Raw genomic sequence first — 125,874 nt, forward strand, 5'->3', positions numbered from 1 at the left:
CCCGAGGGGATGCGGTCCGCGCCGGGGGCAGGACGCGCCCCGGGCCCGAGGGGATGCGGTCCGCGCCGGGGGCAGGACGCGCCCCGGGCCCGAGGGGATGCGGTCCGCGCCGGGGCAGGACGCGCCCCGGGCCCGAGGGGCCGCAAGGCAGACCTGGAGTCGAAGCGGGTGCCGTCGGGGAAGGTGCCGTGGTAGTGGTAGCGCACGAAGTCGCCGCGGCGCACGGCCCGCGGGCAGCGCTCGGGCACGAAGCGCCGCTCGACGCGGACGTCGGCGCCGTCCCAGGGCGGCTCGGCGGCGGGCACCGGCGGCGCCTGGCAGGCCGCCCAGCTCACCAGCAGCGCCGGCAGCAGCAGCAGCAGCGAGCCGCAGCCCCGCCGCGGCACCAGCGGCGGCCCCGCCATGGAGGGCGGCGAGCGCGGCAGGCGCGGCAGGCGCGGCGCACAAAGGCGGCGAGGGCACCCGCGGCCCGCCCCGGCCCGCTCCTCCTCCTCTTCCTCCTCCTGCAAAACTTGCAAACGTGGATGAGGCGCCGCCGGCCCCTTCCCCCCGCCGGGGAGGGGCGGCGGCGGCGGCGGCCCGGCCCCCCGCTGCCGCCCCCGGCTCCCGCGGAGAAGGAGGCAGCGCTGCAAAGCCGCTAATGACAGTATTTCCTCCTCGATGCTTTTTGTCTGGGTTACTCTGCACCGTGGCACACTGAACCCTACCCGTAAGTTTAAAATCGCACGGAAGAGCCCCGAGCTCGCACCAAGCCCGCGAGGGGATATTCCGCAAGCCGCGGCGGCCTCCCCGGCCTTACGCACGCCCACCGCTGGCGTTTGCCAACCCCTTTCCACACGCCGTCCCTCAGCCGGGTAGAGTCTGCAAACGACCCAGAGCGGGAAAAAAAGGACCTGACAAATACGACGTAGGATACCAGTGTCCAAGAGGAATCCGAATTCAAATGTCACCCATCTGGTTTTTATCACTCTTTGATCGTGCACACTGGTAAGGAAGAGCTTTTAGATTTGCTCTCTGCTACTCTGAAGTGGTTTCAGTGATAAAAGAAAGCGTGGAAAAGAGAAGTATTTGCTTGTGTAGCATCAAATCTCAAACACAAAAAGATAAAGTTAAATAATACAATATTTTTGAAAAAGTATTAAATTTTATGGCGTTAGTTTCCCACTTAGAAGAGATGCCTCTCTGATACACAGCAAAACCTAAGAACATTCTTTAAGAAACACGGATGACAAACTCTTATTACTGATGATTCATAAAGCCAGCACAACTCGCACTCGCGCGGACTGCTTCTCTGCAAAGGTATTTTTTCCCTGGCGTGGGGAAAAATACCCGAGCGCCTCCGCCGGGAGGACGATGGTTTGCCAGCCCAGCTCTCCAGTCTGCACGCAACCAAGACACGCAGCTCTGCTGCTACTGCAGCCGAAGTGCAGCCAAATGAAACGCTTTCAAAGTGCCTTCAAAAATGCTCTTGTACAGTATTGACACATTGCTAGGAAACAGCAGCTGCTAGATGACTTAACCGGTGAAAAAGGTAAGCACTCAGGCAGCTGTTTAAAGATAACCACGTCTGTGGTTACAGATCACATCCTCCTTGCCACAACAGTCACACTGCACCTTCCAAATCAGCACAGTAAAGTACACTTTCGAGCAAGCAATTTAAATCAGATCAGCTAACCTAGCAGTTGCCTTGATTTAAATAATCTATTCTGATCAGAATCTATTCTGATGTTGGTCATTTCTTCATTTTCTTAAAGAGAACTCATTGCTCACCATGGGAACGTGTTGATACAATAGAAAATAAAATGCACACTGCACTTGGCACTTCTTTTTGCTAGCCAGTGACACATTCTCTATTTATGCCCATTTAAAACAATTCCTTGGACTCTTAATTTTCATGTAGTTTTGTACTCATTATGAGAATAGTCAATAACTATTCTCCACTTCTGATGTAGATTACCATTGCCTTGAGACTGCTATAATGTGCCCCAGCTAAAGGAACACCATGGGTCAGGTTCTGCATTTTCAAAACAGCGTGCTTCGTGCTTTAGCGCCATTCTCCCTATATCTCATGCACTGTATGACATAAACAAACAGAGAAATAGTACATCAAGTAGCTCTCAACCAGGAAAATGCAGTTGCTTTCTGTCCTCCTTGTTTTGTTCAGGTAACACAAAGGGAATAGAGTACAAAAGAGGGTTTCCATCATTTTTCTTTGAAAAGTTATTCCTAACATTTTGCTAGTTTTCAAAGCATATATATTATATATATATAAAAAAAACCCACCAACAACAACAAAGAAGTCTTATTTATCTACTGGTGTGTTTAAATACTAAACCAGCTTCCCTGGAAGCATTCTGGGGGATGCTGATCACTATCAGATTGCTTGATCTCCAGTCAGCTTGAAACATAGCAATGACTAATACAGTTTGAAGAGTAGGTTAAGCACAGACACATCCCTCTAGGAAATTTCTCTGCCCTAGAGGAAGGATTATCCTTCCCAGACTTAAAAACACAGTACAACTATAGAGCATTCTCTTTGAAAATTTAGCTTTCTGGAATGTCATAGGTTACACCTGAAATAAGGATCAAGGACCACGTAGCTACCAAGGGATAGGAGCGCCAGTTCATGAGCTGGGATTCAGTCCTTTGCACTCCCCATCTGCTTTTAGAAGATACCACGTGTTTCGTGTAATGTTCAAGCTTCTAGCTTCGGGCAATGCTATATCAAACTAAAAGAGAACTCAAGGGTTCCATGCTGTCCCAAGTCTTTTGAAAGGCAAGGAAGTAAAATACCAAATTTCATTCTCTACCTGTGTATATCATAATCACAGGGAGGGGAAATTCAACAGCTCAAGTGGCAAGAAGGCAGATACAAAAACTCCTTCATATGCTGCTGGTACAAATCACGTCTCAGAAGCATGCAAAAAAGCTGAAGAGCATGCTGACAAATCACCTGACATAAAGAACAGTTTATGGTAACACAGGAAAAGGAAAGAAATTTTCAGTTGGAGCTTGAGTTAGGCAAGCTCCTGCCCATGTGTTACTTGAGATCCTGTTCTGTTCCTTGGAATGTGCTTGAAGCCAAGCATAAGGCAGTTATGAGATGGTGGGCCTAACGCAAATTAAAATGTTTGCAGTACATTCATTTAGATAAATGCAGGAGAGGTTATGACTAGTAAAATATTCTGCTGCGTAGCCTTTGGACTCATCCAGTGCTTAACCACTAACTGTTCTTAATAACCATCATACAGCTAAGATTACAGACCTGAAGACGCAGTCCCCTGATACCTCAAGTATGTATTATGTTTTCATATGTAGGTTTTCTAAAGAGGTGGCATAAAAAGACAGAAAAACACAGACTGGATTTACAATGCCTTCCAAATACTCTATCAATTACAGATCAAGAAAAACGAAAATAACTTTTTCCTTTCTAAGAAAAAAATGTCAAACCAGCTTTAAACTGTGACAGGCAAATTTAGAGAGTACACTGGTAGATACTGGAAGCAGAAAAGTGAGCAATGAGAAACACAGCTTGGTTTGAACTGATCTCAAATCCAGTTTAAAAAAAAAAAGTGTACCTACTTTTAATCATCTGGTAATATTCAAAAGATTACAGTGTAATATTGGTTTTGGCAGTAAAACCTACAGGGGGGTTATGTGAAGAGACTCTGAATTCCATTTTTCTCCTCTACAATTCTTCACAGCTGCTCATCTCAGTAAGTACTCTCTTTAAAACTCTTAAGAAGCTCTTTAAAGAACAGTTCTTGGTTTCAACTAATATGAAAGAACCATACTGCTGTCCCCATTGTGCTGTTCTCCCTTCCTTTCAAGTAAGTCAGATAAAAAACCCAGTTATAACACAGCACTAATTTATCATTTAAAATATCTGTAAAGTTCTTGGAKATTTTCAGATACTTTGAAACAACCACATAATCATAGGACATTAATACAGTTTCCATATATTAAATTTGGCTAATGCATAACCATGAAACATTCCCAATAAATACTGGTTTTAGTAAAAATATTATTTTATACTTAGTAAAAATACTAATACTAATTGAATAAATACTATTTTATTTTATATAGCTGCATGGTAAAGTCAGAACACCTGCAATTAGAAGCATCTCTTTGTATAGAAAATATTTTAATATAAGTTTCATCAGTTACCTATAATTTAACAGCAATTTAAATTAATAGTGCGACTCAATAAGGATTGACATGACCGTAAATGCCTTAGGTGACCAAAGTGACCCAAGTGACTCGGGCTTCTTCCTTGCCTGGTCACGCCTAGTCGTGTAACACAGAACCCTTTACTTTTCACAGAGGGTCATGCTGGACTGATTGGCCACTTCCACTATCTATTTAACATGAAGATTTTATTCTTATTTATTACCAACAGTGGCTGAGCAGTAAACAAAGAAGTGCTCGCAGTATGACAGAAATGGATATACTTTAAATTGCTGACCATGTAGGTAAATTCTAGTTACCTGAACTTATCTTCATTTATTTCTATTCCATCTGTTACGGATATCCCAATGAAAGTCAAAGAGATGTAGCAGGAAACACTGGGAATCAGCAATCTCTTCCAGACCCCACAGTGCTAGAATAAAGTCCTACCTGCCCACAGGTACTGAGCATCTCCCCTGCTGGAGGTCACAGCATAATGCGATACACCCATAGAAATATTTTTGCAAGTGCTCCTCAGTCTATCATTCAAAATGTGCCAGCTGAATTATTATCTTAATGATTTAATGAATCTGGTTCATTTTGACTGACACAGGTTAGACAGCACTTAAAAAACACTATCACCAGCAGAAATAAGGAGATGGTAGCCTCCAATAGACAAACATACAGAAGGGTAGATTACAGCTGACTTTTGCCTTCCGCCAGCACTGCTATCTGTAAGGTAAATGGCTGTCTACAGTCTAAGTCTAGATTGCAAACTTTTGAGGTATCAATAATGCCTTCTTTTGCATTTGCAACTATTAGGTTTTTTACACTCCTGGAATCAAACGAGTAACTGTAGCTAGCCAACTCTCTCCTTCTAATTATACTAGGACAATTGTTTTGGCTGCAGTGTAACTGTGCTGGTGCAAAACTGCAGAAAAGCTACCCTATCCATCCATTGCCAAGACATTTTTTCTACTGTTTGTTTTACCTTTATATTTAAATGCTATCAGTTTCCACTGCATCTGAGAACTTCCCCACGCAGTGTATTTATCCAGCAATATGTATGTGTTAAATATGAAAATGCCATTATTCCCATTTCTCAAAAAGGACAGGGACACAAAGAACCAGGTTTTCAAACCAAAATACCTTTGAAAATAGAAACCACAGAGGTTAACACTCACCTTTTGAAAAGAGCTGAAGTTTCAACAGAAGTACTAACATTAGTTACCAATTTTTCAAAAAAGTTCATCTATGGACAGGCTAAAATTTCAAAAATGTGGTTGTAAGAAACATGCCCAATGTAACATAGCTGGAGGCAAAATAGAAAATTTGTTGGATAACAAATTATTGTAACTCATGTGAACTAAAGCATATTCCAAATATATTGCAAGTACTCACAAACTCAAAGTACACTTTTCAAACAACAGAGTGGCTATATAAAGCTGCAGAAAGACTTGGATATTTATAGGCAAATGATACATGTGGTTAAGCCACTATTTTTCAGCCTATGGTCTGTGGATTTTTTTGCTTTATGAAGCAGTAAGAAGACCTACTGTACACTGGCCTAAACTCCCACTGAGTAGGGGTTCACATCTGTAATGGAAACATTCTAGAGACTGCAAAAAAAAGTAGAAAACAAGTGAACTAAATTTTAGGCTTGTGCTTTACAAAATCCAGAAAACAGTGAGCCTCATTTAATTGTCAAATGCAACATACACACCCTGCAAAACTAAGTGGCTCAAATTGTGCAGAAACAGGTGTTTACTGCAACAAGAATCCTCTCTATCACATTAGAAGCAAATACTGTCAAAAAATAACTGAATAGTTTGCCTTTTATAAAAGCTCTTCACTGAATCAAAGGGGAGGGTAGCATTATACATCTATTTGAAGACTAGATATTTTCTCAAGAAGCAGCAGAGACATGAAGGTCTGAAACACAAAGTGGTTAACTGAGTAACTAACTACTCATGCCTAGATTTATCACACATAATCTATACTCTGTCTGCTACATGTTTTACAGCGCTATAATCAAAAATTTTWAAAAAATAAAAATTCTTTTAAATAAAGCCACCTGGATAAAGTTGGCCTGTAGGTGTGGATCATGACTCCAACCCAGAAAGAACGAAACCTTTTTTCCAAGTTTCAGCCCCCCTCCACACACACACATACAACCCTATCCCTAGCCTAAAGCATTTTGCATATGAGATGGTTTCTGGAAGCTCTGTGTTTTGGGAGGAGAAAAGGATACAGTTCCTCCTTTGACAAGTTGGCACAACATGAACTATGCAAACTTTCCTGAAATGTAGGGGGTATCTGTTCCACCAGAGGTAAAATTAACCTGCATTTTGAAAGGAGCACACCACAAACTCACTTTGCATGTCTCGGACAAAAGGTTTATTTTCAGAGGTGATCAGAAAGAGAGGTCAGGTCACCTCCCTGCATACAAGCACTGTAACTATGGGTGACCACTATTTAAGAAAACTGGAAATACAACACCTTGTTATCTTACCCTGTCATTAATATTCATATATGGATTCCTTAAGAACTGGACCACAGCACATAGCTATTAAAGAAAAATGCTAACTCACTCTTATAGTATTTGTTAACATAAAAGCATATGCTTACCAGGTTTCCAGTGCACAAAGATCACTGTAGTCTTCTCTACTGGTTAGCAGTCATTTAACAACTCTTGCATGAATTTTTGTTTACATTGTGGATTTTGAGAGAGAAAAATTGTATGTTTAGACATCAACTCTAACAGTTCACTTCCACTAGAAACTTGAACACTATTATTTAGGAAACAGATTCATAGGATATTAGCTGCATTTCTGAAGATCTTGTTTTTAAACAAAGAGACATTATCTCAGGAGCAACTGTAGGCTGATATTGCAATAACCTCTTTCAGGCATATAATCAACATACCGAAGAATAGTTCTAGGCCCTGTCTTACAAAATTAGATGCCTCCAGCTCACAGACACAGATTTAGGTGTTTGCACACAACTAATAAGACTATACTGAGTGCTGAGTACTTTCTGATGCTACTTCTGTGCTGCTGGCCTGTTGCATCACAAATCGCAGCCTTTGCTGTCCACATTCTCCACCAGCTGTTGCATCTAAATTTTAACAGCTTGTCCTGAAGGTTGGGGTCCAGACTAAACATCCTGTGCAATATATGTGGGTGAAAGAAACACACTATACTCACAAAGCCAAAAATTAAAGTCTTAGCAAATCAAAAAGTTACTATGAGGCCAGTTACAACAATATTAATAATTATAGTCCAAATTAGCCAATTATTGCAGCTCAGGCAATAACAATACTATATATATTTTATATATATATATACACACACACACATATACACACACACACACACACACACACACTACTACTATGTATATATCTAAACTTCCTAGTATCTACTCCTTTCTCTGGTATCATGCTCACCCCTCCACCGCCCCTCTGGTCCAAAAGTCAATGGCACCAGTCGTCTTTAGAAAAAGTGAGAGTTGGCTACAGTGAGTTGTCAGTATCCCAATTTCTTTTTCTCATAATTACAATGTTAATATTCATGGTTTCTTCTTCATCTTTGCCRGGGGAGAAAATGTAGATGTTGTGCATTCTTCCCCCTCACTGTAGGTCTGCTTGGGGTCATTTTAATGCATTCGTTAACAGTCTGCTTACTTGCTATTTCTACACTCCATCACAGTTCCATGTTATATCCCACCTTACTAGATGCGATACGTTTTAAACACACTGCAGATGTTCTTTGTTCTCTGTTATCCCCCAAAATGGATTCTTCAACTCTCAAGGCTTCATTCCTTTAATAATTTGTATTTGATTGTGTGTGGTTTGTATTCATGGTCTAGAGGCCTCTGTAACTCTCTTGTGCTTGAATTTTCAAGGTTTCCATTTACCTTGAGCTTGTATTTTGGAAGGCCCAAAATTTCTCCAGCCTTCAAGCTGTAGTTTCTAGATACTTAAATTTAAGTTTTATTAACACAGCCTAACCACCTGCAGCCAATATCTAGTAGTTTTGGTAACATCATTGACACATTGTTAAAATTACTTTACAAAAGGGTAGAACACCTGTCATGCCTTAATCTATTCAGGCCTGACCAAAGAGCACCTCAAGCTGACAGGAGAAAGCTCTGATGAAGGATGCTAAACTGAACTTTTTACATATGCCACAAGAGACATACAGGAGCATAAACCAGGCACAAATCTGCCTAAATGCAGATTGGTCTGGGAAAGAATATGTTAGAGAAATACTAGCTAGATCATTATAGATGACAGCAACCTTCAAGTATCTATGAGGGAATGATCTTGGATATCATTCATAGCAAAGCTAGTATAAGGGGATACAAGTATAGAAGCTCTTAGCCTGTCATGGCAAAATGGTATTTTTGCATGTTTGGCATGATTTTCAACCCCTTGGTATCCTTTCTCATCCCTGTCAGAGATGCTCTTGGGTCAATGAGATGCTTGTTTAACATGTGCTTCATTACTGTACCATTTCTACTCTGGTCCTTCTTTATTATGTTCTTGGCAAGAGCAGGAAAAGAAGGTGGTCTAGAACTGTGAACTTCCATTTATTCCCTTTCAGTTATCTGGAGAGAAGCTGTTGGTAACCTGACATATGGCAACCATGTTAAACAAGAGCTGCAAACTTTGGATAGGTCTTGAAACAACTATGGTTAAATTGGTACAGCTGTCAYGCATGGAATTAACTGATCAGCTATTTTAGTAAGAGAAAGTCATCTTCCTATTTAATATAGGTGGCTAGCAGAACCAAGAATCTTTGCCTTAAACCTTTTAGACTGTGTTTTTCATCACTTGATTTCTGTACCTTCTGTGATCCATTCAAAAATGCTGGGGCCCTTTTAGGCAACTCAACCAATGTTCCACTGGAATGCTGGCAATTGAAATGGGACATACCAAGGGCAGATGCTGGCACTGAAGCTGAATTTGCCTATTTACTTGATACACTGAGCACTGTTTTAACAGGAACTATTTTATCAGTCACTATACTATGGAATTGCAAGAGGTAAAGTTGAGGAAAGAAATCTGCTCTTGCAAGGCAAAAGTTCTTAGGAATTGATCAGTGATTTAAGAATATTGCCAAAGCTTGGAAAGAGGAATTTCCTGCAGCTGTGAAAGAAACTGGCTACCAGGAAAAGAGTCTGGCCTCAATCCCTACTGAAGTCAGCAGCAAAACTCCTGCTAACTTTGACGACAGTGAGACTACACCATTTAAGGGTTAAGCAGCATATATGCAGTATATATAAATTTAACACAACAGAAGCATCTGTTCTGGAATAATTATACCCCCTCTAATAAGGGGCTCAAATTGCAGCCAGCTTGACTCAACCCTTCATCTGGCAGAAYAGATAAATAGAGTTATGGATTCCATTGCATCCGACTGTTTCTGATGAAACCAAAGTCCTGCCTACTGAGCCTGGTCACAAGCAATCCCACAAATGATGGTACATTTTATAAGAAGCTGKGAGACTGTCCAAGGATTCTCAGCCAATTTTTCCCCTCCCTTTCATTGTTATATAATGTGCCATTAGCATTTGTGTGCTCCTACTACACAGATGGTTTCCAAATGTGCTTAGTCCTTACCGAGGCAAACTCCCTTGGAAACTAAACGAAGTCTTGCCTCAGTAACAACTTAGGTTGCACCTTCTATTAATAGCAGATACTCTTTGTTAGTATATGTCAGAATAATGCAATGCTATATCAATATTGTACCATACAAATATACTGTCAAATAAAGCCCTGTTCTTCAAAAAAAAAAAAAAAAAGTCAATGATATTTAATGAAAAATGGCTTGGATTAAGTACAGTTATTTGTATTTATTTATAAAAATCAGAAAGCAAAGGGCAAAAACTCATGAAAAATGTATGTTACTCCGCGATACTGTGTCTATCAAGTTTTAAGTTACTTAAAATAATGAAAAAGATCACAGGTATATCATTTTCACTAAGTGGTAAGTCTCCATYCTTGGAGATGTTCAAAACCCAACTGACCTGCTCTACGTGACCCTCTTTGAGCAGGCAGTGTTGGACCAGATGATCTCCCTCCAACTTCAACTGCTCGGTGATTCTGAGATTCTTTGTAAGGCTAAAAGAGATAGTAAGCATCACACTTCTGACAGAATGGGCCACTTGATAGTACCACTACAAGCCCCAAGTAATTGATATGGCAGTATCTCCACAGAAGGATGGAGGGAATTCATCCATATAATCAGCTTAGAGACTCAGAGGACAGAATTTACATAATGGAGCCAGTCATTTCCCTTGTAAACACTTTGCTCAACTACTGTCTAGCCCTAATTTCCAAAGACAATTCCCTGCTCAACTGTAAAGCTTTTCTACAGATGCACACTTCTGCATACCTGTAAAAATAGTCTTGACAGAAATGAAAAATTCAGTGCCTAGTCCATACCTGTGCTTGGTTGGGATTCAAAACTTTGTGTTCTCTGGSTCAGCTTTCTCAGAAGACTTGTCCCTGTAGGCATTTACAGAGCCTTCAACACTGACAAAGTCAGGACAATACAAAATGCAGCTGTGGCCATCACTTTCTTTTAAATATGTGCTCCTTCACTCCCTTTCTGTAATGGCCTATGGTAGCATACCCCACAGTAAAAGTTCAGCTATACAGGAATACTTTTCACTGCTGAGTAGTGCCACTGTAAATGTGAGATTACTCTGTCCAGGAAGGAGCAGCATGACACTGTCACTTAGAAGTAACAGTGCTTTTCAGGGGAGAACTGCACTCTGGGCCCTGCTCATAGAATTGTTTTTGTATTTTACAATAAGAGGTAACCACAGTTCTCAGCATTGGGAAGGGCATCCAGYGGAATATACTCAGAGACAGGTTCAGATACACTTGTCTTTCTGCTACCATGAATCTCAAATGCTTATCTGCACTGCTTCCACAAGGGTGGAACATGAATGGAGCATGGAATATGAATGAATTTTCCTAGTGGAATGGGAGCCAAAGTCACTGAACGCCTYAGACTGAGGAAGACACTGAACTAAAATTTTTTACTTTCTGTTTGTTAAGCTATTATACAAAAAGAAAGTGGCAGCACTACCACTTAATGCTCTTTTCATTTCTCTGTAAAAAAAGGATGTCAGTACCTCTCTTCAAGGCTAGGTTCCCAAGTGGCTAGAAATATTACTGCTGTCTTGAGGGAGATTTCCTTGAGCTCAGAAATGGTCAAGCTACTAAGCTCACACCTATTCTGAACGTTTCCTATCAGCTAGTTTTAGGCAGCTGCAGGCTGACCATGTTGGATTTAGGCTGTYCTCTGCTCAGTCTGCTGCTTGTTCTGGATCCCATTACGAGGTGCTTAACTTCCCATAGAGTCTAACATGGGTACTGGATTCCACTCCTGTGCATAATATCTGACACATAATCAGAAACAGATCCTCATCCAGTGCTCTAGCCCAGCCAAAAATGGAGAAAAACAGACTGGCTGACATTCCACCAGAGTTACATTCTCACAGGCATACCGATGCCTATGGGATGACATAGATGTAAATTAATTTGGCCCTAATATTGTTGCTTGTAGTTGAAACATTCAACTGTTTATAACAAAAATAAAGTTGTAGTAGACATTATGAAACATAGAGGTCTTTCAGATACTTCACATTGCAGCAGCAATTGCAATGTTTGTACGGGGATGATTTTGGTGAAGCTGGGATTGGAGCACCATGGTAGTCAGAGATCACGAAAAATGAGTTCCTGAAATGTTTGAAACATTGTATCCAAATAAAGAAAAACAATCTTCAAATAGATTACCTTCTAAATACGAGGAAACAACTCCTCAGCTAATATAAATCCTTTGAAGATAACATTTAAGCAATTTACAGATCCTGAGAATCTTTGCTCCAAAATAAATAGCACTGAAAACAACCACTGTGCTTTTTCTACTCCCTCCTTGTTCACAGTTCATTCTGTATGAATCTTACCTAACGACTGATACTGAAGTAATCAGCTCCTTGGATAACTGTGCAACAACCACATGAACTCARAGATTTTCTCAGAAAATGACAAAAAAGGAACTTTGGAGAGATCTACAAGTAAAGCTTTAAATAATCTCCTTCCATTAAAAATGAAAACAGGAAGAAAAAAGACTGTCCTCAGTCCTAGGTACTTTGGAGCTGGGTACTTTCTCATGATAAAATTTGTTTATAAGATTTATGAGGAAAACAACTAGAAAATTATCTGTATCAAACTTAAGACGTAGTAAGTTTAAAGCATCACTGCTGAGAAGAATTATGTACCTATCTAATTTTACCTTGTATGTGCAACATTAAATTATGAGGGTGAAGAGTCACCTGGAGGCAAAAAATGCAGCTTCCAGGCAAACGTTATGGCCCAATGTCATATCTGCCTACAATAAATCAGCAGTCTTGTGCTGCAACACACAAAAAAGGTTCAAACACAAAATCTATGGAAGGAGGAGCCCAAAAGGACAGAAYATCCCTAACAAACAAAATAGATTTGTGACCTCTTGGTAACCAGCCCAGTAGTGTATGTACAGAGTGAGGTCCAGTGGTGTGGATAGAGTCTATCACCATGGAGCCAGTAACAGAAGAAAATGAGTCTTACTGTCTCATCAATACTGATATTAGGACCTGCTCCTGAACTATAAAGCTAAAGCCGATTACCAGGATGTGTATGAGTGACTAGGTGAAACTGAGTCATCATTTCAGATTTAATTCTGTTTCTAAACATTTTTTAAAGCTTGTAAACACTTAGGGAAAGTATCACTGAATGCCAGTAGTTAGCCAAGGGAGAATTTATTTAATTACTTCTTTGGCTCTAAAACTTCTTTTTTCTGTGCCTCTGATTATTCATCAATAAAACAGGCAAATTTCTTGTTGTACTGAATGTTATGTATCTTTTAAGAACTTTGAGAGCCTCATATGAGACATATTACATACATATATTTATTCATTCATATCATAATTAGCAATATCCRGTTTAGTTTCATTTACAGTAAAAGTGTACCTTTGTCAGTATAATACTGAGCATAGTATCAGGAACACCTGCAATGTTTATCATAAACTGAAGGTTTTACGTTCAGGAGCTCCTATAGGTCCTTTTCTTGATAACACCACTGATGTACACTCCTTTCTCTTATCAACTATATAATTTCCTTTTAAATTTTATTAGATGTCTTTGTCCAGTAAAAATGTCACTCACCTGGCTTTAAGGCACTGAAAATGTAACTGATTCAAAACCTGCTTTAAGATTCTGCAATGTGGGTCAGTCTACTTTGCTGAATTTAACCTAATGAATCTGTACAAGATCAGCAATGAAAGTACTAAATTARCATTGCAGTTACACTCTCAATAATATGGTAACTCTTATCTATGTAAGTTCATTCTGGATTGCCCTTCTAAGTCCAACATCATCTTGCAGAAGATTTTGCTGTCAGCATGTATTTTACATCCCCAAAACGCCCTAAGTGCATGTCTGCACTACCAGTAAACCACAAGCAAGGGCTTATTCTCAAGACCAAATTCATCCAGCATCCGCAGTGTAGCCATTAGGCCGTGCTAAAAATGGGATCAGAGCTTATCAGCACATGGGTTCTAAGTACATATCCTCAAAAGTCTGGGCACTGCTTAGGCCAAGTGCACAGCAATCCATCCCCAGTTGATTTCATAAGCTCGGGCCTAAGCAACATTCCAAGATGCTCCTTGGGCACACAGCAGTTGCAGTACAGTGAGCTATGTAAATGCTGTGAGGTTTAGGCTCACTTCATCTCACAGTGTAGCTCATGAAAAATCTAGAGTTATTCAATGACTTCACGTCTCTCAAGTTTTAAGTTAGTTATAAAAATGAAGAAAGATCAAAGATCATTAAAGATCACTAAATGATGAGTCTCAGTCCTTGGAGATATTTAAAACCTGACTAGACATAGTCTTGTGCAGCCTGCCCTAGCTTACCCTGCCTGAGCAGGGGGGTTGGACCAGGTTATCTCCYGTGGTCCCTTCCAACCTCAACTATGCTGTGATTTGTGTAACTTTAATTGTGGCACTTCAAAATATTTTTCCTGTCCCCTTTGCTTTAATACATACTATTCAAGTAATAGACTGATTACGATTTGACATGTTCACACACGTTAGCTGTGTCACAGTAGCAAAACTCTTAGCCTGCAGCAAACATCAAGTCATCTGCTTAACCTACTCCATAGAGGATTACCTTAAATCATATTACTTTACATTTGCTTCATACTAAGCACAGATATCTAACTCAGATTAGCAGGTAAACTGATTTTGCCTCTGAACCTTTCGCAAGACGATTTCAGTGAATTTTGCACTTGAGGCCAACTGTTATCATCTGGGATTTTAGGAGATAGCAACCACTCAGTCTCTATTCTCAGATTAGGTCCTAGGAAAAGAACGTTAATAAAATTCACAAAAGGCCCACAACCAAGCAAAACATGCAAACAAATTACAGTCCCACTGAATGAACRATATAGGTCTTCTCACATCTTACCTGCCATCTCATGACGTCTTAGCCAGATGGAAATGGTGGGATTAGTTTATGAAGAGTAGACTTTTTTTTTTGATAAACGTATCTGCAACATTATGTTGTTTTATTGCTGAGTGCTTTTTGTGGTAGACTGGTTGCTGCAGTCTTTCCATTGCCAGTAAATCTAAAAAAAAATGGCACATGAAACAAAAATCATCATAAATATTAGACATCAGTGGCAYGACACACAAAAACTATTTTGTTTAAACCTTAAAATAAACAATCTTTGCAAAATGCTATGACAATAAAACAAGATCTGAAGTTACAATGGCAGTCACTTATCTGAATGCAAATGAGAAATGAGATGTTATCTTTTATCCAAAAGCAGTAAAGTTTTACACAGTAGTGCCTAAAACAATATTGAAATAAATAATGCTTTTGAAATTACATTATACTGTTAAATAAATGTGAAGAATGTTAACTCTCTTGAAAAAGATAAAACAGTACMTCAGCAGCTCCTAAGGATTCCTCAAGGTATAACTGGGATCATAGGTAGGAAACTTCAGAAAACACTATCTGAACTAAGTGCAGTGAAAAACTGATATATGAGAAAGTATAGGCCTACAGATGCTTTCCTATGACTGCGTTAGTCTCACTCTACTTTAGAGGCATACAGCACTAACAATCACTCTTAATCCTGTGCTTTTAACATACATTTTGAAATACTGACATGATAATAATTACAATCACATTCAATTACTTGACCTTTCTTTCTGCTAAGATTTAGTTTGTGCGTATCACTCAGTTCTTAAGCAACTCCAGAAACCTCCAGTACTCTTGAACTTCAGCATGGAGCTAAAGCAGTGACCAGTACTTGCCTTCCTAACTCCCGCCTGTCTTCATTCTTCAATGTGTAACAAAAAAATAAAAATAAATAAATAAAATGGCTGGGGCAGCAAACGGCAAAAACCTGGCTGGTGCCAGATTCAGCTTTCTAGCAGTGCACAGCAGAAACACAGCAGGAGCTTCATTGTGGTGCAGAGGCAGGTCTCCCTGGGCCTGCTCCATAGCTGGCACATGCCTGCCAGGCACCAGCACACTCTCAAAAAAATAAAAAAGCTAATTTATTTTGGATGTTGCACTGGCAGAGCTGGCTCTGAATTTAATCCTCTGCCACGCCAAGGACACATACTCGGGCCTCTGGCAAGCGTGGCGCGGAGCCTCCATGGCAGCACGCTAGGCCCTAGCTGGGCTCCTGCCGCCACCCTTGCCCACCCCCGCGCGACCTGCAGGCCTCTCGCCCCGTGGGCCGCTCGCCCCCGCCCCCCGCGGGAACGCGGCGGGCTCCCTCCCCACCAGGCCCGGCCTGAGGCCCGCAGCTCTGTCGCCGTGGCCGCCATGTTGGCCCCGCGGCCGCCATGTTGCCGCAGGCGCCTCAGCCCTGCCTGTCAGCCCGGCTTAGTAAATCGTGGTGGCACTGAGGGGCCCGACGCGTTATTTTTTAACCGCTGCTCTGTGTCTGTGTGTGTCTGTGCGTGCGTGGAGGGGGCGGGTGAGGCGCGGGCAGCCAGCCGGCGCCCCCGGGCTCCCCTGCCGGCGGGGCACGGAGGGAGGGGAGGGCGGCGCGGCGCGGTGGAGGGGGCGCTGCCCGGCCCCGCCGCGCCCCGCCGCCCGGAGGAAGTCCCCGCTTCGGCGGCGATGGGAAGTGAAACCGAAATCCGCAGCCGGGGCGAGAGGGGCGGGCAGCGAGGCGGCGCCGGTGCTTCGCCTGCCGCTGCCGCGGCGCGGCCCGCCGCTCCTATGTCCCACAAGGCGCGCAGGGGGGAGGAAGAAGAGGAAGAGGAGGAGGAGGGGTGGGAGGAAGAGGAGGAGGAAGGAGAAGCAGCGAGGAGCAGCCAGAAGCGGCCCAGGAGCCACCAGGAGCCGCCGGCGAGCGGCGGCAGGACCCAGGACCGGCATGAGAGGAAAAGGAAGAAGCAGGAGGCGCAGCAGCTGCAGAAGCTCCAGCACCTGGAGTCGTTGTAAGGAGGGGAGGCTGCCCGGGGTGCGCCGCTCCCCGGGGAGGCTTCGGTTTGGTTCGGTTTGGTTTTGTATACCCGTAAGCGGGCGGGGAGCGGTCCCTGCCCGTCGCGGGGTTCCGCGGCCGGCGCAGGCCTCGCGGCCGGCCCGCGCCGTCCCCGCCCCCGCCGCCTCCCCGGCCCCGGCGCTGCCCGTGCGCGGTCGCTGACCTGCGCGCGGCGCCAGCCCGGCGCTTCCTCGGGCTCGCCCTGGGAAGGCCTTASCGCGGGAGCGCGAGAGGCGAGTCGTTAAAATAAACGGCTTCCTGAGCAGTGCCGGGTGCGTTGGCTCGACCTGGCGGCGTCTCCGCGTTTCAAAGCGTCGCCTGCAGAACTTCTGCCTCGCTTAATAATGATTTGCTGGGAAAAAGGAGTCTCTTCTTGCAAGCGCTTCTTAGACGCCTGGGAGTTGCAGGAGCGAAGCAGTTGTTGTTCAGTAGGTTTCCACTAGTATGGTAAAAAATAAATAAATAAATAAAAAGGTTWGAGATACACTAAATGACTCCATTAGTAATCCACAGTGTTGTATAGTAAAAGTTGTATATGCCATTTTATTGAAAGGGGTTGAATGGAGTAGAAAGATCACTGGACCAGGTTGCCCAGAGAGGTTGTGGAGTCTCTTTCTCCTGAGCTATTCAAGGCCCGCCTGGATGCAACCCTGTCTAACATGCTCTAGGTGACCCTGCTGAGCAGGGAGGTTGGACTAGATGATCTCCAGAGGTCCCTTCCAACCTTACTGATTCTATGATTCTATGAAGTTCACTAGAACATAATTTTATCCTTTCCTAGAGGAAGTCAAATTTGTTGTGAGATGCTATAAACAGCACTCAAAAAATTGTTGTTAGAAGGTCAGTCCCRTTGTATTTTGACATTTAACTCCTAAGTGTATACAGTTTTTCAGTTACTGCATTCTACATAGCACTTGCTTGCTATTTAGGTTTTAATAGATTTTCTCTACTGCCAGCTCCAGAGAAATACAGCAGAAAGATAGAACCTTGTCAGCAAGGTTCTATCTTTAGGTGTCAAACACAGAGAGAGGAAGAGATGAATTATTTTATACTAAGTTTAGCTGGCAAAGCTAGATTTAAGGAACAGCCTGATTTGACATTTTCAGCTGAGTATATCTCTGATTCAGCAGTGCTGGAGTAAAGAAATTTGGGTTAGTGAGACCTTGGGTAGGGGTGTGCTATAGCTACAAAAAAGGATGAGAGAACTGTGAATTTATGGTAGCTGAAGCTGAATCAGTTGCACGACACATTGCTGTAAAGCAGTGCGATTAAATTAGTTGGTCTCACACAAGAACATGAATCTGAAGGATGTTCGCAAAAGATGCGTGTTGTGGTATTACAAAAACTTGGCAGTTCGGAAGCAGTCTAGTTCAATGTACTTGCATCCAGGTATCCATATTGTGCTATAGTTTTTAATGATTATTGATTGAGTAAAATTTAAGGGAAAATGTTAAGTGAAAGTTTTAACACTATACCGTTGAATTACTGTATTTTGTCAATTCTTTTTTCTATACTAAGTTGCAGAAAGCAGAGTAACTGTATTTTTATTGCTTTTCAGCTACGAGAAACCTCCCCCAGGGCTAATTAAGGTTAGTAAATATATTTTAGTAAATTTTGAACATTACAAGGAGTTTTTGCCCAACCTGTCTTTACCAACTTCGTTAAGTTTCTGGGTTATCTATATAAACTACAGAGAGAAGTGAGTGCTCCCAGAGGATAATTCAGAACTCCTCAGTTACAAGCTGGTTGAGGGTAAGGGAAAAAGAAAATGAGGTAACATTACCAAAAGAGTCAGATATTTTGGATCCTTTATGTGTTACAAGAAAAAGAAATGGTACTGAGGAAATAGGCTCCATATTAAATGAGGGCCTGTACACTTGGAGTTTTAATTTTTATAAAGTTTTTTTTTAATGATTTTTATCCCTGTCTTTTTTCCATAGGAGAATGAAACAAAACCAGAAGACTGCATACCTGATGTACCAGGCAATGAAAGTGCACGAGAATTCCTGGCACATGCCCCAACAAAAGGGCTTTGGATGCCTTTGGGAAAAGAAGTCAAAGTTATGCAGTGTAAGGCTGAATATATGCCAGACATCACTGGACCATCCTTTTACTCTGGGGGAGGGCAGAATGTCTGGCAGACAGATGATGAGCTCCAGGTAGACTGACATCATACTGGTATGAAAGCAACCAGTATCTTGTAGGCTGTAATAGCTTTACATTTTACGACAGTTACATTTATTAATATAACATTCGTATCTCTGTATCTATTTCAACAAAATGAAAATATTTTTAATACACTTCTTTATTCCTATTCTGAGCTGGCTTAGAGATGTGATTCACTGCTGCTTCTTTTTTTAAAGGTTGGAGGTGTAAGCGTTATGGACACAGAACAGGAGATAAAGAATGCCCATTCTTTATTAAAGGCAATCAGAAATTGGAACAATTTAGAGTAGTGAGTACAAATATTGTAGTATTATTGCTTATATTTTTAATACTGGTGGGTAATTTTGCAAGTGAAGAGAAGCCTATTAGATGATGCTCTATTAAGGACTTTTCCTCTGTCTCTAGTATAATATAGATGCCGAAAATCTTCTAATAAAGAAAAAGCTACAGATGTGGTTGGATGTTTGACTACTTTGCAGAAAATCTACTCTTCGAGAGGAAAATAATTAATATTTACATTTAAATTGGAAATCTTCAAGAAGCTGTTTCAACCATTATATTCAATCAACTGTTACAGCATAAGTTTTTATGATAAAATATCAACGTAACAAAAAAAAAAAGTTTAGTCAAGCTTGAGCTGCCCACATTACAGCTGTTTCAAGCCTTCCGCTCTCACTGTGAACAACCACATCATGAAGCCTGTTGTCTAGGTCTGTAGTCCAGTCATTGTCTACAATTCTGATCTCTTGCTATATGAGGCTACATTTTAGTTTTGCAGATTCTTTCTGCATTCCTTTGTCTTTAAATAAATGTTTCCTATTGTTCTGCACCGTTAAACTAAATGATGAGAGAGTTTGAAATATAATTTATGTCCTGCTTTCTAGCCTTGAAAATGCAATCTGGACTCATTCTGGCCCAGTCAGCATGCTACTGCAAATGGAATTTTTAGACCATTCCCATGACCAGATTGCTTCTACCCTTCCTTTCTTTTTTCCCCCAGGTTTCCTCTCTATTGCATCAAACTCTTGCTTTATGTCCAAGGCTCTTCATGGTACATTCCTAATGTTTTTCATTTACCACTGAAATTTCAATTCCCACTGCTGAGCAGCATTTGACATCATCCTTTTTTTTTTTTCCTCTCCAGATTTCCAATAGAAATGATCACACCTTTTTGCTGCTTTCTTGCTTGGGATGAACTCACCTTAAATAAAGCAAAGTTTATTTGCTATCTTCTTTCAAAACTATTTTTTGCTGCAATACAAAACGTAAAAATCAAGAATGATAGGTAGCATGCTGGGACAACTAATACCTCATTACATATTTGTCTTATATTATCTACTACTGTACTGCTGCATGCTTGTATCCATGTTTTTAAAATGTGCTATAAAGGCACAGATATTATTTTGAACCTCAGTATTTATTCTTTGTCTAGCTATCCCTATAGTATCCAACATATAGGAATATAGTATAACAAATAGGGATTTGTAAGTAATTTGTGATTGGAGAGAGAGAGAGAAAAGGGTAGCATAGCTAAGGAGAGCCCCCTTTATCACATAACTAGGCTTTTTCTAAAGTAAAGGATCAGTCCAGATTAACCATAATGTTTACCAAAGTCTGAGAGTATGTTTGTTGATTAAGAGCTTGCTGAGTGTAATTCTTGTTTTGATAAAAACCTCTGTGTTAGGCTGCTTCTGGTTATTGTGTTGTTTTGTCTTCTCTTAAGAATTACAAGTCAGTGATAAAATCTTTTCTTTACCAACACTGGATTTCTGTTTTCCACTTCCGAAGGCACATGAAGATCCAATGTATGATATAATAAGAGAAAATAAACGTCATGAAAAAGAAATGAGGTGAGTGTATCCCTGTAGTAAACTGCATTTTCAGTTTAAGTTTTTAACTTTGGTAATGTGTTGCTAATTTAAAGTTTGTAAGTGAAATATTATTGTAAGTTACTTCTACCACTTCAGAACATCTTTTAATGGGAGTTTCTTTATCTTAGCAGACGGATGCATTTCTACCTTTTTAATAATCTCTCAGTAGTATTTCCTTCTTCTCTTTAATTCTGTCAGCTTCTGTATTTTTTTTTTCCAAAACAAAATCTAAAGAGGAGTTGCATTCATTTACACTGTAACTTTCAGGTGCTTGGGTTTTATTCCATTTTCAGCACCTAATAAAAACAGTCCAATTTTCATTGACTTCATTGAGGTGTTTTCTAAAATTCTGTACATGTAGGCATGTAAGTTTAGATTTAGAAAGTTAGTTGCAGGCACATGATGATGCTCTTTATATGAAATCATTATTCAATAAACAGAATGGCAGAGCTTTTTAATGCTTTCTTATTTGTTGTACTGCATCATTAATAACTGGCCAATCTTTGACCTACAGGCAGCACATACAGTGGTATTACTGCTGCAGATATATATATATTTATTTTTTAAAGAAACAAATTAATGGAGAGGATACCGAATACAATAATAAAATAAGCAAGTAGTTTCTCCCTGTTTGCTAGGAATCCATGAAAGTACAAAGAGCTGCCTCTCAAACCTTGGATCTAAAGTAGACTTTACTCTCCGCTTCACTGACATTGTCTCTGTATCAGCAGGGCAATGAATTTCGTATCATAATCCCAGTGTATATCCATGTTTGCATATGTATAGAACTTCTTACAGTGGTCTGATAAGCTGTTGTGTCCGATGGTTTTGCATACATAAATTAAATTACATGTTGGCCAATAACTTAGTCCCTCTGATATCCCACAGATTAGAAAGTCTTTGAGAACAGAGGTTGGCATGCATCTGTTTGTGAAACTGTAACTAGAGTTGTAATTCAGCAAGATAATCCAGCCCTTTGCATGCAGCTTCCGTTAGTCAAGCTAGGAAGGGAACAGATGAAAGCTAGAATAAGTTATTACATGTAGGAGAGTTAGAGGATTCTCATTCACATTTTTAAATGTACTTAGGATACAGCAACTGAAGCAGCTCCTGGAAGACTCTACCTCGGAAGACAATAACAGTGATGAGAGCAGTGAGGATGATGATGAAAATAGCAGCAGCTCCACCTCCTCAGAATGTAGAGATAAACATAAGAAAAAAAAGAGAAAGAAAGAAAAGAAAAAAAAAGAAAAGAAGAAGAAGAAAAAGAAAAAGCATAAATCCTCTAAATCTAATGAGAAGTTGGAATCTGACTGACAGCAGTTGTGTGCTGCATGCTTCTTGACCCCTACTTGCAAACTGTAAGGAGACATCCAAAKAATGAAGAAGAAACCACCAGAAGGGGCTTTATTAAACTCGGAACATAAAGATGGAAATATATAGCATCCTGCATTGGCTCTGCTTTTCTGCCCCTCTGCCATGCCAGAAAAGAGAGGGATGCATTAAACAATACTTTTACTCAACCATATCTCTACACTGCAGAACTGGTGCTGAGGGTCATCTAGCTAGGTCAGACTAGGCCTTTGCGTTGCCACATGTGACAACAGCCAGAAAGCAGTGACTAGCAAAGTATTGCTAACAGATCAGCAGAATTCAGTAGACTGTCTGCTGAAGTATGTTTTCTCCATGATGTAATCTTATTACATACAAACCTTCATTGCAGTGGGGACTGCAGTTTGCACTGTGCAAAACATTGACACTTCATTTACAGTAATTATCGTGAGCAGCTTGTGCTGTATTTTCTTCTGCATGGTGCTATATGTTGAAGTTTGCTGTACATAGCACTGGCAGTTGGGGAAATAAAAAGCGTTGCTGAATGGGGGAGGGGAAAGTTTAGCAAGGGGATTTACTTCAAGACAAAACTGCAGTGTTAGCAGTTAGTGTTTTTAGGTTTAGCAAAATCTCAACATCATCACCATTAATAGGCAGAGTTTTGCAACACCTTAAGCACTCTCCAAACCATAGAATTTGGCAGCCAAGCATAAGAATTGGATGTTAAATACTCAATTTTACTGTAAAGAGCTAATATTTTTAGTTAAGGAGGGGTGTTTTCATGTTGGAAATGAGAGATGCATTTCTACATACGCTTCAGTATCAGTTGTTTTGATACATCTTGAGTTTTTTCCTTTTTAAAAAGGCTTGGGGAAGTAAATTCCAACTTATTTTGTATGTTTAGTAGAGTTATTTTATTTAGTAATATTTTATGAATCATACTGCAAGAAGAATATAAATATGTGGAAGGATTTCAAAATGGTGTTCAAGTATATGCCTGCAAGCAACTAAATAATAACAGTAGAGAACCCACAAGTTGAAAGAATGGAAGGTTCTGTGTACCTAAGTAATCTTGGGGACTGACAGCAAGATTCCTTTCTAAGGATTCTTGCAAGGCAGACTTGACTGTAAAAACTGATACAATTACAAAGTACATTAGAGCAAGTGTCTCTTTTTGAAACGTCAAGTTAAGTGATATGAATCTGATCTGAGCATCTAGATGTTTTTATGTACCTTGCAAAGGGTAAAAACTGTAGATTTGCTTTGAAAAGACTAGATCATATTTGATCTTGTACAGAACCTAAAAAAAAAAAAAAAAAAAAAAAAAAAGGCATGATAAAGCTCTAACGTCATTGGCCATTAACAGTCAAATCCAGGAACAGCAGACTAAAATGCACTTAATCTTTTTCAAAGGTTGAGAGAGCTCTCAAAAAAGACAACAGGGAGAATACATGTTAAAAATGTGTTTTCTGCCACCTTTAAACTCTTAAATGTCTAAGAGTCATTTAGTAAAAACAAAGTCTCTTACCTTGTCAGTCACTCACAGTACCTTCTGTGGAAAACAAGATGGTCAAGGCCTACTTACAAAAAGGTTCTTTACTGGTCTTTCCTCTCCATTGCTTTGGTGATTTTGCATCTTGAATAAGCAATGGCAACAAAAGGAAAACCCATTCACTGGTAAAACATGATTTTAGATATCACTATATTCTGGCAACTGTATAAGAAAGTGTATTAATCACAGCAGTAGCTTTAGGTGGAACTATTTTTATACTGTCATAGTCCCAGAGCATCAATATTCTGCAGTGATTTTTTTTAAATCTTTCAGTACTGTTATTTAGCAAATCTCCCTGTGATGAAATTTACCCACCAGTGACTCCTAGCAGTTCTCTGTATCAGCATTCTCTTGAAATAATTAGAAGCTCAGTTGAAATAACATGAGAAGATATACAATAACAGTTGAAATAGCATGAAAAGATTTACAATGGCCTCATACATTTGATGCTGAGGAAGTGCGCTTATAGCGTTGGTGATTGTTGGAAAGATGCTGGAATGAAGCTGCCACAGATAATGAAGTATTCACCTGGTATATTCCAAGAGTCATCTTGCACAGATTTCACTAGAGCAGAGCTATCCCAAAGGCCTCTTTGGTTATTCTAGCTTTTGTTATTTAAGATTCTTCTGAAATGTAGTTTAATTAAAACAAATCTCTATTTTTCTTACAGTCTTTCATCCCTTCCCTTGACCTGTTTATTAGAGTTTTACCTATCACAGTTTGCTATTCAAACAATCAAGAATACCTTAAAAGAAGGGCATCCTCTTTAACAAATGCAATTTCAGAAGAATCTGTTCTGAAATACTAAATCCCCATTCTATGTCAGACTAAACATCTGTATCTTTTCCAGTGGTAGTGGTCAATAGTAGATGCCTACGCAACAGGACAGGGCAAGCTATAGCGATTTTTCTGTTATGCTGCCTCTGCCTCCACTGCTTGCAGTGCAGGTACTTTGAGCCATACATGTTTTTGTATTTAGTAGCCTTGTATAGATTTTTCTTTAACATCCAGTTACTTCTTGTAAACTCCAATATTCAGTTTCCTTCAGCAAGGAGCTCTGCAAATTTGTTATGCAATATAATGAACCATCATGCTTTCAAACTGTCCGCTGCTCATTTCACATACTCTAATTCTGTATTACAATTTCTAATTGTATTAGAAAGCATCTGAACAACTGATTCCTATTCGTCTTCTCCATACCACTTGAAGCTTTATAGATTACTATCATATTCTCAGCCYCTATATCCCTCTTTGTGTTCATTTCCTCTTTTTAGTCTTTCCTGATACAAGAGCTCTTCWGTGCTTTTCAGCACTGTGTCTGCTCTTCTCTGCCATTTTTTAAACCTCCAGGTAAAGATGATGATTAGCAGGTCTCTGCTCAAACTGGTAAAAGCAGAGCCTGCTCCAACGAAGTTAACCCAGTTTCAATACAGCACAAGTTTTTAACAGCGGTAACTAGCAACCAGTGTTAGTGCTAGGAAGCACGATTCATTCCCTCATTTGGCATTTTAAGAAGTGCCAAAGCTGGCATTTAAGAGACACAATGTCTTTTAAGAATAGATAGACTAGGAACAATCATAAATTCAAGAACTATTTAAATTAACAGAAATTATTCCATGAATACATAAATCCAGAAAGCAGCAGCAGAAGCCATATACTTTCAAGACTGATAAGCCTTAATTTAAATCTGAACTCTTAGACTACTTAACATATCTTACTCAAAGAACCAAAATCTTTTGCTAGTGATTCTTGCCTCTTCTGCAGGCTTGTTTATTTCCATTTGAAAGCCATACTGAAATTTGAGTGGTAATAATAGTGTAATCATAGTCCCATGAATCTACATAAGTCTAAAGTGCAGCTACAACATGCTCAGTAGGCAACACAGCTATAACTAGTGATTCTCGGCTCCTTGGTCCAATTACCTTAATTCTCTGAACCATTCTTGCCAGAAAAATTACTTCAGCAGAAATAGACGTTTGCCTACATCTTTGTCATGCAGCCAGACGTGACTGGTTCTACAATCCTGTGGAGTATGAATGGTCAGTGGCAGCATGTTAATCTCAGGAATCTGAGTCTTTTTTTTTTTTTTTTTAATATATATACTTTTATTTGCTTTTCTTTGGTGTGTCATGGTTAGCATGCAATGACTGTTTTTGATATTGGCTCCTGTTCCCTTGTCTTACAAGACTCCATTGTCTTATTTTAATTGAAATAGCTATAATTCTTTCCCAACATAAGGCAGAAAAAGAATAGGGCATTGAAAAAGAGAAAGTTTTATTCCACACAGATCCTGGCAAACTGAAAAATAAATATAAATAAAACTTAAAATATAGAATTAAAACCTGACAAGCCAACACACCACTGGCTCCAGTTTAGGGATTATACCCCACCCACTTTGCCACAGAGGTTTTAGCTACAAATAATGCTTCAGAAATTGAGAGTCACAGGCAATAAGTCTATCCAACAAAACAGCCAGTAAGGGAATCTCAGAGGGCTCTACTGTTTGTTGCTGCTTTGTCAAAAAGCAAATAGCTTCTTCAGCTGCCCTTCAGTAGATTTTGCAGAAGACACATGAAATCTTTAAAGACAATACAATACTGCTACAGTTAAAAGCTTACAGTGCTGCCAGTATTGCAATTACTCATCACTGGGCTATCAAGCATCACAGGGAACAAAAGACTGACACATATGTATGTCTCCAGGTAGAAATTAGATCTCAGGAATCATTGTGCCTAGTTACCTGATTAAACGAAAGAGCCTGGGCTTTGATTTACAGCCCCCTTTAAAATACAATTTTTAGCTCATGGCCTTTCTGAACCACAACCATTTTATCCACTGGAACTTTAAGCATGGTTATAAGCCAGCTGACTTAAGATACAGTCTGTAAGTCAGTAATGCTGCTTACTGAAGAAAAACAAGTAGAAGTCTTAAGGGTACAGGACTAGCTAGTACTAGCGTACTGTAGGGTACACCATATATAACAACTATCCAGAAAAGTATTTCTGGAGCACTTAAGCAGAGAGATAGGTACAATATGATAAGGAATTCATTTATAAATAGAATTTTTTTCCTCAGACAGCTGTTTTTACAGTCCTACTATTCTTCACACATTCTTGGGAGCTTGTATTGCCAGGCTCTAAATTAGCTCATACATGTAGAAAGCACAGACTAGTGCAAGACCTATGAAAGGATGGAATAGCATGGTTTTGGGATGAGTATCTGAGAAATACTAGCCATTCCAAAGACTGCCTTCTGCCTGCCTGGCTATTCTCCTAACTAGTTATCTTCTTATCCTTGTCTGGGAAAGTCTGTCAATAGAAGTGGCTTAGTGTTCAATACTAAGGTTGCACTCAAGTTCATGGAAAAAAAATCAATTGTTACTTAAAGGTTTCAGCTACAGCAGAGGCTTCTTTCTAGGCTGTCACTTAGCCTCCAAGTTGAGCAGATTCTAGTACTCACTCTGCCCATCAGAATAAAGTCTGGAATACTGTCTCCTCTCTAAGAAACAATTATTTAGTCCTGTATTATTCAGGGCAATGATAGTATGAAAAAGCTCTTGCTTGAAAGAATCCTCCCCTGAGGTTCTGATGCAATGGGTATCCTTAATAGAAGCTTTATGGAGCAAAAAAAAAGCTAAATAAGGATTTTATTCTATAATTTCTTGTGTTCAGGATGGAGGTGAAAAATAAAAACTTGGTATCACAATGTTAATGTAGATCCTTTCCCTTAACAGCTTGAAGGAAAGGCTATGATTACTATAGGCTCTTTAATGAAGAAATTCTTACACGTGCTACTAAGTAGTAAGAACAAGAATCATTTGGGTGGGAGAAGGGAAAACTCAATATTCCTCACTGACAGGAAATACAGTGTAAGCTCAGTTACAAGTCAGATTGGTAATAGGTATGCAGAGTTTGAATGCAACTACAGAAGATGCTACTTTCATCCTTATAGGTTGTTGTACAGCACAGACAAAATAAGCACATGAAGACAGGAGGTTGAGGAAGTAGAAGGTAAGTTCTGTCCCCTAGTCTCCCCAAAACCCCTGTTAAAGAAAAACTGTTTTCCACAATTTCACCATCTTCCTCACTCGCACTACCACTTCATTCATTGTTCTCACATGGCAATACTACCTTTCATAGCTCATGACTTGACTATTTTTGTCTATCCACCTCATCTAGGTAAGTCTGCTCCAGTTATTCATAATATAGCTCAGCAAGAAAACTAGTTTTTAATCTCACTAAAGTTAGAAACGTCTGTATAGAGAGATCTGGACAGTATCAAGGACAGTGATAGAAGTCATCTGTAACCAGACAAGGAACAGGTAATGCCACTATTTAAACTTCTTTCACTTCCCAAGTCCATCCCTCCAGTTATGGGTCTACATGATTTAGCTATTCTTTTTCATAGAAACAGGGAGGAGAAGCACCACATCTATTCAGTGCTATTTTTTGTAGTCCTCAGTCATGCATTTAAGGATAAGTTAAGAGCTGAGGAACTGCCTTGAAATTTTAAGTCAGAACTTTACTTGACACAGCTTTGAGTGTTTTCCTTTATACTTCTACAGAAAATTTTACAAAAATCCCATTGATGGAAGAGACTCTTGCACTTAAATCTACACCATATAGACAAACTGACTATGAGATGAGATGAACTGACAGGCATTATAATCCCACACAGGTTAACAGCAGCAGCAAGCTGGTATGCAGTAATAGCATTGATGCACATACACCCCTATCAGAAGCTTTTCTGCTTCCATATAGAGACTGAATACAAGTCTGAATGCAATTCTATTAAATTTATTTAAATAGTGGGTATGCTATTTACAAAAGGTGACTTAATTTACTGTTAAATACTTGATGCCATTTTTAATAGTGTCCTCAGTCTTCACAGTGTTATTTCTTACCCTGTAGGAATGCACAGCAACTTACAAAATATACAAAGGAGTAATTAACTTATTGATTTACAGAACTTCAGATACAATTGCATTTCCCCTCCTGCCCCAAGATTTGCAGTTATCTTCTCTTATAGAGTGACCTTCTTGTTCCACGCCCTTAAAAGAAAATAAATAAAAATCAATCTTGAGTTATGCACTCTACCTCCAAACATATGTCAGTTTGCTTCCAAAGAAAGACTAGATATCATTAACTGGCTTTTCTTATTGCAGGACACCGGTGGCTGAGATTAGAACCATGTACTCAACTTCCCAGCAAAGATGAAGTCTGAAGGAAGGATGCTGGACCAGTATTACAAAACAATAGGAGTTCCACATCAAACAAGCATATTTTCAGTGTGCTCTGTAACTACATTGAAGTTTATGGAGGTATCCAAGACCCATTGACTACTTCTGGGGAAAATATAGCAAAAAATTGCATAATTACAAACTATCCCAGTTATTTTTATTTATTTTTTTTTTTTTTACTAAAGGCAATGAGCAATTAAAGATATAACACTGACATTTAATCAGACTTTATGACTGACAGCAATTTAAACTAACAGGATACTGCAATCATTTTAAGTTGTTTCAGACTCTAGAAATATGAGGACTCCTCTGGTTAATACTGTGTTGACAGAGAGAAAATGAGTATCTTTTCCTTGTGTTATTTCCTCACTGAATATTCTAGTTAGTTTTAGTATGCTCAGTCATTCTTTCCTAGAAGGATGTCTGATCTTTACGTAGCTTCTTGTGCATACTGATCCTTTTTGACTGAGTGGGTTCATTAATAAATAAGCTTTTAATGCATCTGTGAAAGATTATAGAATGGCTATAAATCAACGTGATTTACCCCCCCCAATGTTCTTCAGCTTTCTATAACATAGCAACAAGGTCCTACTCTATAAAGTTTAAGTTCTTTAGAACTATCTATATGCATTTGCAATACATCATATTGTAATACTTTGGCCAAGATGGTCCTGTAGTTTAGAGGAAGGCATACACCGCAGAAATAACCCAGAACCCATCATTTTAGTAGCAAAACAATCTGGAAAGCAGTGAGACCAAAAGAGTGGTTTGTTTACTTTTTCCAAAAAAAAAAGTTCCATGCTACAACAATATTTATAGCAGTGAGTTAGTGTTCAAAGTTTACCTAATTTTTCCTCCCCTTACCTTGTTTGCATATGCAACAGCATTTCACAGATTATCCAATATCCTCATAAATCACAATATTCCTTGTTATGACAACAGAATGTTTAAGAGCCATTTTGGCAGCTTGTAGCAGTGTACCAACCTTTGCGTACATTACTTTTAGGCATCTCCCACACTTCCGTTTCTTCCACCACACATCTTGTGTCTCTGCGTTTGGAAGGGGGCTTGCCCATTCTTTTCCTCTTTGGCTTAACCAAAGGGAGGCAACCTAAATAGAGAAATAACACCAGCTGTATCTGGCTAAATCAGTAAAGCAAATTTAAGCTTGATTTTCCCCTATTTGCTCATAAGAAAGTTTCCCCTTTCCTCTTCTTCATATACTACTCTGTATCCATTTTAGCAGCAGCTAAATCTGACACCATTACATCTGCCAAGCAAGAATTTTATGTCTGCAATATTTAATCACTTTGTAACCATGACTCCGGCTACATTGTGTTTTAGGATATAATTTCCATAAATATTGATGTGGCAGAAATGGAGCCCAGTGAGGGTTGGCCAATTCTACTCTAGTTCACCATTCAAGTGTTCAGGACTAATTGACTGCTGTCCAAGTCAAGTGACCCAATTCACTTATCTTAATAGAACTGAAGTGCCAAGTCATACACTGCAAGTGTCTAGTTCTAGAAGTCAAATTTAGCATGTAATATCATTGCTAAAGCAACATATTTTGTTTAGCCAAAACCCCTTACTTGCAGGGCATTTAAATTTAAGTTAACTTTGAAGAAATCACAGTCTTAAGATAAGCCAGGTTTTATGAAGGTAGTTTTTATTTAGTGCTTCTGAATCTCAGGAAGTGAGAGTCACTGATACAGACACACCATTTGGAAAAAAAATCCCACTTAATAATAGCTTATTCAGACTAACTAGGCTGGAGAAGGGGAAGGGAGGGAGTAAACCATAGCCCAGACACCCTCAAGTCTGCTCTACCATCTATGACTTGAAAGTATGCAAGGGACATGCTGAAAGTTAAAGATAATTTTTACAAGCATTTTATTTTTATGAATTGCTGTAAGGAACTACTGAAAATTCTGCTGAAGTAAAGAGTTTAACTTTGATAGGGCAGCCCATCTTAAAAGCATTTTGATGAAGTCTACATCAGCTTACTAATACAGAAGGACATAAACTCTCATATGCCAGAGACAAACCTCAAACTCTTACTTGCTCAAGCAAGAAAGCAATGCAAAGAAATCAACACCAAGGAATATTCTGCTGGGTAGTTGATGCAGGGAACCTGATGTATAATATCACCAAATTAAAGTCAACAAGGGAAGAAAAATAAGTTACTAATCTATTCTGAAGATAACTTCATACTCAGTTACTTGATAGACTGGTCATGTAATACTTGAAAGCATGTGACACACATGAACAAATTTGGATCTGTCAGTTTGAGACATCAAGACAATACTAATCTCAGAACAAAGTGATTTGCTTTCAGACTTCCTTTAGTAATAGCAGGGCAACTGTTAGTCCACACTAGTTTCTCCGAACATTAGCCTATTTAGCGATCACAGATTACTTGCTATATGCTCTACTCATCAGGGTTTAGCAGTCCCACTGTGCATAACTTAATTCTTTATCCAGTTAATGCCTCTTTTAATACTGCAGTTTATGCAATAGAAGCTTTGAACAGTTAAGGGCTTAGCCACATCCAGATTTCCCATGGTATCTTTAAAGGCAACAGCTGCAATACATCCTTATTTACATATTTGAGTTCAAGAAGGATGTGAAACATCCTGAGAAGTACTGGACTGACAGGCCATTTCATCAATACTAGTGCAATAAGAATTAGTTATTACCTTCAGATCTTATTAGATTGTAACCTGTGGTATTTTGCACCATATTTTTGAATATATATAAAAAAAAGCGCACACTGAGGGAAGTAGTCATACCTTGTTCTTTGCTCTTGGCTGGAGGTGAGAGACTGCTATGTATTCTGCCAGTAAGTTTGGGTTTAGCACCACTTCTAATCCAGAACTCTTCAGCTGGTATCACCATGTTTTCCCTTAACAGCCTTCCTAATTAAGAAGGAATTGATTTCAGGTCAGTATCTTGTTTTGCTAATGTTAGCATACTATTTGATCCACAATACATGGCTAAACACAGTCACTGAATCTAATTTAGGTCTGTTAAAAACCAAGAACATACAAATCCCACTTCACAAAAGTTACCAGCAGATTTGTACGAAGTCTTCAGAGTTAAAGAAAATAAAAGTTTTAAAACACCAATCATGTTATTGGAATTAGATCAGCCCTTTCACAATACAAGACAGYATGAGAACAGCAGCCACAAGTGCCTTAGTAACCAGTTATGAGCCTTGACTGTATTTCTGCTTATTCTCACTTCAGACAGACACAGTTTCAAATAAATTGTCCCCCTTGTATTAAATTTGGGCTGGACAAGAACACTCCATTTATTACAACTTCACACTGATTTTGTTAATGAAAATGTAACAAAAGCTTTGGCTAACTAACAGTGGAGCAGCAGTACCAAGACTAAAATAATAATAATAAAAAAAAAAGTTTGACACTCTGGCTACAGCAAATAAGCTATACAAGGTATGGCCATCAGGTTACAGGGAAATGAGCCCTACTTGACCCACCTAATAGGGGTGTGGAATAGGACAATCAATGTTTGTACAGATTTAAGTGATCACTGTCCAAGGTATCAGTAAACTATGGTAAACAAGTATAGTCCAAGTGACCTTATGCTTGTCAAATAAATAAACTGCAACAGAAGTCAGCAAGATTAATATACTTCTATCTGGCTCAAAAGAGAGTTTGATGTTAAAAATCTGTGCTTTAGCTCTCTGCTCGTTTTAAAAATGCAGAACCTTCATGCAACAGGCAAACTGGAGCAAACTCCTTCTACCTCAGAAAAATTAAGTACTTTTGGCTCTAAGCCACACTTGAAGCTACTACATTCTTTGATAATTACAATTTGGAGTTACAATTAGGAGCTCCTTGTGTTTTCTAACTCTTAACCAGCACCTTTTCCCCAGTAATTAGCTTACCTCCCAAGATCTTCTCTAGTGTTCTCTTCTGTTCAAATCCCTCTTTTCTTGCTGTAGGCCTCTTTCTTCCATAATACCCATAGTCACTGTATACAATTTCATCCTGATCCTTCTCCTTTGGCTTGTAAACTAGACCAATACTTTCACCAAGCCCACTCCTAGTTTTTATTTTCTCCTGAGCAGGCCAGCTAATCAGTTGAGCTGGTATAGCATTTCTAGGTGGTTTCCAAAGCACCTTCTGGCCAACTTGTCGGTAGAATCCTCCTTTATTAGGCATTAAGATTCCATATGGAGTAGCTTCTTGAAAGAAATACTCAATTTCATCCACATCATCCTCCTCTTCCTCTTCTTCATCTTCTCCATCTTCATCCTCTTCTTCTCCCCTCATAGAGAATTCCGAGTCCTCAGCTTCCGGTAAACTCTTAGCAGCTTTTTTCTTGAGATAATAGATTTTCTTCCGAGTAGAAGACCTAGGAAGGGCTGCCAGCTTTCTACCTTTACTGGAAGCCTCTTTAATCTTCATGGTTGAAGACTTTTTGACATCCTGGCTATCAAAACTGTTGATCTGTTCCCTTCCTACCACTTCATCTTCATTAAGGGACCCACCACTTCTAATTTTCTCTTTCTCCAAGCCCTCCGTACTTTTCTGGAAAGTATACGTGCTTTTCTGAAGCACATAGTCAGGGACAAAATAAGACACTGGGGCATTATCAAGTGAGGAACCTTCCTCTCTAGAGGACATCTCCTCAGAAGAAAGACTGAGTACACTTTGACGTTTCTGTTGTGGCAAACACACATCATAGTTGTAGTTTGTGTCCATATTGTCCAAACAAGCCAGCCAGCTGTTAGAAGGAACATACTTCTCAACTGACTCATCACACCAAATACTTTTATCAGTCTGGCTTTCATTGGTTGCACTGTGGCTTAGATTCAGCTTTTTCTGCTGTAAACTCAAGTCACTCATTACCTCCATACTAGATGGAAGTAGTCCTGCTTGTTGAATAAGGCTGGTCTCTTCTTGAGAAGTTTTTGAGCCTGTAGTTCTTTTAGAGCTAGAAGACTTCTTGGCTACTAGCACATCCTGTCTTGGTTGATCAATGCTAACAGATCTGGCCAACTCTATTTGCACTGCCATTGCTTCATCTGGAGGGGATTTTGCCCTTTGACTTGAAATCACCGGCTTTTCTGCATCCAGCTTCACTTCGTTATTTTGGACCTCTTTTTCTTGCATAGCTTCAACATTCTGTTTTGAAGGCAGAACAGCTTTTCGCTCATCTATGTAAGAYCCTGGCACCAATTTCTCCCCTTCATGAGGGCTGTATATCATTCCTTCACACGAACTAACAGAAAATAAGTCACGCTGCACTATATTCTCTGGGACTGGTTTACCACTTGCCACATCATACAAAGGAATAGTTTCTTTAAAGGACTTCCACAACTGAATTGCTGGAGAGCCATTTCCATATTCTATTCTCACTTCTTCCTTCTCAAAGGCATAGCTTCCAGAAGGAAGGTTTCTATACTGCGTCGAGCTGGAAGGGCTCTTATTATGAAACTCTCTGTCTACCACAATGGAAGATCCAGATGAATCTTGTTTCTCTGAAGTACTTTCAGCCTCTGTACCTATACCAGAAGAAACACAGGCCATATTTCCTGCATCACAACCTTTCGTTTCTATATGGGGATCTTGATGCTTTTTCGGCTTGTTTTCAGGCTGTCTAGGATCAGTCTGTGTTTCCTTTGTCTCTGTTTTTTTCCCAGGGCTACTATAGTGTCTAAATCGTGTTGCATGATAAAACATAGGGGAAGGTGGGGGAGCATTAAAATAAGGCCTTCTGTTAATTCTTGCATGCATTGGATGCTGTGGAACAAAAAATCCAGGGTACTCATGGAGTGCAACAGAATAAAATGGAAAATACGGATTTCCACTTCGGAAGCCTAGACAATAGGGTTAAAGAAAAAGACAAATTATCTTCTTGAAGGAAATTGTTCTAATTAACAATTGCTTGCATACATAAGCAATACCTGGCCCTTAAAGTAGTATACTTCAACACTTGAAAGCAAGTCTTGTACAGAAACCCCAGAGAAGTTCCTTGTTATGGAGTGGCTTATCCAGGCAGCTACACTTTGTAATCACAGTTTGATTTTTGTCCCTGGAGCATGCACTGATCAGCTTTCCATGTTTTCTGCTATTTTACCCACAAAGCCATAGTACTGCCTTTAAAAAGACAGCTCCAGTTAGGGGTAGCTATTAGCTTATGTACATTCTTTACTTATATGTAAAGACTTAACAATAGTGTTTCTTGTGAGCTTTATTTATATTTACATATCATCTGTGTGTGTATATTTATGAAGTTCATTCACACACACATTCATTCTTAGGCATATGAGCCCTGTAAGTTACTAAATGTTTTGCTTAGCTTCAGTTCTGCAGAAACAGATACCTTTCAATGGTACATAGCTACATAGTTAACMTTTCAAAAATTAGATCTTTGAAGACCAAAAGATTACATTAATTCCACTCTAGACTCTCAAGAGTCTAAACACACACACACACACACACTAATCTCCTCCTTTCTAGTACTAATTTACTAATCATAACTACTCCAGTTAGCTTTCATTTACCTTACCTGGCGCAGGTACACAGTATGGATTATATGCATGACTGAGGTACCATGGATTTGGAAAAGGCTGTTGTGCTGTTGGCTGGGCATAAAAAAAGGGTCTTGTGTGGTTTGTGGAATATGATCCACTTTCTGAAGCTGAAGCAGTGTTCATCTTTTTTTTAACACTGGAAAAGATAAATGATAAGGATTAACCACTTCAACATATTCTGCACAACTCTACAGTTTCACGCCCTGTCAGAATTCAACAGAATTCCAGTTTCTCTTTCTATGTTCACTTCTAGCTCTATGAGACCAAAACTTGGGGGGGGGGGAAGAGGAAGAGACTGTCCTCTAAATAAGAAGTAGAAAACTGATACTGCTATCAAGTCAAAGATTTTAATTCTCCTTTACCAAATGAGCTTTCTCAGTACTTCAATACAACTTCCTTCAGGCTTCTCCAGATCCTCATTTTAAAGCCATAAAACAGTCATAGAACTAATAACTTCAACATAGCCTTACAGGCACACAGCCATACAAGTAGTATGCCAGCCAATTAAAAGCTAACATTTGATCAGTCTTAATCAATAAGCCTCTAAAAAACTAGATAGAGCAGTTGAATGCTTCATACAATCAAAAGTTTAGTGCTTCATAAAAAAGTATTTGTAGATGCCAACATATATCGCGTTGTGAGCTCACAACAAGAACTCCACTGCTTCAGTATTCTTAAATTAGAAGATACTTTAAAAACAGAAATACCCAACATAATAAGCCAAAATTTTCAGCTGCACCACAATTCCAATGCTCAAACTCAGTCACAGGCAACTGAGTTTGAAGAACTTCAGAGTTGAAGAAAAGCAAAATCCCTAGGCTTAAGTTCACATTATAAGCTACATAAATCATTCACAAGTAAGGCAGATCCCTCTCCTACAGCTATGTATTTCTCCAGTTAATTCATACAGCAGGTTTAGTTCATTCTAGCAAAGAAATACAACACGGCCACATATCAGCTTATAAACAAAAATAAAAGTAATAGCAGAACACAAAAGATTGAGTGATTACATAGGAAAAAGGCCATAGTTCAACTATTTGAAGAACTTAAACACCATAAAGTTACAAAAGTAAAGTTGAAGTTAAGACCTCTTACAGACTGGCATACAGCTCACACCTAGAGGATTTTCAAAAAGCTTTCAGGAACATTGGAGCCCTCTTCAGTTTCCATCTAGAACAGTCTGCCCAGCTCATACAAACACCAAAACCCTACAAACCCTTTCACTCTACTAGACCAAGGTCCCCAAAATAATGCTGGCAAATACAGAAGCAGGAAAGAAAAAAAAATCACAAAAAATCATACAAAAACAATCCACTCATCCCCCACTAGGGCCCCTCAAAACAAAGGTCCATGCTGCTGCTGCTTACAGCCCAGCAAGAAACTAGCTAAGCCCTCTTTCAGCTCACCTTCTTTATGGAAGGCAGTTACTTTGGGCAGAGTCCACTCCCTCTTCCACCTGAGGTTCATTTAACAGTGATGGGGAGGGGGCCCTTTTCAGTCAATCAGCAGGAGKAACAATCAAAACATGGGGATACGAACAGCAGTAAAAGCCTTCATCCTGTATGAAGCAAGCTACTAGTCTCATCTCACAGACACTGAAGTTACATCCCTAAGTCATTCCAATATATCCAATCTTTAGGAATATTGGTAACAGTAGAACTCACATTAAGAAAATGAGGTTTCAAGGGAAATTGTTACCAGTCTTCCACCTCAAACCTACTGTTAAGGACATTGTCTTTAGAAACAAAATACAGAAAGTACAAGATTAAATTTACATCAATTTTTAGAGTTTGTCAGGTGCTCAGTCTGACTAGAAGAAGTGATGCTCTTCTATCCTTACACAACTAATTGGACAAGTGACTGGAATTTTCTTGTGTATGAATAACGGGAATATTTTCCCCAGCTAAATGTACTCTGCCATGTGTAAATAGTAATTTATGAAATATATGATCATAATTTGACTCTGCTCTAGGTCTTACAGGAAATAAGAATCTGAGCTGCTGCTTCCCAGCTTGAGATAACCTCTCTGAATGACGGAACACGACTGCCATTAGTATTGGGGAAAATGGTGAGAGAGGAACGCACAACCAATGCATGATGCACAGAGATGAACAACTAGAGAAAAAGAGAGAGGTGTTGGTGCTTAGATATGATTTACATATCTAGGTCGTGAAGTTACTCTTACTTCTATTGTTTCTTTGCATAATATTCAGATTAACCTTGTCCTTTGCACTAAAACACAKATTATGAAATGGGCTCTGTCAGGGAAGAATAGTTCATCTTGCTGTTCTCAGACCTCAACAAATGATGATCAGAAGATGATTGGAGGACTGGAGCATCTGCCTTATGACAAATGGCTGTGAGAGCTGGGCCTCTTTAGCCTGGAAAAGAGAAGACTGAGGGGGGGATCTTTCAATGTGTACAAGTACCTGAAGGGAGGGTGTCAAGGGGACAGGGACAAACTCTTTTCATTTGTCCTGTGTGACAGGACAAGAGGCAACAGTCACAAATTGAAGCACAGGAAGTTCCGCCTGAATGTGAGGGGGAATTTCTTCCCTGTGAGAGTGACGGAGCACTGGACCAGGTTGCCCAGAGAGGCTGTGGAGTCTCCTCTGGAGATATTCAAGGCTGGCCTAGATGTGATCCTGTCTAACATGCTCTAGGTGACCCTGTCTGAGCAGAGGCAGTGGACTAGGTATCTCCAGAGGTCTGTTCCAACCTTACCCATTCTGTGATTCTGTGTAAATCTTACCTTTTCCTCTGATTTTGCATTTTGGTATCATTTCTGTGACTTGCCAGAGATTTTTTAAGCCCTCAGCTCCTGGATTCATCTGTTTAAGCTTTCACCTAATTTTGAGTTACATTTCTAGCCCACCTCTTGGTGGACAAAAACTGGAAAACACAAATGGACCCAAAGGGAAACATAAAAAAAAAAAACAAAAATTTTTTTAAGAAGTTGATTATCTCAGGATTTTCCCTTTCCTTGGACCAGACTTTAGACTTTTCCTCTTTCCTTTTCCTTGCTGTTTCTCTCCTGGTGCAGATTCAACCCTTCAAAGCCTCAGGCTGCATTTGGTAAAGCAAACTTGGGCTCTGGCACTTGACCAAATGACAACGGTACAGTGTCCAGGCCCAAACGAGGACCACAGGAAGAAAAGAAATGGAAGTCTTGGGAGGAAGAGACGGACGACGGCCAGCGGAGCGGAGCCGCCCGCCCTCCCGCCTCCCGGCCGTTAACGGTCACGGCTACACCGCTTTCGGGCGCCGCGCCGCGCCGCGCCGCGCTCCCCCAGTAGGGGGCCTCCCGCGCGGCGTGCCGTGCCTGCCGCGCAGGCGCACTCGTCGCCCTCGGAGACCCTCTCCCGGCCCCACCCCAGCGCGCGCCTGCGTAGCGGAAGCGCCCGAGCGGCCGCCGTTGCCTTGGCGAGCGGGCGCTTGCGTAGGCAGGGGAAGCTCGGGGGAGAGGAACAGGAAACGGGGGCGGGACGAGGCTCCAGACGGGGCGCGCGAGGCGCGTTTCTCCCCTTCCAACACCCGCCCGCAACGGTCGCCGCTCCGCGCATGCGCAGGGGGAGCAGGCGGGCGCGCGGCGCGGCGCGGCGCGTCGTAACGGCCGCCGAGCGGAGCTGATGCTGCTGGCGATGAAGAGGAGGCGGCGGCGGAGGAGGGCAGCGCGCCTGCGCGCGTAGTGGCCGCCGCCTCCGCAGCCCGGGGGGGACCGGATCCTCCGCCCCCTGCTTCCCCCCTCGCCGCCCGCGCTCGGGACTCTGGGGCCCAAGAGGAAGCGGCGGTCGGAGGTTTGTCCGGGGCGATGGCGGCGGCACCCGCGTCCCCCCCTCCCGCGCCGTGAGGCGGCGGCGGCCCCCCCAGCCGGGCCCGGCCGCGGAGCCGTTTCCCTTCTCGTCGCGGCCTGTGGGGGCCCGGCCCTGGCCGTGCGGCGGCCTCGCCTCGCCCAGCCGGCAGGAGGCCCGCGGGGGCTCCGCGCGCGTCTTGCTGTCCGTCTTCCCCCCTCCCCCTCCCCGGCCTGGGCGCGGCTCCACGGCGGCCGCTGCGGCCCCAGGCCCCGCCGGACACCGGCGGAGACCCGCGGCGGGGTTTGGGGGGCGCCCTGGGGAAAGCGGTGAGGTGGGTGCTGCGGCCGCCCCGCCGCCCTTGGCCGGCTGCTGGCGCGGCGGAGCTGGGGAGAGCCCGGCCGGAGGAGGGGAGAGCTCCTGGCTGTCGCCGGCGCGACCAGGCCCTGGCCCCCGCTGCCCTTCCGTAGGGTTGGCCGCGGAGCCCCTTGAGGAGGGAGGAAAGGAGAGTGGAGAAACGGAGGGACGGGACAGCACKCCTGGATATCGGGAAGGGGAAGCGTGTGATTCTCCTGTAGTACTGTGCCGCGGGCTAGAGGGGAGCGCGGGGTGCGTCCTGTGGTGGGAGGGAGTAGGGCTTCCCGCGCCGAGTGCTCCTCTTCGGCACAGCGTAGCAGGGATGGCTGTAACGTGAATGTTTCTAGAGATGCCCGAAAGGGCGGAGAGGTTGTTAGTTTTTCCGGAGAACAGCGCTGCAGTGGGCACTGCTGTTTCTTATAGTTGACCACCTTATCTTGCAGATATGTTTAGATATGTGTATGTATAGTATTAGGACCCATAGTGACTTAGAGAGGAGGGAGTCAGTATGCATGGATTCGAAGATTAAAATAATTCTTGGTGAACGCTTGCAGACCAAACGTGTAGTGGAGAATTCAAGATAGTTTTGAAATCAACCATTTGCATGCCTAAGGTTTTCCCATATTTAGTGTTTCTGTTATTAAAAACACTTACTTGCTGCATTTGAAATAACTTTAATTTAGAAATAGATGTAGGTAGTGTTTAGCACCTGTATTTTTAGAGATTTTCCTGCAAAAGCATGGCTTGGTTTTTTTTGTACTACTTCATGATCAGAGTGGACCTGAATGGTATTCCCCCCTCCTTTTCAGTTTGTCAGTTTGTCTCAGAAATTCCAATGCCTACCTGCAGTAGAAATGTCTGTGAATGACTGGAGTACATTTGGGATTATTTCCACTTGAATTTTGTTAAGATGATGCAGTTAGGAGATCATTAAAATACCTTATCTATTTCTCCTAATACTGGAGAAACCAAACTAAGTAAATAATTTTCAGTATTTCAAGTGCTCAGATAAATCATGAAACCTCTCAACCTGGGTATAGATGTTGCACTTCTTATCTAATGACTTCTGAATGCAGAATAAAAAGGCCCAGTTATACAAGGTGCTGTGCAACTCTGGCGTCTTGCAGGAATAGACCAAAAGTGAGGAAAGGACTTTGCTGCTTGTTTAGTCATTTTTTAAAACTAAAWTTTGGACTTTTTTTGAGGCAAGCTTTTTAATTTTGGTCACGGGATTGTGAAATCAAACAAAACTGGTGCAAATCTTAAAATGTCTTATCCTTAATTTAGTAGCTGTTCCATTTTGAGAGTAAATGGATGTGAATAAGATACCTGTTACATGACTCTAATCTTTCAGGAAGTAATTTATGATTATTTAAACTACACTAATTATTAGCCCAATTTCTTAATTGAGAGCTGCTTGAATTTGTAGTTTAAATATTTGCTGTGAAACAGTGTGATGATGTTCAAGGGAATGATGAATGCTTCTGAATTGGGATTGAAATTGTTAAAGGAAAAAGAGACTAGCTTTGCTAACAATGTAGAGTTCAGTGAAAATATACTTGTTCTGTACATTAATGATAAATGGCTGGACCTTACTAGAGACATCCATGGCTCACTTTTTTCAAAGGTTAATTTACCAATGCAGGTCAATTATTTTTGCAAGATAGAAGTGTCCTTGGGGGTGGAAACTGTATCTATGCTCTACTTAGAAGGCCAGGTGCCAGGTTAACTTGTTGGTTTATCTAGTGCTAAATTTGTTTCTGGGCAGGTTTTTCATTTACTGTATAAATTCCTTTAAGAGCAGAAAAGCAGGGGAAAAAATAGATGCTGAGGTGTGACCAAACATGGTGTTAGCCTGGAGTCTGACACTTCTAGTCTCTAGTTTCTGGTTAGTTTCAGGAAGCTCATCTACCTTGAAGTTGTAACTCCTGTCCCATGCATAATGTGTTGAAAAACTTCATGTTTGAAGTAAAAAGTAATTTTCAAGATAAAAACAGTATAGGAATAAACTTKTCCTTTCCGATTTTTTTGAGATTTCATGTCATTGTCATGATCTCCTTCAAGTTTGTGGACTCCAGTGCTGTCAGTGATACTGAAACTGCTTCATCAATTATCTATTTCTTTTTCACTACCAAAGAGACAAATTTGATATATTAGTTGGGAATGTAGAGCTTTGAACTCCTTATTCTCTTTCGTTTCGCATCTTTGAGATCTCTTGGCTAGGTGCATTGATTTAAGTAATAGCTTTTAATTTTTCTTGGCAATTGTATACTCCTTCTTCCCACACCATGAATTTGTGTGCACGTTTTGAAAGATGTTGATTTGTAATTCAGCACAGCCTTAATACTAAACTTGGTACTTTCAATGATAGCTGGGAGAATCACTGTCTCTATACACTTGCACGCTTGTGTAGTTTGGCGTATAGTTGTTCAGTTCTTAATTCGGACATTTTATTACGTTAAAAATAGTGAATGACTCACTTCTTTAGACATGTTTTTACTTGTGATTTGTATGGAGCCGTGCTTGGATGGAAACTGGAATTTGATTAAAAGTGCACAAAAATACCATTTAGAACCTTTTATTAGTTAAAACTTGCTAAAATGAGCTGGATATTAAGCAGGCAAATAAGTCTCTCCTGTCACATAGTGTTTATTGAAGTGTTAATTTAGTTAAGTTAGTTTCAGAGGTGTTGAGATGGTTGAAGATAGGAACCTGCTTGTGGAACTTTAATGAAACTTTTGTTTCCTGTAATTTTATTGGAAGTTAGGCATCTAATMTGGTTTACTTAATGGGATCTTTAGAGGAACCTGTTTCTTTTCCCCATACCAAAATATTTAAATTAGCTAAGGAAATGCATGTCTAYGCATTTGTTCTGCCCTTATTACTTGGAAAACTAAAGTAATTTTTTTATTTAAAACATAAAAAAGCTGAAGATGACTGTAGTTCAATTCCAGATTATATTATATGCCTTTCATATTTCCCTGCTATTTGGATTGGAAATAATCGATTTTTTTATGACATAAATTTAAATATAGCACTAACACTTCCATGTATGTAGTGCAGTATGTATTTCTGTTTATAGAGTTCTCTATAAGTCTTTGTCTGACCTTAGAAGATAAGCGAATTCAAGGAAGGCAATTAATAGCACTGTCCTATAACTCATTAACATTTGATTGATTTTTGGAATGACCTATTTCAGACTTGAACTACAGTGTACCAGTGTTAAAACCACCTCATTAAAATAACTTATTMTAAAARGAATAACTACATAAAACAAAACAAAACCTTCTTATCCACTTGTCAGTGTTGATCTCCAGCTTGATAYGGAGCGACTTTGGATCACTGGCTAATGTTTTGGTTCAGTTTGCAATCCAGTACTGCTGTGGTCTTCCAACTGTTATCTACCAGCCCTACTTTTCATAGCAGTCTTTCAAGAAGTCGCCCAGAACAAGGTGGCACAAGAGATGGGTCATTCTAGGGCATAGTAGTACTGAGGGGAAAGTCTTCTTCATGGAACTTTTATTCAAGGAGTATTTTTACTCTGTTAGCATCATGTGCTGAACTGAAATTCTAACTTCAGCCGTCTGTACCTTTTCATCCATAAATGACAAATAYCTGCTTCTGTGTAGCTGTTAGAACTACAGAATACTGCTGATCTTTCCAAGTTCATAACACCATCAGTGCCACTGTTTTTCAATTAGCTGAAATCTAAGAGCTGTATGCTAACTAAGCGTAGTGTGGTGGACAATGTTAGATTGGTAGTTGTGAGAACTGAGATTCTTACAGTTCTCCTTTGGCAAGAGCGTGGCTTTGGACAATTTGCTTCTTATTTCAATAGGTCAAATTTTTTAGCCTCTAAGGCAAGAGGGATGTTGCCTTTAAAAGTTGCCTTGAACTCTTAAGGGAGAGGTCTGAGAGAGTCAGGTGGTCTTGGATGACTTTCTATGCACAAAGTGATCTCCGTACACCACTTACCTAATGTTTTGAACAAATTCACTTATCTTTGTCAAATCATTATAGAAATAACAGTAATTTAGAACAAAAATTTAGAGATTGTTGACAAATTGTTCTTCGAGGAGAATTTAGTATCATTCTAGTAGAAGGGAGTGGGATGGGAGTCCTGGCTTCTGTGACAGATATGACATTTTAAGTTCTTCAGCAAACAATTATCACTGTCAGCAAAACACAGTATAGATGTGGAAAATGAGACCTGTGTACTTAACATATGCTTGTTCCAACCTACAGAAGACCTCACTAATGCACAACATTGAAGAGTCTCTTTCAGATCAACTGTAAGCCAAGGAGACCAGCTTTGTGAATTCACAGTTCAAAGGTGGTTCATATCCACATAAATGTTCTGCAACAAGACTCCTGTCATCTCCTCTATCTTTTCTGTCACTGAGGGTCATACTCAAATGTTCCAGCTATTTATAGTAATTAATTTCACAGTTTCAACTTGTCTTCTGTTGGACAGGTCCACTTTTTCAGTTACCCACTGTCAGCCTCATGTTGACAAAACTGTCTTCACTATTACTAGCAGGTATATATCAATTTCTTCATGGAATCTTTTAGTTCTGATAGCCGTTGACTAAAACTCTATATGTTAAAGTTCTACTTTATTTCTCCTGTTCCTAAAGATTTATATTATTTAAAATTACGTCAGAATGTGAAGTTACGATATCCATGACTTCTTAAATATTACWAAGCTTTAAAAGAAGTAAAAAAAAMCAGAGCACTGGAACAGGTTGCCCAGAGAGGTTGTGAACTCTCCTCTAGAAATATTCAAAACCAGCTAGATGCAATCTTGTGCAACATGCTTTAGGTGATCCTGCTTGAGCAGGGGGTTGTACTAGATGATCTCCAGAGGTCCCTTCCAACCTCTGTGGTTCTGTCTGAACAAAGCTTAATCCCCCAGCTTGTATTCTTAAAACTGTACTCTAAGCCAGGAAAAACAATGCTGTGGATAGACCCTGGATACCAGCAGAGCCATGAGCTATTTATTTCTATGGAGCTAACGCACTTAGGAAGTCTGCATGCCTTTGTAGCCATTTAAGGTTCAGTGCAAAATCTGTCAATGGATTAGGTTGCATGTTAAGCTATTATCAGATAACCGGGATAGCAGTCAGTGAGGTAGAGATAGGATATGCATTTGGTGAAAAGAAGCTGTGACTTGAAGAAAAAAGTAATTGCTTTAGATAAGCTAGTTCCTTGAGGCACTTCTAGTTTTGTGACTTTGGTGTTTAACTGCACTTAAAACTTGAAAGTCTCTGTGAGGGCAGAAATGTCGTGCAAATAGATGTTATTGCAGGAGACAGTAGTCTTCTCTTCTTTCCTCTCCYCAAAATATTAGCAACTTTTCTGTGTTTTCTTAACTGGCTTCACCTGAACAAACTGAACACTGATGGCTTTGATTTTTGATTGTTCTCCTGTTAAACAACCAGTGAAAACTAAGAGTTTGTGTGTGTGTGTTCTTTTTGTGTGTATTTCATCACTGAAGAAGAATTAGATCAGTGACACTAACTTAGTAGTAATTAAAATGGCATTAACTAAGCATATCTGCTTTAAGTGAGTGAATTTAAAAGACAGCTGTCCTTGAGTTGTGTTACAGGCAGGGCTCYGGTGAAATAGCAAATCTTTGATGTGACTGGCAGGTGTTTCTACAGTGTTCATCTTCCACTAAATCTTGTAGTTTTGCCTGGAATTTAAAATATGTCATTTCAAATAAGACAGATTTGTGCATTCCCTGTTCTTAATGAACTACTGATAGTGACTTAGACATCAGACAGATACGTCACTGGTKGTTCCTAAATTTGAGAATGGAAAAGAACAGTGCAACACTTAATAAATCTTGAAGTATTTGATAATTGTGGTACCCTGTCCTTTATGATAGTGATTTTACTGTCAAAATTCTCCCATTCTTAATTATGTTTCTGTGTGTGTGCATGGAAGGTAAGATAATACAGGAAATGGYGTCTATTCTTAGAAGACCTTGTACTGATAACCTTAATTAGACAAAAATGTTCAGGCAATAAAAAAGTTGCTCAATATGGGAATGAAAAAAAGGTGGCTATCTTATCAATGATTGAAGGAAATATAGAGGTGAACTCAGTGGGAAAACTCGGTAAGTCTTGTAATAGGAATAAAGTCTCTTTCAAACCTTGCTGAAACTCTTCAGGGTTAGAAGCTGTGCAAATAGAATAAAATCATCTTAATTCATGGATCTAGGTCTTGATGCGAAATTGTATACAACCTCTTCTGCTTTATACTTCTTTGGAATATTTTTATTGTTTAAATATTTCTTTTTTCCACAAGGATTTTTGTGCCAGCACTTAAGTACTTAATATAGAAATAATTCTTTTAGGCAATCACTTTTAAAAAAGGGTAATTATAAAGGGGGGGGGCGAATTGGAATAAGTACTTGCTGTACTGTAAACCAATTTTRTTTTCCTGCTTTCAGTCACTCAAGTGCAGCCACTGATCACGAGATGCTACCACGAAATCTACCTCAGACTTCGCTTTTGCTCGTTCATTTGCTACGTCATTTTAAGTCTCAACAGGATCTCTGCAGACGCTCCTGAAAGTCTCTGAACAGASTGTGACATCACGTCAAAGCATGATGACCTAACAGCCGGTCAAAGTCTAAAACATTGGGTCAGCAGTCCAAGATAAACTGCCGTCTGTTAGCAGTGTCGCTTCTGAAGGCTACAGACCTCCTGCCATTTCTTCCCCCCGTTACTTCAGAAGCATTCAGCTGACCCTTTTCTGGCAGAAAGATCTTGACTTTTCTCTCTGTTCCTGGAAACATTAATGGAATACAGTCATGTCTACCCAGGACGAGAGGCAGATAAATACCGAATATGCTGTATCCTTGCTGGAGCAGTTAAAATTGTTTTATGAACAGCAGTTGCTAACTGACATAGTATTGATTGTTGAGGGCACTGAATTCCCCTGCCATAAGATGGTTCTTGCAACATGTAGCTCATATTTCAGGTAAGTATTCAAAGTGGGATTTATTAATTAAACTATGATATCTGTCTTTGAGTGTAATATTACTTAATTGATTAACAGTTAATGTGTTGCAGATCATTTTAGAGATCAGTGAAGCAAATAATAAAAATTTAAACACTAATAGCAAACATCAAAAGAATAAAATTTTCTAATATCTTGTGACTTACTCTGGATAAATATTGTACTTTTATACAAAAGTACAGAAAGAAATCACTTGATTATTAGTTTTCTTTAGGGAGTTAATTGAGTTTGAATACCATGTAGGTTTCCAATTCTTCATACTTTTTTTTTCTAGATGAAATTAATCTTTAAGTATTTGATATTCTCTTATTTTTCAAGACAGGGTAGCTAGATTTTTTTATTTACTTGGCCATGGGAGTTTCATTGTGATTACTTTATTTGAAGTGTCTTAGCACAAGCTTCTGCTAAAAGGGATTGCTGTGCAAACTCATGACTTTCTGTTCTGAATCATCTGTTTTTCTCCAGCAAAGAAAACAGAAGCTATGCTCTTGCCTGAGAGTCTTGCTGCAATGCAACAGTGCTATCTTTTTTTCCTACTAAGATGCTGTTGCAACTTTTAATTCATTAGTACCTGTTTTCCTAAATGTCCTATTTTTTTTTCCTTTTAAAAAGTTGTGTTAATGAGATCTATCCAGTGCTACTACTTTGTGCGGATAACTTCATAGTAAGCTCTAGAAAATGAGGCATCATGGATTTTCTGCAGTGATTAACCATTTCTGTTAGCATCACAGGATAATTAGTCTGCTTGCAGAGGAGGAATTTTAAAGCTTTGAAACTGGTCTTGGTGACATCCATGGATATTTTATCTTCCTAAYGCATTGTGAATTATAGCTTTACTTTCCCAAAGGTGGTTTGCAATTTCTGTTATCTTGCTGAGATGGTCTGTCCATAAAGAACACTGTTTCAAAGTGTTTTCTATATTTTGTCTACTTTCTTGTGTTAGAGTGGAACTCTTAATGCAACAAACTCTTCAAGGGTTAATTTAATATTTTCACATAAATATTTGTCACTTTTTTCCTATGTTCATTTTTTATCTCAGATGAATCTGGTACAATTTTTAGTAACAAATACCATATGATCACTAGAGAGTGATTATTGCTGGTGGCCGCCTGCAGATGACATAGTTCCAACAATCTCTACAGGAGCAGCCACTGCAAACGTGATCAGACTTAGTGTGAGTGGCTAATCATAAAGCTGGGAAGCTGTCATGAGTCCATGCAGTGTGCTGCATTAGAACATGCAGTCAGTTCTCTTATTCTTATATATTTATTATTTATGGAATGGGGTTCTGGCATTAGTTAAAAGAAGCATCAAGCTTGTAGTTTTGACATGTTCTGTTTTTCTTCCCTGCTTTGGTWTACAAAAAGATGTTCAGTTTCCTAAATTTAGCTTTATTATGAAAAATTGATAGCCCTGAAGGAGACTTCGAGAAGGGTGGAGGGAGAATATTTCCTAGACTGATCCAGCATTGTGTATGAATATGGACAGCTTACCTTTTGTCTTTGTACTTGAACACTGTGCTAGCAGCAGCTCAGCTCTGGCACGTGCTGCTCAGCTGTGTGTAAGTGTGCAGTACAGCCAGATTCTGTAACAGCTCCCCCTTACTTTCTGTGAAGAGGAGAATCTCTCCGTGTACTTGTACTGTCTTGCTCACCTTCAGAAAGCCGCCTGGCAAGTTGAGACAAGATACTTTCTCGGCCAGTCAGTGGCTCCTCCTAAAATGCCCTCGTCCTGAGTAAAGGAACTTAAAAGAATGCAGGGAGATAGGGCACTACTTAATTTTATCAGATGTTTTATGGTATGGCTTTTTTGAGGGAATGTATCCCCATGTCCCATTCGCCTGTTAATTACAGGCAGGACTACAGGGAGCACCCACTATCYCTTCTAAGTTCTCTCCTACCTGTTTTCCTCAATAAATAAATAAATAATTTCAATATAATTGTTAATATTAAATTTGAATGCATATAAAACTCTTAAAATGAATTTCATCCATTTGAAAGAAAATGTCAAGTACCTGATTTACAGTATCAGAATCCAGTTAGTTCCTAATTGTCTTGTGATTAGAAAGCAGAACCTGTGCTAAGTATACAAAGTATTCAAAAAACCTTTTTTAAAGTTGCCTTTCTACTTTTCAGAAAGATGTAATAAGGATATTTAAGGATTCTTTCAGAGCAAGTCAGAAACTTTTTTCTGACACTGATTTTGTCTAGAAACTTGAACTTTACTGCATATGGTTACAAATGATGTATAAGAAATGCTTGCTGTAGTGTTAGGGCTTGCCCCTCTTTCTGGGCAGGCTTTTGCCTTTGTTTAGAGCATGCCTTTTGATTAAAAACTAAACTTTTAGATGCATAAATTAGCTTCTTTTAAATCTTGAGATCTGTCTGCRTATGTCTAAGCAGTGTTTTCTGGAGGATATCTCTTCCCTCATATCATTACCTAATGTAGCAAAGTTTGAAATTTCAATCATTACAGTTCTCTCCTGATTAATATAACATAGTATGCATAAATATAAAATACTCCTACCAAAGGCACTAACGATAATTCTCAAATGTTCTATACAAGTGCAATTCTAAATACTAGATGGAAGCCTAAGGCAAATATTCAACTCCTGTAAATACACAAGCACAGAAGAATATTTATCTTTTAGAGTGAAATCACTGAAGACCTAGAGATAATAAAGAAACTATTTAAGATTGCAGTGTTTATTATTGGTCCTTGTGTTAATTATGTATATGTCTCTTCAGAGCCATGTTCATGAGTGGGCTGAGCGAAAGTAAGCAAACACATGTACATCTGAGGAATGTGGATGCAGCCACCTTACAAACTATAATAACTTATGCATACACGGGTAACTTGGCAATAAGTGACAGCACGGTAGAACAGCTTTATGAAACTGCCTGCTTCTTACAGGTAGGAATGTTTATTTTGAGTGTGAAATAACTGCTTCTACTCTCTAAACTATTTTTTATTTAATTTCTTGAACACTCCTTTCTGTTTAGTCGTTTCAAAATACTCTTGTTCAGTTTGCTCAGTAGTGTGGATGGCACTTGCTTGGCAGATATATTTTGTGCACACGTCCCTCCTGACTTTAAGGTCCCTTTGGAGGGTGGAAGTGAAACAGTGCACTTCTAACATCTAGATAATTATTTTCTCAAAGGGACATCATCATGAGATGCACTTAATCTGTATGAATCAGTTAAGTCACTCCTGGTTTTTTGTGTATGCGTAGTATTCCAGGCTTAAACTTAGTTGTTTACTTCTAAGTGTGAGTATTTTTACCTACTGCTGGTAAGTGTAGGAATAGATTGTATGCAGTAATACTTAATGTGTTTTTCCTTTGTGTTATTATAGGTAGAAGATGTGCTACAACGATGTAGAGAATACTTAATTAAAAAAATTAATGCAGAAAATTGCGTGCGTCTGTTAAGTTTTGCTGATCTCTTCAGCTGTGAAGAGTTGAAACAGAGTGCTAAAAGAATGGTAGAGCACAAATTCACAGCTGTGTACCACCAAGAAGCTTTCATGCAACTGTCTCATGATCTACTGATAGATATTTTAAGCAGTGACAATTTAAATGTGGAAAAGGAGGAGACAGTTCGTGAAGCTGCTATGTTATGGCTGGAATACAACACAGAATCACGATCACAGTATTTGTCCTCTGTTCTTAGCCAAATTCGAATTGATGCACTTTCAGAAGTAACACAGAGAGCCTGGTTTCAAGGTTTACCGCCTAATGATAAATCAGTGGTGGTGCAAGGACTGTACAAATCTATGCCCAAGTTTTTCAAGCCCAGACTTGGTATGACAAAAGAGGAGATGATGATATTCATTGAAGCTGCTGCTGAAAACCCTGGTAGTCTTTATTCTTCTGTCTGTTACAGCCCACAGGCAGAAAAAGTTTACAAACTCTGCAACCCTCCTGCTGATTTGCATAAGGTTGGAACGCTTGTAACTCCTGATAATGATATCTATATAGCAGGTGGGCAAGTTCCTCTGAAAAACACAAAAACCAATCACAGTAAAAGCAGCAAACTCCAGGCTGCGTTCAGAACTGTGAATTGCTTTTACTGGTTTGATGCACAGCAAAACACCTGGTTTCCAAAGACACCAATGCTCTTCGTTCGTATAAAGCCATCCCTGGTCTGCTGTGAAGGTTACATCTATGCAATTGGAGGAGACAGCGTAGGTGGAGAACTCAACAGGAGAACTGTGGAAAGATACGATACTGAAAAAGATGAATGGACCATGGTAAGCCCGTTGCCATGTGCGTGGCAATGGAGCACAGCAGTAGCAGTTCACAACTGCATTTATGTAATGGCACACAACTTGATGTACTGTTACTTTCCCAGGTCAGATGCTTGGGTAGAAATGGCTATGAGACAAACAAGTAGATGTTTTGCTTCGGCTGCCGCTTTTGGTGATAAAATATTCTATATTGGAGGATTGCATATCGCCAGCAATTCCGGTATAAGACTCCCAAGTAGTACTGTAGATGGGTCTTCCGTAACTGTGGAAATCTATGATGTGAATAAAAATGAATGGAGAATGGCGGCTAATATCCCTGCCAAGCGGTATTCTGACCCCTGTGTTAGAGCTGTTGTCATCTCCAATTCTTTATGCGTCTTTATACGAGAAACCCACATGAACGAGAGAGCAAAGTATGCCACCTATCAATATGACCTGGAACTTGATCGCTGGTTTCTCAGACAGCATATATCAGAACGCGTGCTGTGGGACTTGGGGAAAGACTTCCGGTGCACTGTAGGAAAGCTGTATCCATCTTGCCTTGAAGAGTCCCCGTGGAAACCTCCAACGTATCTCTTTTCACCAGATGGAGCTGATGAATTTGAGCTGGATGGGGAGATGGTTACTTTACCACCTGTATAGCTCCCGAATTAGACTGCGCAACCAGTTCTTTACCCCGAAAGAAATAGTCGTGAAAGAACAGGTCTGGAAATAGAAGTGTTAAACCTGTCCTTCATGAGTTGTATTTTTATGCCCTACCTAACATTTGCAGCCATTCAGTATAAATCAGTGAAATGAGCAGATATGCTTCCGTAATCTGAAATACTATTATCTGATAATTGAGAAATATATGTATATCACAAGCTTAAGCATCTGACTTGTCTAAAGAATTAATTTCTAGTTCTATGAAGTCTCAGTTCAGCAAATTAGCTTCAGAAAAGTAGTTACTGTTTCTAGGATGATATGTCACAACTGTTTTGAAAGTATCTTCCAGTTATATTTGAACTACTTCTGGATATCCTACTTAAGTGCTAGTTATGTAATTGTCAGTGTGGCCTAATTAATGGACTGTGCTGCACTCAATACTAATATCCACGTTGGTATAGCAATGCCATTAAAAGAATAAGAAACAAATCCCATGGATCTACCTGTGGTAGGAAGGGTAGATCTTCCATTGTATGGTAACATGCAGGGCAAAATGACTGCAGGTTCAGTCAAGCTGTATTACTAGGTGCATGTATTCTATTTTCACTAACTTATACCTGTCTATTTAGAATACAGGTCTTCCAAGCAGCTGGTAGTTTACCAGGTGTGGACTTAAGTTGCTGGGCTTGCAATAGGAGTTGTCAGCCCTCATAGTGCGGGTCTATGTGGAGCTTTAATCAGTAAATGTCTCCACGTTCTGTATTACAGTAACATTGGCTCATGTATATTACTTCCTGCTGCTGATGTATTTTTCCATTGTAAAACAAAGTTTTAGTGTGGATTAACCAGGTCTTTATTTTCTGTTAATTTAATAACAAGCATTACTGTAGTGTGATTGTGTATAGATATCCCTTAGCTATCAGGTTTTTCTTTTTTTACTTTTTTTTGGGGGGAGCAAACTGTTCAGGAATATCCTGTGCTCTGTGTGCAGGAGAGCAGATGAGTAGTGCTGCTCTGGCATTAATCCCAGGAACCACTAGCAGTAGTGGGGCGCCGCCAATCTAACATGAACACAGGTGCTTCATGACAAACCTTACTAGCATGTTCAGCTGCATCATGTTCTGGCACTGTATTTTGAATGACATTAATTTATTAAAAAAGACTGAATCCAACTGTGTTTAGGTGTGCTTTGTGGTTGAAGTTGATGCAGTTATAGCCCCCTCCCTTACTCACCCACCCAAATTTCCGAAAGTGGTTTCTTGAAGACCATTTCTARTAGTTCAGCTGCAAGAGGCTTGGAGACATGTCCATTAGTTGCATGTGCTCACTAATCGCTCAAGAACTGGAAATTAAGTGTACAAGTCAAACTGAGCATTATGTAGGACTTACCCCCAGTAGTAAGATTTATGTAAATCAGTACTTCTCCAATCAAGGGGCAAATTCTGCCCTACTACAGGAAGTAATAGGGAGACTTATACCTAAACTCAGACTATGGATCTCCTAGTTTCCCTAGCTGACTTTACCATCAACTGCACATTTATTTGCTCCATATTCCAAATAAGTTAGTAAAATTCAATTAACTTGTTTATTATCCCAGTAAATACAACTGSAGCTTTCAACATGGAAGGTACATCGTTGCAGTTGGCTGTGGAAAAGAAACTTTAGGTTAGCAACCTGCTATATATAAAACTCTTCTCATACCTTAGCTTTTTGCAGTGTAAGGTTTTAGAATAATGAGGTAGTTCCAAATGAGAAAAAGGCAAACTACTCATTTTTATGAGTGAATCATATGTTCGCATACACTGCTGCATCAAACTCTTTTTTGATAGCTGATTTGGGTAAGATTTGAAGGGACTCAGTGGATCCTTTGGGAAACTGAAAGCTACCTGCCAGTAGTTCTGTTTATGTTGCTTTCTTGTGGTCTGGGACATTAGCTTGTGAACCTGTTCTGTTTAAGGGAGTACATGTTAGAAGAAACATGATGTTGCTCTGTAGTGCAGGTTGGAAAAATCACACTTTTAGATAAAAGTGTCAGTAGTATCTTGGTAACTGCAGCTTGACTGGACTGCTGAACTGAGTCATCCTCACATTAGCTGTGAGGATGACTCACAGCCACAACAGTAGGCTTTAGGTCACTCCTAAGTCCAAGCAAATATGACCTATAGCTAATGACAACACACAGTGGTGGTCTGTTTTTGAGAACTTTCAACTTACTTAAGTTTGAATAGGAAGTAGTTGACTAACCTTATTTTTGGGAGGATGTAATGCATAAGATGATTTTAAACTTAAACATAGCAACTATCAATCACAGTTGGTGTGCAGAGCATGAAATACCATGCTTGATTTTATCCACTTAGGAGCAGCCTTTAAAGTACAGAAGGTTTACAACACTTCTTGCTAGATGATTGCGGTTTTTAATATTTTGTAGACCACTGGTAGGTTGCATAGATTTATGTAGTTCCTTACTTCAGGTACTGCTTATAATACAGTGCTGAAAGATAAAGACTRGTTAAATTGCTGACAGTTCTCCAGTGATTTTTGTTTTTAAAGAAATCCTATCAGTTCACTTACGCGGTCAACAGTCTCTGCAGTCAATATTCAATTCCAAAGGAAAAGCGCTGTCAAAAAGGCTACTGTCACATTGTTCCCTGTATAAATTAGGAAGGAGACTGTGCAGGCAAAGTACTGCTGTATGCCCAAAAAATGGTCGGTGATGGCAGAATTAGAGAAATAATATTTCTGTGAGAAGAAAGCTAACAGCTGAAAAAAAAATGCAGTTCTTATTTTATAAATAGAGCAAAGATGATTAAAGCAGTCACACAGTTCTAAAATAGTATGKTATGATGAAGCTTAAGTCTAATGTTAGACTATTCAGCCTGAGCTTGGCTTTGAAGTGCACTTATGTGCAAGTCTGAAGAAGTCAACTTTGTTACCTCTTCAAGTATTGCTATTGCAATGTATACTAAAAGTGAGTTTTGCCTCTTTTCTGGTAGAACTACTTCAATTTTTAAAACAATTTCAATTCCTCTTCCCTCCTGCCCCAAAAGAAAAGGTCTGGCCACTAATGTTTTTTTCAATTCATTTGCATTTTTTTTAATACAGTTAAGGCTACATTCCTAACTGCAAGTTTAATTTCTGTTCCAAGGAGAATAAACAAAATTGGGATAGTGAAGTGTGTCAAGCTTTATAAAGAACAGATACAGGGATACTTTGATCTTTCTTTAAAAATATTATTCCCAAAGATTTTTTTAAAACAGTATTTTAAAGCACTACCAGATACTTCTCTTCACAATATTCCTCCTTTCTCTTCCTAAAGCTGCTGTTAAGACATACAAGCACCAGTTACACTGTTTCTTAGCACTAACTGCACCTACAGACAAATATCATCACCACTAAACTCATTACCAGGCTAGTGTTCTTCCTCCTTCATTCCCCATTTACAACTACCTTTGGATTGTTTTCTCTATTTCAGGATTCAGACTGGAACATGAAAGGAGGCTGGGCAGGCTTGCCCTCGAAACAAGGTTTTTTTTTTTCCACTTTGTGCCCACCATCAGCCAGAAACAGAGTTTTATTTAACATATCGCTCCTGCAGCTCTTGCCGAAGTGCCACTCAGCAAGGCAGGAGTCGGCAAACTTACAACCTCACAGAATGGCTGAGGTCGGAAGGGGCCTCTGGAGGTCACCGAGTCCAAACCCCTGCTCAAGCAGGGGCACCTAAAGCACATGACCCTCCTTGAGACCTTGTGACCACAAGCAGTATTAGTTGGCTGAATAAAGTCCAGAGTTCACACACTGTGCAGGGAGACAGGCTGATTCAAAATCTGTACATCCTCAGACACCTCCCATGTTCAGATGTGGGAGATGTTGGTAAACAGCGTGAAGCAGTAGGCGAGAGGAAGATCTGGGTCAGTGCTGAGCCTAACTGTACTGTCCTGCTACCTAACTCTGAGCACTTGTTCTTACTGAAGTTAAAAAAAAAAGTTTCACAATGCAAAAACAGACATACTCTTCACTCAACTTTAAGCACAGCATTAAGTATTTCAAAACATAAACACAGTTTATTAATAGCAGCAAAAGCCAGTGACTACAGGTTGTATTAGGCAGTATGTTAAAGCTCACGTGGTTTTTTTGCCACTTTGTGGGATGCCTTGGCTTTTAAAGTTCTCCACTGTGCTTCTGTCYGTTTTTCATAAGAGTATTTGAATTTAGAGTTAAGAGATTAAGTTTGCTCAGTCACTACTTTTAGTCTGTTTCATGTAGCGTGCAAATGATACTACTCCCCACGTCATTTTTAAGAAAACAGAGTAACTGTGTCTGCCTTCACTTAACTACTCTTCTTTCAGTCTAACCACGCTTAATTCATTTTCTTCATGCTTGTTTGGTCTAGAAAGCACTGCTTCTTTCTTGGTAACTGAGAGTCAAACCAGGAAAGTGGGTTTTGTAGGTGTTGTCTACTACTGTTGAAGCAAACAGTGAATATGCTTTTGTCAATACTAGTCAGTAAATTCAGGCAGGGAAGTAACAAAAAAAAATTATTTTCTATCAATTATTTTTGGAATGTAGTATTACAACAGGAGCAGTCTATGATTAAGCAATGATTTTATTTTGAACACACACAGAAATAAGGTACTCAAGAAGCTAGCTAGACTTCCAAGTCCTCTCACAGCAGAGATTAAGCTGTGTTTGTACAGAAGCTATTCAGATGTATCACATCACTTTACAGGGAATGAAGTAATCAGAATAAAATTAACCATTTTAATGACACTGATAGTTGTAACACATCCGCAAATTGTTTTACAAAGTCCAAACAATACTTCTCATGTTTGATAAAGAATGGGGTCAAGACCATAAAACTGTCAGAACTAAAGCTCTGTGGCTGTTCTTTTTAAGTCAGTCTCTCTTCCACTACAGCATTAAAGATTCAAACCACCATGAAGAAGCTCTCCATAAACCTTTAATCACATTACAGTAATGMAATGTTTCTGCCTTTAATGAATACTCTGCATGTTGCCCTTTTAAAACAAAAACTAAATACCTGCGAGAAAGCAAAATTACATCATGTGAATGATACAATGCAAGTTTGTTTTTCAAAGTCTTTAAACAATGACTTGCATACAATCAGAATAGTAGACAAATGCAACCATTTTTTTCAAAATATAAGCTCTGATTCATATTTGAATATTATACAAGGAAGTTAGTTTCTTCCTACTGGAAAGAGTGATTTATCAAATCATTCTCAGCCAGTTATGGTGGCAAAAATAGAGTAAGAGTTTTAAAATAAATCTTTGATGTATAGCTCACTATTGCAGAGAGCTAGATATGTAATTAATTTACTCAACATCCTGATTTTGGCTAGATGCCACAATTCATATTAATTGTATATTATTTTGATGTTTAATCCAGTTCAAAAGTTCTATAGTTTTATCTAAAGTTCTTACTGATGTATGAGAAGTCCATCACCTACTGAMGACTTATTATTTCACAATGAACAGTACCTAATGGGAAATCTTAGTTACGGAAAAAAATAGTTAAACTACATGATCTGTTTGTCATAAATTTGCAAAAGCAAATCCATARCGAGTTTAAATGGAACACAAGTTTCAAAAAGACTGACCATGTATTACAAACAGCTACCAGTACTAAAACTAGATACCTACAGTTTCTTCTAGTGGTATTAACTTCTTAAAATAAAACATCTTTTTGAGCAGACAGAACTTTGAACAGGCTGGATGTATTTATTTTCAAGCAGCACAAAAGAAATTAAGTACATTACTTGTATGATCATTTACCAAATAACAGTTTCTATATTTAAAACCTGCATTTACACCTTCACTTTCACAATTAAATACTGCCACATTAGCTTCTGTGCTTGGTAATAATTTCCAAGGAAATAGGAAGCCTGTTTAGGCAAAATACTAAATTTAATTACAAAGGTGCTTGAAACAGATGTATAAGGTTAAACAAGTGCAATTTATTAGAACACTGATCTAAAAATGATGCTTGTGATACATAACATTTGAGAAAACTGGTGTCTGGTGTGCAGAGGAATTAAGGTTATGACATTAAAATGATTAATGAAAACTACTGAACATTTTAGTCCAATCAAATATTAGGTCACCCATACTTCGTCTTGTTGGTTTTGAGGACCTAGGTCTTATATGTATCTACACTCAATAGGCAATTCCCCAAACCCTGGCACACAGAAAAAGCAGAAGTTGATGCTTTTYACTCCAGAGAGTCAGGAGAAAAAGAGGTACTATTGTACTAACAGTAAATCAGAACTGTATAGTGACAGCCAGAAATACCTTTGCAACATGCAACATGACTGAGGTGTAACAGTTATTTCAACGCTTAGTCTTCACAGGCAATGTCACCAATTTATTTAGGACTCCATAATCCTTGCAGTGCAGAAACAGATGTCAGGGTCTTTGAAATGGAAGTTCAGTTGCATTAATCTTTAAGGATAAGTAATAATGCTTGTATTGCAAATTTAAAAACAGACAGGAGAGGAGAAGAAAGTAATAGGCATGTCTCTTCATCTAGAGAGGTTACAACAATTAAAGCAAGAAGAGAACTATAAGAGCTTCTACTAATCTCAGTGGCTGCATGCCCAGCGTAGCCCAAAGAGCAAGCATATGCATTAATGAGGATCACCCATTGCAAGGAACATTTCGCCTCCATCCACTGCAATAGCATGAGTTTACATCGCAGTCCAACTTGCTAGCAGCAAGCTGATTCTTAAAAAGAAAACTAATACAAGTTTCTTAGTCTAGCATTTGTGAAATGTAGATAAAGGAAAACACTCTTTTGTCAGGCTGCATATGCTTGTCTCTGCAACAGAGACAGCTGGGAGAGTAGGAAAGAGACTGCTGAAGGATCTGTCTGGTCTTCCTGCCTGTGTGAGCACTATGAAACATCGTAACAGACTCCCCACACACAAGAGGCAGCAGCTAGGCATCTGCTGAGCACTGCAGAGGGCTCCTCATTCTGCCTTTCCTCAGACGAATCTGAGCAATCCTGATGTTTCCAAAATCCCCGGGCCAGTGAGGGAGTTTGTGGGAGCAAGGGGAATGCAATGAACTAACAAATCAGCTATACAGCTTTCGGGCAGAGGGGAATTCTACAGAAGGAATTAAGGTGAACAGGTGACAGAAGCAAGGATATTAAAAAACATGACCCCGCAAGTCTCTGTTACTTTACCTTGTACCTGTAAATCCCAACTACTTGCCTAGTTCTTGGAACTCACCATCACGAGCTCCTAAGCCTAGACTCACCTACTGTGCCTTAGGTTGCTGAGGTTAATTTCGTAAGTGCTTAAATCCTTTAGGCCATATTCAATCTTCACTACAACATGAAGCCTGATCACCTAAAATCCAGCCAGCAGATAATACAAAGTAACTATTTCACAAAAGCAAGTAATTATTGTCTTATCTGCATGCTGAATCAGAATGCTCTAGAATCATCACGACTAATTGAATCCCTATTCTGATTTCACCAGAGCTCTTTCTGCGTATCAAGTATTTCTTAGTCTGTAAGAAGATATAAATGTCTGTTACAGAGTTGTGGAATAGAACAGAAAAGAGCATCAGCCATTTTAAAAGATACATATATATACACAGAGACCAAAAGCAATAGTTATACTTCTACAGGTACATTTTAATTTAATGTCAGAAGCAGTAGACTAGTAGCACTTTTTAGAGGCATTATTCGCCCTTTTCAAGTAAAACTATTTAGACCAGCAGTATACTTTCAGGTTTTCCATGGCTTTTCTATCTGTAGTTTGCCTTGGAAAAAATAATGAAGGCTTTAAAAGAGATGTTACGTTTTCAATTTCAAATCGTCTTTTGAAGCAATAAAGCTGAAAATTAAGTTGTTGGATAGTAAATACTTGATACAAATTTGTTTTTTCAAACAACTTTTCAAATGCACCTAAAGAAGCTAGAAGCAAATTTCTTAAAGCAAGTTACATTAGGATCTTCCTAGTTACTTCTTGTACACTGCTATATTTTGTTCGAGGAATAGAATAAGTAACTATGACTTGAAATCTTGGCCCCAGAAAAGTGTGTGGCAAAAAGCTGACAGATACCAATGAGGCAATAAACTAACAGTGTCTTTTAGTGCATAAAGCTGGAATATTTGCTAATGTAATGTAGAAAGCAGTAACTGTTACCACATGGGGATGTTAGAAGGCATACAGAGGAATACACTTCAAGAAACAGGAAATAATCTGTTTCAGAAGCAGGAAATATATGAAGTAGAACATACTTGCATACAGAAGACACTGTATACATGCACTTATATATGAAATACAGCATTATGCCACATCTTTTCATAAAAATTATTGTATTTCTTCACACATGGATATGAACTGAACTGTTCCAGTTACTCTCTCCACTCTGATAATCCTTTCCTTATGAAAAAATTAGTTATCTGAATAGAACATTCCCTGAGTAGACACATAAAAGCTATACAGCAGATTTTCATTTGCAAGAGTCTTCACAACTTTACTGGCACTAAAAATGTTCAGTTTGCTACTGTGCTAGTTTTAGGTAATTTTAATACTTTGTATTCATATGCATGTAGTTACATTTATGGTGTAATTACATCCTAATAGATGATTCTATCCCAATTTGGGAGAACTGTTTTTCTAAATACTTTTTCTGAAGAGGTGTCTCTAACCAGAATCCTACTCATGTCCAAGGGTAAAACACAGCTGAAATGCACGTAAAGTTAGTGAGGCCTACTGCATAACATCAAGAAAATACTGATTTCACAATTGTCACACAGATTTGCAGACACAAAGAGTTAGAGATAGATTAATCTAACAACTGTATATGGCTACACAGGAGAAAAAGAAAGAAAAATCTCAAGTCAGCCACAGTGTCACTTTGCACCATCCTGATTTTAATTTGCAGGTGAAAGTGAGAAGGTTCCACCTGACTTGGAGCCTTTTAAGGGTTCCCACCATATACTTCTTGCAGAAATGCTCTCAAATCTAACCTGAAGGAGAAATCAGTATTCATACTCTGGTTATTTCTAACAAGAATTCACAAACATTTGGCTATCTGAATTGAAAAATATAACTAATTTACATAAATATCTCCAACAACCAAGAAAATGTACAAATCTGAAGTTAAACACATTTGGCTTGCAACAAGCCCTGTTTGCTAATGTCTTTATAAAGGCTCAGATTTAAAGAAAAGCAGTCATTTTAAACCAATACGTTGCAAATGCCATCCCACTGTATGGAGACACTCACCATTCTTCTATACATGAATGATAACATTCCACATCTGTTTGCAAGCAACATATGCCTCATTTTGGTCCTGGTCTGTTAGTCTCCACTCCTACATTTTGAAGTAGTCTTTTACAGCTCAGAGAAGCCACTGCACCTGAAATATTCAGCAGCACTGTGCAGTAGCATTGCTTAGTCTCCAAGGTTTTGCGTTGACTGCGTAAAAGTGGAAAACCACGATGACATGGCCGACTTTGCACTTGTCAAGGCTCCTCCAACCGACTGACCTACATTATAAAACAAAAGAAAGAGGATCAATAATTGTCATGTTTTTGTCATCTTGTCATTACTAGGCCCATAAAACAGCACAATCTGTTGTCTAATCTGGGATTTAAAAATTAAAGCCCACAGTCTACATCATAAAAACATTTAAAGAACTCAAACATACTAGGTCAGCAGAAATGGTCTATACTTTCCTTTATCCTGGAGGACCTGCTAGGATTTAGTACTGAAAAGTGCTCCTTGCCAGAATACATAGCAGAAAAAAACAGGAGCAAGACTCCAGTGCAAAGAGCAAGCTAAATAGTTTTCAGCAAAGCTACTAGAGAACTCTTCAGCTGATGGACTCATGTTCTCTCACATTGCAAGGTGGCAGCCTCATAAAGGTGCCCTTGTTTGCAGAAACTGCTTTTCCAGAAAACTGCAGACTATTGCAAAACCTACACAGACTGACACAAAGTCTTTCAGTGATTTCAGCCAGCTCTGGAGTTTCAAAGTAATACAAGAGTGAGAATAGCTGAATGCAGAAGGCAATGTTGTGGTCTAAGCATTTATAGAAGAAATGAAGAGCTTTTACATGAATGTCTCCCTCTCACGTTCCTGTTCAGCTCACATTGGAAAAGAAACTCATGCTAGTTTCTTTAGCCTAACTGCTTCTCTTTCTACTACCATGCAATGTACAAGGCCTTAACCAGCAGCTTTGCTTCTCAAAAAATTCCTGTGTTTTATATGTATGTTGTAAAGTACACTTCGATTAAAATGAAAGTGTAATATAGGATGCTTCTACAAAATAAGATGATGCCTAGATTCAGGTTGGCTTTCAATAAATTTCTTACCTACAGCTTTTCCTGTCTGTACAACATTTCGGCTAGTRGAAACCATCACATTTCCAATCTTCTTTCCACGTTCACTATTTTGCACCGAGCTAAACAAAAGAGACACTGAAGAGTGTTAGTCAACTGACATATTATCTCTAATTGTAAATGAACTATAGGATTAGAAATATTTTTTTTATATGTATACACACACACACTCACACAGACAGACATATTTCTAGCATAGGAATTTTAAGGGCTTGATTTTATATAAATATTTATACAAAATCAAGCCCATACAATTCCCATATCTGAAGTATGCATCTCATCCACACAGATCAGTTAGACATGGAACAAAAAAAGCAAACAACAATAGTTCATTCTTATAAAACACACTACTACCTTTCATATATGTTTACTAAAAAGAATTTATGCTCTAAATTATAAAAATTAAAATTATAGAAATTTTGCAAAGTTCTAGCTCTGATCTGTAAACCTTAAAGGAGAAATATGTTAATGAATAGTCATCATCCATTTCTCTAAATAGTTTACTTTGTATTTTGCTTTTAATTTTTCATCAAGTATCATTCAGCTTTTGTTAAAACAGGTGAAAAGATGATAGACACCACCATCAGTTGGAAAGGACTGCATAAAAGTGATCAGCTCTAGTGAACATATGCAATCACTTGAAAATAACCTCATTTAGTTTTAAATTATAACATTAAAATTTCAGATTCATTTCATACTCTGAAAAACTATTTATGTAAAATTCAGTAACACAGCTGTAGAAAAGCATGCCACCTTCTCTTCCACCTCACAATTTGCTACCTTAACTTGTTGAATACTTTCAAAATCTTCAGTGTAGATGAAAAGCAGAACGGACAGAGTATGTCTCAAGAATAAGCACAGGTACAGTTTGAAACAAAGTAAGTAATTTTGCATCTGACAGGTAAATTGCTTCTGAGGAATAAGGTTACTGTTGTAAAAATATTTTTATTATTAGAGACAACTACTGATCCTCTCTCACTCGTTTCAGAATACCAGAAAGTGTTAGTATCTCCCCTTTAAAAAAAAGGAAGAGGGAGGGAGGGATATATTATAAACATCCCTGCATCTTGCAAATTACTAAATCTTTCTACAAAGGCTACAAACCACAACACTAGTAAGAGCTGCTATCAGCATGTGCCTTATTGAAGGCAATTACCTTGAGATAAATCTTGATTTGTTTGCAATTCTCAATCTCCATTACCGAAGTTTAATCTGGCATTGGTCAGCAGAAGCAACAAGAAGATGCAACGGGCTGAAGTCTGAACCTTTCTGTTCCTCAGGGTGCCCTTTTATGTTACCATGTATTTTAGTCCTACTGAATGTAACAGTTTACAGTCAAGGCACATGCAGAATTAGCAGTGCATATGCACCCCTGATTTAACAGGCATCTTACAGAACCAGTCTGCCTAAGTGTCTACAACAAGCCAACTACATAGATGGCACCGCCAAATCTCAACAAATCCAGCGACTTTTATTAAAGAACAAACTTCACAGTCAACATAGCTAAGAGAAAACCTATTTTGCTTGATGGCTGAACAAAAAAGAAAGAGTTAACTGCAACCCTAAGACTGAATTTGGGCTCTAGTTAAGAGCTGTACAGCTGTGAATAACAAGTGCCGCTGAAGCCAGTTTTAGACATGAATATTAGAGGTAAGAACTGGCAGAACTTAAAGTTCAGGTAGAGTTCAGTGCAACAAGAAGTTACAGAAGATGCATTTTAAACTTCCAAATGGAAGAATCTGCCATAGCCTCAGTACATCTACAATGAACTTCAAGAGAGATTTTTTAGAACAATGCTGCATTAAAAAAGTAACAGAGAAAAAAACAAAAAATCTCACCCCGAACACTAATTTCTCCTAATATTGGGGCCCAAAGCCAGCACCAGGAAAACACTGATAAAAGTTTTAATGGCTTTGATTTACATGGATTCCTAACAGTTTAAAAATAAATACATAAAAGCCTTATAATTGCAATTCAAAAATCAGGGCTCCATTGTGTAAAGACTAAACAAAACAGTGTATTAGCACTATTTCCTCCTATTTTATSCAAACCATCTATCTTTATATGTAGTAAGTTTTGCAAGAGAACTTCAAACACAGTTTCATGTACATAGGTGATTCAAATTGTTATTTTGTTTAGTTCACCATAGCAGAAGTTACACAGTTATTAATATATGACTTTTTTCAGTATGTATTAAAATACTATATACTTACTGTGACAATCTTAACTTAACATCTGACACAGAGTATTGTCCCTGGAATGGATGGCTGGAAGAAGGGAAAGAAACCCAAAAAAATATGTTTATTTATTTTTGCATGATGAATCCATACTACAACAACTGAAATCACTGGTTATATTATTTTCTGCTGTTAAAAAAAGAAAAAGGTCTATTATAGATGTAGTAGCATACCACTTTATAGTCTGTTAGATCCACTGACTATTCAATCTTAGATTTCTTATGAACTACCTGTAAGATGCTTTCTATTTATAAACCAGATATAAACAATCTTCTTTTCACACTAAGGCAGATATATACCTCCTTCTAACAAGGCAGAGTGTGAGAAAGTGATCCCTTAAGTAGGCCAGAAGAGCTCTGCAGGTCTAAAGAAAAACAACCTTCCTCTCCAGGCTACAGCAGCTGCCAAGTAAGAGCAAAAACATACAAACCTCCCTGCAGTACAGCAATAATCCACACTAAACAAAGCACACGTGGAGCCTACAGCGTTACCAGACCAGGCATGATCTGATACTAGAGAACAAATAAGCATAAAACAATGCAAAGTATAATAGATGAAATATAAATCAGCCAGCTCCCCTCCATCCCCATCAATGACATCTTTGGACACAGCTATTGCCTGGACACCTGAAAGCAATTAAAAAAAAAAAAAAAAAAAGCAACGAAGCAGAACCACCCGAGGGCAATTCCTGAGGAATGACAATGAACTCTCTACAGCAGGGGACAGCCAACTATCAAGTTGTTCAAGTTTCGCATCTCCTGACTCTGCATAGTTTTCTTCATAAAACTATATCCCAGAAATACAGTAAGGTGCTAAAGAACAGAAGCTTTCTACTTCTATACGGTCAGAATCTTTTCAGCATAGGGCTGCAAAGATTTCAGCCTCAAGGGCCTTCCAAGAGGAACGTGGAGAGTGCTGTAGTTCTACAGAACGGTGTGCCTGACTCCGCATACTAGGCACTTTCTACGCTAACTGCTAAAAATTGGTTCCTTACCTAGAATTTACCTCTGCAAGAGCTGGATGCTTGTTGCTGTTCCATACTCTGTAGTTGTGTGTATTTTTCCAGGCTGCTACAAATGCTGTTCCGAAGTCTGACAAAGTCTTTTCATTGTCTGATAAAGTAAAATAAAGATGAGTGAATATGTAGCATTTTGTTGGAGATGCTATACAAGAAAAAGTAAAAACTTTTTTTTCCTTTTAAAGAAAAACTATAATTTTCCAAGCTGCTGACAAACCAAAGTCAAGTCAAATTTCCATATTATGAACCTGGCACTTCACAGATATTGCATTATATTCATTTTAAAGTGTCCCAAATATACAGAGCCAGGACAGAACACAAAACCAAAAACTAAAATTTATGTTGCTTCCCCCCCCCTTTTCTTCCTATGACAACACTAACGAGACAAATTTTATAAAAAGCTTTTCATAATGCTGAAGAATAAATAATATTTTCTTATTTTTAGTTTATTTATAAAACTCTGAGGAGTGCAACTGGAAAAAAAAAAAAGAGTTTAGTTGCATTCATGTAGGAAAGATTGGAACACAGGGAATTCCCTCTGAACTGAGACAGAAATGCTTAAGTTCCAGAAAATAGAAGCTTATAAAGCCTCTAGCTCACACTTTTCACTTAATGAACTTGTATGTAAGGCAGGGAAGAAAGGGAGGAGAGAAGGGTCAGACCAGCAAGACTTTCAGAGGACAGTCACTAACTTCATTCCTCCTTGGATCCAATTAGTTTCCCAAACTGAACTTCAGGTGGCAGAGTCTGTAGAATATTCTAAGTTTGTAAAATCTGTCACTGTACAGGGTTGCAAGTTCTTCTACTTATGAGGAAAGCTTATTTAAAAATTAAGGAAATTTTGTTGTCCTTGGCTTTCCTTATTATTCCTTGAGAAGTTTATTTACTAAATTCTTAAAGACTATTTATTCTTTCACAATCTCCTTCTCCTTGGCAGTAGGCCAAGCACGTACTGCAACAGAGCAAATGCTTATTACACCCACGTTCATCTTAGCCCCTAGACAAGGTATGCAGTGTACCTGGTTGTAGCACAGCAGCAAGCAGCGCATGAAGATAAGCAGTAAACTGAGCCCTGATCCACTCATCTCCTCCCTCCCAACCAGTGCCATCAAGGAAAACATCATCTCTGTTTTCAGTCACATGCTTCACCAAGTAATCAGCAAATCTCAGGTCAGCAGTTGTAGGGTTCAGGATCTTACGGAGTTCTGGATCATGGATTTGTACATGAGCATCTTCTATCTGTTTGAAATAATTCCAAGGGTAAAAGTGGATCCAAATGAAACTGTTATATATATAATACCACATAATACTACTGTCAAACAACTACCTAAATCTAAACACACAGTCACAATCAGCATCAAGAAGAAACAAATAACCAAATAAATCATAACCGAACTATTCTCTGAATAACAGAGATTGCTGATGAACCTGATGATCTTCCTGCCACAAAGCAAAAGCTGTTCATTTCACAGTATTTGGCACGGAATTTTGGTGTTCACATGCATTTTTCTTTCATTTTCTCTTTGATTACTGCTTTAATTTATCCACTAGGTTAAGTTGGTTACATATAATTAACTATGTTATGTTACCAAATCGTGATTATGTACTTCTGACTATTTACCAGAACGCATGCAGTGCTTTCTTAGGTTTTTCCGCCCCTTCCCTTTTTTCCCTCTTTAAACTGTTGACTAAATCAGAAAGAAGTCAGCATTTGTAGGCTTTATTCTCCGACTGTATACAGATACTGTTTCTCAGCTGCAGGCATTTACTTTTGAAGACCTCATTACAAAGCTGTAAAAGTCCATAACAAGTAAAACTAAAATGGTAGTGAAATAAAAATTTTAAAAATACCCTAAATATTCAAATATTAGATATAAGAATACATAGGAAAAATATGTATTACTTTCTCACAGCTTAAAAGTTGTGTTGTTTACCCAGCAACCTACACAAATAGAATAAATTCTTAAACATAAGAGCTTATTTCATGGGGAAGTTAATTTGGGCATGAACCTGAAACATTACAGACATATTCAAAATGCACCCTCTGCTTTGTTTCCCCCCCTCCTCGCCCTCTCCCTTTTTTTTATTCCAGTTCAAGAAGTTCAAATGCAAGAGTTTCATACTTCTACAATTGCATCGCTCAGATGTTTCTGCTGACGGAACAGGATGTTGGTGGCTCCAGCGACAAAGCCTCGGACTGTTACATCTGAGAGGAGATGATGTTGCTGTAGTGCCATATATGGCAAACAGAGGTATCCCTAAAGTAACAGAGATATTTAGAGGATTACCAAGAAGACAAAATATTGTCTATATTCACAATTTTTCTTAACAAAAGCCAGCACATTCCCACCCACAATAAAGAACTCTGGTTACTATAATTTCAGCCATGATTATCTATTTCTTTGCTACATTATATTGTAAAGCAAAGAAAACAGATTTCACATAAACTTAAGTTTTTAAGAGACTGTGTAGCCTTCCAGTCTCAGGACTGAAAATGAAATACAATGATAGCTGACAAGACACAAACATGTTTACATGGTAGCAGAATAAGCAGTATAAAGTGAGCATGGCCATCTCAAGTCAGTTTAAAGACAAGAAGTCAAGGGACCGAGATTCATCTCACTTCTCATCTGCATGCTGTCTTCTGGTAGACCTGAGGTACATCATGCAGAAAAGTTACAGAAACTCACACAGCTGCTGTCCACACTTTGAAGATGGAGCCTGTAAGTCTCCAGAGATAGTGGTCAATTTTGGGTGAGCATGTGCTTGCCTGCTTTAAGAGAAAGCAGGAAAGAAAGCAATGCACTGTGTTTCTTAATCACTCCATGCTTAGAAATTAACATAGCATCCTACCCAATTAAAAAGTAAAAACAAGAATTTTGTGTCATAAGGCTTTTAAGTTATGTAAAGATCGTTGAGAAGAAGCTGTAGGTATTGTATTATCTCTAGCATCAACATACTCACCGAATTTAGAACTCAAACCTAATTCCAACTGTTTCAATTGCGTAAAGCACAATGTGGTTTATTTGCTAGTACAAACCCAGTAGGCTAATGGCATACTGGACAGAAACAAAGAGCACATGTACTTTATCACACAGTACATGATAATTGGAAACATATGGAAAAAAGGAGCACAACTACTCCCTTTTGTTATATTAAACACAGGGATAGCTTTCCAGATGACAAGCACTTATTAGCTGAAAATAAACAGTCTGTGTCAAAAGAACAACAGCACTTTGAAACAGCATCACCAACTCAAAATAGAAAATATTCAGAAAAATAAGGCTTAGGAAGCTGGCAAAGAAAAGTCTAATTAATTTTTACTCAAGTTTTGGAAATATTTCACTGTTTAAAATATCAAGGGTCAGTTCCCAAATTCACATTTCTCCATAAATATAACTGTGTTGAACCTGTTCCTTTTCAAGAGTGCAATTAAAATGAGCATTAGATCCTACAGAACTGGTGATAAAGAAACGAAGTATCGCAGCTTATTTTTCCTTATGCTGTGGTGTATGTGGATATATTCTGCCACCTGGCAAAATCTCATTCCATTCAAATTTGTCAGATTTGTTATTCTTCTATGGCATAGCATAAAAGAACCTAGAGATGAGAGCTCTAAATGAGATTTAAACTTTCCTGTAAGCAGTTAAATTTTAACTTGCAATCACATTTTCTGATAACTTTGGGATGTAAAGCCTTTTCTGTTTTAATTTCATTGGATGAATTCAAATGAAAAGTACCTTTGTGGAACATCAGGTAAACATGTAGAAACTGTCAACTTCCATAAAAATTGTTTACTTTTCCATTTTATGAGCTTAGCAGCAAACAAAGTGTGCCCTCTTAGCCCTAGCCCCTAGCAATTATTTGCTCCTTGCCTTCAATCTATAGTGCAGATGGCATTTGATCTGCTCATTTGGGCCTAATGTATTGTTGCCAATGGAAGTTATTCTGAGAAGCTCAAATACAACTGTCAAATACAATGTTTTGCAAGGAAACGCAAATACGCATTTCCAAAGGGAGGGACACTGCCGTGAACCTCATCATGTTCAGGGTATGAATCTGAATCTTCCACTTCCTGGGCAAACACGTTCATCTAATAGGCTACTACATAAAAACAAACTAAAGTATTATATCGCTTTTTTCACTGTCAAAGCGAGGCATTTGTCCTGTTTTTCATAGGTAACTCAGCAGCAGTAAATGTGTATTACGTATTTTCTGAGAATGATTATCAGGGTCCTTAGAGTAACTCTATAATACCTGGAGTTCAGTTCTATTTCTGTGTAATCGTAGAGCTCAGCACCATGCACATAGGAAGAGACACAGATAATGCGCAAGTGTTAAGAGACAAAGAAGAAAAGTTACCTCTAGGCTTAGCTAGCAGCTAGGAAATGGTTTGCAGAATCTTAGTTAAGAAGTATTTAGATACCTTTGTCCTAAAAAATCTGATCTCGCCCCATACAGATTAGATTAACAATTCTTCAGAGTAAAAGAAAATAGTAGTTACTGATACTTAGCATGCATTGAGCACAGTGGGTCCACAGAGTACCATCATACAGAATTGCAAGCAGTACACACGTACACAGGTAACAGTAAAGTGGAAGGCACGTGCGCCTGCACACACCCCCCCCTCAGACAGGCACTGTTTCTTTTTTTATCTGCCTAGACACACACAGACTGTACTTACATGTAACACTGTAGTRCCCCACAGTCCATTCAGAGCTGAACAAACAAAATTATTAGTCACTTCTGTAAAGATAGAAGTCTTTTTGAGTTACCAGGTACCACGAACAACCTGTTTACCTTTGTAAAAATAGCCAGCGGCATACCATACTGGTCCTCTTCCAACCCAGATATCAGTCCTGGAACAAGCACCGCATGTCCTGTATTTGCCTGGGGCTGCACAGTGATTGGAAGGCTTTCTGAGCGGATGCCCTCTTTCAGTAGACTTTCAGCCTGTTCGGAGGCTTTATCTTCACGTTCTCCTTTCAAGTTAGACTCCTCCAAAATGCTAGGATCTAAGGTCTCCCAATCACTTTCAGAAGACTCTGGAGAAGCGCGGAAAGGAACTTTCAAGCGCTGTACAGTGCCATTGGAGGACTGAGCTCCATTGCAAGTCTTCTCTGACTGGGAAAAAGGCACATCTGCTTTTTGACCTTCCAGCAAATGGTCTCCTGCCATCTTTCTGCCTCTCTTTCCCATTCCCAAGTTTGTATTTGAAATATCAGCAGCAGACACAGAAACACAATCATCTAACTGTGGAGTGATTTCCTGCGAGCCAGCATCCTCTGATATGCTCTTTCTTGGTCTATATTGTGAGCAGTCAGTAAGGCCATGTTCAATCATACCTGGAAAGCGATATCACACATGAATATCAGCACCTTAATACAAATTCAAATGACTTTTGTTAAAGACAGTGAAGGAAATGCTCTTCTGTGCATGCTAGAAATTACATAGTTCAGAACACTACCTTGAACACCAAACCTTCTCTCCAAGAATATTTGCTCCAACCTTTTGCTTTGAGAAGAATGGTTAAAATTTAAGAATTAACTAGGCAAGAATTTCCCCTCCTCTCCCCTCTTTTTTTTTTTTCTTCCTTTCTTCTGAGGGGTATGTATAGAGGAAATAGAGCTGTATTTTTGATGTGTAAGAGCTTGGCAAGAATACATGCCCAATGACTTATTCAGAGTCCCATCTACGGTATCAGCAAGCAGTAATACAAAAGATCTAGTAGCTCTGGCTAAACACAAAGAATAATTCATATGCTGTTAGGAGATGTGTCCATACTACATACATGCATACAAGTTATCCCATTTTTAAGGCAATATATTGACAGAACTCTACTGTCACATGAGTTATTTTCCACATGGAACTGTAMAGCCAGTTTCAGTTATGAACAAACACCATATTAAAAAGAAGTCCAAATGTCTCTTCTTACCAGGAAAGAGTGACAAGACAGTCATTAGAGCTCCCACCAATCTATTTACTGGAGAAATGTAAAACAGCACCTGGTGACAAGACGACAAAAAAAAAGAACAAGAGGGAGGAGTAGTAAAGAAAAGTAAAGAAAAAAAAATGATAGCTTACATATGACAGATAAAACATACACAAGCTGTCCAAGGCATTTTCTTTCTTTCTATGCCTGTTTACCAACAAAAGTTCTTACAACAGTTTTTTTGAAGTAAATATTTAAGTGCATGTACATATATAATTTGCTTACAGTTGGACCACTCAATCCAATGCTGATTGGATCAATTTCAGAAGAAAAAAAATATAAAAAAAATCTCACTAATTGCAGAGTTTCAAGAACAACTTTTGTCTGTCACAAAATCATTGCTTATTTTTTCTACATTAAAGACTGTCTCTATTATAAGTCAGAGGCCAAATAATCACCATTTCAGAATTCTGAAAAACCCCTACACAGAAAAGCTCTCCAAATAAAATATTAATAATAAGTAGATAAGTGAAGGATAAATGTAGCATGCATTTATTAAAGATATCTTTCTATGATTAAAAAACTGATTTTTTGAAAACAAAAAATGATTGATGTTGACTTCAGCAAAGCACTTCAGGCATAACATGGGAAATTAGAATTTCTTTAATTAAGTTAGAGAGACTGGGATTAGTAAATTATTTAGAAACTCAAAAGGGGGATGTCAAAGGCTAGCAATGAAAGAGTCAGCATGAGGTTCAAGGAATATATATACTGGAGTTCCTCCAAAATAAACAAAAAAAACCCCACACTTGCTTTATGATACCATTTTCACATTCTCAGTAAAAAAGCAGTAGTATCCTAGTGACAAACACGAGCATTACAAGGAGTCAGCTATACAAAGGAATACAGAATGACCACATATAACATGATGACTTTGCAGGTCAAGTTACTAAGTGCAAGTTTGTGGACTTAGAACTAACAAAAGACTTCTGCTATAAGCTAGAAAGTCACTTGTCAGAAGTAAATAATGAGTAACATGATCCACCAGTGTGCTGAAGTCTATGAGCCACTGACCTGATGGAACCAAGAGACAGTCCTAACATACTATGTGATATTTAATGACATCTCAGCTGGAAACAGAGGATACCATGTATAGTGTCTTGTATAATTTGTTTTTCAACGTTCAAGAAAGATGAATTGCAGCAACTGCAGAAAAAGCCTACAGCATGATGAGAAGAACAGGTAGTTCATGTGAACAGAGTAATTTCCACTGACACCAGCGGGAATAAAAAGTCTAGCTTCTTTTGAGAAGCTGGTCAGTAAGTTAATGAAAGCTACCTGATGTAACAGCACAGAGCTAGGCAGAAACCCCACATTATCCCTTTCAGTTTAAGATTCTCAGGTATCATGTATTCCTAGCTGAAGTCATTTATAAGTCTACAGAAATAAACAAGGTTATAAGTACCTCCTTTTCAAAAAGTCTACCTATATTTTTTTTTGTTAGGTGTACTGCATACTTAAGCTGATGACTTTTCTATACTTTTTCCCATTGACTGCCTCTGTCATCTTTCCATTTGCAATGGTGCACATTTCTTTAGCCCTCCCTATCCTGTCGTAAGGTCTACAACATTTACATTAGCAAACTGAGCGGTCCTGGCAGCAGAAAGCCAAACGATTGCCATCTGGAAATGGTCTTGCAGCTTAAAAGTAGCTGGGGGTGAGGTGGGGGTTTCCTTTAGCCTTTGGAAAGACATTAGCCAAACTGCTAGGCATTAAAGAAAATCAATCCGTGGCATTCGGGCATTTTTCTGCTCAAGGAACATTGGCATTACTAGCAGCTTTTTGCTTATAAGGTGTTTGAACATACAGATTTCCCAGAGCTATTTTGGAACCTTAATGTCTGTCAGAAAACAGGCAGTACCAGGAAACCAAAACTCTTCCTTTTGAAATTGAAAGTGTTCTTTTCCTGTTATGGCTTAGGGAAAAAAAAAAGAAAAAAACAAACAAAAATAAAAACTTCACAGATTTATTCAATAAGAATCCAGTTATTTTCAAAGCAGATTCATGTCTGAGTCATATAAACATGCTTGGCAAAGCTTCTCTCCACTCTTCCTATGCATTTATGTCCTGTGGTTTGTGCAGCTTCAGAGAAAAAAAATGTAGCTCAGTTAAGGCTTTTTGTTTGTTTGTTTTACATACACCTAAGAGTTGAACTACTGTGATAGAATGCTAACATTAAGGTTTTTTTAAATAGATCAATAGGTATGTTTTATAAAAAAGTCTTCCTGGAGAAGTTCAAAATGTATTCAGTGATTTGGGGAAAAAAATCTTACCTATTAAGTCTTAATTACATTCATTTCTGCACATGTACTGCCACTGTGTAATAACTGTATTTTCTCAAGTATACTTTGCATAGCCTTAAATAATACAGCAGCTTTAGTATATACATCTTCAATGCAAAAATTAAATGTATTCTCTTCAAGAAACACTTATAACTATCAAGGTATATCTAGCATACAGAATTAGGTGACAAGTGCAGAAGCTTTAGTGAAGTCGTCCAAGTACATCTATAAAAGGGAGTATGTACTGTCTCACAAAAGGTACCTAAGCCTTAGACAGAAGCTTCAAAAAGCTGTTTTGATGTTTTATAGGTCAAATCCTACTGACTTGCCAGTTGTAGCCAATGGGAAAATTCGGATTTTCCTTCTCACCACTCTGAAGAAGCTAGCTTTTAACAGAGCAGGTTCATTAAAGAAAGAGTGAAATTTTGAGAACTGAAAGCAACGTTTAAACAAAAATTTAAAGAACAAGGCAAAAATATTACCTCTTACATTGTCTCCTCTACCTGTCTACATAACTCAGGTTTGAAAGAGGTTCCTAGCACTAGTTTCCCTTGGTATGCTTATGCAATGCTTAAATCAAAAGTTGTAGTTGACTGGATCCTGTACAGTCATATGCTCTTAAAAAAAAAAAAAAAAAAAAAAAAAAAAAAAAGTACCTACATTTTCTATCCATTCCTTCACACAAGTAGCTGTTTGCATTATGTGTATCCATTCCTGTCTTTTTATAATACATCATGTTTCTCTGCTCATTTAAATACATCTTACTCATTTCACTGAGACAGCTCTTAATAAGGCAGAGTATACAGAAGAGGTGAGAACAAGTTTATGTTATATGTTAACACAACAGTTAATTAAAGCATAGTTTCCAAACATATACATGCATACGAAAGTACTTTAAATATAATTCTTATTTGTCACTGGTATATTTTACACATCTTCACATGAAAGAAAACTAATAATTACACTTCTATTTCAATTCTTGGCCTACAAAACGTTACCTTTTTCTCTAGAAGAATCAATTTAAAAAGGATCAAGACCTGAAAAATACAGAAAAGAAAAACATGGTGAGTGAACCATTGCCATTTATCAAAAATACTGTACAAACTTTGTCTTATTCAAAGTTTAATATTAATTATTGATTTTATTGACTAAACAATCAAATACATTTGGCCAACAGAAACTAGTGTCCTTATATCCTTTCTCCACCTGAATGTTCTTTGAAAATAGCATCTGAGGTGCACAAAGAACGAATTGCACAAACAGGAATTGCATACTTTAAATCATATAAAGCTTATTTATGAGTAAGAATACATTCTATCACTACAGAGTTTCAAAAAACAATAAACTGCATAAGCACAGACCAGCTCCTCAACAGAAACACATAAATGAATTCAGCAGAACACCAAAAATAGTGCTCACTTCACCTAATTTTAGACATCTACAAATGTGGTATCTAAATCAGAGATGGTTGTCCTGACTTTGTACTCAAAGAAAACAAATAGATGCTTATAGGGCACAACTGGAATGTTGGGAGTGAAATAAAAATTAGTTCTACCTCCCCAAATATCTACTGTGCACATGCAAATTCATTATCCTAATTTCTCAATTTTTCCTTGATGCTTATCAGTTAATAATAAATAAATAAATAAAAGATTCTAAAGGTTATTTGCAACTTAGGATACACTCTGCATTTCAACAGCCATCAAGAAAAAGAAGAGAAACAAGGTCCTTCATGTTCTATGATAGCAGGAGCTGTAGAAATTATGGGAAAAAAGATACAGGGAAAAAAGGTAAGTTGTGTGTGCCAGGACATTAGCAACATTCTTCCAGTACATTCATCTGATAAGGAACAGGAAATAGAGATACAATTTCCACTTTGGGACGTGATTCAAGAAATGTCTCAAAAACCCTAGAAGTTTCCAGGGAAACCAGGAAATAACAAAGAAAGTATTTTTTTTGTCTGGAACTAACCTTTACTGAATTATGTACATAGAAGGGAAGGGGAAATTAGAAGTCTGTAACCAGAAGTCCTAAGGAAAGAGCCTCACTCCTAGTTTACCTGTGTTTAGGCATGTTTATTTTTCAGTTGCTCACAAAGCCTTTTACTCCACAAATTTGTGCAAGGCATTAACATGCTGTACTTCATAATTATAATGTAGCAGAGAAAGTATACCTTGTGTCTAAAGTGAAGAACAAGATCCCGAGGAGACAGACCTGAAATATCAAAAGGAAAGCCATTATTCCACTTCAGTATCTAGTAGAGATTCCAACTTACTTCTTGTCATCATTTCGCTGTGGGTGTGGGGGGTGAGGGGGAGGGGGGACGAAGCCGAATCCAGATAGCAATTATACTATGCACTCCGTGTAAATCAAGTTATTTTGTTAGGAGAACTCATAGAAAATTATCTTTCCTTTGAATAGGAATAATAGTTAAAGCTACAGTGGAGACTGTAATAACATGAATAACCACACTCTGTGTTACTCCTGTTGAATGCAGCACAGTATTATGGAAACATCGAATTAAATCCTACCCTATGCATTCAGAAAACGCAGGGAAAAGCTAGAATCATATGGAAGACTTCCCAGATAATAGGTACACGAGAAGTTGAGCATCCCATACCAACAAGTCATTTCACTTCAGAATTACGAAAGTACTGTTTCCCAAAAGCAGCCAAGCGCTCATTTGTCAACCTTCAAGCCAAGATGCATCACAGCTTTCAACCTACAACTAAGTGCTATTATGGAGGGAATATAGCATTTATTTGACATTTATTTAAATCCATTAAGGAAGGAATGCATAACAGAATACTATGAAGGCACATAAACTGCTGGTGCTTAATTTGTTAATGCACAGAAGCAAATTAGCTCAAAAAGCAAATGTGCTGGTTAGCATAACATTATCTCTGCTGCTTGTACAAGAATGTCACTTACCAAGATAAACTTGTGACCCTTCCAGCAAAGTTCCTCCCAAAGAGCTATTCATATGCTCATAGAGTTCCTGTAAGAGTTGGAACAAAAACAAAAAACCCAGAATGCATTAATGACATATAGTCACACACAATTCAGAATTTAAAAAAATGGCTCATTTCAAGGATTTCAACAGCTTATTTCAGGAAGAAAGGCAAGTTTTACTAAGGGAGTCAATAGAGATGCAAGAATAAGCGTAACAGTCAATGTGCATTTCATTACAAATCAGAAAGGTGACCCTCTGTCAGATTTGGGTAGTTCACTTAGTTCTTGTAATTTATTGCTTGAGTTCAGTAATAGAATCACCTATGAAAATGGAGTATCTAAGCAAATCACTCATTAAAACCATTAAAACCTGTAGCCATGCGCTGAAGGCTTAGTTCTATATGAATATGGTTTAAACTTTACCTTTAGAATTGAAATTTGTGAGAAGTCTTTTTCTTCAAAATACGCGTGTGTAATGAGTTGCAGCTTTGCCTGAAGTAGCCCATACAAGGGCTTGAAAGAAAGAAAAAAATAGAAAAGCAAGTAAGTGAAGAAAACTTATTACATAACCCATCTTAAGCTTCAGTCTTCTCTCATTCTTATCTTGCAATACAGACATATTATTAGAGGTACAGTGCATTTTCAGAAGCAAAAACTCTTGACTGCCACCTTGCAGTGTCTTGTCCTCTGTGCTCATTTTAAATGATAATAATTCTTTCTTCTTTCTTTCCATTTGTACACACCATACCATCACTGAACATCTTTCTGGAAAAGTACTTTCCTGCTTAACACTGCTCATGCACCTGCAGTAACAATTTGAGCACTGAAAGAAGTTCTTTTACCTGCCTGGCAATTGGTAGCTGTCACTATACCTATTGGTACATATACATGTCCCCTCAAAACAGGGTATGTTAAGTATGTGAATATCTTAAAACCTCTTTGACTGTTGTCAGCGGCTACTTTCTCCAATTTTTTTGATAATTACTTATTACGGTGGCCAAATCCCCAAACCCTACTACATGAAATAAAGAACTAAAGAATCAGCACTTAAGAACTATCAAAAGTGAAATAGATACCACAATTCCTGACAACAGGCAGATAGTTTTACAATTATTCTTACAGGGAGATATCAATTCAAGGTAGTACACTCAAATGCCATGTCTTTCTAATTCATTTTCACTCCAGTGTTCATTTTGTTACCCTTTACAATGATTTAAAAAAGTATTTAGAGCCAAAAGTTTCTAAATAAGAATACTTGCAAATAAGAAAACAAACCATTTTAATTTGTTCTTAGGAAGTGTTTTGAGAGTTAAACATTCTTACCAGCTGACTGAGAACACAGACGCTTTTCTGTACTGTTTCTCGGGTGATGTCTGCTTGCCGTACTTTTAATGCCTAAGAAATAGAAATATTACAGCATTTTTACCCACACACAATTTCAAAAATAATTCTTTCAAGGATCTAGTTGTCACATACCCTCTATTTAAATAAAATCCAAGGACTGACAGCCTTCAACAGTGGAACATACAAACCATGTAACARTATGTCTTTATCTAATACAAACAGCCAGAACACTGATTTGTCACAGCTGTGCTCTCATCTCACTGTTCACAGCAAAAATCTAAATACAGCTGTGATGATAAGCACAGGATTGTTTAAAACACATTAGTATAAATAAAAGGAAATGACAATTTTAACCACAGGTAATGCAGCAGAAGAAAAGAAGACTCAACACATCACCTGAACTTCTCTAACTCTATTTGTGCAAATGGATGAGGCTGAAAAGCCTTTGCCTGGCAATCGTTTATTTGCTTTATACTCAAGAATTTTCCTTGAGCCATCTATAAAATAGAAGTATCACCTGCACAGGCAACTACTTTCTCAGCCAGACCAAATGGTCCTAGCACTTAACAGCAAATACAGTCAAGTGATTCACTTAATTGTGCAAAACAGCAAGTATGTAGATTCCAGTCCGCACATCAAAAAGCCAGATGGGAAGAGTGCTGGAGTTCATATAAAACACATATTGTTTTATAATCTACTTATTGCAAACAGTTCAATTTAAAAATCTATTTATCTTCTTAATTGGCTAGTAAACAGCATAAAATGGAAAGAAGAGTGCAATAAAACCAAGTTAAAACAATTGTATAGTTAAATCACAGAATATTTAATCACAGAACACTGTGAACACTGTCTACAAACAGAGTGAGCAAACCAAAATCAACACAAGAAACAGAGTTAAAATCTGTATTTGTAAAATCTCATAGCATAAACAGAAACTTGAGGTAAAATCAAGGCATGGTTAAGACTAAAACAGAGTACATAATTTGCACGAACAAACAGGAGGATCTGGAGATCTGTGTGCAATCACAGGGCCATGATCTCATTGCAATCACGGAGACATGGTGGGATAGCTCACATGACTGGAACGCTGTCATGGATGGCTATGTGCTTTTTAGGAGAGACAAGCCAGGAAGGCGAGGTGGTGGAGCTGCTCTTTATGTGAGAGAGCAACTGGAATGCATCGAGCTCTGCCTGGGGGTGGAGGAGGAGGAGGAGGAGGCGGCAGTTGAGAGCTTATGGGTAAAGATCAAAGAGCAGGCTAACATGGGGGACACTGTTGTGGGTGCCTACTACAGGCCACCTGACCAGGAAGAGAAAGTTGATGAGGCCTTCTATAGACAGCTGGAAGTAGCCTCAGGACCACAGACCCTGGTTCTCATGGGAGACTTCAGCCACCCTGACATCTGCTGGAGGGACAACACAGCAAGGCACAAACAGTCCAGGAGGCTCCTGCAATGCATTGGTGATATCTTCTTGTCACAGATGGTGGAGGAGCCTACAAGGAAGGATATCCTGCTGGACCTTGTCCTTACCAACAAAGAGGGGCTAGTTAGAGACGTGAAGGTTGGGGGTAGCCTTGGCTGCAGTGACCATGAGACGGTGGAGTTCAGGATTCTGCAGGAAGTAAGGCAACAAGCAGGACTGCAACCCTGGAATTCAGGAGAGCAGACTTTGAGCTCTTCAGAGACCTACTTGGTAGAGTCTCATGGGTTAAGGCCCTAGAAGGAAGGGGGATCCAGGAGAGCTGGCTAGTATTCAAACATCACTTCCTCCAAGCTCAAGAGCAGTGCATCCCTATGAGTAAGAAGGGCAGCATAAGGGGCAGGAGACCTGCATGAGTGAGCAAGGAGCTCTTGGCCAAATTCAGACAGAAGAAGAAAATACACAGAATGTGGAGGAGGGGACAGGCTACTTAGGAGAATTATAGGAATGCAGTCAAAATAGGTAGAGATGCTGTGAGGAAGGGTAAGGCCCAGTTGGAATTGAGTCTGGCAAGGGATGTCAAGGACAACAGCAAGGGCTTCTTCAGATACATCAGCAGCAAGAGGAGGACTAGGGAAAATGTGGGCCCACTACTGAATGGGGCAGGGGCCCTGGTGACGAGGGATACAGAGAAGGCAGAGTTACCGAATGCCTTCTTTGCTTCAGTCTTCACTGCTAAGGGCAGCCCTCAGGAATTCAGGAACCTGGACACAAGGGAGAAAGTCTGGAGAAAGGAAGAGTTTCCTTTGATTGAGGAGGATAAGATTAGAGACCTTCTGGGCAGGCAAGATATCCACAAATCCATGGGCCCGGATGGGATGCACCCACGGGTACTGAGGGAGCCGGCAATGTTGTTGCCAGGCCGCTCTCCATTATCTTTGAAAGGTCCTGGAGAACTGGAGAGGTGTCTGAGGACTGGAAGAAAGCCAATGTCACTCCAGCCTTCAAAAAGGGCAAGAAGGAGGACCCAGGCAACTATAGGCCAGTCAGCCTCACCTCCATCCCTGGAAAGGTGATGGAACAGCTCAATCTGGATGTCACCTCCGAACATACGGAGGAAAAGAAGGTGATCAGGAGTAGGCAGTACGGATTCACTAAAGGGAAATCCTGCTTAACCAACCTGATAGCCTTCTACGATGGAATGACTGGCTGGGTAGATGAGGGCAGAGCAGTAGACATTGTCTGCCTTGACTTTAGCAAGGCTTTTGAAACCGTCTCCCATAACATCCTACTAGGCAAGCTCAGGAAGTGTGGGCTACATGAGTGGACAGTGAGGTGGATTGAGAAGTGGCTCAAAGACAGAGCTCAGAGGGTTGTCATCAGTGGCTTGGAGTCTAGTTGGAGGCCTGTGGCTAGTGGCGTCCCCCAGGGCTCAGTACTGGCTCCCATCCTGTTCAACTTTTTCATCAGTGACCTGGATGAGGGGACGGAGTGCCTCCTCAGCAAGTTTGCCAATGATACCAAGGTGGGAGGAGTGGCTGACACACCTGAGGGCTGTGCTGCCCTTCAGAGAGACCTGGACAGGCTGGAGAGTTGGGCAGAGAGGAACCTCATGAGGTTCAACAAGGGCAAGTGCAGGGAAGTGCACCTAGGGAGGAATAACCGTAGGCATCAGTACAGGTTGGGGGCTGACCTTCTGGAGAGCAGCTCTGCAGAGAAGGACCTGGGAGTGCTGGTGGATGACAGGTTGACCATGAGTCAGCAATATGCCTTGTGGCCAAGAAGGCCAATGGTGCATTAGGAAGAGTGTTGCCATCAGGTCAAGGGAGGTGATCCTGTCCCTCTACTCAGCCCTGCTGAGGCCTCATCTCGAGTACTGTGTCCAGCTCTGGGCTTCCCAGTACAAGAGAGACATGGAGCTACTGGAGAGAGTCTAGCGTAGGGCTACGAAAATGATCAGAGGGCATTTCACAGGAAAAGCTGTATTTTTAAAGAAATTTGTAAAAACTCTTCAATTAGAGTTTCATAGATGATACTTTCACTGCTATTTTTGAAAATATGAACATATTCCAGCACATAGATCACTCTGTGTGATCACGCTTTGAGGAGACTGTACTTTGAGAAAACTCTATCATCTCCTCTCAGTTTTTCAGCTTTACTGGGAATAGGTCAGTACCAGTAAGTAGCTACATATAGTGGAAGGGTAGATTGCAGTCCACTTCATGAATGTACTTTTGGCAAAGGAGATATGTGAGAAGAAACATCATGGCATTCGTATGGTCAGATCCTAGGAAATCCTCTAAAAAAATCTTTATAGTCACACAATGGAGAAATTTAAATTGCTTCCACCCAAGAAATCTACTTTTTGACAACAGGACTTGGCAGTTTGACAGATTGTCAGCTTAAATTTTGCTGCTTGGAGCTGATGTCTGGATTAGTTGTCAAGAACCAAAACATTCTGGAATCTTCAAGGCAATTGACAAGGAATAATACAGTATGTCTGCTGATAGCGAAATAAATAGCTACAGAACTTGAGAACTATCTGTGGAGAAGGTTTTCATGGATTTTTTAAGGTGAGATGACAATTCTGATCCTGCTGTCTGAATGTTGGTGTAACACAAACCACTGAAATTCAGAGTCATTTACACATCAAGCCTATCAATTCATTGATATAATTTACAACTTGTAAAGTTACCTTGGCTTCAATCTGCCTATAGCAAGAAACACCATATACTGTGGTTCGATCCCCACATCTTGGAGGCAAGTGGAAAAACACTGTATCTATGAAGAAAAGAATACTTTGTAAGTCACTAACAAAGGGAAGCGTTCAGTATTTTTATTTTCAGCACAACTTACTCACAAAAAGTTTACTGCTGAAAATCCTGAGTACTTTGGGTGCTAAAATTTGTGCTAACACAAGAGTCCTCTAGAAATCTATGCTTGGAAACTGGAGTTTCCAAACCATGAGGTGCCTTTGGGAAGTATCTCCAGCTGTTCTAATATGGATATTCTGACAACAGTCTGTGTTTTAGCCTGACCAAATCCCTATGAGCTCAACGACAGATGCTCAGGAGCAGCTCTTGTCAGCAGAGAAGCATCTTCGAAATCCCCACGTATGCTGCACTTCCAGCTTGCTGTGAAGGAGCAGAAATAAGGCACTGTAAGGCTAGTCGTACAGAACTGGTGAGGCTGGGTGTACAGCAGCAGTGCAGCGCCCATAAGAAGGTAAATGCAATGAACGTATAAAAAGTTGAAAGAGGAAATACACAGTCTGAAAGCTTAGAGCTCCTGCTGCCACTGCCATGGTGGCTACCTATGCACAATACTACTACTCTAGCAGAAAGGACTCAGTTTTTTCTCTGTACAAGTGTGACACAAAAGAAGCAATTTACATAATATGAAACAAGAAAGGATTTTAAGAAGAGTATTTTGATTCAAATTATAAGACTTGATATCAAGATACACACTAGTCGTTGCTGCAAAAAAAGTTCTTAATTCATAAATAAATGAGATGCAAAATATAAATTATGATTCTGCTATGATTCAAAACATACTGAATGAAATTTGTATTGACATCAAGTAAAATTGCTTGCTTTGTAGTAACAAAATAGAATAGAACGGACTATGTATTGGGTCCAATATGTAAAAAAATTTATTCCCTTGAGCAAATTTAACTATTATACAGATCACATAGGGTTTTAGTAAACCTTCAACAGCATTTACCCTACCAATCATCCTCTTTGCAAAAATATAACTCCTTCAGTGGAAGCTGGTTATAAACTCGAAAGTAAATACACAACTAAAAGTCACGGCAGATAAATATATATTTATCTGAAGTGCATTTGCCAATTCCAAGTTCATGTTGATTCCTCCCTATAAAACAAAGATTTACTAGTTTCATTGCCACATCATTTGTTTCTTACCAAAAAAGCACACACTAATAACCTTTTACTACGCCAATAGAACTGCCAGAAGTTCAGTATTAACTAGCATAGTAATGAACCAAGAGGTAGCAGGTAAGTGAGATGGCCTCTAATTTCCTAGCTTTCAATCTATTCTACTGCTCATGGGAGATCTAAGGATGCAGAAATAGAACAAAAATCATGACTACACACAGACTCAGAGTGACTCCTATTGCTGCTAGGAATGGGATTATTTTGGTATGAATTCTTTCACTTCCAAATGAATCCCCAGAAGCTTAAGGAATAGAAAACTAGGTACACAAAGTTAAAAAGCCTTAATAAAGTAGCATTAAAGGTCTTTTTGATATTTTGTTGTTTTAAGTGGTTTCCTTCTTCACTGCTGTGCAAAACAACTGATAAAATAACTGCACATGCAAATAAATATGCTATTATGATGAACTGAACTGCTGTCAAATACAAAGAAATAAATTAAAAACTTTCCTAATAACAGTAGCTGTAAGCAATCAGTTATTTTTAACTATTCATTTTGGAGTGAACAGTACTTAAACTACTTTGGCTTGGGACAAGTAATTTTAAATTCTGAATCCAGATCTCAGAATTGTACGATTTTTAGTTTCCAGGGGGAGGGAGGTCAGTCTTTGAGAAGAAAGCATAAGACAGACAAAACTGCTCAAATAAAAGCTCCAGTCTCCTTTATCCCCTTTTTCCTCAAGGATCCTTACGGGTATTATCATCTGTTGTGATAATTTAATAAGAACATTGGGCTTCAGCAACAATCTTAGTAGTAACCGCAAGCCAAAAGAATCCTTCTGTCTTTCCATTATGCAGACCAATACACTGAAGTTCCTGTTCCTGCTCCTGACCCTTCATATATTTGTGTGTTCAACATTCAAAGTCTGCAGAATGATGTATAAGAGCTCTGTAGGTGCTTATAGGTTATTCCAATAATCACCAAGTTAGTGTGGGAACAGGTATCATAATCAGTACATATCTTACAGATCTGAATGTTAGAATTGCATTTGCCTCTTACCTCAAAACAGCATTAAGAGGTTCTTCTCCCTTCAAGTATTTTTTTCAGATAGCTGGTGTCATTGTTGTGTTAAGAGTATACACAAGTGATACTCAACCCTTAAACTGAACTTCTATTGACCTGATTTCTTGATGTAGGAGCTGAACTTTCATGATATATTTTCACTTTCAACCTTGAGGCAATGTTTCATTATCTATTCATTTTGCAGGTTATACAAAAATGCAAAGTACAAGAAATCTGATAGCAAAAAAAAAAACAGTTGATCATATATTAGGATTTTTCTCTTGTGTACATTAGAGGCACAAAGCAGACACTAGTACATTCCACTTTCCCCTCTGGTTTCTTACCTTCTTGATAGTTGTGAGCGCCATCTGGTAAAGCAAGAAATGGCAAATATTTCCATTCTTCTGGTAAACTGTGGCTGTCATGTCCTTCTCCAGGCATTAGAGGAGGATAGGAAAATTCAACCTTTAAAAAGAGGGGAGGGGGGGGGCAGGGAGAGGCAGAGAGAAAACAGATTAGTGCTACCAAACAAGCAAGCCTCTGTGATTCAGCCTAGCAGTCTTTTAGTAGCAGTATGAAAGAAGACTTTCTATTTCTGCTAGCATTCCTCATCCCTTCCTCCAAAGCATCCATGGACTGACTTCTGCATGGCCCAAGAACCTCTGGGCAGATCTGGCTTCCGCTGTGCTTCTAGCCAGCCTGGTACCTTCTCCTCAAAGGAAATATGAAACAGATTCCCAAGCAGCAAGCACTGCTCCAGCAGTTGAATGCCTTCTCCCCTCCACGTGCGCAGCCTGCAGCATGCCACGGCATCTGCAATGTCAGCAGCGGTTAGTGCTAGGGCACAGCCATCCCAAAACTGGATTTGGCTTCAAACTCCCTGAAGTGCTCATGACTGGCTGTCCTAACTCACACAGGCCTTTATATTTCACACCGYCAAATGCTGACTAGTCTCAGAAGCTACATGAACAGCAAAATACTGCTTTTAAGTATTAAGTTGTTTGCTTCAATGATGAAATCTATTTTATACAGTGACTAAAAGTATCTCCTTTTTCTTTCCCCAAGGAGTCTCGTCTTTTGATTTCACCTCTAATTTATTTGCCATTAACTTCTTTTTCCAAATAATAAGGGCAAACTTTTTATACTTTGCACTATAATACACACCTACTACAGCTCCTCATGATTAGCATATTAACACTATTATCTGTTCACCTTTTTTTTTTTTTCCCCTATGGAGATCTTTCTGTGCTTCCAGCCTCTTTCACCAAGTTATTTTTTTTCTCTAGATATGCATTCCTTGAAGTATTGAACAAAACCTAGGTTTCTTTATCAGTAGAAGAAACTGTTAAGGGTTATTACAACTTCTCTTGGAAATGTTTAGTCATAAATTAGTCAGCTGCCAAAAATTTATAACCTATGGAAAATCCAAAAGTAATCACACACAAAAAAAATYTTACCATTGTACAGAAGATAAATAAAAATATCATAAAGAATAAGAGTACTGAAAGAGGTCAAGAGAACAGAAGAGAAATTCTTCATCTTACCACACAGTGTCACTCTTTCTCCAACTGTTGCCAACTTCCCCCCACCCAAAAAAAAAACCCACCAAACACAACACACCAAAACACAGAGAAGAAGCCAGCCTAAAAAAAACAAAAAAAACAAACAAAAAAACCCCACAGCCTTGCTACTTGCTGTATTCTTATTCCTCATACTATATTCCATATTCTTGTGTGCAAAGAGATCCCTGAAGGTATTCACAAAAAAAAAAAAAAAAAAAAAAAAAAAACACACACAAAAAAACACAAAGAAAGATCTAGTGAATGATTAAATTCCTGAACTGAACATAAGTAAGCCACAGAGAACGATTTAGCAAGGAGGGAAAGGGGAAAAGGGGAGAGAACAAAAATAAAACCCTACGCAATAGCAAAAAGGATTAGCTTGGTGAAAGAAGGAGGGAAGAAATACAGACTTTCACTTGTAGTTAGTTATCTTTAACACCTACAGCATTTTAAACAACATATGCCACTAAGCTAACTAGAAGAGTATCTGACTTCCAAATGTGACAAACTGGAACCGCAGCACGTTCAAGGAGCAGAGGTGCGACCTGCCACGCAGTACATGTGTAAGTCTTGAGAATCCCACAATACGCTTTCCACATTACAGACTGCAAGAACATTAAGCTGTTTAATGTTTTATGTTTAATGTAAGTTAACATAGTTAATTACTTAATGTAATTTAATTTAATGTAAGCATTTGCAACTAAGATGATTATACCATACAATCTGATACTGTCCACAGATTCAGATTTGCTGGCTGAATATACCAATACCAAAATTACTACTGGATTAGGCAATGCTATCCTCTTTGCAAGACAAGTAACTTAGTAATAAAGCAAGCAGAAATCCTGTTGTTTAAGAACATAAATACTAAAAATGAGCATCTATACTAACTTCCTGAGGCAGATATTTTCATTTCACAGTCAATGGAGCAGAGTTTTGATTCAGCCTCTGTAGTAGTTTCTTTTCATCAAATATAGAGGACACTCTGTGACTTCTAGATGTTAAATGCCCATGAACATCTTCCAAAGCATTACTCCTGACAGGCAAATACAGTAAGTAAGGATCTAAGTCACCAGCACTTTTATGTACTTATAGAACAGCAGTATTTAATTTCACATTCCAATCAGAACAATGAATTAAGAGCAATGGAAAGATAGATACCTCTGGTGGGAAGGACGGCAGAATGAGTTAGCTATATGAAAAGCATGCATTTGCTGAGAATGCCTTTTTTTTTTTTAAAAAAAAAAGTCCAGAATAAAGCTGAGAGACCTGGCTCTTGTGTTCTTTTGCCAGAATGAAGCTTGCTGGAAAAACTACTTGCTCCCCCTTGCTCTAGCCCCCAATTTGCTGTCAATACTTCAGCTGCTACCAGYGGCTCCCAACAGCAGGGATTTCTGCAGGCTCTTATGGTTTCAAATTCAACAAACTGAATAGGCATTAATGGCACCAGTGATAATCACGTTTTATATCAGACTCTTTCTTCCATAAAAATATTTAATATATGAATTCTGTATGTACATGTGTGTATGCACATATAGAAGAGGGAAGATCACAAAATTTAGAAAAAGCAGAATTATGATTGCTTAAGTGGCCTTAATTTATCTGTTTTATCTGTACACGTCACAGTAGTTCCAATTTACATGACTGCATACTACTCCTCTCCCTCTGAAGGGGATTCATGCAGAGTACCTTAGTTTCTAAGGAGGAATCACATTTGTACAGGTTAATGGACTGCTGTTTGCACAAGTACCACCTCATATTACAGACACTGAAGAAAAGGTGGAAATAGCAAAGAGGCAAGCAGCTACAGGAGAAAAAAAAAAAGGTAATTTAACAGCAAAGACAGCATGCAATGCCCTGGAGAACTTTATTCTACCCCTGCCTCCAGCTTGAGAGTTTCCTATGTATTTAAAAGTATTCACTGGGTATTTCAAAGCAGTCGCATCAAACTTTTTCGAAGTAGTCACCACAGGGGAGGGGGGGATTCATTTCATCCGGCTACATATGGAAAAGCAGGATCAGGGAGCCACTCTTCCAAGGCGTTCTGCATTGTCAGAGGACGCAGACATCTCCAGAGGGTGATTCATCTGATCTTTCCATCGTCTCCAAAGAGAGCTAGCTTAGACTTCAAAGTCTAACTTACAGAGGACTGAAGTAATGCAGGTGAATCTCACCCTAACTCTTCCTTATCTTCCAAGCATCCTGCTCAACATCTATGGCTCAGCTTGCACAATGGCTTCAATTGCAGCGAGAAACCTTTTGCTACAAAAAACATGCTTTTAACACTTAAGTATTATAGTAACACTGAGCAATCTTTAAAAACAGCAGTTCTTGTCTCAAGTTAGTTACACAACATTGTCATGTTACTTGCCCCTGTCTTAATAAGACCTTGAAATTCATGCATGCACATATGCAAATATGATAGTGAGCAAGGCAGGGAGAATCTCAATTCTAYCATTTCCAAGCTTTTCAACAGGAGCCTCAATAAAATTCTTTTTCTCAGCCTGCATGTGTCAATTGTGCAGTAGAGCTGTCCTAGTGAAGACTAATACAAAACAAAATGATTTTTTTTCCTTATCTTGTTCTTTAAACTTAAGAACAACCATTAGAGACTTTTCCCCTGTTCCTTCTCTCTCTCTCTATGCAAAGGAGAAATAAAAATCATTAGCACATATAACCATTAGAAAAAAATATCTGCAAATATGAGAAAGAATTTGTTAATAAAGCTAGACAGTCAATATGAACAAAGAAATAAATGCAAGTTTTCTCAGCTGATTGTCTAAGCAGATTTTGCAGTTATATTTTTCCCCTCAAGTGAATTAAAGAGAACTCCTCAACAAAATGAATTTCGTTTTAAGAGTCAAACACCTCAGAGACTTCAGAAGAACTTATATAAAACATGAACCACCACTTTTTCCAGTCATTTTTTTATTCTTCCAAGTGTCAAGGACCTTCATTAAAGCTGGAAATACTATCATGCCCATCAAATGTTTTTTTGATGGCAATATTTTCTGCCTTTCCTATTTCCTTGCTATGCGTATAGGCTGCTGCTGAAATTTAGAACTTAAAAAAAAAAAAAAAAAAAAAAAAAATCAATAAAGTACTATGTTGTGATTTAATGAAGAATAATAACGGTGCTCTTCAGTGCACAGAGCGTGGTAATTCTCATTGATTACCAAGTTCAAACAAAATACAACCCCGCTCCCCCCACAAACTGAACTACAACTGAATTTTTGAAATTGACTTTCTTATTTTACCTGTGATTTGGCTACATTAACTAACCTTTTGTAAACAATTTTTACTGAATCTAACAGGAATTGGCATCTGCACAACAAACTGGGTCCAAAGAAGTTACTGATACGCAGTACCATCTTGTTTGGGGAATGAAAACAAAATAAAAACAAAATAAAACCATGTAGGCAATCTGGTTTTGTTCCTCCCATTCAAAACAATCTCCTAGCCAGAGTAAGTTTGCCAGACTAAACCAAGGTACGAGAAGATGAGACAGAAAAATGTATTTCAGTTCTACATTTAAGTACTGACTAGGACTATATAGTTATTAAAAAAARGAGAGAGAGAAGAAAGAGAAAGAAGTATTCATAAGGATCTGATAAAGAAATGTGCACAAAATACATATGCATCTAAACTAACACCTGAACATCAGATAGTAGTCCCTCGCATTGATTTTCAATGAACTTTATTTTCTGGTAAGGTTTATCTTCCCTGTGTGAGAGAACTGTTGTTAAATGTTAGCAATCACAGTAAGAGTTTGATTCTCCGTGAACATTAAAATGAGTGATAATTTAACATGTGCATGGTACAGGTTCCCTACCTGCCTCATTCCACCCGCTATCCCATGCTTGAACTACTTCAGATACAAGTTAACCCTTCTTAGTCAACACAGTTACAATATATACCCTCCTCTTTCATGTAAAGACTTCTGAATATTTCTTTTCTGACTACAGATAAAGAAATCCTCTCCCCAAAGAAGTTCATCCACTGCTTCAATAGGCAGAGAATTTTACCTCAAAATTAATGCAAACCTGAAACATTCACAAGTACAGCATTATTTTAAAGATAAGTTTTTTTTTAAAGCAAGTTGCAAAGTTTCATGAATTTATTTTGCATGAMGTAAATCTATTCCATTCTAGGAAACAATCATTCTAATGTTCTCTTGATTACTTGCACTAAGTCAATAGGTAGGATAATTGCTTCAATAAATAAAAAGAGCTCAGCAGAAAACACTTATTCCTATTTATGAAAACCTTTTCATTCATAAATTACTTCAGCATGTTTCAATACTTGGATACCAACTCTTCCTCTCTTGTTTAAGGACGAAAAGAAGCTCTTCATTAAAAGTCAGTATTAAAAAAAAAAAAAAAAAAAAAAAAAAAAAAATCCAGATACATTAGTCTTAGCATAACCAGATTCAGGGGAAACCAGAACACCAACGATTTTTATCTGAGTCACCATAACAACTGCAGCATGCAGCCAAAGGAAACTCAAAGCACATTGTTCTCAGTGCTGAAGGATTGCATTTATTATTTAAATCATAATTTATTTTTCCCCCTTCATTATATGACAAATCAAAGAGATCAGGATCCACTGGGCAAAGAATAGTAATGCCTACACACTAAACACCTCTAACAGCATATCATATAAATATAAAAACTACCTAACAGTGATAGAAAATCAATGTATTATAAATAGGTAAGACATCTGTCTTTGCTAACCTTCCAGYTTCATGACCAACTGAATTCGCTCATACCATTAGACCTACAGAGCAACCACTCAAGTCATAACGACACCGCTTGTATTTCTACCGGTGCATGGTGCAACCATTCAAGATTGCTAACCAGGTTTGTAGAGTTTTTACTCTTATGCCATCAAAAGTTAAAATAACCTTAAAACCCCTAATCTTCATACTTGTTTCTAAACTCATCTTAGTATATATTCTGGACATTCCCCTCAATACTTTGCTTTTATAACAATACAATTCAACTCTGAGGTAAATCCTGTACTTTGGAGACTTTTGCCATATCATTCTTCTTAAAGTAAGTAAATGCTCCTTCCAAAAAGTAAAGYTCCTTCCAGAAGAGGAACACAGTGTTATTGCAGCCATTCCAGCCTAGGGGACTTGCTAGGTAACTCTGTGCCCTCAAGGAAARACTTTGTGGTCTTACAAAAACAGGAGAGAATCTGGACAGGATGAGCTCTCAAGAAGGTACAAGGTACCAGAGAGCTCAGCTTTCTCGCTAAAGCAAAAGCAGGTAACGCTCTGCTAGCTGTTAAGTTACTTCTGACCACAGCAGTGACTGGTACAGACTGAGTCAGCAGTAACCTCATCTTCCGTCCACACAAGCTGCTGTGAGGCTAGATACTTACAGGGGCTGGTGACCCTTCCTCACTCCCCGGCCAGCACCTAAACCACACCATGGATGAGACTCAGATGTGCACCCTTTCCCCTGCTCTGCCACACAGCTTGTTTCCCAACACAAGGAAGCCTACACAGACAGGCAGGGAGTTGAAAGAGGGATCCACTGGATCCCTCTTTCTGGAAAACTGGGGGACCAGGAGAGTAGGCATTCTTCAGAAACAGCCATTGCATCTATCCATAGAACAAGTACTGCTGAACTGATGCAGTCCAAGCTAGTAATCCTCTTGTTTTATGACTTGACAGGCGTTTAGGATGCTTACTGCAAGAATCCTGATGGTCCCAAAACAGTTCTTAGYTCCTTACAAGTTTCAGCACCAGGATTAAACCTAAGCACAGATAAGCTCACTACCAAGTCTGAGGCTGAGGAAGTTACACAAAGACAACCGCATTACACACTACACAACCTGCTCTGCCCCAGGGGATCCTAACGGCGCGGGCAGCCCCATGCCCTATCCCCCAGCAGGTCACAATAGGCAGGGAACTTGCTTCCAGTTTTTCCTGTCAGAAACGCTGTAAGCAAGCTGTTAGAAACAACACTCCTGCCCAAGTGTCATAGCTCAGCACCACTTAGAAGCTATAGGCCAGATGACCAAAGACAGACAGACAGACTCTAAAATACAGCAGTATTAGGACAGGAAACATGAAGTCCAGACTTGCAAGTTCTAACTTACTGCAACTAGAAGTGACCTTTGGTAAGTCATGTTACATTTTTGTACCTCCCTCTGTCACATCTGCATGTAAACTACAATTGCCAACTTTACAARTGTGCTGGGAGTCCAAGTTACTATTTGGAAGCACTTTGAAATAGGCGTATGAAAGGTACCACACAAAAAAGCATGTTTTACATGTCTAGCATTCATTCATTTATCCAAGTGAGGTCAAAATTACTTACAAAATTAATGATGGTAGAAGGTGTTATGTAACTGCAGGTAAATATTTAAAAGCCTTCTCAATTTACACAGTAGAGTAACTATAGAGAAAATAATCAGTATGGAACTGGAAAGAGAAGCACTGATCGTTTCCATTATGGCGCTTCAAGGAAGCGCCTACAGAGCAAACAGCTCTTTAAATTTTAAGAACCAAACTCAAAAACCCAAAGCAAACAAACAAACATAAACTATCATACTTGGTAGTTTTTCTTGAAAAAAGGAATACAACATACTAATTGAACAGAATAGGGAGATATTCAGTGTGGAATTCACCATTACTTCCGAAAGAGATCAGAACCTGTGGTGCTGTTCACAGAACTGAAGTGTCAGATACTAATTTCACTGTACATTTAACAGTGCCTTGTGTATTTAAAATGACTATCACTCCATGCTAATCTGAGTAGCCACTTTTCTAATAAAAGCTAAGAGTCTCTTTCAAGATTTCAACCTGTTGAACATAAGAAGCAAATCCATATATTTCCACCTAGCACACAATAGCTTATAGGCTAGTCTTTAATACTCAATGTATGATATCATTAACTTAGCAACATTACAGAATCTCATGCTTGTAACACCCCCCTGAAGTGCTTAAATACTTTTACTACAATTACTCTGTTTTAGTTCCCTATTTAAGTGATATGTTTAAGGTTATCAACAGCAACATGAGCCAGGAACAAAACCCTTTGGCTTGATTCTGGTCCAGTATCTTTCCAAGACAGTTCTGTTTCTATCGCTCCCTTAACAGGATTTTATTTAATCACTAGACAGGATTACCTATTGCATAAYATCTACCTCTATGTGCTCCCCCAAAAGCACAGACTCAAGAATATTAAAGATGACAAGGCATGTGCTTCACTTACTCTGTGAAGACAATGTCAACCAAATGTGTAACAGAAGCACTGCTGCTGGGTTGGCAAAGATCAGGAAGAGAAAAAAAGGAATTAATTTTCCAGTGAACTGGAGTCTTAGAGGAAAACCAGCAGACAAACTGAGAATAAGTCATGCTAGAAGTAATCTCCTGAATAAAAGAAAAAAAAGACAGATGCCTCAAAAAAGGCTGCCTGTGATTTAGGAAAGTATTCAGTATCTTCATTCAGAAAGACAACACAGGAGAAGACAAAAGGAGACTTGGAAACCGTAAACAATGCTCAGAACAGTTTATAGAAACAGCAAACTAACCACGTGTTTCCTAGATGTCTCCTAATTCTGCAAACAAGTTGAAGCAAATTAAAGGACACACTTCTCCCTAAAAATTCAAAACATACTCAATCTTCCTTCCAGAAAAAAAATCACATATCAGTTCTGTCATTCCTGATTGCAAGTTTTATTAGCACAAGGAACAGAATGTATAATCARTCAGCCAAGATAGGGGCCTTGTTCTTCAAACACAATCCACCCAAAGAACACACTCACACAGACAYGCAGGTCTAACAATACTCGAGGGAAAACAAACATCATACTCATATCAATGAGTTAAAATACTTGGAAGTATTTTGAAGATCCTTAGAGCAAATTTCAGTATTCCAAAAGCATGCAGAATATTTTTTATTTAGAGTATTCCACTACCACATCTGGGACATTTGCAATGTCACTCTTCATTGGCATATAGGAAAGCAGGTCAAGATTAGCTGCCATTACTTTTACACAATATGAATCCCAAGCAACCACAAGTGACTGGTCATGGGAGCAGTCCAAGACACACATAGTACTTTCCCATTATCCGCACCTCTACTGCAGCACAATTAGGAGTTTCTGTGTTTCAGTAAATAAGGAGTATGTAGAGTATATTCAAACACTTCAGGAGTACAGTAAGGGCTTAGTAAAGCAATGTTCACTCATTGCACTAGGAGAGCAGTGAGCTGCAGCACTGGGCTGTGGACACCAAGTGCAATAAAGCTGGACTTTGTGCCTCTTTTTCATAGAACAGTGAAGTGAGATTATGGGCACGGTTGGTGACACGGTCAAAGCCAGAGTTTACGCAGATGCAATAACCACAAAGCCTCACGTAAAGCATAAACAGAAGATTAGGTTTCCTGTGCCAGATCAGGCAGTATAGTAGTAGAAGGACCATATACTTCCTCAACAAGCAGTCAGTGGGCTTATGTCTTCTGTTTCCTGCAAGTTTTTCTGGCTGTGCTGAAACCAGTTTTTCTTCCTCTCCTTTTAAAAAGGTCAATCATTTCTCAATTCAACTTCACCTTCAGAATGAAGGACTTTGAGTGAGCATGATGTTCTAAACCTATAMCCTCAGAGACCATTCCTCCTCTGCCACCCCACATAAACAAAACTTAAGACACAGAGCTCAAATGAGCACCYGAAGATCCTATCAAACAAGATCTCTCTACCAGAGTTAGCTATGGCAGTATGCCTCATGACTCTCAATCTTCTACTTCAACAGTAAGGTCTCCCCATTTATTTTTCAACACATGACTTGCATTTACTAGTCAATTTCTGTTCAGATTACATTTTTGCTGAAGATCTCTATCATAAGTTTTTTTCCACATCATTTCATGCTCTCAAAATTAAAATGTTAAGGCAAATTAAATTCTTGATCTTTCACTTAAAATGGGAGGACAGAAAATACTTTATGATTCTGAAAAAAAAACAAACAAAACCCCCAAAAAACTCAGAAAAACATTTCTTCATTTGCTTTGAAAACCATAGCCATTTACCACCTCAGCTCCTGAAAACTATTATGAAATTCAGTAGCAGCTGCTGCAGAAGACAAAGGACCAACAGTCCCAAATCTTACAACCCTTTGCAGAAGCAAGTGTAACCAAGCAGAACATAACCGAGACCCAGAGAGCTGGGCCAGTAACTGCTCACAGAAACTACCCATCCACAGATATTCTGAGACCGGTAACAATTTCTGTGGCAAATCCTTCTACTTTGAATTTATGCCAGTATGCTTTTCTGACTGATTAAGAATTTCTCTCATAAGCAAACTGTTTCCTCATAATATTTTCCCCTGTTTACGCTCAAGTTTCATAGGCATTTAGAGCCTTTTTGCAATAAAAAAAACTACGCATAGCATTATTAATTAGGTAAGGAAAGTAATATCTTGAAAACACTTCTCTCACATACCCATAACAAGCAGCAAACCCTTTGCTGGAAGGTGTARTAAGTATTTATTGTAGGCTATTAAAGCTGAGACAGAATGAAGACCATGACAAAATACTGTCTAATCATTATCGCTCATATGATTCTCCCTGTAAATCATCTTCAGACATCACAGCTTGCTACAGCATAGAAAGGTTCCAAATTAAACTATTTGGACAGAATTAAACTGTTCAGAAAAAACATTTTAGATAGAAATTAACATGCCTTTTTCTTTAACCTAAGTTTCTCTGTGTTCTAGTAACTAGAAACTGTATACACCAAGAGAAAGAATTCACATGGTGTAGTGAACAGGTGAAAGCAAAGATACAGCCAAATGAGAAACTAAAAAACAACAACAAAAAAAGCAGCTTAGTGGCATAACATTTTAGATTTTGGGGGGTCTTTGTTGTTACAAGTTTTACAGTTTCAGGGTCTGGATTTTACTGTTTATTTGAATTAATGTTTTTAATGTTGAATTTCATTTTTTTTTTTTAACAATTTACTCATTTCTTTCCCCCATGCAGAATTTATCTTTAAATGATTAGCTGTAGGAAAGCAAACAAATAAACCAGTTCAAGCAAGGTCCCTAACAGCTATTCAGTTAGAGGCTCGTAAATAATAAAAAACTAAGAAGAAATACTTGAACAAGATTCGCTCTTTTTTATGGGACTACAGTGAGCCCACACCCAGAATTCATTTCAAGCRAAGTGAAATGACTTCCTTAAGTCTCACTTCACGTGTATCCTACACAGCCTAAGAAGCGTGTGGAAAGTATTACCAYACCAAAACAGTGTTTTACCTTCACAGGTAACAGTATGAGCAACTATATATGATAAAGGGCTGTAGCTCCTGTCCATKTCTGCTTAGGTCACGCTTCCATCCTCTATCATCACCAAACAGGTAACAAAGAAATTAAGTTTCTTGAAATACTAATTAAATGTTAAAATTAATTAAATTAGATGTTAAAACTGCATTGTAAAGTTAAGTGTTAAAATTAAATCTCTCAGGCCCCAAAGACCAGGAAGAAAGTCTGGAGGAAAGATCTGCCTTTATAGAGGCAGATCAGGTTTGAGGTCCCTTAAACAAGCTGCACACACACAAGTCAGTGGGCCCTGATGAGATGCAGTCGCAAGGGCTGAAGGAGCTGGCAGATGTCARTGCAAGACCACTCCCAATCACCTTTGAAAGGTCWTGCTGATCAGGAAAGGTGCCTGAGGACTGSAAGAAAGCAAATATCCWCCTCTGTCTTCAAGAAGGAAGACCCAGGGAACTATAGGCCAGGCAGCCTCACCTTAATCCCTGGGAAGGTGATGGAGCAGCTCATCTTGGACACCATTTCCAGGCACGTGAAGGACAAGGCGGCAATCAAGAGTAGTCAGCAGGGATTCATAAAGGGGAAAACATGCTTAAGCACTCTGACAACCTTCTAGGATGAGATGGCTGGCTGAGCAGGTGAGGAGAGCGCAGGGGATGCTGTCTAGCTTGGCTTTTGACACTGTCTCCTGTAACATGCCCATAGACAAGCTGATGAAGYGTGGCCTAGAGGAGCAGGCGGTGAGGTGGATTGAAGACCGGCTGAATGGCCGAGCTCAGAGGGTTGTGATCAGTGGCGTGAAGTCTAGTTGGAGGCCAGAGGTCAATACTGGGCCCAGTATAGYTCAGCTATTCATCAGTGACCTTGACGATGGGGCAGAGTGCGCCTCTGCAGACTTGCYGAGGATCCCAAACTGGGAGGAGTGGCTGATACACCAGAGGGTTGTGCTGCCAGTCAGAGGGACCCCAGGAGGCTGGAGACGTGGACAGATGGGAACCTCATGAACTTCAACACTGGCCAGTGCAGAGTCCTGCCCTATGTAACAAGCTGGGGGCTGGCCTGCTGGAAAGCAGCTTTGCAGAGAAGGACCTGGGAGTCCTGGTGGGCAACAGGGTTGAATACGAGCCAGCAATGTGCCCYTGCAGCAAAGTTGGCCAATGGTACGCTGGGCTGCACTAGACAGAGCGTTGCCAGCRCGTCGAGGGAGATGATTCTGCCCCTCTGCTCAGCCCTGGTGAGGCCATTCCTGGAGTGCTGGGTCTCATCCCGGGCTTCCCAGTACAAGAGAGATGTGSAGCTCCTGGGGTGAGTCCAGAGAAGGGCCATGAAAGATGTTTAARGRMCTGGAGCRTTTTTCATACAAGAAAAGGCTGAGAGCGCTGATTCTGTTTAGCCTTGAGGAGGGAAAGGTTGGAGGGATCTTATCAATGTGTATAAATATCTGGAGGGAAGGTATAAAGAAGGTGGACATAGACTCTTCTCAGTGGTGCTCAATGACATGACAAGAWGCCCTGGGCAGAAAACTAAACCACAGAAAGGTCCATCTGAATCAAAGGAAAAACCTTTTTACTGTCAGAGTGACAGAGCACTGGAACAGGTTGCCCAGAGTGGCTGTGGAGTCTCCTTCTCTGGAGATATTTAAAAAACCACCTGGATGCAATCCTGGGAAATGTGCTCCAGGCAACCCTTCTTGAGCAGGGGAGCAGGACTAGCTGATCTCTAAATGTCCCTTCCTCAACTGCTCTATGATCCTTTTTCAGTCTCTTCATTTCAGATGAACAAAAATGTATACTACTCAAGACCCTTGCATATTTCATGATATTCGCTGTTTTATTTATTTAAGCAATGACAAGGGTTCCCACAACAATACACACTATACTTATACAGCAAAGAAACTCATCACAAGAGATGCTTCAAGCAAATTATCATTGCCTTCTTTAATGACCTGGTTGAGAGCCTCTCAAATACCAGATGTATCTACTTTCCAGACAAGCTTCTCCTCCCATTCTGCGAGAACCTTACTATAACTACATTTTCTCTTYGGCAAATAGATATATTAAATACAGCATAGAGTACTTTCTGGATATTTCATCAGTATCACTGTACGACTTAGTAATTGATAGGCCTAGAGAAGCAGGCTGGAGATCTGCTAGTGCAAACACAAACAAAAACATACAGCTCTCCACAGGCTCACTCATRTTAGTCAGAGAACACTCCCTTAGATGTGTTAATATGTGCCATCTTAACAGTGAGTAAGAACTCCAGGTTTGTAGTAATTCCATAGAAAACTACATCCTCAGACTGCACAATCCTGCTGACAGTTTTATACGAATGGTACWCCGTAGCCTTGTTTCTTATATAAGCCTATTCTACACAGGAGAAAAGAAAAAAAAGAGGAAAAAAGGACTAAACATTAACCACGTGCCCTTGAAAGGACCATGTAGAATAACCACCACATTCACACTATGTATCAAAAGGCACACATAAATGGACCAATCTGTTGAGTCTCATTCTTTTTTTAAAAAAAAAACAAATGTATATGAAAAAATTTGAGAGCTATACAAGAAGTTCCTATACATTTCTAAACTGCACCTAAAATTATTTGCTGCATATATTAACCTTTTCTTACACTTAGCTTTAACTTAAAGAACAGAAAATGTTCTTTAAAATATCTATATTCCGTATACATCTTCTGGAAGTCTATTGAGGAAACATGAATAGRAACATAAGACTTTAAAAGAGTCTTCTCAGCCAAGCAAGTTCAATCCCTGTTGTAACAGGCAAGCTTGCTATATGACCTCTTATTTTCAAACTCATCAAGTTCAGTCTTAATTGTTCCCATTTGAAAGTAGCTTAAGAATTTCACTTGGTTAGCTAGTAGTTTCTCATCCTCAACCTCAAATGTAATTACACAGAGTTCATATCCTTTTGTCCTGGTGCCAATCCTGCCCTTAACTAAAAGTTGTTTTTCCTCCCTCCTTGTTTTTCACCTTCTAACACTCTCTTGGAATATCATTTTTTGCAGTATAGTGGTTCAACAAGCTCTTCAAATGCCATAAACAAACACAACCACCAAAAACAGAAGTGCCAGGCTACAACTGTCATGAGACACTTCTCATTCCCGTGCTAGTCTTCACCTTCTTCCAGCAGAGCCATTTTCTGCAGATGCACACTACAGAAACAGAACCAGTGAACCAACCAACTCAAAATCAAAACATCAAAACAAATCTTACTTTTTGGTCACTTTAGTTCCCCAYGTCACATTACAGCTGAGCTACCTTCCTCTCACAGCAGTGTGGAGAGGAAAAGGGGAAAATGTTCCCCTATTTATAGGGCTGGCTTACAGTGGTCAATCCAGCTACAGCCTAAAAACTCATTTTACTAGCCTATATATCCAAGCTCTACCTTCCCCTCCTATAAAACATGTTGCCCAAGAGCCATCTCATCCATTCCTGGAACTGACAGAGATAGCCTGAACCAATCTTTCTGAAAGATGATGGTCAGAATTTTTATACATCAGTACATATATTAACACATTGTAGGACTACATTTGTTTTCTTCCTGCCCTCAGTCACACTTTTGTGGCTTATAATTATCCTTGATCACATGCAGATATTTTTCTTTTCCAGAGGTCTCTTGGCATTAATTCTCATACCTATAATGTTATTAMTACTCATTCCTTTGCATGTTTTCGTATTGCATCCCTCTATCATTTCAGCATTAGCATCCATTCTTGTAAGATATTCCAACCTTCCTTTGTAATGCTGACCCAAGTTTGCTTATCATCAGGTTAGAATGTACTGTTTATAGTAATTACTACAATTACCATTGTTACATTGTCCCAAAGTCAGTCTTGAGAAACACTTGCAAGCACCTTTCAGACCAGCAGTTCCTCTTCAACACAAATTTTTTGCTGTTTCCTCCCCTTTAAGCTGTTCTCCACTCAAGTTCTAGTTCTTGTACTAATTCTCCAATACAGTCACTTTATAAAGTACCACAAAATAAATTATTTTCTAAGACATCATTGAATTCCAGGCAGATTTGTGCATTTATATATATAAAAATACATATTTTTATATATATATAAAAATAATGCTAATCTGCCTAGAAGTTGATATTATATATTTATATTGCATATATATACACATACAAACATATATTGTATATATATATAAATACATACATTGTGTGTATATATATATATATACACACACACACACACACACACATATATATATATACACGAAAACACTGTTCTTGTTTTTACATAAAGGTAAACCAATTGTTTACTCTTATGAAAGATGCAGGTCAGTCGGGCATGATCTACCTTAAGCAAATCCACACAGGACTCATTCTACTTACTTTCATATTGTTAATTAATTCTTCCCTTCAAAAATTCTCTAGAGCCTTGCATATTACTGATGTCAACCTCATTAGGCTACAGCTGCGCAGATCTCTGCCTCCAATTCTTTTAAGAAACATTTTCCAAATTTCAGTAACAAACCTGTCAAGTTGGAGGTAGTATATATTTAAAGTCTTTGCTTTGAGGACTTCAGCTTCAGTTCTTCCTAAATTCTGAAACAAGTTAAAYGACTCCATTAATCAAGCTTACTGAATTTAGTTTTTGCTTCCTCATCCCATCTTTGCTTTCATGCTTGATATCAGTTTTTACCRAAAAAACGAGACTTCGAACTTGTTCTAATCATGCAAATTATTGTAAATCTCCCCTTTTCCTACTGACCTCCCTCCTCCAGTTCTTACATTTACGTGGCTAAAGAGCCCTTTACTGAGATCTCCTTTAGAAAGTCTGCCTGTTTGTGATTCTAACAATTTTCATTCTATTTCTACAGTTTTTAATCTCAGTGACACAGCTACCCATTCCAGTCTCCAACTACCTTCCTCTGCAAATTCTCCAGTCAAAAAGATTYTGATTTGGAGGCTTTGCCATCCAATTTTGACAACACTTGAAAGTTTCCTTCCATAAACATTTTATTGGCAATGAGATAAGACTCAGTTATCAATAAATTTATAACTTCTGTTTTGTTATTGCAACAGCACTGCATAGCTACAAGAACGGAAGATCCCCAAAGAAGCAACAAAAGCCACATCTGCTTTTGTCTCCAACCTACATTTCTTCCATGTGGCCAAAAACAAGTGAGGGCAAAAACGTGCTATTCTTCCTACAAACACTCAACCGCTGCTGATCTCTTAACAGTCTTTGACAAGGAAGTGACTGATAAATACTGCAAACCTAGCTCCATGATCCAGTTACTTCACAGAAACTGATCCTGCAAACATGYACATTTAAATGGGCCTTACATACCCTGGGAAATGAAGCGCTACAAAATCATGCAGGTTTTTCAGAAAAGATTTAGCAACACAGTGCMTAACATCGCTCTCAAGTTCCAGCTGCTGTTGGTATGATCTTCTTCTACCCATTGCCATCCTGTGCTTGTTTTGCTTACCAARGCACAACAAAAATCAGTTTAACTCCTTTTCACTTAGTACTAAGTAAGCTGGTTTTGGATCAATTCTCAGATAATTAGTATGATGTACAGTGTTCTTCTGGAAATGTTCCTAGAGACTAAGAACACCCTAGGGTAAGGAAACTGGTCTGCCCTCTCTTGCTTTCAAAAGGGCTTCTTCTAGGAATGTCGAAGGATGCCGATAAATCAGTGCTCTGGGTTACTAGACCATTCAGCTCTCTAACAACTGAAACATATTGGACCATTTCAAAAAGCACAGACAGTTTCATCCACCCTTCCAGACAGGGGGGAAGGGGAAGAGCATTAGCRAACAGCTACTCCTATTGAAATGGTGAAATATAATCTTTAAAGACTAGTTTATGGGAGAAAAGAAGAAAGAGGAAGGAAACAAAAGGAAAAGAACAATCGTAACAACCATTTGTTAAACATTCACTGATGGAAGTTAGAAGCTGAAGGCACAAAATTTGGTTTTGATCACTACAACTACCCTGACTGGCACTTCCTACACCATTYGTTTACCAGAAATACTACTAGTCATGCGAACTCACAGCAAGTCAATTCCAGCACTACATCTATCTGCTCTGATAATAACAGAGCAACTACGCTTGGTGACTGGCTGGTTTACAGAATCTGCAGACTGCAACTTCTTTTTCCCCTTTAGGAATAGCAAGCACAAGAGTTCAAAATTTTCCTGTCACATAACCATACTTAAAACAAAAAACCTCAACAGCACAACCATCTGAAAAGCACAGTTATTCATCATTTTATCATTTCAAATTTATGTGTATTTCTGCACACAGAAGAAATCAGTACCTGTCTAAGCAGAGATCAGTATTTACTCAACCTCAATTCTTCTAGAGACTGCCGAATCACTAGGAGCTTAAACACCAGTTTCATTTTAATACTGTAACATGAAGCCAAACATTGCTTGAATAGCCATTATTTTATTGGCTCAAATACAATTCCTACCGATACAAAACAAGCTTTTAAAAAAACCACTCCCTTGTAACAGAGCTCTTAAAATTGAAAATCGCAGAGAAAAATAGGAAAAAAAAAAAAGGGGAAAAAAGAAAACAGAGGCTACCCCCCCCCCTCCGGCAGAGCCCCACCGAGGCCTCCCCAGCTCCCTGCGTTGCTGAGGGAAGGAGGGGCCCCGCCAGGCGCAGGCAGGGCCGGCGGCGAGCGCAGCTCGCCCCTCAACCTCCAATAAACAAACACACGAATAAATAAATCTCTCTACATTAGTGTTTTTTGACCTTCCGGAGATCGCGGGGGCCGCCGGGCTGAGGGGAATCCCGCCGCCGCCCCACGGCGCTCCCGAGCTCTGCCCACCCCGCGGCCTCGGGGCGGCCACCGACTCCCCCTCGACGCGACGCGCCGCGGGGAGAGGAGGAGGAGGAGGAGGAGGAGAGGAGCGGGGCGCCCCTCACCTGGCAGCCCTTCTTGTGGTGGAAGCCCACCACCACGATGTGCAGCACCGGCCCCCGCTGCGGCCCGGCCGCCGCCGCCGCGGGGGCAGCGCCCGGCTTCTCCATGGCGATGGCCGCGGCCCCGCGCCCGGGGGCCCGCGCAGCCGCCGCGGCCGCTTCCTTCCGCAGCGCCGGCCCGGCCGCCGGAGGAGGAGGAGGGGGGGGGGAGGAAGAGCAGGAGGAGGAGGAGCGGGAGGAAGAGCAGGAGGCGGCGGCGGGCAGGGAGGGCGGAGAGCTGGCGGCAGCAGCACCTCCCACCGCGGCCGCGCTTGTTTTGCCCGCTGCCCTCACGGGCACGCGCCCCGCCCGCTGCCTTACGAAGGGGTTCTCCGATAATAATAATAATAATAATAATAATAATAATAAATTTAAAAAGGGGATCGTTTTTATCTCGGCTCCAGGTCTGGGTGCGGCGGACCCCGCGGCTCGCTGCCCCCCAGTGCCGCGCAAAGGGCGCTCTGGCGAGTTCAGCCCCGGGAGGGGGCACGTACGAGACAAAATGGTAACTAACCTCTCTTTATTTTATTTTATTTTATTTTTTGTTTTTTCCACTTCTCGAAGCCGCTGTGAAAATAGAGAAAAGAGTAACCCCCCAGACTGCCTAATTTACAGCAGCACAAAACTCTTACCTGATTTTAATGCACATAGGTGAGCTGGTTGGCAGAAGACTGGAAATAAAAGATTCAGTTCGAAAGCCTTTTTTTAATATCCTCGCATAGATCATCCATTTTCAGAGTGTTGCTGTTAAAACAACTTAGGGTTTCAAGATGTTTTCAGAGCTGGAGAGGTTATCTGTGGGATTGCTTAGYTTGAGGCAAGCCTATTAATGGATTAGAGTTAGAAAAAAAAATCRAGTTAATGCTCCTTCCATTAAGATGTTGAACTTCTAAACATATATATTAGGATGTCCTGAGGAAGAGAGTTTAAAAACTTACCAGGAGCACAAGCAAATTTAGCATAAGTGTTAAAATCTTTATGCTGTGCTCACACYATGCTCCCACATTTACCTTTCTTAGGATTCGGTCTGAATTATTTAAATTGACAGCATTTGTTAATCAGTATACTYTCATTAATTAGGATTTCTTGTAGATATCAGAAGAGATTCTTTTTGAAAAAAATATAAAAGAATAATGCTCAAAGAAAATCTCATCACTAACACAATACCCAGAAGCTCCAATTATACAGTAAGTCTATAATTACATATTATTCTTCAACTTCAACAGAACTTCTATTACATAAAATATAGATTTCAGGGAACAAAGGATAAACTGCAGGAAACAATCCTTCATTGGCAAGAGAATGACGCCTTATCAGGTCTTTTTCGTAGCTTACTTCTATGATGTTTTCTTCAAGAAAGAAAAATGTGTGAAATTTCAGCCATTATCTCCTCCAGTAATAAGATACACCAAGAAAAAAAGAGATGCCTCAGAGTATTTTTATCTCATGTTCAGTTAATTGAAGAAAGGGCAATGTGGCTCTCACTGCTATGGATTTTGCATTATAGGGACATCACAATGAGACTGCTGGATAATTGTGGATTATTGCTTCTCTGAATAGGCTATTAGATTTTTTTTTCATTGTTTGAAATTTTTTTCCCACTAAGGCAACAAAAATTTTAAACACTGGATTAAATGATATCAGCCTGTTCTAGAAAATCGATCTGATTGACATCTTCAATGTCTTTTTCACAGAGAACACTGTGTGTTCGTCTTTATGAGGTGGAAAGGGAGATAGAGCAGCTATGAAACAAAAGCTCCTGGAAGTGTCTCAGTTGAAACTTTCCTAATGGAATGTACTTTCTCAGCCCATATCTAATAAATATCAGTAACAAACTCAAACTCAGGTGGCCATATAGACAGTTCTTCTCTCAGCAGTAGTATTTACTTAGCTACCACCAGCTCTTATATCATTAGCATAGTAATTAGAATTTGTCACTCATTCTGAATTTAGTAGTGATAAAGTTATCGATGCTKATTATCTATAATGAGACTTCTTGAGACAGATAACCTTTACAAGAGAAGTATGTTTTATATACCTAGAAATAGCCTTAGTGGTGAGCAGTGCCTGTAGTAGCTGGTAGTTTCACTAAATTTGTGAGGCATAGCCCACTTTCCCAAAGGAAGAGATTGTGAATTTGTAGAAAAGAGCATGTGACTAAAAATAACCAGATTTCTGTTAATCAGCATAAATGAAATCCTAGCATGGAATTGAGGTCTGTAACTAATTTCTTGCTGATTGTAATTTCAGTTCCTGTTTGGAGTCTATTTTTTTCTGAGGCTCTTACCCTAAACAGTCTGAATTAATGACCATGACACTCCTTGGGATTATGATCTTCCCACTTGGAAACTTCTGCTGTAAACAAAATAAGAAAGATAGAAGACAGAGAAAGTAATGATGGGTAGAGATTTCATGAATGTCTCACAAAACTGAAGTACATCTTTACAAAAGACAATCTTAGACATGAATATTAAAATATATTAGTTAAATAAAAATCCTGAAGAACAAAGTGATTATTTTAACCAAAATATGGAAAAAGAAGCCAAGAGATAAGAAACTTCTGAAATGTCTAAAATACACTGAAATCTGTCTTCATTATTGTGAATTCAAGTGCACAAGAATTTCATTAATGGTATGTTTAAGATAAGTATGTATCTAAGATGACCTTAATAAATTGTGGTCGTTTGATTCAGAGCACTGCACATAGCTCAGATTCAACGAGACATACCTACTTACTAAAACTTTGTCTAATTTCAACACAGTTCTAGTTTTGCTGCTTATGCAATGTTGCCTGGCTTTTGTTTTTTCTTTTGTGTACACTCAGTGACTATTTACATCTCCCACAAGAGGAAAAATATTTTGTTAAAATTCTTTTGGGGCAATAGTATTTAGTCAAAGGAGGATCAGTGCTACCGGGTAGGTAACCTTCAGAAAAACATGATTTTACAAAAATATTTACAATTTCTGTAAAATGTTTAACTTTTCGAAAAGAGGCTAAAGCTTGACACAATCTCCAATTCGAGCCAGTGCTACCATTAAGCACAGTAAATTTCAAGCAATTCAAAAAGTCAGGAGGACTTTTAAATCACTTAGAAATAAAGCAGCTTCGGGCAGAGAGCCATGCTCACCCTTAAATACAGCAGGGCTCACTCTCTGCTGTAACATTACAGCTTAGGTTACTAAGCGGGTGCAGATGGCACAGTGGCTTTTCCACTCGGAAGCAGAATTTAAATCCCTTTAATTTCTCATGTAAGTCACAGCACGGAGCCCTACCGCAGCCGAGGGGATAGGAGCACGGCATTCGTGTCGACAGCGACCGAGCCCCAGCCTGCTGATTAGAGAGGAAGATGTACCAGGTCTGCCTTAAGAGGAGAAACATTCAGAGCTCCTCCTGCGTGGCTAAGGGCCGGCCGGGGCGGCCAGGTCTCCTTCGCCGCCCGCCCAGGGCCCCGGGCGGCCGGGAGGAACGACCGCTCGGACATCGGCTAGGCAGGGCTGCCGCTCCCACKCAAGAGAGGGCCTCGCCTTCAGGGGGGAAGCTCACTTCCGCGGGGGGCGGGAGCGATTGGTCAGGCCTGAATCCACTATGGCGGCCAACGCGACTACCAACCCGTCTCAGCTCTTGCCGCTCGGTAACCGGCGCCGCCGCGGTGCCTCCGCTCTCTCCCGGCTGTTGCTGCGGTGGCGGTGCGGGGAGGGAAGGGGGGCGCTCCCCCTCTAGCAAGGGGCGGGGGAGGTTTCTGGGCTCCCCCTAAGCAAAGAGCGGGAAAGAAGGGCAGTTTTTAGACTTCCCTRGCGCCGCGCGTGGCGGGCGGTTTAAATGGGGGCCGGAGCGGTTGGAAGGCGAGGGGTGGGGCGTGACGCGGCGCGGCGGTCGCTGACGTCACGGGCCGCGCGTGGCGGGTGCGCGAGGGCGGCGGTTGGGGCCCGGCGGGGCGGGGGCTTCTCTGTGGCCGTGTGAGGGCCTGGAGCGAAGCGGGGTTCGCGCCCTCGGCGTGCGAGCGATAYGTGAACAAATCAAACAAAACARCAACAAAAAAAAAGCTGCGCCTCTCGCGCCTTGAAGCTAGGTGGCTGCATGGTTCTTGCTCAGAGGTCAGGTTTTCCTGGCGGGAGAAAAACAAGCCTCCATAACGGAGGTAACGTGTAGTATAAGCTTTCTTTTGCTCTAGGAGAAGTCGGTCAGGGAAGAAAGGTGAGGAGCACAGGCATAACTTGTCAATAAAACCTCTTTTTGCGTCTTTTGTTAAATTGTGGGAACCTGGTACGTTATAACACTCCTCCGTCAGGATCGATATCTGGATCCATAAACTATTCAGTTCCCGGCAAATGTTAATGGAGAGAAGTTTTAAATTTCTGTCTCGAAGAGGGGAATAACAATGGGTCTTTAAGAATGGACAACATTCAAATAAATTACTCGTTAATTTGGATGCAACACGAAGACATGCTGAAGATTATCTAACTTAGATGCTGAGCAATTGCATACTAGCAGCAATAGTAATATGTCTTCAACAAAATAAGTATGTCTATATAATACTGTTACCTTAAAGACTTCTTAATGTAATGTTAGTAGTAAGCTGTGTAAGRAAAATTTTTCTCTGTCTTACTAGTGTCATTGACAATTTGTTTTTTGCTCTCATAATATTAGACTTTTTGTTTAGAAGTGTTTTTAATCCCCCTTTTTTTTTAATTTACAGAGCTTGTGGACAAATGTATAGGCTCACGCATTCATATTGTGATGAAGAGCGACAAAGAAATTGTTGGAACGCTTTTAGGATTTGATGACTTTGTCAGTATCCTTTGATGGAAATGCTTAAGCCTAAAGTTTATGTTTAGGGTTAATTCATTTTGTTTCTTTAGAGTTCAGAGTTCACTGAGTAGAAACTTCTTGTATTAATATATTACTCATGATTTCTATCAGATTTCTGTCATTTTTTAATTTGTATTTATTTTAAAATCATTTTTATTTATAAAATAAAATCAACTTCCRTGTAAAATGAAAATAATTTAAACGCTCGTTGCCTTATTTTCCTTGAAATGAGACTCTCAGACATGGTGTTAGAAGATGTTACAGAATTGTAAGTATTATTTCTGTCTCTTGTGGTTTTTTAAATTTTGATTTTCTAAGTTACAAAAACATGGTTCTGAAGCAAAGTGTTCTGATACTTTCAGAATGCTTGCTGACTGAATAGTTTAAACCTTAGATTTAAACTAGAGGATGATCTGTTGAGGACAGCCATGTCATAGAGCATCTGTTTCATGATTTATCTCAGTAAATATTTTTAATGAAGCTCCTAATTTATGGCCTTAATTTTGCATTCTTCATAACATATATGGCAAAAATTTGGAATCTTGTCACACTTAAGAATAAGCACTTAATGCTTTGTCTTGTGATCTTACTGTTTGAAAACTAGTAGCATTGAATGTTAGTAGCAGTCAAAATTTTGGTAAGATTTAGAGAGTAAATCCACATCTTTATGTGTCAAGAAGAAAAGTACAATCGATCACTTTAGTTTGCAGGTAGCTTTCTTTACCCAGATGGCCAGTGTATCAAAACTGTGTTGTGAGATAGCTTTTTTTTTTGTTACTTCTGATAAATTCCATTGTAATATATAGCTTTGTGTCAGTATTATAATCAAAGCTACAATCATTTTCCATAGTTACATACTCTTATTTACTTACATCTTTTTTTTTCTCATGCTGTTTCAGTGAAATTACACCTGAGGGCAGAAGAATCACAAAACTAGACCAGATTTTGCTAAATGGAAATAACATAACGATGGTAAGTCATTATTGCAAAGAGATTGGGTGCATTTATTTTCTGTACTTGTTGAATTCAATTACTGCTTGATTTGCTACTTCAAGCTGAGTGTTCCATTACATCAGCTACTTCAGGTAGCTTCAGGGACATATATGTAAATGACTGAGGCTAGAGAAGTGATCTTATTGCCATACTTGTCATATGTTACAGTTTAAAATTTGTGAAAATAGGATGACCATAATTTCATTTTGATGAATCCTTTTCATGTCTTCAGATGTGTTAGGGAGTCCTTTCTGACTTTGGAACCTTCATTGTARCTTTGTTATAGTGACTTTTAGCTCACGAGTGCTTAGCCGTATAACTGCGTAGGGCAAGATGCATATAAATCGCATCCATTACCTTATGTGTGGATGTGTTTGCAGCAGTTTGGATGCTTACACTCTCGTCATATCATTCAACTACTAAAATAGCATGCGATGCCCAGGGAGCAGTGCCTTTATGTGCTCTGGGAAAAGGTGTGGAGGTCTGTTGGGCTATACTAAATTAGAAGCACTATGATTTTAATTTCCTGCATGTTGGTATTTGAAGACCAAGACTGAACCAATAACTGAGTATTGTGATTATTCATCCCTAAGCTAAATTCTGCAACTTCCTAGACACTTTACCCTCAAAAATAGACCTATTACAGTAGTTTTTTTGCTTCTTTGCATAGATGGCTGCAARGTGAGGGCATACTGTATCTGAATATAAGGGCATTCCTAGTCCTCTGAGAAGAGGAAGAAGACAGATTTGAGTCTAGGTTGACTCTCTGAAGGAGGAATAACTTCCGCACCGCTACCTTCTTACTCTGTGTCCCACCTCTTTGAGCAAGTGCCATCTTGCCTTGATATCCAAACTTTTTCCACTTTGGCTATTCTCCTGTATCCTTAATGGATAGTGCATACTCAGTCTTTTTGTATGGGGTAAAATTACAGTCATCCAGTAGATGTGGTAGTATCTTGCCCTTAAAGCAGAAGTTGCTGATTCTTAGAGTGCAAGTATTGGGCAATACATCTATCTATCTTCAAGGCAAWTCTCCTGTCAAAAAATTATACTTTAGATTTTTTTTTTAACCTCTGTTCCCAAATAAAAAAAAGATCTTTGCCTTTAGATGCTCTCAGCTAATTATTAAGGAAATATTGATAAAAGCAATGTTTTACTGAAATTTGATTTTCCTGGTATTTCCTTTGTATTGTTCTGTTCCTTTCTTCACAGGAAAATACTATGTTAACTTATTTCCTGCTATGTTTAGAAGGATTCAGGCTCTTTATAAGCCTTTGCACTCTGCTTTGCAATAAAAATTGGAAAGGGGAAATGAGTTTCCTAGCATAATAACAGTTTGGGGAAGAGCCACTAATTGGAGAAAAGCTTCTTAACAGGAAACATACTCTCTGTCCTTTAAAAATGAACTATAGTCTTTGTAGGTGGAATTATCTTCTTGAACTGAATAACGGATGACATAGTGTTATCTAAGAACTCTTTTCTATTTGGTATTAAACTTTTTTAAGTTCTGGAGTTTGTTTTTTGACATCTATGCTTCTCTAGCAGTTACTGACTTCCTCTTTTAGGAGGGTAGGATAATATCAAAAACAAAAACCATTTTTTGTTTTCCTGTGAATTCTCCATCTGCTAAAATGTTAAGCAAGAAGCATCAGATGTGGGTTTGTATAACTCACATCCATGGCACTAACACAAAACTGTCTTACTCTTTTATAGCTGGTTCCTGGCGGAGAAGGACCTGAAGTATAAATTGATCCATATGTCATCTATGAAGAGAAGTTATATATGTATTCTAAATAGGGCTTCTGGGGTATGGGTGTGGGTGTATGGTGGGAGGTTGTGTTTTGTTTTTTTATACATATTTGAAGTTGTTATTTGATAAGGGACAAAGGATTTCCTCTTTCCAAAAGATGCGTTGCTAATGCTGACTTTGTAAGCTGAAATCATGACCTTCTTGTAAAGGTGCACTACTGTGTTCTGAATAAAAGGCTTTCTTTCTGTTAATTATTGTGCTTGATTATGTAAGTGTACAAGTTTGAGATGATTTTGCAGTTTTCATGGACTGGAAAAAATAACTTATGTTCCAGTTGCTGTCAATCGGTCTTTAGTTTTCTATATTTTTTGCATTTGTTTGACGTAAGTCTGTGTAAAAGTTCAGGAGCCAAGATGTACTTCTTTGGAGTATAGGCAGTACTCGAAGCTGAATTGCCTGAAACCAAGGTGAACGCTATTAAGTGTAGTAGAATTCTGAGAAGTTTGCAAAGTGGATGTATCTTTTTGAAGTTCAGGATCTTCTGGTTCTGCTGTCACAGAATATTTGGGGTTGGAAGGCACCTCTAGAGATCATTCAGGTTCAGCTCTCTTGAGCTTTTGCTTGTTAGATACACTTTCTTACAGTAAAGACACTTCAGTCATCATCGTTAATCAAGAAAAGAACAGACCTAATTCATTTWTGAGGGGAAAAAAAGGCTAGGCTTCCAATTTTTCACTCATGTTCCTGGAGACTACATTTTCACCACTAAGTGGTGCTGTGTGTACTTACTTAAACTAGAAGCTGCCCAGACCTGCTTGCGTGGTTTGGAGTGGTCATATGTTCTTTTGGATGTTTCTGTGATCCAAAAAAAACCATGACAAATATTGGAGGAAACCTCTACTTTGGGAGAGGTTTAATTAAAGCAAGGAACTAGTGTATTTTATGATGGACAAGAAACTAAAATGATTATAAAATACATCTACTGCAGCTTATGCTTCCGTGATGCCCTACTCTACTGATTTCTATGTTTAAATCTCTTTGGAGAAGAATCACAACTGCCTGCTGTTACGACAGAGACAAGCAGGATAGAGTATGGACTCTTAGGGATAGTAACTGCCTTGCCTTCTTCCTATTACTAGAAAAGGAAAGAAGAGTTGAAGAAAGGGGTTCAGGAGCAGGAAACTGCAAGGAAGTTTTATTAGATCTTTTTGCCCTGCTTTATCTCTGTGAGAAAAATCTTCTGCTAGCTGGGTCTTAGCTTGAAGTATATTGAGGGGGACTTCCCTTTTTGGCCTTTTAAAGGGGAAAGACACCCCCTCTCTTCCCTCCCACAGGAACATGCTACAATAAGATCCGTTTACTCTGAATGTATGAACTGCTTTTGTACTGCTCAGGTTAGACAGTGACAGTCTATACTCTTGGCTCTTTGAATGTTTTTTTGTTTTTGTTTTGTTTTGTTTTTTTTGTCCTTACTTCCTTCTCCAGCCTTTTTAACTTTATTTTTTATGTATCATCAGAAAGTCAGGGTTGTTTTAACTTTCATTTGATTAGAATCATTTCATCTGTTGSCTTTAGCCTCTAAATACTTTATCAGTTGAATTCTTGTCTCAGAATGCTTGGAAGATAGTGTAATGCTATTTTTATTCTGTCTGTCTGTCTATCTCTTTTTTCCTAGCCTTTGTAGTTACAATGAGAGATACACTTGTGTGAAAGCATCTTGTAGCTAGGCTTTCTTGTGAAGGATATTGTAGTGATATTTTTTTCTTAATGACTGAATAACACTTATTTTGAACATTTTTTTTAATTTTAGAAATATGCCATGATAAATTAATAAAGAGAATATGACACTTACTCAGATCTTCAGACTAACTTTCAGAGCATGTTCTGATCCATGTGAAGTGTTTTAGACTTCTCAGAGTGGTTTAAGTTTCAGACTACCAGTGTGTGATGTGCAAGAATCTCATCTGACTTTTTTTTTYCCCCCTCTGGAATAAGATTCTGTAAATGTTCTGCAGTATGCATTTACTTTATGCTTCACTCTATTTTGAAAACATTCTTAAACTGAAGAGAGATTTCATGCTTGAGAGAAAAAAAGAGCAAATTTTGATTCAAAGCAACTTTTCATAGGCAAAGCAAACTTCTATTTGTTTTTATTTTGACAGCACAAATGTTTTATTCTCTCAAGATTTTGTTATCTGTAGAATAAAAATCTGATAYTACCTCTCTTCCTTCTTGTCTATGGTTGTGGTTTTTTTTCACCCTCTTCAAAGAAAGGGCTAAGACTATTTGCTCTTAGGAGGATATCCTGATTCAGGACTTTGAGGTCTGCAGACATCACTCTAAAGATGTTTTTTGTGAATCCAAACGCTCTTAAACATCTATAAAATGAAAGGAAAGGTTTTTAACTTTGAGCTTGAAATTCCAAGTATTTCAATTCAATCTGATTTGCTTTGATTTGCAGTTCTCATTCAATGTTCATAGTGCTTGTTGCTTTGAAAGTAGGAGTAATAAGCTTTTCTATTATTATTTTTTTAATGGAAGTCTAGTATTTAATCATGTTGCTACTGTACTGTCCTTTAGAAGCTTTTGACACTGTGCTGTAGTGGTACCCTAAAGTAGCAGTCTGGAAAAGTTAGTCAGTCATCCAAAATAGTACCTGAGCCTTAGGTTTTAAAAATACACACAGCTTGAGAAGTTAAAAGCATGATGTTCATCAGGTTAAAATAACTTCCTTGTGCTCATGACACGCACAGTGATTTTTTTTTTCCCCTCCTTCTCTCCTCCCCCCTCCCCCAACACTTCCCCCCAGCCTTTTCCTCTTAATGAATGCACTGGATGGATGCAATTATCTTCAACTTTTCTACATGGCTAACAGCATTATCTGGTAGTATGGATATAGTTCCTTTCCATGATTTATTTTGAATTGCTCACAGGAGTCTGAATATTGCTGTTGGAAGTGTTTACTATGTCTAACTATTCATACCAAAAAAAAAAAAAAAATCCAAACCCTGTTTCACTGCTTGGCCTATGACTATATAGGCTTTCCTTGTTTAATTTCTACCATTTTTTTCAGCATTTGTATTTTTTTATTATGTGAAATGAAACAAGATTCCTTGATTACTAGTGGCTTTTTACATATGTTTTTCATCCTTAGGGAACTGCATAGCAATTCTATCATAAAGTTTCTGTGGAACTGATGAACACTTTGCATGCCTGTGTTCAAATACCAATGTTAAGAAAAGGTCATATAGTTCATGACCATAGATTTATGGATACATGATGTATGTGAGTCTTACTGTTTTTAATAATGCTTACTTTTTAGTTCCTCCACAGAAACTAGCAAGTCAGTCTATTTTTATTACTTGCAGCTTTTCTGTATCAAAAAGCTTTAAAAAGTAGAAAAACTATCAAGTGCATAATTAAGATGGTGATTTTTAAAATAAGCTGTTTGATCTAAGGAGAAGCATTTGTTCCTGTGAATGAGAATCTGTAGTACAACATTGCTAACGTTTGCTAAAAGCATTTCTAAGAGTGAAGCATTTGCTTTATAAATGATACTTGAGGACCATTTCTGATGCTGTTAACCACTGCAATTTTTTCGGTTAATTTATGCATATTTAATTTCTATTCACATGTGAGAACAGATGAGAAGAGAAACCCTAACARCTAACAGGTTGTGTTTCTCAAACACACACATTGTGTAAGTTTTGTTTCATGCATGGCAGTGTATCTTCTCACTACTAGCAACTATACAATTGGTTAAAAGACAAAGTTGTTGAATTAGATTTGCAGCTATCAAAACAGCTGTCAATGTTTCAACACTATGCAGGTTGTTTCTGTAAGGGTAGTGTGCATCTTAAAGAATGCAGCTAATCCTCTCTTAAGATCATTTAAACTTTTGGTTTCCACTGYATCCTTAACAATGTTTCACATGCTCTGGATGAAAAAGTATTCTTTTTAAAAAAAGAATGGGGGGGAGGGAGGGAATGGAAAGAAAGTCTGTCTGCTAATGTTCTAGGCTGCTTGCTTTTTCCCCTCACAGGCTGACCCCCCCCAGAATTCTTTTTTATCATTTTTATTTTTTTTAAGAGCTCAGTCTTATCCTACTGTGTGCATTTTTGGTCATCTCTTGAAGCGTCAATAATCTTTTTTCTTTTTTTTGGAGATTTGATAGTCTTTATAAACACAATTCAAGTTCTAAATTACTTGTAAGTGCTGATGTGTTGCTCCTTTTAAATTAAAATCAAAACTAATGTTAAGTAAGAAATATATTGAAAGTAACTATTAATGTCCTAGTCTTAATCAGTGCCAAGGGATCCTTGGTGAAAATGGAGACTTTGTATAAAAAAAATAGGACCATTTTCAGGTCTGAGCACTGAACTMTTTCTGTCATATATTGGTGCATTTGATATTGTTGACTTTAGTAGAACACACAGGCTTAAACTAGCCGAGGATCTGGTGATAGTTTTTTATACAATACCTAATGCAGTGTTGTGGATTACTGCTTTTCTGAAATAAAGACTGCAATTGAGCATCTTCACAGGATGCTGAATCGTTAATCTGGAAGTACTTGTACTTGTACTGATAGTGATATTAAAGAGTTCTTGCTCATAGCTTCATTAATTCCTTGCAGTTCCTTAAGTGRATTAGGGACTTGGACAGTAAGACACTTTGTTTTGTTTTGTTACAGTACTACATACAATGATAGAAGTGTTATGTTACCAGCTGTAACAAATGCAGTTTGCTTTGCTGTTGGAAAAATCTGTTGTTTTAAATGGGTTTGCACAGCTAATGCTAATTGTATGGCTTGGATGAAATAGGATCTTGTAATATGTATAGTCTGAAGTATATAAGGGCATTATGTCATTGTGGTTTGCAGATGGAATAGGAGGATTAGTTAATTATCTGCAAAATTTTATATTTTAAATATTAGCAAAGCAATATAACTGGAACACTCCCTTTCGTTTTTACAAAAGGAAATTATATATAATAAAGTTAATTGTGTAGCACTACTTGTCTATCAGATTTCACTTTTATAATTAAGATATTTGTTTATTGAAGACAATGACCAGCCAAAGTACTGAAACACCTAAGTTTTGGGAACAGTATTAGAATTTATGTAAAATTTTCAAGTGCTAACTATCTGTTAAGTTTATGTGTGTTAAGTTTGAGAGACTACATAATGTCCTGTGAAGAGCTACATACAGCTGCTAATTGATATTTTCATTTGTAGACTTTGCTTTTTCTATGCTACAAATTCACATATTAATAATTTTTTGTAAGAARTAAAAGATAACAGTAAAGCTGTGTTTGTCAGTTTAAATGCCTACCTGAAATCCACTAAATTCAACATTAAACTTTCTGAAGTATTACTACAAGCTATTTTGGCTAATAAATGTAAGTGGTCAGCTTTGTATTAAAAATATGTGCATGTGTGATAAATATGCAATAGCACACAAGAAGTTACTAGGCAACTGCACACTACAGATATGGTAGGAGGCACAAAGCACCTGGTTTGTTCTTTCAATCAGTGGAAAAGTACAGATCCTCCCGTGACCTCAGTTACTGTTACTAACATATAGATAAGAATATTATTCTGCTCATTTCAGAGTGGGAGAAAGACTGTGTGTGTTTCTGCAGTGTGCAAGAATCAACAAGACTTTAAAAATTTCTAAAATAGAGTTGGCTTTTTTTTAAAAAAAAATAAAAAACTAATTTACCTCAAGCCAGATTCCAGGATTCTCATTCTCAGTTACAAGTTTCTTTACAATTACACAACTGTGTAAACTATATTGAGAATGAATATCTTGCATGTGACATATTTTAGAGTTTATTTTCAGTGTCCTAGATGCTTCTGCTGATTTTATGCCTTCATTTGCTAGTGGTACTTGGCAACAGACCTAATGCATATTAGTTTCAAGGTGCTGTTGAGAAGATAGTTTGCCTGTATTCTAACTGCTGTTGTGGATGTTATTTCCACAGATTGCAAGTTACATATGCAAAGTATCTTTTCCTATTAATGCTGCATTTTTTTAATCTGGAAGAATATTTCTTTTCTTCCCTTCCCCACAGATGTATGTTGATCTAGAATATCATGCTATTGCAGAGTTATTGGTCTGTCTGATTATAGGTTGTTTATTTTGTGTATTTATAAATGTGTATCTGCCTGCATATACACTGACTAATATGAAAATGTTTAATATGCAACTGTTGCAGAAGTAAGCTATTTTATTGGTTATGGTGTTTGGTCTCAGTTGTTTTACCATCTAATAAATGTCTGATGACAGAGAAGGGGAATACCAGAAAAGAGATGAGTTAGGTTTTATCCAAGATACCTTTTTTTGTGAGATTTAAGATAACATAATTTTGGAATAATGACTTACATAGTGATCTGTGGACCTAAGGTTTTGCACGAAACTTAAGGTGTTGATCTTACAAATAGTGTTTCAGGTGAATCAGTTTATCCACGTGTAATCGCTTTCTATTGTGCTTGACAAAGAAATTAATTTATGTGTAAATGTACATATACAAACACACTTGTAAGTGGTACAGCTGGGGACATAAATGCTTATGTTTATGGCTGGTGACCATAGAAATATATGAAGGGGAACAGTGAGAGAAGAATCTTGAAAGATAATCTAGTGTCTGTCTTAGCCCAAAGGTGAATGATCAGCTCTCTGTATCATTCCAGGCAAAAGCTTGTCTAAGTAATTATTCTTTCTTTTGCAAAGATTTTTCTAGTACCTACCCTAAGTTTTCCAGAATGTAATTTAAATTCCATTTTTCAATGTCCTATGTATGGTGTATGTGCAGAAAAGTTTTTCTTTATAGCTACCTTTCAGATGTTTAAACATTGTTAATTCTCTTCAGTCTCCTCATCCCTACTAATGTAGCAGCTCTGTCTCCCCCCACCCCTTCTTCAAATCAGGCTTTTCTAGATTGCTGTCAACCMTTGTGAATTTCCTGTAGTCTCCCTCTACTTGGTCTGCACCTTTCTTGAAATGCAGTACACCATTTGTAGGGTTCAACAGCTCGACTCCGCGAAGCACGGTGCAAAAATACTGTATGGAGGCACTAACTAAGGTGCCGTATGGGTGTGACAGGCTGTCGCTGGGCCCTTCAAATAGTAAGAAATGGTACCTGCAGTTAGGTTACAGGAATGGGAAACGGGGCTGGTACGTGGGTGTTCAAGCTGGCAGTGCAGCTGTGTGGGCTTTGGATGCAAAAGGAAGTATGAGGCTCAGAGGGAACTCTGCTGTGTCTTAGTGAATGAAAGATGTTAAGTGACTCAGAGGCAGAAATGGAAGTCAGGTACCTGCTTCCAGATTGCCCATGAATATCATTTTGCACTTCCCTCCATTATGCAGGTTTTTTTATTTGCACTGTGTATTGTCTAGCGGCTTTTATTTCAAAATTAACATTATGCTGTGTGACAGGTGATGTAATGATCTCGTAATAGGCATAATCCAAGTCATGTAAAATGTCAGCATTTAAAACAGCGCCATGATAAATCATCAATACAGCTGTCACTTAGCTGTAATATGGAAGGCATGGTAATTTAATAATAATTGATGCCATTTCTTCAGACTTCAGGCTGTGACATCTGATTTTGTTTTAGGTTGTGTTATGAAATTGCTGATGGCACTGTCCTAGCCTGCTGGATAAAGAGTAACAAATACTATGTGTATTATCTGTGTGTGTGTTATCAGTGTGATCAGCAGACAAGCAGCATTCCATTCAAATCAAAAGGGAAAAATGCTGTGCCAGTTTGCTTAGGTTCTCTAATACCATATATCTTTTTTTCACTCTTCCTATTGTATTCTCCTCCTTATTTAGGATCAGTTAGTGACTGGAAGACCATTAAACCTTTGAAAACTGCTTGTGACTGTAGAAAAGAGATTTGTTGGTTTCCTTGTGTAATAAGTGGATGTTAAAGAAGTTACATGCTGTTCATCCTTAAAGCAGAGCTGCATTAAGTAGGAGTGTATTATTGGAAAATAAAATAGAAGTGAGCCCCTATAGACAAAAATGTGTTTATGAATCCTATCATGTAGTGCTATGTGATATTAATCCAGACATAGCAAGTGCCTTACCACCTGAAAACAAATCTATTGCTAAAATGATGTTTCTTCCTGGTCTCTCAAAGCAACTGATGAACTTCACAGATGATAATGTGGAGCTAAATAATGAAGCAGTAAGGACTTTTCCCCATTTTGAATTGCAGATCCTTTATAATAGTTTTTAAATCTGTAGCAGCTTCTTCCACCTCGTTATTAGCACGTTAACAGAGCAGAGTCTGTACTTTTTCTTTCCATATGGCTTTACAAAAGGAAGTATTGGTTGTGGACATTGTTTGCTTGTTTGAAAAAAGAAAAAAAAAGAAAAAGGAAAAGGTACATTGATCAAGTGCAGTTGCAGCAACTATTTAGTTTGCATAAACAATTCAGAATTTTTCTTCACTGATACTAGAAAAAAAAACATGAAAATATTTTTTTAGGCAACAGGCTATACCTGTTTTCAGAAAGCATTTTATAATAATAAGTGGAACRTTATTTTGCAGAAAAACTTTTCTTAGCACTTGGAAATGAGTTATAATGGCTATCTGCAAGCAAGCATAGCACTTAAGTAGAAAATATTTGTGATTCTTATTGTGGCCTCCCAAATGAAAAGTCAGACTACATGAAAACTCTAGTTATCTGTGTTACAGAAAATCGATCTGCTTTGCAAACTAGGATTGTTCTGGAAAGAAGCAAAATCAAAGGACAAGAAATATGGTGTAATGATTTTTGGTTACGATCTTACATGGTTTAAACGTTGTATAACAGCCAGATCTTTTCAGGATATAATCTCCAGTTGGCTGCAGGAAGACTGAATGTACCTTATGAGTAGTTTCTTGTTTTCATGCATATTGCCAGTGTTGTTGTAATACTACAAGAAGTTCTAGCAGTTGTAAACAACTCAATAATTCTAACCTCAAACATATGTGTATCTCAAATCATTTCTATATCAAGGCTACTCTAACCATTAGATTTTTAGGTTAGGAACTCTTTCAYTGTAATCTATTTCTCATTATATGGGACAGACAATTAAAGAACTTTTTGAAATGTGTGAAAGAGGGGAAATGAGGAAAAGAGAAGCAATGAGTTTTGGAATGAAGGTGCAGTATATAAATTGTGTTCCAGTTCGCAGAGGAAAGAGCTATTCTGGTTATGATACCAAAATATCTCTCTCCAGTTCTTCCAGTACATTGACAGTAACTATTTCTTACCTGGAAGCTTAAAAGATCCTGAAAACTTAATTTCATCCTCGTAATAAAGACTACTTGGCCAGCATGACATTACTGTGTCCGAGGTCTATATTAATTTGAATATCTTCCCTAATGACTTACTGAACCAAAGGCTTTATTTTCCCATCTGTTCCTGCAGCCTCTATCAGTTTTGATAAGACGAAGTATATTGTTAGAAGTTTGAATTAACAAATGTGTTGAAGCTTATAAATAATCAATTAATGGTTAAAATCAGAGGAAACTACTGGGTTCAAGTGGAATGGGGTGAAACAGTACTTCTGGTGTTAGAACACTCAGTACTAATTCAGAAGTTACATGATGCAAAGCAGTGAATTGATGCAAAGATGCTCTACTAATTCATTTTATTAATAAACTTTGAAGGGACAATTGTCCTAGCAGATTCTTTGACGCATCCATGTCCTATTTACTCTCCTAGCTAGAACAAAAACTGGCGTAAATACTGTATTGTATGTTCTGGCTTACTCAAAGGGAATTTACCTGTACCTGTTCCAGATTTCATCTTCTAGGTGATTCAGTAACGCATAGGTTTAATATTAATGAAACTACAGCTTCTACACTTCATTGGATCAAAGCCAGAATGTGCAGCACCTTGCAGGTGCAAGCTGAAGTGTAACTAACTATTTTTTTACATACTGTCACTTTTTTTTTTTTAATCCCATATTCAGTTTCAAAGTTTTTGTAAATACTAAGCTGTGTGTATGCCATAACACAGTATGTTTAGTAAGTAGAAACGAATGTTTCCTAACAGCATAGGAAACAAATGATATCTGGCATGGAATTATAATTTGCATCAAAACTGTAGAGTAGGATTTTGCCTGGAATTATCTACAAGATAATGACACTGCCAAATAGTCTGTTTTCTTCACAACTGAACATGAGAATTTTCAGTAAGACTTCAGTGAGTGAAACGTGAGGAAAAACAATTATTGAACACAAAGAGATTAATATCAAACTGAAGTCAAATTTTCACACAAAATTAGACCATTTATTCTGAAGTTTCAAGTTGGATAAAAAGAGACAAGATTTGTTGCATTAAGGCAATTTTTTTTTTAAGGTACATACTCTAAGTGTACTACTACATTTAAATTGGCAGCTTATGGAAAAAGCAGATGCAGCTATAGAAAGTGAAATCCTTGATTATTTCTTCCTGAAGTCATCAGACACTGTTAAGCCTTATGGATACTTGAAATTTACATCAAATTTAAAGGTAATAGTTTTCTTCCAAAAGTTTAACTGTGCCTTGGGGAGATGTTGCTTCCCTTCAGGATTCAAATGGAATGACTGCTAGGGGAAATAACTGTATACAATATAAACATCTCTGTCTTCTGTGAGCTTTAGGAACCATTCTATCTTAAAGAAGAAACAAACAAATTTCACGAATTTTCTGTATTGACCAAATGTGAAAGATTAGTTTTCCAAGAATGACATTTCTCAGCTACCCATAACAGTACTTTCTATCCCATGTTAAACATTTAACTGAAACTATGCTGTTGTTCTGTCCTCTATATTTGAAATGAGATTAAAGTAAACAATTGTCTCACTCTAGAACCTTGAACTGTTTTAATTTAATCTGTATTCCTATCTAACAAACAAGAGATGACTCTCTGCTTGATATGATGATGCTTCTTTACTCCATTCAGTCTTTTCTGATGTGCTGCAGTCTCCCAAAGGATGGGATGGTGTCATGAGCATTCAGGCACAGCATATCCAGTTTAATTCAAATAATTGGYATGTATTTGTTAGGTTGCTGCTTATAGAAAGCATTTAACAGTGGCAATAGTCCCAAGTGACAAAAGAGGATGGTCTGTTGGTTTAATTAAACCTCTCTTGTGTTGCTGCTTTCCCCACCCCATGCCTCATCAAGCTTATAACAAAGATCAAGTAACAATAATCTTGAAAATGGRAATGTTGGTGAATTTTAAGGCAAAAAGAATAGTTTGACCTCCTTTATGTCATAATAGATTTTTGTGAGATAATTGCTAAACCAACCTTAGTACTTTCATTCTTGTTATTTATCATGGCATTGTTAAGTAATGGTGTGGTAATGTTATGAACAAAATGGTATGGTAACRTGAACCAGGAATACATTGTGGTTGTACAAGCGTAGAGAGGTAACTGAATGTCCATGCAAATGTATTGGACACACATTATGGTTTGATTTATATGTATAGTTAATATTCACATACTTCCCACAACCTTTATGACTTAGCAAGTTATTAGAATTTTTCTAATTTGTTTGTACAGAATTCCAAATGGTACAGTAACATTGGATGCTGTAAAATATTTGGAGAAAAGATTAATGACGAAATTCTGAACTTGCAGAAGAGAGTCACCATCTCTGAAATAATTCTTTTCTTTGAAGAAAAGAAACCTATCAATAGTATCAGTGCTGTCTAATCAGAATGCTATATTATGATATTTTCTTTTAACATCATTGCATAGGATTAAATGATAAACACTTCAGTTTTGGAAAAAGCCAGAAGCTCATGAAGGCAAAAGTGCAAAAGGTTCATAATAAAATGCAAGCATCCATAAGATAGCAAAAAGAAAACATCCAATGACAAAAATACCTTTGCAGTATCTTTATCCTTATTCCGTCAGTCGTCCAAAATCTTCCAGGGATTCTTTTTTCTCTTTTCTATGAAACACGGGTCTGCTGGCTGTCTATTGTTTCTTGTGTGTGTCARGTTACATAGGCAGCTCTCTTATTTGAGAATCATATAGCTAAATAAACAAAGGAAGAGCTCACAGCTAAAAGCTGCAGTATAGACTGTTTATTAGCAAAGATTTACTATTTAWACATATTTACCCCCGAGTCTTTGATGATAGATGATACCTTGCAGCTATTTCTATTAGAGGAAATGACAGCTTATTCTTAACACTTCAGGTAACCACTGCTTTGAATTTAATACAACTATGTAAAATACAATAACAGCACACATGGATGAAATGTTACAGGACAACAAACACGTAGGATACATAAATGATCGTGATGTAGAAGCTAAGAGGCAGACTGAAGTGCCAGAAGGTGTGTTTCTAAAATTCACTTTAGGTATCTACCTTCATTGATTTGCATTTTTAAGTGGCTAAACATATTTTAAAAATACCTCAGAAGTACCTCAGCTTGTCTTATGTATCCAAATACTGCTTCTACTGAGAAAGCATTAAGTGAGATCCTTCTTCACAAGCAATGTATCTGTGCATAAGGGAAATGAGAAATGGCTATCTAGTGATAGGTAACAGAGAGTTTGAATTGTTTCTGGAAAGGGACTCCTCAAAACATCTAAGCCTTAAAAAAACAAACAAAAACAAAACAACAACAACAAAAAAAAAAACTTATGCTCAACTGAGCTTTACCATTTGATACATAAATATAAAAACAAATGGTTTTCAGTGTAAGCTGAATTGAAAAAAAGCTAATCCATCAAAATAGATCTCATTTGGCTAAAAATATTAGAACAATTTGACTGTTAAAAGGCTGCTAGCTGTAAGGCAGGAATGTTACAAAGTTGTATAGTTCCTGAAAAAGGTAGAGTCAAGAGAATTTATTTCTGTTGCTGCTAGGGAGGGAGGATAAGGGTGCACTTTCTTCTCCTCACGTTACTCCTCCTTCCCCAACTTGTTCTCTGGCTGCTGAGCAATGCTACTCTCCCTGTCTTTGTATCGTGGACAGACTTTGGTGTCATGTTTCTGCTGGCCCAGCTCTGTCAGCCCTTATGGCGGATAAAATACCATAGCTACTGACAGAAATCTTGTCAGCTGGCCAAGGAGAGGGCATGGAGCTCAGATCTCATCTCCTCTGCAGACAAGTTCATGCACAAGGTAGAACCCTGGTAACTGTCTAGAGGGAGGCAGGTAGTCTTACTTCATGTTTGCTTATTGCTCCATGAATTCATGAAGCCTCATTTCCTGCTGATTTGTGGCTTAAATTGTATGGCTGGTGCCTGATAAGAAATAAGCCAATGCTGTAATCTTTCCCATAAAGAAGAAAARCAGCTTTTCTCCTTCATTCCTACAGTTCTTTTCATGAAACTTTCGTTAGCTTTACATCTTTGAGCACTTTATCCTTCTATGAGGATTGTTCAAATCTGACTAAAGGGTTAAAAGATATGAGGTCCTGTGAGTGTTATTTCCTTTGGAAATCAGGCTGAAATAAAGCAACAGAAGATCWTTTCAGAACTGGAAATAGACCACAGATCTTGTGGTATGACAGACCCAAATTTCATACACTTTGACTGACTCTCACTCCCTTGCTGTGTAATAGCTGCTCCAGGAATTACACTGGTGTCACGACTATAAGGTAGCTTTTAGGTGACGGTTCACCAAAACCAAAGTATTTCTGACATACCCACTTAAAATTTGAAATAGTCCAATTCAGGAACAAATTTTGTATGATTCGTGAGGCTGTGTGTACAGGGCCTGCACAGGCCTGTGTAGTGAGCATCTGCACTGTCTGAAAGGATTGTATGAAAGTCCTAAGTTTAGAACTTTCTGATGATGAAATAAAAATGTATAGGATTGTACAGAAAGGATTATAATACCTATGCACAAATTGGCATATTTCGTGTTTAGATTAGAAAAAATAATTCTGGCATTTCTTAATAATTCATGATTCTACAGCACTGTATATCATTAATAATTTTATTCTGTCACTTTAAAGGAGTTGTTTTAAAAATGAGTATTTAAGTGAAACAGACTTTCCCTCACCACACACCAAAACTGAGAAAACAGGGGGAATATAACTGTTACTATAGAAGAGAGGTTAGTATTTCTTTTCATTCCTTTCTTCTTGTGCTTACAAAAAGTCTCTGCTGATCAACAACATCCCTGGAGAGCAAGACATATTCTCCAGCTGTTATGCTACTTGGTGCTGAAACTGTCTTCTCTGCAGGGAGAGTCAAAAGCAAAATAAAGGCAGAAGCACTGAGGAAAAAGAAAAACAGAATTAAGCAAATGTATGGGGTTAAAAATTGACAGGTTATCTGTCTTTGCTGTCTTGCGTTCTGATCTGATCTGTTAGTAGCAGTGTTTTCCTGCAGGAAAGGAGGACCGCCCTGGCAAAGGAAATTCCCATTCACAGCTTATTACGTCAGTGCTCAGCTGATTTGGGATCTCACCATAGCAATATAACCACAGAAAARGGAACCAGCCTGCTACAGTCAGCTCTGAGGAACAGACCTCCTTTGGAAAATGACGTATAGTTTCTAGGTGAGCGAAAGAAAAGCCTGTAGACAGGGGATAACAGGCTGCCTTTATTTGACTTCTGTTTTGATAGTGATGTAACTGGTTGTTACTTTTATGTTGCTAATTGGTAGCACTGAAGGAAGATGTAAAAAAAAAAGGAGTAATATGTCTAGGAAGGTGTCTCTCTTACTACTATCATTTAAAGCATCCAGGGAAACGTGTACCACTGTCCCGTGTTACTGTGGTACTGAAATGCCTTTAGCCTTGCAGCAAAACCCGATTTTACAGATGAGAAAGTGAAGCCAGCTTTTGGAAACCTCCAGCAGCAGAGACCTGAGGCCGGGCTGTACAGGATCTGTGCTGTTGATACTGTTTTAGGTGGTCACTACAATTACAGTAAACTCATAGTGCATAGCATAGGCAGTGCTGCTGTAGTAGTTAGTATCACACGCAGCATAGCTGAGCTTGGAGGGGAGATCAGCTAGTCCGATTCCCCTTCTTAAAAGGGTGACTCCTGTGGTTTCCTTTCGCTCCGCTTGTGGCAGGGAAGCCCTTCTACTGATTGTAAGAGGTGCTACTGAGAGACGAGCACCAGGACGTGGCAAAGGGGGCTCCGCTGGCTCGTGCTCCCCCGTGGACAGACAGGACGAGGAGCAGCCGGGGTTTGCGGGGCGCTTCGCTCCCTCTGCAGGCCACCGCGAGCCTCTGCCGCCGGTCAGGGCAGCTCAGCAGCGGGGACGCGTCCAAAYGCGGCCGCCGCCCGCGGAGGCGGGGAGCGGGGTGCGCGCACATCTGGAGGCTCCGAGCTCCTCCTCCGCCTCCTTCCCCCTGCTGCAGCCGCCTGCGCCGTTCGCAAACTCTCCGCGGCCCCAAACTTTTCCCGGCGAGGAGGAGCCGCGCCGGCGGGGCCGGGCCGGCGGCGG

General features: G+C 38.9%; 6 protein-coding genes across 14 annotated transcripts in view; 3 read left to right on the forward strand and 3 right to left on the reverse strand.

Annotated features, from left to right (window-relative positions):
• The window catches only part of FKBP9 (FKBP prolyl isomerase 9), a 33,734-nt gene extending 19,017 nt beyond the window's left edge, over positions 1–14,717 (reverse strand). Inside the window, exon 1 of one of the 3 annotated variants that reach the window (XM_085303904.1) lies at positions 14,693–14,717. Coding sequence is in view for 2 of the 3 variants with exons in the window: in XM_085303885.1 (XP_085160011.1) it covers positions 154–404 (251 nt within the window). In the remaining variant the exon portion in view is untranslated. Of the gene's footprint in view, positions 1–153; positions 544–14,692 lie in introns of those variants that run through there. The other 2 variants (XM_085303885.1, XM_085303893.1) reach the window with 2 other exon arrangements.
• Positions 14,718–16,291: 1,574 nt separating this feature from the next.
• On the forward strand, positions 16,292–25,772 carry RP9 (RP9 pre-mRNA splicing factor). Its single transcript, XM_085303928.1, has 6 exons — positions 16,292–16,689; positions 18,292–18,322; positions 18,674–18,803; positions 19,097–19,188; positions 20,688–20,749; positions 21,859–25,772. The coding sequence occupies exons 1-6, from the start codon at positions 16,367–16,369 to the stop codon at positions 22,085–22,087; spliced, it is 867 nt and encodes a 288-aa protein (XP_085160054.1). The 5' UTR covers positions 16,292–16,366; the 3' UTR covers positions 22,088–25,772.
• Positions 25,773–28,653: 2,881 nt separating this feature from the next.
• Positions 28,654–35,590, reverse strand: LOC146601518 (uncharacterized). Its single transcript, XM_085303917.1, has 5 exons — positions 35,437–35,590; positions 32,807–34,744; positions 31,686–31,811; positions 29,879–30,004; positions 28,654–28,704 (listed from the first exon to the last, which is right to left on the reverse strand). Exons 1-5 carry the CDS (start codon positions 35,582–35,584, stop codon positions 28,667–28,669), a joined length of 2,376 nt encoding a protein of 791 aa, XP_085160043.1. The 5' UTR covers positions 35,585–35,590; the 3' UTR covers positions 28,654–28,666.
• Positions 35,591–38,926: 3,336 nt separating this feature from the next.
• KBTBD2 (kelch repeat and BTB domain containing 2) lies at positions 38,927–51,758 on the forward strand. 2 transcript variants are annotated; one of them, XM_085303836.1, is made up of 4 exons: positions 38,927–39,258; positions 46,067–46,599; positions 49,386–49,551; positions 49,993–51,758. In XM_085303836.1, the coding sequence occupies exons 2-4, from the start codon at positions 46,430–46,432 to the stop codon at positions 51,526–51,528; spliced, it is 1,872 nt and encodes a 623-aa protein (XP_085159962.1). In that variant the 5' UTR covers positions 38,927–39,258; positions 46,067–46,429; the 3' UTR covers positions 51,529–51,758. The 2 variants fall into 2 exon arrangements, with proteins under 2 accessions (XP_085159962.1, XP_085159972.1); XM_085303846.1 differs by lacking the exon at positions 38,927–39,258 and adding an exon at positions 42,670–44,149.
• Positions 51,759–57,249: 5,491 nt separating this feature from the next.
• On the reverse strand, positions 57,250–106,401 carry AVL9 (AVL9 cell migration associated). Of its 4 annotated transcripts, none has more exons than XM_085303819.1 (18): positions 106,181–106,401; positions 105,195–105,259; positions 103,540–103,730; positions 84,459–84,579; positions 81,854–81,939; positions 77,716–77,787; positions 76,816–76,905; positions 76,372–76,438; positions 75,614–75,654; positions 74,439–74,477; positions 71,102–71,171; positions 69,967–70,511; positions 67,290–67,424; positions 66,186–66,405; positions 65,143–65,260; positions 64,125–64,178; positions 61,885–61,973; positions 57,250–61,056 (listed from the first exon to the last, which is right to left on the reverse strand). In XM_085303819.1, exons 4-18 carry the CDS (start codon positions 84,553–84,555, stop codon positions 60,962–60,964), a joined length of 1,818 nt encoding a protein of 605 aa, XP_085159945.1. In that variant the 5' UTR covers positions 84,556–84,579; positions 103,540–103,730; positions 105,195–105,259; positions 106,181–106,401; the 3' UTR covers positions 57,250–60,961. The 4 variants fall into 4 exon arrangements, with proteins under 4 accessions (XP_085159945.1, XP_085159936.1, XP_085159928.1 ...); XM_085303810.1 differs by having other exon boundaries at positions 105,195–105,262; XM_085303802.1 differs by lacking the exons at positions 103,540–103,730; positions 105,195–105,259; positions 106,181–106,401 and adding an exon at positions 102,872–103,054.
• Positions 106,402–106,450: 49 nt separating this feature from the next.
• Positions 106,451–110,711, forward strand: LSM5 (LSM5 homolog, U6 small nuclear RNA and mRNA degradation associated). 3 transcript variants are annotated; one of them, XM_085303869.1, is made up of 5 exons: positions 106,451–106,539; positions 107,605–107,700; positions 107,958–107,985; positions 108,617–108,689; positions 110,424–110,711. In XM_085303869.1, the coding sequence occupies exons 1-5, from the start codon at positions 106,494–106,496 to the stop codon at positions 110,454–110,456; spliced, it is 276 nt and encodes a 91-aa protein (XP_085159995.1). In that variant the 5' UTR covers positions 106,451–106,493; the 3' UTR covers positions 110,457–110,711. The 3 variants fall into 3 exon arrangements, with proteins under 3 accessions (XP_085159995.1, XP_085159985.1, XP_085160000.1); XM_085303859.1 differs by lacking the exon at positions 106,451–106,539 and adding an exon at positions 106,816–107,046; XM_085303874.1 differs by lacking the exon at positions 106,451–106,539 and adding an exon at positions 107,013–107,102.
• The last annotated feature ends 15,163 nt before the right edge of the window (positions 110,712–125,874 follow it).

Source organism: Rhea americana, unplaced genomic scaffold (genome assembly GCF_003343005.1).
Source record: "Rhea americana isolate MKP2758 unplaced genomic scaffold, rheAme1 scaffold_100, whole genome shotgun sequence".
NCBI lineage: Eukaryota > Metazoa > Chordata > Aves > Rheiformes > Rheidae > Rhea > Rhea americana.

Bases quoted from the DNA above. Each gene is read 5' to 3' on its own strand.
- KBTBD2 (XM_085303836.1), top strand. From the start codon at position 46,430: ATGTCTACCCAGGACGAGAGGCAGATAAATACCGAATATGCTGTATCC. The intron at 46,600-49,385 runs GTAAGTATTCAA...ATGTCTCTTCAG, and splicing joins ACATGTAGCTCATATTTCAG to AGCCATGTTCATGAGTGGGC. The intron at 49,552-49,992 runs GTAGGAATGTTT...GTGTTATTATAG, and splicing joins AAACTGCCTGCTTCTTACAG to GTAGAAGATGTGCTACAACG.
- LSM5 (XM_085303859.1), top strand. From the start codon at position 106,986: ATGGTTCTTGCTCAGAGGTCAGGTTTTCCTGGCGGGAGAAAAACAAGC. The intron at 107,701-107,957 runs GTATCCTTTGAT...TGAGACTCTCAG, and splicing joins AGGATTTGATGACTTTGTCA to ACATGGTGTTAGAAGATGTT. The intron at 107,986-108,616 runs GTAAGTATTATT...ATGCTGTTTCAG, and splicing joins TTAGAAGATGTTACAGAATT to TGAAATTACACCTGAGGGCA.
- RP9 (XM_085303928.1), top strand. From the start codon at position 16,367: ATGGGAAGTGAAACCGAAATCCGCAGCCGGGGCGAGAGGGGCGGGCAG. The intron at 18,323-18,673 runs GTTAGTAAATAT...TTTTTTCCATAG, and splicing joins CTCCCCCAGGGCTAATTAAG to GAGAATGAAACAAAACCAGA. The intron at 20,750-21,858 runs GTGAGTGTATCC...AAATGTACTTAG, and splicing joins CGTCATGAAAAAGAAATGAG to GATACAGCAACTGAAGCAGC.